Here is a 121,896-nt window from a genome sequence, read left to right on the forward strand (position 1 = left end):
GGCTTTGATAAAGTATGAAATGCCCAGTGGTCTGCCCAATGGATACAGCGTGTTCCAGATGGCCTTGGAAGGAATTCCTCATTACAGAAATATGGGTCACCTCAGGCATCAACGAGTCAACGGTTGCTGGCTTTGCCATTCATTCTTTGAGCTTAGGAAGGTTGTTTTTCTATTCAGCTTCCTTGCCTGCAAAAGGAAGAAAATTATACAAAACAATCTCAAAGGTTAATGTAAGTCTTTAAAGCTGAAAATGTTGTAAGCCTTCTGAAAGACAAGGAACCCCAAAGTGTAAATAGATCACATAACAATAGTGGTTTGAGCTGGTCTGGAGTTAATGTACCATTTAGTGCCTCAGAGGGGCACTTTTATAGTACATTTATTCCATGGAGCCTATAAAAACAATAATGAGCATTTTGAGGCATTTGCATAAGTGGTGGTGGTCTGGCTTAGTAACTAAGAGCTTGCACTCAGGAATAAAACTTTTTGGACCCAATCCTGCCTTCATCACTCATCAGCTCTGTAGCCTTGGACAAATGGCCCCTCTTAGAGCTTCTTTTTCTTCATTTATAAGATAGGGTCATGCCACATGACTCGCTGCATTGCTGTGAGAATCACATACCTGACAGGGTGAATAGTAAAGGGTAGTTGGTAGGTTATATTAAATGATACTCAATCTTTATAGCAATCCTGGAGAAGCATTATTTGGCATCCCTATTTTATCAAAAAGAAACATGTCCATAGAAGCTGAAGTGTTTGCCTGAAGTCACTCGGCAAGGAGTTTCTCCTTCCGAAGCTCATAACACAACACAGGTGTCTCTCCCATGGTCTCCTCCCAAATCAATGGGCTCAGACAAAGTCGCAGTGCGGGTTTCAGGCATAATGACTACTACAACTATAAGCCTAGCCTTGGGCGTTAGTATATAAGTCTGTTATAAGCTGAGAAGGTGATCCAATCCCCCCAAAACGGTATGCAATTTCAAGGCTTCCCTTAGATTCCTCTAGATAATAAATACTACAGAAATGTATAATGTAGGGGGAGCCTGAAAACAAAGACATCCCTGGGGAACACAGCAGTTGGAGTGATTTCCTCTGGCCTACACTCTTGTAAAGGTCCAATCTCCTGAGCAGGGACTCAGGCAACCTGAAGGAGAAAGACAAAAATAGTTCACACCAGGTGGTACTAAAAACAGACCCAAGGCTCACAGCTAGCTAGCTAGATAGCTAATAGGTAAATGATAGATAGATAGATAGATAGATAGATAGATAGACAGACAGACAGACAACAGATAGATAAATAGATACGATAGATAGGTAGATAGGTAGGTAGGTAGATAGATAGCTATGATAGATATAGATAATAGATAAATGATAGATGATAGGTATAGATAGATAACAAATCAATTATAGATAGATAGATATAGATAGATAACAGATAAATTATAGACAGACAGATGACAGATAGATGAGAGATAGATAGATATGATAGGTAGATAGGTAGGTAGATACATAGATATAGATAGATAATAGATACGATAGATGATATAGATAGATAACAGATAAATTATAGATAGATATAAATGATAGATGATATAGATAGATAGATAGATAGATAGATAGATAGATAGATAGATATAGATGATAGGTGGATGGATGGATGGATAGATAGATATAGAGATGATACATGAATAGATGACAGATAAAGATAGATATGACAGGTAGATGGATAGATGGATGCATGCATGGATGGATAGATGACAGATAAAGATATAGATGACAGATATGACAGATGATAGATGGACGGATAGATAGGTAGAGATAAATCTATCTATAGGTAGACAGACAGACAGACATATTTGGCCCTTAGGCCCCACCTTCCTGGCATATATTAGGACTTCTTTTCTCTTCCAGGCTGTCTTTCCTGTTCATCATCAATCTGTTTTCCGTGGGACTTGCCCCCAGCCCCATACCTGCCTCGACGGCCCTGCTGAATAGGACACAAGCATTGTCAGAAGTCTGGAGTGACCTGGATGCCATAAGCAGCTTTGACATCACAGTCCTTAGCGTTCTGCATTCGTTAGACCTGCACCCACTGAATTCCTGGCCCAGGAAGCAGAACAGAGAACTGACTTCTACGCCGCTAGGTTGCTAACCCTGTGGAGAGTCCTGAGTTGAACACAGGAGCAGTCTTAACTGAATAAAATGGCACCGACATTTCTTTCTATTTTTCTCCTGAGCAAATACAACTATGCCGAAATTATATTGCCCCCGGCCCTTGCTCCCGGGTGTCGGATGGAACAGGCACTGGCTAACATTTACAAACTGTTTGCCCTGTGCCGGGCACCATGCAGTCGCTGGAATCTGCCCTGGTGCTCGGGTCTTAAGGCTTCAAGCATCTGTCCTTGCCCTGCACAGACTGGCTCTTGATGGAACCTTACACTTGGGCGGGTGTTCAGAGAGCATCCCGCCTTGTTCTATAGAAAAGAAACCAAGGCCCTGGGAGGGGATGGAAATCAAGGGTCCTGGCTGTATCCACTTTGCTCTACCCTCCCCCCCCCTTGCCTTTTTATAACATCAAGGACTGTGCCCACCTGTCTTTTGGATCATGAGAGTCTGTTGGGAGGCACACTGGCACTCGAGAGGGATCGGTAAGCGGGAAGCTGTCTCTGTCAGATACAGCTAAAAATAGGAGCCGGCCCGAGAGCAGCCTCAGCTAGTGAGTGTGCACTGAGACCAGGTGCTCCTCACCGAGTTCACCTGATACCCACCAGTGCTACTGGAAGGACAGCCACCCCGGCCACCTCAGGGGCAGAGGTGGGCTCAGCAAACAGCTGTATACACTAAGGGCAACCCAGCTGCTTCTGAAGCTGGGGCGAGCAGATTCTATTTCTGCAGCCATCTGACCACGTGGGGCCACAGGGGGTCATCAGAAGGAACAGGAAGGCTCTTCTCTTGGCCCTCCCCTAGTGGTTCCCTGTGGGGCCTGAAATCTTCCCATGATGTAGGAATTCAGCAGTCCTAAGGAGAGTTGGAAATTCTCTCGTTCACCTCCCTCGATATACAGATGAGAAAAATAAAGCACGGAGACATTAAGCAACTCTGCCAAGGGCAAACAGCCTAGTCCAGAACTTCCCAGAGCAGGATCCCTGAAATAAGAGTCTCGTAGATGTTCCTTGAAGAGAAATTGTCTTAAAGGTTCTGAGATCAGGTAGTTGGGAAAGGCCGCATTCTCTATTCTTTGTCTCGAACACTCATTCTCTATCTAACAAATATTTACTCAGTCTCAAAACGAGGACCATGTTTGAGGAATCTGGTCTAACCTGGCAGAGCTGGAACCAGCCTACGGGCGTGCAGACTTCAGGACCACAAAGCACACAGCTACCCCAGGCCAAGGACTATTTCTCGATTTAACCATTCATGAGGCTTTGCTAAAATGGCAATGCTCCGGAGAGAGAGAGAGACATAACTTACTGGCGTCCCTGATAACTTTTAATGCACTTTGTTTGTCCGAGGCTTTTCCAAGTGAGAGCACTTGCAATCATATGGCCAAACAACAAAGCCTGAGCCAGAGGCTGCTGCCTTGAGAAAGTGCATCCACATGCGGCGGCTAGAAATTAAACGCGTAAACCTGGACACGCTAGCTCCCCTGAAAGGAAGAGTCAGAAAGAAGGAGAGAGGCAGAAAAATCAGTCCACAAGCTTTGGCAAACCAGTCAGCCATCATCTCTCCCCAAAAGGAAATGGATGGGGGCACCTGGGTGGCTCAGTCAGTTAAGCAGCCAACTTGGATTTCAGCTCAGGTCATGATCTCATGGTTCATGAGTTCGAGCCCTGCTTTGGGCTCTGTGCTGACCCTGTGGAGCCTGCTTGGGATTCTCTGTCTCCCTCTCTCTCTGCCCCTCCCCCACTCATGCCCTCTCTCTCCCTCTCTCTCTCTCTAAAAATAAATGAAGGGAGGGAGGGGCGGGTGGGTGATGGGTATTGAGGAGGGCACCTTTTGGGATGAGCACTGGGTGTTGTATGGAAACCAATTTGTCAATAAACTTCATATAAAAAAAAAAATAAAAATAAAAATAAAAATAAAAATAAATGAATACGCTTAAAAAAAAAAAAAAAGCAAACCCAGTCCACTGGGAAGGAATGTGGCATTCCTACCACAACCCCTCCAAACCAGACCCTCAACTTGTCTTGGCCCCCAGGGGAAGCCATCGCCCCAGAAATTAATTCTTCCCCATATATAGCCTTGACAGGCGAAATTCCTCTCCCAGGCAATCATGTAAGGTCTAGCAAGGAACTTTTTTTTTTTTTTTAATTATAAGGAAAGGGTGGCTCCCCCATCAATAAAATCCTGCTTCAATTAGTTCAACCATCCTTTGGGTCATTATTTTAAGTGTTTGAAATTTCTACTTAAATAAGGTCACTTTCAATTTGGTAAACACTCCTAAGTCATCATCTTAATTCACGGCCAGTCACCCTAGGAATGCTGAGTAAGTAAACATAATCAAGCATTAGCTAACCAGCCACAAATCCACTTGAGTTTATTAATTTCTCTCTTGGCAGAGAAACACGAAAAGGGACCAAACCATCAGAGACATTCACGCATCATTCATTCAATAAATATTTATTACACACCAGGTGCCAGGCACTATGCTAAGCTAAATATAAGTGGCATTATTTTATGAATATTCACAGCTAGGTTACCTATGAAATCCTATTTTCCCCCAAAACATAAATTTTCATTCCTGAGGTGCTTTTTCTTCATTTCTGCCCAATATGCCTTCCTCCGTGGAGTAGATGATGCGTCCTAACTCTTCAGCTTCCAGATTCTGTATCCCTCCTTCTAAAAGACCCTCTTTCCCATCATCCCTCAAATAGTTAATGACTATAAACTCTCACGAGAAACTCTAGAGAGGCACTCGCTACTTTAAAAGTCCCAGGAGAACAGTAAGGGTAAGAAATAGTTCATATCCTCGCACTCAGATATTTTCTCATGCATTTGAGTTTTGTGTTAAGGGGAGTAGCTTCTACTTGCTCTAAAGGTTTTTGAAAATACTAGCGCACATATATTCCAAATGCAGAAAGGGTTGTACGCGCACTAGGAATGCAATCTTAAGAGCACCACCTCATCAGAGGAATTCCCTTCCCTCATTCGAAGGAGGCTCCCCTTTCCTCTCCCACCAAGAACTGGCGCCTGTCCGAATCCGTTCCCCAAGGAAAAGACCCACTCTGAGAACTGACCTTAAACAAGTCACTTTGTTCCTCAGTATAGAAGGGAGCTGGGCTGAACACCGCCAAGGTCCCTCTTAGGTTGGATCCCTAACCTAATCCTCTACTACACCTCCCTGGGAACTGGTACACACACACACACACACACACACACACACACACACACACCCCGTGAACCGGCCCCCCACCCCCATGCTGCAGGGCCCTGATTCCCCCGGGGAAAGCCAGCTTACCGAGACACACACAACACCCCCACAACACCCAGAAGGAGAGGCAGGACTCTCCCTCCCTCAGCCAGGCAGTCTCCTGAGGCTGCTGACATCACAAAGGTGTCAACTGGCAACCTCATTGTCATGTGGCTCTCCCCTGGCTCCCCTTCACTTGCAAACGCAGGGAAAGGGTGAGACCTTTCAAAGCCGCCAAGCGGGCAAGCTTCCAGCAGCAGCCTGGGAGTGAGCAAGCGGCAGAGCCACCCAGCCGGGCGGCGGGGCATTGGGCCTCGCGTTTCAACTTCTGTTCTGTTCTCCTGTAATGGAAAATTGCTTTGCACAAAGCTAGAGTGTTACAGTTCTTTCCAGCGCCCCTCCCCCCCACCACCCCGCCCCTCGGCAGCCTTCTGATCAGAGGGACAGCGCCCGCAGGAAGGTGGAAGGAGGGTAGTTGCGGTTTCTTACTATGTCCCTTGCTTCAGGCCCTGGGCCCGGGTGGTTACTCTTTTCCTTTGGAATGGGACTGGTATCGGGGTCAAAGTGTCCAAATAACTGTCAGTGTCAAGCCCAAGAAGTGATCTGCACAGGGATCCGGTTAACCGAATACCCCCCAGACATACCCCTGAACACCCGGAGGCTGTACCTGAATGATAACGGCATCACTTTTTTGCCAGCGATGACTCTGGGACTCCTCAGTGACCTTGTTTACTTGGACTGTCGGAATAACCTGATTCGCGAGGTGATGGATTATACCTTCATCGGGGTCTTCAAACTCATCTACCTTGATCTCAGCTCCAACAACCTAACCTTGATCTCCCCATACAGTTTCTCCGTGCTCAGCAACCTGGTGCAGCTGAACATTTCCAACAACCCTCACCTGTTATCTCTCAACAAGTACACCTTTGCCAACACCAGCTCTCTGAGGTACCTGGACCTCAGAAATACCGGCTTGCAGACCTTGGACCATGCTGCCTTCCATAGCCTCATAACACTACAGACCCTGTATCTGAGCGGAAACCCATGGAGGTGCAACTGTTCTTTCCTGGACTTCACCATCTACTTAATAGTGTCCCATCTGAACCATCCAGGTGAGGGTTTGATTGGGTGTGGGGACGCGGATGTGACGGAGTAGGAGGAATTAGTTACAGAAAAGGTAGTCAAAAGATGGTCAGGATGGGAGAAAAAGTCTGGGTTAATCTGATTGAAAACATTCTTATGGCTCTGCAAGATCCATCCTGGTGTTGACTGGAGAGGCAGTAGGGTCAGTAGAAAAAGTTCTGGAGTAGGAATCCAAAGAGCTGAGTTCTGGTCCCAAGCTGAGCACTTACTAGTTGGCTGCCCTTGGGAAAGCCAATTCCTCTGAGCCTCAGTTTCCTGATCCATCAAGTGGGGACAATAATATTTCCAAACAGAGCTGTCATGTCAACCTAAGATGGTGTGTGTGGAAATGACTGACTTCTGTAACTGCACAGTAGCAAAGTAATACAGGGACACTTTATTCCATTGGTGGACTATTTTAATCTGTTTGATTCAGTGACTGAATTTTTCCAGGATCCGAAAGTAAATTCAGACATGCATAGGCAGTAGAAAATCCAACAGTATAATGTACGGAAGAGAAAGTTCAATAGAGAGAGGAGGAGGGGCACAGGAGCTCCCCAGACAATGAGAGAGGGAGTAGAGAGAAGGGAGAGGAGAAGGCATTTGATGGTTCGTCTTCAAGATGCTAACCCAATAAGGAAGGAGAGAATGGCATGAATCCATGAAGAATGGGTCACCAGTACCCACTGTGTCCAGCAGGGAGATTCCAACCTCCCAGGCAGACTCTCAAGTCTTACCTGGTAGATTTCCAATCCAGATGCTGCCACTCTCTCCACTGTCCCCACCCCTCTGCCATGGTCCCTGGGGCCCTCCAGTGTCTCACCCCCTCTTCTGTTCAGTAACTTTATTGCCCAGTCCTCATCCTCCAATTATCCCACTCCACCAATACTACCTTCACTCAGGAAGTCAAAACTTCAGTTGAATGTGAGATAATTCCTCACAGAAAGCCAGGAGCCACTGATGTAATCTGGCAAGATTGGACTTTGGATTCAAACCCTATCAAAACCATGTCGTTTCTCCCTTCTCTGAGTGTTTGTTCTTGAAAATATTTCCATGCACCTGCACCTGCTGAAGCTTCCACCATGAAGTCTTGCCCAGGTGGCAATATCCCAGAAAGATCCCTAGCCAAAATGACAGGTTTCAAGGGGATCTGGGGGAGAGGGAGCTGAGTGGTGGCAGCACTCCTGGCCTCCCTTCCAGTGGGAGGGTCTTAACGTGTCTTCCGGGCAATGCCTGGACTCTGGCGAGGCAAGCAAGCCTCCTGGAATGCAAAATTGAGGGAGGCACTAAGAGTGGGTGGCTCCTCACATTTTGTGCCCTAGACACCTGGCCCTGCTGACAGGCACTTCCATCTGAGTTAGAATAAATCGAAAGGAAAGAATTTCATCAGACCATCCCCTTAAGACCACCAATCATAAAAGAATAGAGGAGCAGTTATCTTGGGTGGGTTGCCTGATCTCTCCAAGAGAATGTCTTCTACTTTTCTCAATGACTGGTGCTGTGGTGCTTTCTAGAAAGCTCCCTGAAAGAGGGTCGTGATTGGTCATTCTCGCGCATTAAATGTGGCTTTTAAATGGGATTCTCCTGTCAGTGTTCACGTAACCAGCCTGTGAAGAAGCTTCATCTTCTCTTGCCCCCTCCCCATCACACATATATATTTTCCTTGAGCAGAGCCCACCACATAGCCAGGAGAACCTCCTACCCTAGTGGAAAAGGGAGATGTTGCTGACCTCGAATCTCCCTTCATCAAAACTCTGCTTATAGAGTTATCTCATCGGAATTTTCAGGCTGACTACCTTGGACTCCTTGACTCACGTCATTCTGAGATTGAATAGGATTGTAGACTGGATCTGTTTCACTGCCTGTTCTCAAAAACATCAGAAGTGGGTATCTATCCTGTCAAACTCAAAAACTCTTTACGAACAACAGTCTGTCTTTTGTGAGCCCCGCCCCCCCAAGACACTCCCCCCAACAACTACTAATCTGCTCATCTCCCTCTGCTGTTTGGTGGCCTAGAGGAGCCCACCCAGGCCACTTCATGCAGAACTGTGGTCTCGTTGCCCTGGCTAACAATTATTATCTCTTAAAAACACTAATGAGCCCAAGGCCAGACAGAGAACAATTTATCTTTGTAGAGAGATTTGCAGCTGTTAGAGCTTTTCACACATGCTTCTTTACTTTGAGTGTCAAACCAACCCTTAAATTTTGTGCCCTAGGCCTATGGAAGAGGCTAGGATTGGTAATTTTTTTTAAAAAACTTTTTTAATGTTTATTTATTTTTGACAGAGACAGAGACAGAATGTGAGTGGGTTGGGGCAGAGAGAGAGGGAGGAACCTCCGAGATGTCAGCACAGAGCCTGACACGGGGCTCGAACTCACAAGCTGTGAGATCACGACCTGAGCCTAAGTCAGCCACTCAACCTACTGAGCCACCCAGGCGCCCCTAGGATTGGTAATTTTAACCCTATCATATGGATAAGAAAATAGACTGGCCCAAAATCACACAGCTACTAAATGGCCCCCCAAAAATGATTTGAACCTCCTGAGTCAGGTCTTTTTTCATGAAACTACTATCTCTTAAATCCCCATATTACATAACTATGATCCATATGTTATATGCATCTGGCCACAGCATCTAAATTACAGCTTTATTTCCGATATGACCACACATGAATTCATCCAAGATCATTTCCACTGGATAGTGAGTTCTAGCCATGGTAAACTCATCATATGCCTGTGTTCTTGTAAACCCAAGTTCACCACAACCTACCCAAACTCCCAAAGAAGGAGCCTAACCTTGCTTACCTTTGCATCTCAGTCTGGTTCTCCCTTCCCACACATACACGTACATACACCCCGTGACAAACACATAAACCCATGTGCAAACACACACACGTATACCCACATACATACAAGCACAAAGATGTGCCCACACACACATACCATACATGCAAACATAAATATACACCTACTCACTTACACAATCACCCACATATTACATATATACAACACACATACATATACTGATGTGCAGATACACAGCCACACTTGAGAAGGCACCCACATACACATGAAACCGAGCACACACACACGGTAGAATTCAGAAGATGCTTCTCTTGCCCTTTAGCCAGACCTCGACATAATGGAAGATAACTTATTTCAAGTGACTCTCGTACGATTCATGTCTCAAGTGGAAATATCTTCACTATTGACAAATACTCGTGGCGAATGCTCAAGCTTCCTATTATACCACATTTGCTATCAACAGGTGACCTTGGGCATGTTCTACAATGGAGTGTAATCATCTCTCCCCATGTACCCACACTGCAGGATATAAGAAGATTCTCTATGAAGTGAGCTGAGTAACTTGGTTATTTGTAGAAAAGAATCCAAACTAAAGATGGGTTTCATTTTAGACCCAGGAAGAAACTGAACATTAGTATTGGGCGATTTTACCTATGGTACAGAATTAAGGTCAGCATGACAGAAGAATGACAAAATGTAGAACCCTTGAAAAGCAAGAAGTGAAGAAAGGAACTTCCATGCTACCACCACTCAGTCATCCATTCATCCATTTAAATATTTATTGAGTCCTACTAGGTGCCATAAAGTGTTCATGGAGGGAACACCCAAGAAGCCTGGAGCTGTGTGTGTAGACTCGTGTGACTGTGGTCATCTGCACCATATATGTCCCATGGTCCAGTCAGGTGCAGCAGAACTAACCCCACTGTCCAGACAGGGCAGGACAAAAGAGACTACCATGTGCCTACTGGGCAGAGCAGGCACTTGGGAAAGCCTCAGTTGCAGATGGGGAAGGCCAGACACCATGCAGGCAGGGGAGCTCCTGTTAAAAACAGACATGGATTATAATTCTAGCCTTGCCACTTGCTATTTATAGGATATCAGAGAAGTTACTTAACCTCTCTGAACTTCAACTTCATCTTTCAGACAGGTATAAGAATAGAACCAACCTATGTGGGCTGTGGAGATGAGAACACTTACAAACTGCCATTAGCATTAAGTCTTGCACACAAAAAACATTCAATAAGTGAATGGTTGGCAGGCGTGGGAAAGGTATAGGATACTTAAGAGAGTACAGACATCAGTTAGGTGACCCCAGGATAAGCAGTGGACTTCAGGAAGGCTCAGCACACATGGAACAAGAGGACAGTGTCCAGGAGACAGGACTATAGGGATGCATGTGGGGATATAGATAGGATGTGGGGAGGTGGACAGCAGGTCCCAGGACTCTAATCCCTTGGAAAATGGGATAGCAGGGATCTTAGGGGGAGCTAGGTATTAGACGAGTTATGAACACAGGAGTTCAGACCCCGGGGAACAAAACCAGAAGCCCAAATCAAGGCTTGTTCTCAGCCTGGACCATAAGACTCAGCGCTGGGCCAGTAGTAGCCAAGTGGTTCTTTCTGAGACACCTGAGTCTGGAACTGAACTTCTATCTAAGACAAGCCCCACTTCCAGAAACAGGAGTGGACATGCAGAGATCTTTCAAGAGCTGAGGGCAAGGAGGTCCAACTGTGGGGTAGACATGGCCTTGAAAGCAAGAAGTCACCCACATGGTATGATTTTGTTATCGGAAGAGGACTAAGTGATACCTTGGCTCCTATCCAGTGCCTACCATTGAGTTAAAATTAACCATTAGAGATTTACCCTTTTAGATCCCCAAAAGTATCCCAATCTTGAAGAGGACCCTGCAAAAATATATGAACTTTAGGGCTGAATAATACTGGTGTCCCCAAGCCTTTATCAGCCCTTAGAAGCAGAAGTGAATTCTTGAGAAATACAATTAGCCAAGATTAGTTCTGCAGCAGTGGGGAACCATGAAGGAAGCCAAGGTCCAGCAAAGAAATGAGGAGATCTTAAAACAAAAAATATGAAGGCAGTAATATGTCCTTCCCCTATGGCCCATCTTAGCTAAACCCACCCCCACAAAGGAGCTGTAGAGAAGGTTAAATGTTTCATTCACCTATTTCATCATCAATCAAAAGTTTCCCATATTGGCAAGAGGTTCTATTCTATTATCAAAAGGTCTTCATCAAAAGAAGCCCTCTAATGATATACTCACCAGATGTACTAAAGACTATTAAGTCCTCAAAGAGTTCACATACTCACTTCACAAACATGAAAGTCACAGCAGAAATGGAGGTGGGTTGTAATGTGCTGGTTTCCAGGATGCTCTGATCAATGCAGAGGTAAACAGATCCACAGATTCCATTTTCTTTTTGGCCCAGGTCAGTAGAGAGGAGGACTAATTCCTGGCTGGAACTGTAATTTTCCAGTCATTAATACCATTTGAAGGTGAGACTGACAATTGAGCTCTTCCCAGGATAGAGCTGCCTACTAGGACAGGGTCGAATGCCTCTGAAGATGCTCTCAAAAACTCATGCAGTTCTAAGCTCCCGGACATAAGGAACCTGACCTCCATCCCCTCTTCTCCCAAAGCTTGGTCCGGCACTGTCCAATAAAAGTCCCTGCAGCAGTAGAAATGGTCATATCTGTGTTGTCCAATACAGTAGCCACTAGCCACATGTGGCTATTGAGTTCTTGAGATTAGGCTATTGCAATGGAGGAACTGAATTTTTAATTTTACGTCATTTTACATCTTGTAAGTAGCCACATGAATGGCCGTTGGCCACCATATTGGTCAGAGCAGACTTTTAATAAAAGATGCCAAACCTGGAACTTTAGAATCTAGCTTCCTCACAGGTAAGTGACTGTACAGCCAAGCCTGGCATGGAGATCTCCTGACAACCAGATTCAGTGTTTTCCCCCATGCCATGATACCTCCTTACTCTGAGACACATCACAGTCCACTCCACTCTGAAACATTCGCTGTATGTTCAGTATATGTCCAACATTGTATTGTAATGACGGCTTTCATCACAGAGAATGACACCATAATTCCTGTCTGTAATAAGACAATCTTGGGATATAAGAGAGAGAAGATGCAATTGAAAGCCAGAAAGTCCTGACCTGGTCCCTGTGATGCCACTGTGTGATTTGGGGCAAGTCACTTTCCCTCTGAGACTCACTTGTCTTTGAAATAAAAAGAGAGTAGGATTAGATACTCTCTAAAGCCCCTTCGAATGGGTAGTCGATGGAGCTAAATAGAAAGATAAGGTGCACTTGAATGCAGGAAAGCGGTGATGAGCAGACAGGGTGCCAGATGGGCAATGTGATGGATCAGTGCTGAGGTGGAGCCATTCCTGGAGATGTAGGCTACAGTCACGTAATTAGGACGTGCACGTAGGTAGTAAGCAGGCAGCCTTGAACTCCTGCGCTGTCCCACCTCCTGTCTTAAGCACCGTCTACTTGACTAAAACAATGCCTTGCCCTCGACTGTCCTCCCAGGCTTGGCCTGCTCAACCAGTGGTTCTCAAACTCCAGTGAACATAAGAACCTCAGGCCCCACATACAGAGATTCTAGTTTTGCACAGTACAAATCCTTAGGCCATATTTTGAGAAACCCTATGACAATGGCTTGTGTTCTAGGTCTACAGCGGTTACCCCCACTGGTGAATAAATTGATTTGCACTGAGATGTTAATGGCTAATAATGTTTTGACATGTTCCCCTCAAGGGGCATTTGCAGTGTGACAGAAAACAACCAGAAACAGTGAGAATTCAGAAAGCAACAGACTACCAGGGGTAGAAGTGGGAGTAGTTTGGGGACAGAGTGTCCCTCTGTGTCAGCTCTTAAGTTGTAGTCCTTAAGCAGTCCTGGGTGACCCGGTGGTGGGGCCTACAAATCAAAGAGGAATCTGGGCAAGAGTGCTGTAGAGGAAGGGGGACCAAGCCACTCAGAGACATCTGCAGGGAACAGATGGGCTGGGTCATGTGCTATTTCAAGTCCACATCATCTCGAGGGCGTTTTGAGCAGAGAACATCTTAGTTTCATTCCAAGGCTACTTCATCTTGTATTCAAGGCTGCTGTAATAGGATAATGGCCCCATTTCAAGCCACCAAGTACAAAGTCATCTACAGCTGTGCCAAGACTTAGATTTCCAGAATGAATTCAGGTCCTCATACTCTTCCACCATTAATGCTAACCCATCTCCTCCATCAGAGAAATTGCTGCAAAGACCAGACGCCCAAAAAGCTGGGCAGCAGACATTTCCAAGGCCATCAACTTCTCCTCCAGCCCGTCTCTCCTCCCTTCTCACCCTGCTGAGAGCCAGAGGTGCAGCCTCATGAGGGCAATGAGGGGGCTGGGAGGGGGGCATCTGGGTCAGTGATCCCTAAACCGCCCAAAAAGGCCAAGAAGAGATGGGGTGGCAAGCACGTGTGGTCTAGGAAGGAGGCTGAATGATTCTCACACACTCTTGAATTCGGCTCACTCGAGACCCCTGAAAGGAGATGACCCAAAGTCCCTTCATGCTCAGCAATGCCAGACCTCTGGTCACCCAACACCAGCCAGGCCTCTGGAAGGCAGTAGTGCAAGGCTAGCCAAAGCAGCCAACCTCAGTTTCCTTATCTCTAGAAGAGAAGAGCTCTCCAGCCTGGAGGTAATCTGCAGAATGTGGATGTGGCTAGAAAGAGAAACAGGGATCCAGTCATGAAGGGCCTTTAAAGGAATTTCCAGGGAACAGGCAGTGCATCCTGAGAAGCCCTAGGAGGCAGGCGAGCCTGGGTGCAGGGCTAGGAGGCTCCTGTAGGCACCCAGGTAAGAGGAAGGTGGTCTATGGCAGCAATGGGGATGAAGAAGTCTAAATAGGTCAGAAGGAACCATTTAGAAGATAGAAGCAATAGGACACAGCACTGAACTTGACCCTCCCAAAGTTCCTTGTACGCCCTTCATGACTTCTGGCACAGTTCTACGTAATTAATAGATTTGTATATTTAACATGTGTCTTCTCTGGCAGTAAGGTCTATGAGAGCAAGGAACATGTCTGAATCTTCAGAAACTAGCTCAAGGCCTGACACAGAGAAGGGCTCAATAAATATTCATTGAGAAAAATCAATGAATAAGCGAGATGTGGAAAATAACAGACAAGAATTGGCTCAGCCCGCTTTGGGGGCTTCCCTGAGACGGACACTCTTAGAGGAGGGGCAGTGAGGAGCCTAGGGCAGAACCATATCCCACCGTGAGCATGTTGAGTGGGAGGGCCCCTGTCAACCAGTAGGTCTTTGGATGTTCTGACCTGAAATCCAGAATAGAGAATAGAGCATATATTTGAGAATCATCAGCTCCCTGGTGACCAATGAAACTAAATGAAGGATGAGATGAGCCAGCAAAAAAGTAAGGGGTAATAGAGCAAGGACAGAAACTTTGGGGAATCCCAACAGAGAGAAGGGTGAAGAAGAGGCACCCATGAAGTACCCCGGGTGGGAGAAGCCAGGGAAGAGAAAGGAAATCAGAGAAGAGTATACTCATGGACGCCAAGAGAAGAGTTTCAGAGAGTGGAAGCAGGTCAAGTAAGGGTTGAGAAAGGTCCGTCAGATTTAGCTACCAAGAGGTCCTTGACGTCTTGGACCTTCCAGTGGCATCATGGGTGTGGACACCAGAGCACAGTGGGATACGAATGAACAGCAAGGAAGAAAAAGGGTGCAGAAAAAAGGTAAGCTTGGGGCGCCTGGCTGGCTCAGCTGGCGGAGCATGCAACTCTTAATCTCGGGGTCACATGTTCAAGTCCCACGTTGGGCGTAGAGCTTTCTTGAACAAAAAAAATTGTAAACCCTTCTAGGAAGCTTGGCTATGGACTAAGGGAGACAGACGGCCAAGAATGACGTAAAGGGGGTATTTCTTTCGTAGGAGCAAAGAGGTCCATGCATGTGTTTTATCTGCTGAGGAGTCAATGCAGGGCAAAGACATGGGAGGGGGGAATAAGCAATGGGGCAAAGCCCCAAGGAGGCAGGAGTGGACAGACTCCAGAGCCAAATGGAGGGTAAGCCTTGAACAGGGAAACTCCCCTCCCCTGGGACCGCAGAGAAGGAAGCGAGGGTAAGCACACATGGGTAAGTGTCAGGATGTGCGGCAAATGGAATCGAGGGGCCCACCCAAGTGTCCCTACTTTTCTTTCAGTGAAATAGAAGACAAAGGACAACTCCGTATCTAGAAAAGTGCACAGGTTCCCGTGATGTGTTCTGTGGTGCTTCTGTACCATCAACCCAATTAGGTGATCCCAAAATGGCCCTTTGTTCTTGAGATGATCATGCTCCCGTTGAACAAGCAAAACCAAGGTGGGCTCTGGATTCAAACGACCTGGTTTTTAATCCTGCCTCTGGCACTTAGTGGCTGAGCCACAGTCTCCAGGAGAAGCAGGCTCCTCATCTGAAAACTGGAGATCAATTAGTTCCTAGTTCTGGGGTTATTGTGCTAATTCAATGAAATCACCCACGGGAAGATTTTAGAAGTGCACACAGTAAGTGCTCAACTAACGTTAGCTATTGTCGTTGCTGTTACAATCCCTGGTGGCGACTGCGAATACCACAGGGGACATGGAGAGGGGGGAAAGCAGTGTGGGTTTACTGAGACAGGTAAGTACTGCTGTGACTTGGCACTCTTCCTGCTGGGGTGCACTGTCCACGGGGAGTCCCACTCAGGGGGGGCCCCAGGGCTTTTGGGGTGGAGGAGGGTGTTTTAAAGCTTTCAAAATGGCAGCATTATGTGAAAAAAGAGAGAAAGAAACCTAATGTTTAGCCTATATACAGGGATTTTCTCTTTTATCAGAACAGTGGTAGATTTGGCCTTCCCCTCAACCCAAATAAAGGAATAGCTAATGCATCCGATTAAAATATAGTTCAGACAAGAATTAAAATCATGTTAACAGAGTCTTGCAATTTTCAATATTTTCTTCCAACAGCTACGATGCTTGGCCAGAGCGTGTGGCTGAGGTGAGGTGCAGGCCTTGTTGACTCTATTTGACATTCACACAGGGGTAAGGAGCCCAGCCTGGCACCTGAGTGCACTCATTCCACTATTAGTTTCTGGGCACCTATTAGGTGCCAGGTCCTGGGCCAGGCACTGGGCACACAGCTCTGAACAGAAACAGACACACTCGCGTGAAGTTTCCACTCTATCAGGAGGGGAGTAAATAAGCAAATAAATATATGACCTAATGCCAAGTGATGGTAAGTGCTACAGAAGCAAATGCAGGGAGGGAAGGGAGAAAGCGTGCCTGGGATTGGGGACAAGGCAGATACTTTACACTGGGTGGTTACTAACGAGGTGACATTTGAGCCGAGAATTGAAGGAAGTAAGGGGACAAGCTGTGGACATATGACGTGGTGGAGGGGGGCTTTGTAGACAGAGGGCAGAGAGCAAATGCAAAGGCCTTGGGGTGGAATGAGCTCAATGTATTAGAAGGCGAGTATGGTAGAGGCAGGTGGAGGAAGGAGACAGAAAAATAGAGGCCAGACCACGTAGGACCACTAGGCCAATGACAGGCTTCTGATTTTGTTCTAAGTGTGACAGGATATCAGGGGCGCCTGGGTGGTTCAGTCGGTTGAGCGTCTGACTTCGGCTCAGGTCATGATCTCACAGCTCGTGAGTTCGAGCCCCGCGTCAGGCCCACAGCCTGCTTCAGATTCTGTGCCTCCCTCTCTCTCTGCCCCAACCCACTCGCATTCTGTCTCTGTCTCTCTCAAAAATAAATAAACATAAAAAAAAATTAAGTGTGACAGGATATCACGAAAGGGTTTCGAACACTAACAGGAATGGCTCGTGGTTTGAGATGTGGCTCGTGATGCGAGGGAGGAAGCAAGGAGGGGTCCCAAGTTTCTGCCTGGGCGACTGGTGATCAGTGATGCCCTTCTGCTACTGAACTTTTCTAAATTGCCTCTCTCCATCGGGATAGCCGTCTGCTACCTGGATTTTTCTGGGCAGATGGGTAGTTATTAAGCAGGCCCAGCTCTAGAGCAAACTAAGAAGAAACTAGAATTTGCCTTTAGCCTCCAAGAACCAACTGTTACCATCCCCCAGCCCAGCCATGCAGCTGGCTCTCCTCTCCCATCAAAACCTTACTCAGAAAGGTGGCCGGTTTCTCCCAGCGTAGGGCATTAAGTCGTTACCTTCTTTTTCAGAAGACGATACCCTTCAAGCCTTATTCTGTCGGCAGAATGGAAGGTTATATCTCCTGCTGACAGAATCCCATGTACTCACAAGTACATAAGATGGTATTTTGAGGCAACGGGGTCTTTCTACCCCTAAAACATGTCCATATACAACCCCTTATGCAAAAGACTAGTCCTGTAGCCTAGAGCACCTCTAAAGCACAGGAATTATCCAGTTGAACTTGCTGGACTTGAAGGTCTTTTCTGTAATGTTCCAAGAGTCTATGATTCACTTTTAACCTTTACCAAAGTATGGACTCTTTATCCAAGGGGGGAAAAATGTATCAGATAAGAACTGTAGTGCCCAAGCCCAAATCCTCCAAATCTTTAAGGTTTCACAATGCCAGGGATGGTTTAGACCAGGAGTCAGCACTGCTTTCTATAAACAGCCAGAGAGGAAATGTTTTAGGCTCTGTGGACCTCTGCTGCAACTACTCGATTTTGCCATCTGTTACCTGAAAGCAGTCACAGAAAATACGTAAATGAGTGGGCATGGCTGTGTTCCGATAAAAATGTACTTAAAAACTAGGCAGCAGGTTGAATTTGGCCCACGGGTTGGAGTTGGCCGAGCCCGGGCTAGAGAAGACGGCTAGGTGATGAGAAAAAAAGAGCTCTAGGGAGCAAAGGTGAAGCCAATGCCCAAAGGACTGAGAAGGGGGCCTGGCTGGCTGGCTGGCTGGCTCTGGTGTTGTTGGGCTGCTAGATGGTCCAATCTAGGCTCCCCTCTAGGGAGTCATTTCCTTTCAAATTCCAGTAAGGAACTGGTCCTAAAGAGTGAGGCCAAAGACAGGAGCGATTAAGGACTGTTGTGTGAGATCAGACCAAGAGCCCACCATTCTCTCCTGTACGCATCCAACAGACATTTATTGAGCAGGTACCAGGGACCCAAAGGTGAACAAAGAGGGACTCTGCCCTCAGTTCTCTAACGCTAAGGAGGGAGTAGTGAGAAGCACCTTTTGATGGCATGCCCACGACACCTGCACCCTCACTTGTCTCCATCTGCACTTGCCCTCACTTCCTTCTATGCAGTCACTGAGGACAGAAGAGTGTCACTTCCGAGTTCAAGGCTTACCCCTCCATTTGGTCCCCGAGACCACCTGTTCCTGACTCCCCCGGGACTTCACGCCCCATGGCTCACTGAATCCTCCCCAAATTCTCGCAAGGGAAGCAGGGATTTGTATTCGTCTAGTGTCGAGTAATCCAAGGTGGCAAGGATTAGCTGACCCACGTATAGTGTTCTTTCTCGCCAGGCTCCCTTTCCTCTGGCTGAGCATTATGTCAATGACCCTGGCCCCGAGGGGTATTAATAACAAATAGCATTTTGTTCATTCAACAATCCTGCTTTGAGCTCTAGCGTGGGTTAATCACGGTTCTAGGTGTTGAGGGAACAACAGTGAACCACACAGACAAAACTCCCATGTCTTCATGGAGTTCATAATCTGGCGGGTGGAGGCAGACGAAGGAGTAGGAGGTAAATCCACTTCCTTGACAAATGCATAATTAGCTGAAGAAAAAAGTAAGGCCAACTATACATCTAGCGATGATCGGGCAAGCTAGGGCCTAATAAGGAGAAATGGGGGAAGCAGGTCTTTTCTCGGGGTTCAAGGTGGAAGTCTTACGACCAAAATGCTAAAGCTGTTAGAAACTGGTGCTGCACCCTGGGGGTGATAGCAAACACAGTTTAGCGGAGGAGGGAGTCTCCAAATTCCATCCTTCATCGTACGTTGCCACCGCGTGGAGGCTCCACTCAGCCCAGATGGTTCCCGAACACGCACACCAGCACGGGTCGGGGGTGGGGGCGGGGGGCGCTCCGAGCCTGCACTTGGCTCCTCTGGAGACTCAGGCCTGGGGACCTGCAGCAGCACTGTGGTCAGAACTGTGGTCCCTGCAGGCCAAGAAAGGAACAGTTTGCCTTACAACCACTGGGTTCAAACCAGTTTTCTGAGACAGAGGCTTCCTGGGCTCCTGCGCCAACAGGTGTGGTTCTGAGCCACAGAAGCTCTTGCTCCTCCAGACACGTGATTCTGGCAGACGGGTTTCTGGCTGTGAGTAACACGCTATGTGTGGCAATAAACAAGGGGGGAGTTTACGTTTCCTTAGGAACTATTTGCAGGAAGGGTTTAAACATCAATGACGCCTGTAATCGTACCTGGGTGCTCTAACTGGAACAAATGCCCTGCGCCCATGGAGTGGGGCTGACAGAAGGATGATGTGGGGTCTAGTAACCTGTTTCCAATATGAATGAAGGCCCCAGAATTGTGCAGTGCACAGCATATACAACAGTACTTGGTAGCTCTTTGTCAGAGGAAAGGAAATCAAGAAAGCCAGAGAGCGAATAATTGACAAACAATTTATTCATTCTGTAGCATGGGAATGATTAAAACTACCTGGTGGAGTGGTCAGAGTAGAATTTAACTTTGAAAAGCACATTCTATGGTGCCCAGCATATATCAGGCACTCCAAGATCAGTAGATGGGCCTATAATCTCTAATGTCATTAGGCCAGAATAGAAAAACAATGTATGACTATCAAGCTAGCAAAAAGGCACAAAGTAATAAAATAAAAAGCAACAAGGTAGAGAGAAAGAGATAAAGTATGTGGGACAAATTGAAAACATATCAGTCCAACATTAAATGTTAACGGAATAATTACAATACAAAGTTTGCTAGATTGGATAGAAAACAAAACTCAGTTATATGCTGCTTACAAAAATGTATCTTAAACGTAGGAATGTAGATAAAAGTAAATGGATGGAAAAAGATAAACAACGCAAACACTAACCAAAAGAAATCCAATAGAGCCAACTAATGTCAAAGACAGTAGACTTTAAGGCAAGAAGCGCTGCTAGAAATAAGAAGAGATAATGTTCAGTGAGGCAAGAAAGAGGTAACAGAAGTTTCTACACATCTAATAACATATCTTCAATACACGTAAAGCAAATCATGACAGAACGATATGAAGAAGTAGGTAAATACCCAGCCAAAACCGATGACTTTAACATCCTTCTTGCGGTAACCAATAGACAATTAATAAACTCATAGTAACCAAGAGACAATCGTTTTTATTGATAAAAAGCCAGTAAAGATATAAATGACAAGCCAATACAGATACAGAAGACCTGTACAAAATCACATCCTAGTTGGTATTCACAGAACGACGTACTCAGCAAAGACAGAATACACATCTTTTGGGGGGCACGTGCAAAATTTACTAAAATTGGCTTTATCGAGCAAATTCTCAATAAATTTCAAAGGACTGAAATCCCACAGAATTCTCTGCCCACAGAATTCAAGTAGGATTCAACAATGAAAATACAAACTAGAAAATCCCCCCAAAATAAGTGTTTCTTTCAACAAATGATAATGTCTTCTTAACAAGAACAAGAATGAGAAGATATGGATTATGCCTTCAAGAGTTTTGTCTGCCTGGTGGGGGAGAAAAGATACACTCCTCCTCTGGCAAGTACCCCACCACCACCCCCTGGCCAGAGGCAATGCGATAGGCACAGTGAGAATGCTATGGATGGTTCAGGAAGGGGGACAATCACATGTAGTCTGAGCTATGAGGACGAGGGGGCTGTGGGAGCACCCTGAGAGCAGATGCATTCACAACAGACTTTGAAGGATAGGAAGGACTTGATCATGCAAAAATTGCAGGAGGAGGCATTTGATACAGAAAGAGTGGTGGAACAAAGCTCACTACAACAGGGGTAAGATGTAATCAAGGAATTAATAGTTTAATTTGACTGGAGCAAAGGGAGGGGCACTGGAGTGCTAAAGGAGGGCGAGGTAGAAGGGGGCAGTTGCTGAGGGCTCTGAACGCCAGGCCAGGTGGTGTGGATGTTATTCCCAGGCCCACGGGGGAGTTAGAGGAGGGTTCGAGCCAGTGTGCCATGACAGAGCTGTGCTTGAGGAAGGGAAGTCTGGCAGGTGTGTGTGACACGGTCCAGAGCTGGGAAATGGGGAAAATGGGGGAAAGTGGATTTAGGGGGACCTGCTGGGAGGTAGGAAGGCTCCCACCTTGGCAGTGACTGGGGAGCGGGGAGGGGGAGAGAATACAGCAGCAGAAAAACCCAGACCTCCCTCCCCGCAGAGCCACCCACATCCCGCACTTAAGAGCAACCTAACAAAGCCTTAAAATCACTGCTAATTGCCCCTTTCAAGGTAACGCTCCAAAATGGGGAAACGGTGTTTCGTGTTTAGTCTCCTCTCTGCCATCCAAGCCCCAATTTGAAAGCTGAATCTTCTTAAAATAGAATGAGATAACCCCCCCTCCCCAGACACACCCGGACCCACAGAATCTCACATTTTCCTTCCTCCAATACATCTTTCTCTGTATAGTCCCATGTCGGGTCTCTGGCAGTTTGGAGAGATGCCCCAAGCCCTCTCTTGATAGAATTCCCGAAGCCTGGCCAGAAGCCCCCAGCTGCCCACCGCCCCCACTCTGGGGCCTCCTGGGCAAATCGCTAAGCCAGGCTGACTAGAGAGAGGCCTCCAGGCATGACTGTGGTCCTGCCCCTTGACAGCAGTTGTCATGGATCCCAGGGCCCCAGCGCATTTTCCTCTCCTGAGAGCTCTCCCCCGGGCAGGGCAGGGTCGCCCAAAGGGCCTCTTCCTTTCCTTCCCTCCGTAATCTTTGCACATAGCGGAGGTGACAGCCTATGGCTTCCCTTCCTGTGTCTACAGGTTCCACCAAGAGCCAGTCCTCGACCACATCACAGCTTTCAGGCCATCTTCCCGAAAGTAACAACCCTCACTGCAGGCGTACTGGGGCAGAAGCAAGGCGCAGGGGATGGGTGTTCAGCGGACACCCAGGGGATGGGTGTTCGGCGGACTTTGAGGGCTCCCAGCCTGGTCAGCTCTTCCCGGCCACCCAGGCCCAACAGCCTCCTTGCCACTTGGCTCACTTCTGTAATCCCTTTCTCTAATTCCTCTGCTGCTATAGCTCCAGTCCAAACCCAATTTCCCTAACTTCCTTGGTCACCCAAGGATCAGAATGCCTTCACCCATCCGGGAGCTTCTGCCCTAAAGTTTAGGAGAAGCATCTCTCCACACGAGCAGGCTTGTGTCTCCCACGTCTACAAATGAGCTTAGAGAGCTCGGTCTGTGTTTTCTGTGTCTTGTCTCCTGCCTGGATCCTTCAGGTTATCTAGAAACGTCTCTGAGTCTCGGTTTCCTTATGTGCGAAACAAGAATGATAGCACTGTGTGCATCAAAGCTGCTGTAAGAATTAAACAAGACCTTTGTATACCACTTAGCATGTAGTCTGAGCTTGGCACATAGTAGCTGCTATTATAATTGGGGGCATGATTATCTCAAGCCCTGGTCTCACCCTGCGTTGGAGGGCATTTATGTGATGCCTGCTGGATATAGTCCCCTGGCACGCACACACACACACACACACACACACACCCCTCTGCCTCAGCACGGAGGAGCATGTAGAGCTGGGAAAATGCAGGGCTGAGGGCAGAGCTCTGAGTTTTCTGTGCAACTACTGAGCACCAGGCCTGCCTTCCCGCCTGTGGCAATGAAATCCTCTCGACTACCCTGAGAGCAGGTAGCATTCATGGCCCGGCCCGTGTAAGGTGAGGAAATGGGACTCAGACAGGGAAATGGACATCCTGCCGAAGTTCACAAACTTAGTAAGTGACAGTCTGGGTCTGAACCTGGTCTGGTCTGTCTGGATCCAGGGCCCAGTTTGCTTTCTGTCATATACTCAAGTCCACGACGCTTGACACGGGGAGGGGCTCAGAGAAGTAGCCAGGCAGCTGAGTCGGCTGCTAAAAAGGACCGAAGACTCATGTGGATCACGTGATGAGCCAGTGATGTCGACCTCACCATGGAGAAGCAGAGCCGCTCCTCCCCCTGGCTATCCTCTCCCCTGAGCTCCCCGCACCCCGACGTCTTGCGCAGAGGACACACGGGAGGCATTTCTGGGGAATCTTGTCCCTCCGGAGAGTTGAGCCGGGTGTGATGCCTCAGTGGTCCCTGGCAGGACTCGGTCAGGCCCGGGGAAAAGGGACAAGGTGGCTGGAAAGGTGGGAGGCGGGAGGGAGGTGACGGATGTCGGTGGGGGGTCAACACTCCAGGGGGATCTTTCAGCCCCTGTTGTGGTTTCTCGTCCCTTGAGCATCCGGAAGGAGCCAAGCGCATTCCCAGGAGGCCACTGAACACAGCGGAGCCGGAAGCGGGGGGTGGGGACAAGAAGCAGGGCTGGTGCGGTACTTGTCAAACCTTGCTGTGCCCACATACCACCTGGGGGTCTCGTTCACACCCGCATCCTGCCTCGGGAGGTTTGTTGTGGTGCCTGAGGTCCTGCGTTTCTAACGAGGTCCAGCCCGTGCTGCTGGCCCGCAGACCACGCTTTGAGCAGCCCGGGTCCTCGAGGCCTCTCCGGGTCCCCTTTGGACTTAGGACCCTGGAGGTTCTGCGGTTTCAGCTCTGTGCCTGCTGTGTTTTTCCTCGTAGATGATCAAAATGCCACGTGCACGGAGCCCACGGAGCTGGCGGGGTGGCCCATCACGCAGGTGGGGAACCCGCTCCGCTACATGTGCATCACGCACCTGGACCGCCAGGACTACCTCTTCCTGCTGCTCATCGGCTTCTGCATCTTCTCGGCGGGCACGGTGGCCGCCTGGCTCACAGGCATGTGTGCTGTGCTCTACCAGAACGCCCGGCGCAAGTCGAGCGAAGACGAGACCGAGGACGAACACGGCCAGCGGGGGCACGTCAGCGGGCGGATCTTCAGAAGCAGGGTCGACTCGGCCCAGGACGGGCTCCCTCAGCTGATTTAGCGGCCCGAGACGGCTCTCGGACGTGCCTTTCCCAAGGCTCCCTGCCTTCTCTCCGCCCTCCCCTCCCACTCCCTCACAGCTGTCTGAGACACTGACGCCTATTAGTAAAGCAAATAAAATGTTTGGTGGCCATTTCACAAGTTGGTCCCTTCCTGCTCCACCAGCCCAAAGGCACCTCTGTGAGCTCCGCAGGATGGCATAGAACAAGGCTGCTGCACCCTCTTCAATGCAGAGGAAGCCTGCCCCGGATGCAGGCCGACTCATTTAATGAGCAACTACTATGCCTTGGCTGGCGGGAGGGATATGAGAAACACAAGACTGAAGACCAGTCCCCAAAGAGCAAACAGTTTGGGGCAAGTCAAGACTAATATGAATGAAATGGAGAAAAACGCAAGACCCAGTGATCAGAGCTGACATCAGTGAAACACGCCCACGGGCCAACTTCACACCCCGTCTCAAGACCGTCACCACCATCCCATGGTACGGATACTAGTTGACAGTGAAAAGTTGAGGCCTAGAAAGGTTAAACAAGGGACTGAGGTCACCCAACAGGTCAGTAGCGCAGCCCCCAAAGTCCATGTTCTTTCCTTTCCATGAGGTTGCCTCCCCAAGAAATGTTTGGCAATGCAGCCAAGGACTCACCACGTAAGCCTTGTATGAGACAAAGGAGTGAAACCCAGAGGCGACCACCACTTACCGAGCCCTTCCCCAGCACCCAGCCTCACCCCCAGCATTGTATGCATTTTCTCTCCAGGTCAGCCCTCATAACCGCAGGTCAGGTGGTCGCTGTTACCCTCGTTTTCCTGAAGCTTGGAGAGGCTAAGGAACCAGCTCAGGATCAAACTGTTGACGAGAAGCCAAAGGAATTCTGATTCCCAGGCCGCTTGACCCCGAAGCCTGTGCCCTGCGTACTATGAGCTCCCGTCTTTCATGAAGCGCTAAACAGAGGAGCCAAGTGTATACAAGTACGATCCGCCTCTCAGGACTGGCCGGAGGAAGGGAAAGGGAGCAGCTGACAGGCGTGGCTGAACCCCAAGACCCATTCAAGACTCTGATCAAAGGCCCTACCCATGAAGCCAGCTGTCCCTAAACTCCCAACCAGATCTTCCTTACCTCTGCACTTCCTCTGTGAATCCCACATGATTTTCCCCAGATTTGTCCAGTGTAATGGTTAAGAGTAGGAGCTCCTGAATCGGGGGCTAGGTTCCTGTCCCCCGATTCTGCCCTTACCCCCTGCTTGTAATGAGCTTTAGGACCGAGACCTCCTGGTATTCTCTGTTGACACAGTGTGTAGGGAGGTGCCTTACACAAAAGGAGGGGTTCCATAAGAGTTCATTATCACATCCTATTGAAATCACAACCCACTGATCATTCCTACTCTGTTATGCAGATTGTGAGAGGTGACCATGGGCAAACTATTTCACTTCTCTCTGCCTCAGTTTCTTCATCTGTAAATGGCCATCATTACAGTGCCCACATCATAAAGGGATATTATAAGAATAATGTGAATATATAAATAATAATGCAACATCCTGGGAGAATTTGAGGCTTATAGAAAAGTTACATACAGAGAAGGACAGATTCCATATGTTTTCACTCCTAGGTGTATCCTGAGAAACTTAACAGAAGACCATGGGTGAAGGGAAGAAAAAAAAAATGGTTAGAGAGGGAGGGAGCCAAAACATAAGAGACTCCTAAAAACTGAGAACAAACTGAGGGTTTATGGGGGGTGGGAGGGAGGGGAAAGTGGGTGATGGGCATTAAGGAGGGCACCTGTTGGGATGAGCACTGGGGATTGTATGGAAACCAATTTGACAATAAATTTCATAATAAAAAATAAATAAATATAAAAATAAATAAATAAATAAATAAATAAATAAATAAATAAATAAATAAAAATAAAAACTATTAAAGGATTAAAAAAAAAAAAGAAAAGTTACAAAGGTAGAACACAGTTTCCACATACCCCCTCACCGGGTTTCCCCTAAAGTTATTCCCCATAAAGTTACCCCCACGACCGTGGTTTATCTATCAAAATAAGAAATCCCAAAGCTGGAATTTAACTTCAGACTTCATTCGGATGCCCCTGGCTGTTCCCGTGTTTCTGTTCCAGGGTCTAATCCCACATTTGTACTTGGGACATTCTTCACAAAATATCTAACATGTATGGGGCAAGGGTTCTTCTAAGTGCTTCTATATACCGGCTCATTTCGTTGTGACACTAACCCTATCGCAATGACTCTGTGAGATGGTTACTATTATTATCCCCCTTAGATAATGACATTGGGGCTTCAGAGGTTAAGTAACTTGCTCAACATTACACAGCTAGAAAGACCGAAATGAGACCAGCTGTGTCTGACTGCAAACTCTTTCTCCCAATGAGCAACAAGTACCGTCTCTCAGGATTTTTTTTTTTTAATGTTTATCTATTTTTGAGAGAGAGAGACAGAGCGCAAGCAGGGGAGGTGCAGAGAGAGGGAGACACAGAACCCAAAGCAGGCTCCAGGCTCTGAGCTGTCAGCACAGAGCCCAAAGCGGGGCTCAAACTCACAAACCATGAGACGATGACCTGAGCCGAAGTCGGACGCTCAGCCGACTGAGCCACCCAGGCGCCCCAGGAATATAAATTACCAAGAAGATCTTGGCAAAAGAAATCTGAATTGCAGTTTTTCACGATAACCTCTAAGATCCCCTGGGTCTTCCCACAACAAAATGGACTGAGCACCTACCCTGACCGGCCCTAAGAAACCACAAAGAACAGGCAGGGTTAAGACACTCAGGGAGCGTCCAGTCTGGATTGGCAGGGACACAAGTAATCAGGCCACCTCAGGACGGAGTGGAAAGGGAAGGGTGGACGGGGGATGCTAAGGGACACAGAGGAAGGGCACCTCACCCAGCGGGTGGTGCAGAATCCTGTAAGGTCCCTGTAAGAGGAGACGCACGAGCCGAGGCTCGAAGGCTGGTTGGGATTGGCCAGGCCACGCGGCGAAGAGGGGGTGAGTAACGAGAAGACATTCTTAGCGACAAGAACTGCACATGTGAAGCCTGGAAGCAGGAGAGAGCCTGGCCTGTCAAAGCTGGAAAACAGAGCCCACGGCAAGGAGAAGAGAAATAATATCGGGGAGAAGCAAGGCCAGGCCCCAGAGGGCCTTCTTCATTCCTGGTGTCGCTCCAGGTTACGACAGGCTATACCGCAGCCACACACAACCCCAAAGCTCCGTGGGCTTCAGTGTAACCAAGACTTATTTCTCACTCGTGTAAAGTCCAATGGGAGGAGGGAAGCCCCCCCACCAACTCTGTAACTACAGCTTCTGGAACATGGGCCTGGGAGGCCCCTTGCAGAAGAGAGAAGAGGCATCCTAAGCGTGTTGCTCTTAACTCCCTGGGCCTGGAAAGGACACGTTGCTTCCCCTCACATTTCACGCGACCCCCACCTTCACGGCGAGCAAAGGTGGTCTGTGTGCCAGCAAGACGCGATGCCACGGGAAACAAAGTACTGTGTCCACCCCACCACGATAAGGAATTCGAAACTTCTCCCGTGCGCTCAAAGTTTTAAGCACGAGAATCGCATGGTCCAGTTGGCATTTTGGGGAAGCTCGCTCTGGCTGTAAGGTCAAGAAGACAGAAGAGGGAGGGATGACAGGAAGCAAGGGGACTAGGACAACTGCCGTATCCTGAGCAAGCCGGGAGGGTGACAGAGCAGGGACTGTGGCAATACACACAGAACTGGATGGGTTTAAGAGCTTTGTCAGAGGTAGAGTTGACAGAATTCCAGGAGTGGGAGGTGGCGGAAAAATGGGTAGAGGATTAAGAGAAAAGGGAGTTAAGGAGGGGCCCAAATTTCTGACCTGGACAGCTGGTGGCCGTGGCCGGAAGAGTCCCGGGCACTGAGGCAGGGAGAACGAGTCTGTAAAAACGGGCAAAGATAGAACCTGGGGGGTGGGGAGGGGCACGTGTGGAGCCACAGGGGCAGGATGGGAGGGTGAAGCCTGATTCTCGGCAAAGGGAAGTCAGGCAAAGTGCCTAAAACTGAAAAAATCAAATACAGGATCAATATAACCATATTCTTTGGTGATATCAAAAACACAAATGAAAAAAATCAGCCAAAAGCGTTTCATGCGTCTGCCTCTAGCGAGTAAAAAAAAAACAACACAAGGAAATGATGGAAGACTGCCACTTTCCATAACAAATTTTGTAGAACTACAACTCTTTAAATAAACTATGTACATATATATTTGATTACAAAAAATGAGTGTTTCTTTAAAAAAAAGACAAGACTGGGGCGCCTGGGTGGCTTAGTTGGTTGAGCATCCAACTTCGGCTCAGGTCATGATCTCACGGTCTGTGGGTTTGAGCCCCACGTCCGGCTCTGTGCTAACAGCTCAGAGCCTGGAGCCTGCTTCAGATTCTGTGTCTCCTCTCTCTCTCTGCCCCTCCCCCACTCATTCTCTCCCTCTCTCTCTCTCTCCCTCCCTCCCTCTCTCTCTCTCTCTCTCAAAAATAAACATTAAAAATTAAAAAAAAAAAAAAGACTGGCTGCTGCAGGGTGTTGCTACCTTCAAGAGGTGTCCTTCACCACTTTGCACAAAGGGGTGTCCACCAGGATTTCAAAATTTTTAAAAAAATTTTTAACATTTATTTATTTTTGAGAGACAGAAGAGACAGAGCACAAACGGGGGAGGCGCAGAAAGAGAGAGGGAGACAGAAGCCAAAGCAGGCTCCAGGCTCTGAGCTGTCAGCACAGAGCCCAACGAACCATGAGATCATGACCTGAGCCGAAGTCAGACACTTAATCGACTGAGCCACCCAGGTGCCCCTGTCCACCAGGATTTCAAAGGGCAACATGCTGGGGAGGGGGCTCTTCCTACTTCCTGCCATATGTCATCATTCATACTGTGACCCTGAACTTGATTCTCAGAAAAATCAGAGAGGGCTTTCTAAGGAAGACCATGTTTGACCCGGCTCCTGAGAAGTCACAGAATTTCCAAAAGGAAGGAGCACTTCAGGTGGGTGTTAAAGGTGAAAGCCTGGCAGACAGAGAGAGAGATGTTCTGGAATGACAGTAGCTCTGTTTGGCGGCCCAGAAGGCAGATGCAGTGCTCTGGGATGGGGACAGAACAATTAGGTGGCTAATGGCACTGTTTGGGGCAGGGTACTCACAAAATGAGGTCCGTGGGCCACCTGCATCAGGGTCCTAAATATCACTCAGTGCTTCCATCTTCAGGAGGGGGAATCTGCATTATAGTATGTTTTCTGGGTGAATCCTGCACACCACTAAAATTTGAGAAACACTGGTCGAGCGGGAGGAGATAACATCTTGAAATAAAATAGTAACAGTTTGAATGGAAAGGAGGAAACAGTCATCAGACCGAGGGCCTCTCGGATCCAGGACTGGCCTCTGCCAGCAGTCAGGGCACATGGCCCCACTGCCTAAAGAAGTGTCCATGATAGGGAGCCAGCAACACCCCACACTTCCTGCCCACCACCTCCCCCCATCGCTGCCTCGTAAAAGGACCTCCACTCCATACGATACGGCGTGAAAAGTACTGACCTCCAGTCTCAGCTTTTCCACTATGTGTGTGTTTTAACAAGTCATTTCATTGCTTGGGTCTCAGTTTCCTCAACCGTAAAATGGGGTGGTTAGACTAGATTACCTCCAAGGCCACCTCAAATCTAACCTCCTGAAAACAACAATGGATGATATTCAGAATCTAAGAGAACTCCTGAAAAAAAAAACAAAAAACAAAAAATAAGAACCCCAATAGAAAAATTGGCCAAGAATATGAACAGGCAACTTATAAAAGAAGAAACTCAAAAAACTAACAAGCATATAAAGAGGTGTTCACGCTCGTTAATAATCAGAAAAATGCAAATTAGAACAATGGACTTCATACTTATTAGATTGGCAAAAAATGGAAAGCTGGATCACGTCTCGTTTGGCAGGGATGTGGGGCTACGGGGACCCTGGTGCGCCGCTGAAGGAGCACAGTCGGGTAGAGACAGCCTGGAGAGCAATCTGGAACTACTTAAGCCAAATTAAGCATATGCCTCCCTGTGACCTAGCAAGTCTGCCCAGGCCCCTGTGTGTCGCCCACAGAAACGATCACACAGGCCTGTGATGGAACCCACATGAGGACATCAAGTGCAGGAGGCTGGATGAGTGAGCAGGTAAAATTTATAGAGTGCTACAGAATGGCACAAGCAACGGACTAGCTGTCCGTTTGGCAACACAGCTGGATCTTGAAAACAATGCTGAGTGGAAAAATAAGGGGGGGGACCCTAACAATACTCTATAACCCTGAGAGCACACAAGTCCTTACAATGTCCCACAAGGCCCTACATGATCTTCCTCCCCCTCCCCCCACACTCCCTCTACCTCCCTGACAGCACCCCTGTCCCCAGTGCTCACTCTGGCCCAGCCTCACCAGCCACCCTGCTGTAGTCAACACATGCAGGGTGGTGATGCTGCTACAGGACCTTTGCACTGGCTACTCCCTCCATCTAGAATCATAAGCATTCAAAATCCTCTACGCGCATGCGCACTCACACACGCGCGCACACACACACACACACACACACACACCCCCTTGGTCCCCCTTACTCAGCTCTACTTCTACCTCAGACAACAATCAAATGTAATAAGTGAAAGGTAGTAAGTACCATCTCCCCACTCCCACCTTTTACTATGCGAGTGAGAATTTTTGCCTGTTTTGTTCACTGATGTCCCCCAAGGCCTAGAACAGAGCCTACCATAAAAGAGGCACTTAATACATTTTGTTGACTAATTGAATGATTACAACACCATACCACTCACACACACGTCAAATGCAATTTTAAACACATTCATTGGGGCCCCTGGGTGGCTCAGTCGGTTAAGCATCCAATTCTTGATTTTGGCTCACGTCGTGATCTCACGGGGCATTACTTGAGCCCCGCATCCCTGCTTGAGATTTTCTCTCTCTCCCTCTCTCTCTCTCTGCCTCTCCCCAACTTGCACTCTCTCTCAGAATAAATAACATTTAAAAACAAAATAGATAAATACATTCAATGAATATCATTCAATGAATGGTGAGAATGAGGGTTAAAGGATATTAAATTTATTTTTTTTAATGTTTGTTTTTGAGAGAGAGAGAGAGCATGAGCAGGGGAGGGGCAGAGAGAGAGAGGGAGACACAGAATCTGAAGCAGGTTCCAGGCTCCGAGCTGTTAGCACAGAACCCGACACGGGGCTCAAACTCACAAACTATGAGATCGTGACCTGAACCCAAATTGGACACTTAACCGACTGAGCCACCCAGGCGCCCCAAGGATATTAAATTTAAAAAGGGAAGGGCTTAGCATGGAAAGACGATGAGAAGGTGCCATTTAGTGAGGAGTATGGGTAATTTAGGCTTGTGTAATTGAGATTAACACAGGGAGGTGACATCACTGTCCACTCACCCTCCCCTCTGCCCATCAGCACATCTGTTGAGAGTTCCCCTTCCTGCCAGATCTTTGCCTGAAAAAACCAAGCCCTGGCTGTAGGGAAGGGCCCTCTGTTCCATCTACACAGCTGCCGTCTCTGAGATTTCAAGGTCACAACAGAGCTGAGGATACCTCGTGGGCAACAGTGCACACAACCCCACCCCCACCCCCGGCTCCTCAGTTTCCCCAAACAAAAGCTCCGCCCGAGGAGGAGGGGACTGGGCTCCACCCAGAATGGTACCTCAGACTGTAGAGCGAGTTCCAACTCACAAAGCCTTTCTGCAGCCTTGAAAGATCTTACTGTCCCATTGTATGAATACGAAAACTAAGGTTTAAAAAGGTTAGCAGTCATCCTATGTCACCTTGTTAGTGCCCGGCAGGACCGACATGTGCAGCGACCAGTTCTTCTTGACTCCGTGTTTTGTGTTTTCACTACCAATATCATCTGCCGCTCGGTGCAAAGAAGACGGCCCTGTTAGGGAAATCGACAAAATTAATTCTTCCAGATTTGATTTTGCATGATTCTGCCATCAGCTCTTTCCTGTTGCTAACCGCTCTTTGTCTCTAGGATTCAAATTCAAAACCTGTGGATTTGATACAGGCAGTGTGAAAGCTAATGTTAGAAAATAAGGCCAAACAGATCATCTATTACTATTAAGAATAAAGGATTTAAAAGGATTATCTGCTCTTTGCAAGCCGCCAGACGGGTGGAGACAGCACACTGGCAATCCACTCCGGCAATAAGTTCTGATATTGCTGGGGGGGGGGGGGGGGATTGAGGGAGGACCCAGTGGGAATCTGGGGTGATCTGAAGGCAGTGCTGGGTGATTGACAAGGATCAGATTAGGAAAGGGTGCAGCTAACTGGTTTCTTAAGCAGACCAATTATTTAGGCCAAGAGATTAATACTTAAGAACAATACAGTCTGGGGGCACCTGCATGGCTCAGTCGGTTGAGGCCTGACTTCAGCTCAGGTCTTGATCTCATGGTTCTTGGGTTTGAGCCCTGCGTCAGTCTCTGTACTGACAGCTCAGAACCTAGAACCTACTTTGGATTCTTTGTCTCCCTCTCTCTCTGCCCCTCCCCCCTTCATCCTCACTAACGCGTGCTCTGTCTCTCTCAAAAATAAATGAACATTAAAAACATTTTGGGGGGGGGCACCTGGGTGGCTCAGTCGGTTAAGCATCTGACTCCAGCTCAGGTCATGATCTCGCGGTCTGTGAGTTCGAGCCCCGAGTCGGGCTCTGTGCTGACAGTTCAGAGCCTGGAACCCACTTCAAATTCTGTGTCTCCCTGTTTCTCTGCCCCTCCCCCACTCATGCTCTGTCTCTCTCTCTCTCTCTCTCTCTCTCTCTCTCTCTCTGTCAAAAATAAATAAACATTAAAAAATTTTTTTAGTTAAAAAAAAACACAGTCTGGGGGCATCTGGGTGGTTCAGTTGGTTGAGCGTCCAACTTCAGCTCAGGTCATGATCTCATGGCTCATGAGTTCGAGCCCCAAATCAGGGCTCACTGCTACCAACGCAAAGCCTGCTTTGGATCCTGTGTCCCTCTCTCTCTCTCTGCCCCTTCTCCTGCTCACGTGCTTTCTCTCTCAAAAATAAATAAAACTTTTTTTTTAAAAAAAGAACAATACAGTCTGGTGTATGACTTGGGGTCTACTTGGATGCCCACTCACTGAAGTGACCATAGGCGCATTCCCAGTCAGCAAGGTGGATAAGAACAGGCCTGATCCTTTGATCTGGTCTCCCTCAGAAGCAGATCATGGCTTATAGTTCTTCACCTCACTGAACTTGGCCCATACACGTGGGTACACTTGGTGGGAGCTCTATAAACCTCTCACTGAAGGCCATGTGATTACGGCTTTACACTGAAGCCCTGAAACCTTGCAAGTCTCCTACTAGGAAGCCTCTTTGGGATTACCAGTTGTCAGTGAAAATCCGTTTAGGCTGATCTCGTCTCAAGCCCTCATCCCCACCCAACAAACAACACATAAAAAGAAATCAGCGTTAAGGATCACTGTTATCGAGGCATTGAGATATTTCCTCATGAGCTTCGTGGACCTTGAACACATTGTAATCTCTGTCACTCTCATTTTCCCTCAAGTTAAAATGGGGATTAAACTCGTGTGTGGTCCTAAAATTTAGAGATTATTTCTATGAGGAGCTAATACAACCCCTGGCACAAAATAAGCCTTTGAAAAATGGTACCTTCAGGGAAAGATAAGCCATCTTAGCCACCACCCCTCCCCTCCACCTTCATCCCAACCCCCCCATCCCCCCCACCCCACCCCTTATGGAAACCTTCCCTTTCAGATGGTACTCAGACAATCTAATGTTACCTGACACCTACCAGCTGCATGACCTTAAACAAGTCATTTGCTCTCTCCAGGCTTCAGTTTTGTCATTAATAAAAATAAAGGCCATGGACCAGAGGTATCCCTGCCACCTCCCAATTTTGATGTTTGTGATTATGAGTTTTAGTACAAAAGAGCTCCACGAGCAGCGAATTTTGATTTCTCTAAACCTTACAGATGGCTTGTGCATAGTTTTATTTAAGCTCAAAAGAGAAACAAACAAACAAAACAGTGTCTGGAGAATGAGACAGAACTCGGCCCTCAGACCTTGAAACCCAGGCAGAGATTCACGTAAGCAAACAAGAACACAAGATGCATTCAATTCACATAAACTGTGGTCATAGAAAACAAACCTCTCAGCCTGGAGATGGTAGGGAGTGCTTCAGCAAGGAAGAGACTTCTGAGCTGGGATTTCAAGGATGGAGGTCAGCGTAAAAACATTTCAAACAGAGGGAAGCATGTGCAAAGTCCCCAAGAGAGGCGAGGGCGTGACACATGGAAGGATTCAAAAGGGGAGAACACCATAGCTACAGTATAGACAAGAGTGCCGCAAAACAAAGTGCGAGAGACAGAAGAAAAGCCAGATCATGCAGGACCTTGAGGGCTATGGAAAGACAGGAAGTCACTGAAGGGCTGTAAGCCAAAGGCAGATATGACCAAGTGTGAATCTTTGAATTTTTTTAAATGTTTATTTATTTCTGAGACAGAGAGAGACAAAGCATGAGCAGGGGAGGGGCAGGGAGAGAGGGAGACACAGACTCCGAATCGGGCTCCAGGCTCCAGGCTCCTAGCCGTCAGCACGGATCCCGACGGGGGGCTCGAACCCACGAACTGCGAGATCATGAGCTGAGCCGAAGTCCGGCGCTTAATTGACTGAGCCACCCAGGCACCCCAAATGTAAATCCTTTAAAAAATGACTCTGGCTATGGCTGTCGTGAAGAAATCAAATTAGAAGCAGAAAGCAAGGATACAGGGAGACAACTGGGGGATACTGCAAGAGTCCGGATGAAGGAGGATCGTGGTTTCCTGGTGGCAGTGGGGATGGAGAGAAGTAGATGACCAGAGAGGCCCTTAGGAGGTAAAGACAGGGAATTGGCAAAGGACTGGATAAGACAGCGAGGGAGAGGGAGGTAGCAAGGATGAATTGCAGGGCTCGATGTCCACAACTGGCTGGACAGTCCGGTCCTAGAAGGGACGCTTAGAGTCACCGGAGCTGGGTTTTATTACCTTGAGATTCATACGGCAGCACAGGAGAGACGCCAGGCTGGCGATATGAGTGGACAGTTCCGCGGCATCTCAGTTGCAAATGTTGACACAGGATGCCTCGGTGAGCAGTCTGCTGAAGCCAGAGTTCCGTATGAGATTACCTGGAGAAAAGAGTGTCCAGGGAGAAGAGAGGCGGAAGCAAGCCCACGTTTAGATGAGTAAAAAGGGATGAACGGCAAGTGACTGAGAAGAATGAGAAGGAGGAAGAAAAACACAAAAGTCTTTTCTCAGACTCTGACAAATTGTTTTTCGTTGGCTCTGCTTTCACAAAGAAAACCTGAAAAAGCAAGCAAACAAACCGCCACAGCCAAAGGGAAAGATTAAAAATAAAGAAGCCCGGCTATTCCATGCATATAATGATTATTCCTCAGATTACCAAGAATTACCCCAAGAATTGCCAAAATTCTCACTTCTTAAGGAAGATTGTTTATTTATTTAGAAAGCCCATGCCATGCTTCCCTTTAGGCAGATTATACTTACCCATCAATTGACTTTGGCCTTGGCCGTATGACAATGGATGTAGGCAGATGTGATACACACGATGTCCAAGCAGAAACTTTAAATATGCTTTACAGATTGGCTCCGGCTCTCTGGAGTTTCTGTCCTTCACCATGAGAACAGCATGTTTCTTCAACTGGGATCCTGAGGTGAGAGGACACAAAGAGCAGAACATAACCCAGGGAAGCCCAGGAAAGGCAGCATTAATTCAGCCCTCAGATAACATGAGCCAGAAATTAAGTGTACGTGATTTTCAGCCACTGAGCTTTGGGAGCTATTTGTTACTGCAGCAAAAGAAGACTAATGCACTTGTCCACAGTGAGATTTCTTTACAATTAAATCTAATCATGTGTAACTCCAGTAGAAAGAGCAAAAGGACTCTCTTTGTCTAGAACATATTACATATCTGCCACTAATAAGCAAAGTACAGACTTTGTCTCATTGTAATCATCATGGCAATTATTTGCACCATGTTACATGAACAAACTGAGGCTCAGATCATTTAAGCCCATTTCCCACGATCGCAAAACTAGCGCATGGTGGAAATGGAACAAAAATTCGTCTGATTCCAAAAGCCTGTGCACTCTCCATGTTGCCATATTAAAGGATTTGCTAGAAAGCAGACCCAGATCTCCTGTGTGGGAAGCGAGAAAAAAGTGGGTGACCCATCCGGGTAGACTCAGGCCTACTCGCATCTGTGGGTACGTATGCTGCTGTTGAGCAAGCCCAGAGGAGCCAGCTAGAGGACATCTGTAACCCTGAATCTGAAATCTCACATTGCCACAAACTCCACCTTCCTCTCACCAGTGCTACCACCGCCGAGAAAATGGAAGCTATAAGGTGCAACTCGGAGCTCAAGTCAGATCACAATAAGCGTTGGGAAAAAAGGTTGCCTTTCATCTCGATCTATATAGCCACGTAACCCAAGTGACTTTTTTTAAAAGCTCACTATGATCTGGGGCGTCTGGGTGGCTCAGTCGGTTAAGCATCCAACTCTCGGTTTCAGTTCGGGTCAGGATCTCACGGTTTCATGGGTTCGAACCCCATGTTGGGCTCTGCACTGACAGTGTGGGGCCTGCTTGGCATTCTCTCTCTCTCTCTCTCTCTCTCTCTCTCTCTCTCTCTCTCTCTCAATCTCTCTCTCTCCACACCTTCCCCACTGGTGCTGCCTCTATCTCTCTCAAAATAAATAAGCTTTTAAAAAATATAAATAAAAGCTCACTATGATCAACCCTTACGAATTCAGCTTGGTTTTCCCACCTAATCCTTGGTGATGGAAATCACATCTGCCTTCCTGAATCTTGAGACAAAACTAAACCTTTAACATGTGAAGAACGAAAGATAAGCAAGATACATTAACCACTTATCAGTGTTGATTTATCCTTTGAGGAGTTTTGTGCTGTGCCTGAGATTTAACGTTGCCTTGTAGATTCCCTGATGGGAGCTGGTGGTGATAGCGAGGGTGGTGATGTGCCCTGGAAAGGCAGAAGCACTGAGGTTACACAAGGCTGGGTTTAAATCCTGCACTGCCTCTTACTAGCTCTGTGACCTTGGAAACTTGACTTTACCTCTCCGAACATCAGTTTCCATTTTGCAAAATGTGGGTGAAAATAGCTAATTCACTGAGTTGTCTGGCGATCAAGTGAGATGGTATGTTCACTTCGCTGCGGATCACTGGCCTCTGCCTCGAGCTGCAAAGAGACTCAGTGGCCAAGATGAGGTCTCTCAGAGCATCTTCTTCTGTTAGTTCTTCATGTCCCCTTTAATGGCCGTATCAGCCTCATCATAGGACAGACAACATTTTTCCAAGCTCCTTCCCCACATTACCTCTAACCTTACAACCTTGAAGCAGAACAAACTACATTACGCTCATTTTAGGGATCAGCAAACTGAGAGGTGAAATGGCTTGCCCCAGATTAGAGCCGGTCCTCCCGTCGCCCAAGCTGGTGCCTTTTCCACTCTCCACCCCACCTCCCGCTCCTGGCTGCTAAGCTGTGACCCCCTCCATTGTTTTCAATGAGATCTCTGAAGGGAAGAAAAAGAAATTTCCTATCAGGACCCCTCCAAAAATATTGATTGAAGTCTTGTTCACCAAAAACTACAAATTATTGTTGAGAGAAATTAAAGATCTAAATAAATGGAGATCTGTATTCATGGATCAGACAGCTCAATATCACTGAGGTAGAGATTGATCAGTAAATTCAGCAATCCAAAAAAAAAAAAAAAAAATCCCAGCAGGCTTTTTGCGGACAATGACAAGCTGGTCCTAATATTTGCAGAGAAATGCCAAGAACCTAGAGCACCCAAAACACAATTTGGAACACAGTCGGAGGACTTATACTTCCTAATTGCAGAACTTATCATAAAGCTACAGTAATCAAGACTGTGTGGTACTGACCATAAAGAGAAACATGTAAATCAATGCAATAAAACTGAGAGTCCAGAAATAATCCCTTACATTTTCAGCCAATTGATTTTCAACACACGCACCAAGGCAACTCAAAGGAGAAAAGATCATCTTTTTGAAATAGGGTACTGGAACATGTGGATATCCACCTGCAAAAAAAAAAAAAAAAAAAAAAAAAAATTATATCCCTACTCACACCATACTTAGAAATTAACTCAAAATTAATCAAAGCCTCATGTAAAAGCTAAAACTATAAAAGATTAAGAAGAAAATCTAAAATATCCTAAAATCTAGGGAAAAATCTGTATGACCTTGAATAGGCAAAGATTTCTTAGATAAGACAACAAAAGCACGATTCAAAAAAGAAAAAAAAAAAATGATTCAGTGGACTTAAACCCACATTACACCTCCTGGAATGAAAAAGACAGGTAATAACAAAGGTTAGTGAGGATGGAGAGAAACTGGAACCTTCATGAATTTCTGATGGAATTGCAAAATTTGCAGTTTCTCAAAAAGCTTAACATAAATTTACCATGCAAGCCAGGAAGTTCACTCCAAGAGCAATGGGAACATACATCCATACAACAGCTTGAACTTGAGTGCTCACAGCAGCATTGTTTATAAAAGTCCCAAAGTGGAAACAATCCAAACCTCAGTCAACTGAGTATGGATAAATAAAATGTAGCATATCCATACAATGTAACACTATTTAGCAATAAAAAGGAACAAAATACCAGGGTGCCTGGGTGGTTCCCACCTTGAGTGTCCAACTCTTGATTTCTGCCCAGGTCATTATTCATGGGCTCTGGCTCCACGCGGAGTGTGGAGCCTGCTTAAGATTCTCTCCCTCTGCCCCTCTCCCCTACTCGCATTCTCTCTCCCTCTAAAATAAACGTTTTTAATGTTTATTTATTTTTGAGAGAGAGAGCAGGAGCAGGAGAGGGGCAGAGAGAGAGAGGGAGACACATAATCCGAAGTGGGTTCCAGGCTCTGAGCCGTCAGCACAGAGTCTGACGCGGGGCTCGAACCCATGAACCGTGAGATCATGACCTGAGCCGAAGTCGGACACAACCGACTGAGCCACCCAGGCGCCCCTATTTAAAAAAATAAAATTTCTTTAAAAAAGGAAAAAAATACTGACACAGGCCACAACTTGGATGAACCTCGGAATTGCTATGCTAAAGTAAAAAAAAGCCAGACACAAAAGACTACGTATCGTATGACTCCATTCACGTGAAATGTCCAGAAAAGGCAAAACTACAGAGGTAGAATGCAACTTTGCGGTTGCCTGGATGTGAACTGGGCACAGGAACTGACTGCAAACAGGCACCAAGGATCTTTCTGGGGTGATGGAAATATTCTAAAACTGGATTGTGGGAATGGCTGCACAGCCCTGTGAATTTACTAAAACTCACTGAACTGTGGATTTAAAACAGATATAGTTCATGGTAAGTAAATTATACTTCAAAACCTCTAGTTTTTAAGAGGTCTTAATCAATTCCTGTGCAAAATATCTCACACAAGGTGAAGGAGGAATCCCGGATGGGTCTGCTCCACGGCTTCCCCCGCGTTCTGTTCTCGGCCAAGGACAGCTGAGCCCCTCTCTCCACACTAAGAGCTATTTCCTGCAGCAGCTGTGTTCAACTCCTGCACCTTAGTGACTCTGAGCAGCCCCGACTCAGGCCTCCGCGGCAAAGCTCACCTTGCGGAAATACTGTAAGAGCTATAAATACTTTAGGTCCTACGGGAGCCCTGTCACTTGTCTGCCACGGCACCAGTGACCTAGGGCAAGGAAAATTCTATTCCTAGGCACACTGAGTGTCCGTGAGCAGCCTGGTTGCAAGGCATTCTCAGATAATAAACGCTCTTTTGCGGCATGGTTTGGACCCTTAAGACATCCAGGCTCTCTTAAAAGCTAATTCCTGGGGCGCCTGGGTGGCGCAGTCGGTTAAGCGTCCGACTTCAGCCAGGTCACGATCTCGCGGTCCGTGAGTTCGAGCCCCGCGTCAGGCTCTGGGCTGATGGCTCAGAGCCTGGAGCCTGTTTCCGATTCTGTGTCTCCCTCTCTCTCTGCCCCTCCCCCGTTCATGCTCTGTCTCTCTCTGTCCCAAAAATAAATAAACGTTGAAAAAAAAAATTAAAAAAAAAAAAAAAAAAAAAAAAGCTAATTCCTGCAAGCTAATTGTAGCCAATATCCCTGAAAACCAGGATGAAGGCATGTAACTAAAACCGAAGCCCGTTCACCAGGCGGAGGGGCTGGAGAACCTGGTTTTAGAGCAATTCCACCATTCTTAACCTGGACAGCATCATAAAGCCACCTGGTAAGCTTTTTTTTTTTTTTTTTAAAGTTTATTTATTTTTGAGAGAGAGATCGAGCAAGCAAGGGAGGGGCAGAGAGAGGGAGACAGAGAATCCCAGGCAGGCTCCACACTGTCAGGTGCAGAGCCCGGCACAGAGCTTGAACTCACCAACCATGAGATCATGACCTGAGCCAAAATCAAGAGTTGGATGCTCAACCGACTGAGCCACCCAGGCGCCCCTGCTGGTAAGCTTTTTAAAAATACTATATACCTGGGCACCTCTGCCATCTCGCTCCTGCCCCGCCCCTGTTCTCCCCCTCCCCCACCCCCCCCTCACCCCCCCAGATTCTGGATCTGACTGGCCCAGAATGTGGCCGGGGCATCAGTATTTTTTTTTTAAGCTCTGCAGTGATTCTCCGGTGCATCCAGGGCTCAGAGTTACCAACTTCAGAAGGAAATGGTGTCAAAACAAGGTCTTCCTTCCATCCATAACACTCGAGCCTTAAAATACTTCTCCCTGATGCCCGGGTGGCTCGGTCAGCTGAGCGTGTCCGACTTCGGCTCAGGTCATGTCTCACAGCTCATGAGTTCCAGCCCCGAGTCGGGCTCTGTGCTGACAGCTCGGAGCCTGGAGCCTGCTTCCGATTCTGTGTCTCCCTCTCTCTCTGCCCCTCCCCCTCTCATGCTCTGTCTCAGAAATAAATAAACATTAAAAAAAATTTTTTTAAACACTTCTCCCCGAACCAGGGCCTTCTCCTTATCTAGTAAGAGCAGCAGCACAAAGCCAGCCGACATGGGACCCCCCACGTGGCATCCCCCAGCAAATGGGATGCTGTCATTTGCAGTGTAGATGCTGCAGTGTATATGAGTTTATCCCAAATGGGTTCGTGTTAAGGGAATTGACCCATACATCCTTAAACATAACACCTGAAAGAAGAGGTAATGTAATTACGTAACCAGAAGTGGAGAGGCTAAAAGAAAAATGCAGTCTTTATTAGCCACATTTAAGAACTTCTCAAGACCAAGAATAAAACCAATTAGGACCCAGTGCAATAGGAACACAGTATTAAATATTAAAGGCAATCAAACATTAATCTTAGACCTGAGTGATCATGAGAATGTAGGACAGCGCTGTCTGCGGACCTGAGTGGACAAAAAAGCTTTGCGGATGAGGCACAGCTCTTGCTGGGCTTTGCAAGACTGACAGAATTTCAACTGAGGACATAAAAGGACAATAAAAAATTATCACCAATAACAATAATTGCAATAGTGCTTACCCTAAAGCAGGCACTCCCAAGCATCATTTGGTTCTGAACCTCACAACCACCTTATTTTACAGATGAGGATATGGGGGCTTGAAGGAGTTTTAAAACATGCCCACACTCCCAGTCCACAAGCAAACCTGGACCCCATGTAACCTGACTTCAGAATCTGGGCACCCAGGCCACAGCAGAGAAACAGACAGGAATCTATCACTTGTGTGATACCGCGCAAGGAATCCACTATGCCAGGAATGCCGGGCCTTTGTCACCAGGGCGCAGAGGAGAAAACTGCCCAAATGGGACAAGGTCAGACCATCCACGTGGCTCTGACATGCCATGGCCCAGAAAGAGGGGGTACCCCAGATATTAAGCCAGCTGCAAACGGGATTTCCCGTTTCAGAAATGCAACACAAGACAGGCATCCGAAGAAGCGAGTATGAGGAGGGAAGCACAGGTCTGGAGACTTCCAGGGGGTAGGGTTTGGCCGGGGGCTGTGGGAAATAGCGAGGGCTGGACCAGCAAGGAATCGCTGCTAAGCATCAGTCTGTGTCCTTCCCATCAGGAACCCTCCAGAATTGTGTGAGGAGCAGGCAAGACAGAGACCGTGAGAGGTAAGTACACAGGCAGTTCACAGAGACGACATGAAAAACTGCTGAGCGTGCCTTCCTTGGCTTAACCACGTGTTTCAAAATGCCTCGTTGTAAAGTGACCAACTGTGTCACCGGGTGCCCAGTGTATGTTTTCATCCCTGGGAGCACACCCAGGTGAGTGTCTGCAAAAGGCATACGGACGTGGGATCTCTGCCTGCAAGGAACAGATGATCTTGCTGGAAAGAGAGGGAATAGTACTTATGAGTGATCTCCTTGCGTCATTGGAACCCAATTAAGAGAAGCCTCAGAAGAAAGGGGAAACAAGGAAGGAAGCAAGCAAGGAAAAGAGGGAGGAGCGGGGGAGAAGGAAGGAAAGGCAGAATGAAAGAGAGGAAGGAAGGGAAGGAGAGAAGGGAGAGAGAGAAGGAGGGAGAGGGAGAGAAAGGAAGAAGAGAGGGAGAGAGATACCCACGTTCACAGAAGACATTCATTCAGGGGGACGGCCATCAAAGCGTGAATCACATACCATCTGCATCAGAATCACCCGAGACGCTTCGCAACAGGACAGACTCTCTGAAGTGGGACTTCAGAACTGAAGCCATCAGAGGAATTCCCCGGAAGGAATCTGGGGCACTCTGAAGTCCGAAAACTACTAGTGTGAGCATTGCCTGTGGTCAGTCCACGCGCTCAGCGCCTGGACCTGCCCCTTCGTCTCCAGCTACAGACCATACACACAATCTCATGTTCAGGTTGGTGGGCCCGAAGCTGCGCGAAATCTTATGCCATCAGATAAAGATGAGATGACACTCCTAGTAAAGTACGGTTCTCGGAGCGAGGCAGACTCCAATTCAAATCCCACTCCCACTTCTTCGCAGCCACAAGACTTTAGCCAAATTACTTAAACCCACGAAGCGTCAGGCGACTCATCTTAAAACCCTCAAGAGACTGTTGACAGTGATCATCGGGCAGGACCCACTGCTGCCTCGCAGCTCACTGCCTTTCGTTGGCTGACTTTGAAGACCGGACTTCTTAGAAGTATTCTTTGAGTGCTAACCCTAGTTAGACATCAAAACTGCAATGCCCTAGGGGCGCCTGGGTGGCGCAGTCGGTTAAGCGTCCGACTTCAGCCAGGTCACGATCTCGCGGTCCGTGAGTTCGAGCCCCGTGTCAGGCTCTGGGCTGATGGCTCGGAGCCTGGAGCCTGTTTCCGATTCTGTGTCTCCCTCTCTCTCTGTCCCTCCCCCGTTCATGCTCTGTCTCTCTCTGTCCCAAAAAAAAATAAATAAAAAAAAAACGTTAAAAAAAAAAAAATTAAGAAAAAAAAAAACTGCAATGCCCTTAAGCATTTCATCTGTTTGACCTTACTCATTCCTTAGAACATTCTCCTGACATCATGGCCTCCAAGCTATCCCACATGCATTTCTATCAGAAGCATACACACACACACACACACACGCGCGCGCGCACACGCACGCGCACCTGTATACCCTCTTTATTCTTGTATGCCCATATACATCCTTCAACATCTCATTCAAACATCACCTCTACTTTAAAAACTTCCCAGACCCCAGACCCTTGCCCCACTTCAACCATACCCACCGCCTGTGACTGCTCACAGAAACTGAATGAGCTCCACAGGTCTGATCTCACCACATTCTGATGACTGATCTTCTGCTGTCTCTTCCCACTGGACAATGGTTTCCCCAAGGGCTAATACTTACTGATCTCTGTAACCCCAGCACTGAATATCATGCCTAGAATGCAGAAGCATTCCATAATTTGTTAATATATTCCATATGTAAAATGTGAAATTACGAAACTGATTTCTTACAGTGTTACAACTTTCTCCTCATACCATTGTTTTCAAAAGCCAGTGTCAGGGGTGCTTGGGTGGTTCCCCTGGTTGAGCGTCCAACTTCAGCTCAGGTCATGATCTCACGGTTCGTGAGTTTGAGGCCCACGTCGGGCTCACTGCTGTCAATGCAGAGCCTGCTTCAGACCCCCTGTCCCCCTCTCTCTCTGCCCCTCTCCTGCCCATGCTCTCTCTCTCAAAAATAAATCAAAACACTTTTTTAAAAAGCCAGTTTAAGTCAGAGAAAAAAAAAATAATCACTCTGGTTTAGTTTATTGGGGTTTTGAACAATCTGAATCAGAGCCACTCAGCTTGATCCCCCCACCTTATTCATTAGATTTGGCTCTGAATTACAGAATCCGCTCTGATAAAAGGAAGATTTTCCACCATCAAACGTGTTAACAAGACAGTCTCTGATTCTGAAGGCAATTCAAGTCAATGCAACAAATACTGATCAAGTATAAAGCACTAAGATAGACTCTAATTTGTAATTCTACAAAAAGAATACCTCCCGGGGTGCCTGGGCGGCTGAGTCAGTTAGGCATCGTGAGTTCAAGCCCTGCATCAGGCTCAGTGCTAACAGCTCAGAGCCTGGAGCCTGCTTCCTATTCTGTGTCTCCCTCTCTCTGTGCCCCTCCCCTGCTTATTAAAAAAAAAAGAGAGAGAGAGAGAGAGAGAGAATACTCTGGGGTGCCTGGGTGGCTCAGTTGGTTAAGTGTCTGACCTCAGCTCAGGTCATAATCTCGCGGTGCATGGGTTCAAGCCCCACGTCGGGCTCTGTGCAGACAGCTCAGAGCCTGGAGCCTGCTTCAGATTCTGTGTCTCCCTCTCTCTGCCCCTTCCCTACCTCACACTCTGTCTCTCTGTCTCTCTGTCTCTCTCTCTGTCTCTCTCTCTCTGTCTCTCTCTCTCTCAAAACTAAATATTAAAAAAATAAAAAAAAAATAAAAGCATACTTCTAAAGTCATAGCATTCCAGACAGAACTTCCCAAGGTGCTGACCTCCTGGTTGACTGACAGGCTCTTCCCCAGACCATCTGTGGGTGTCTGCCTTGCTGTGCAAACCCAAATTGCCCCCATTATGAATCGCTGTCCATGACGTTTTCTTCCCATTTCCTACGACTGAGCTCACCTTTTCGATTCAAACCATCAATGGTCACATTTCAAAAGTCTACTTAAATAACAGCTACCATTTCTTGAGTGGATCTATGTGCCAGGCACCCTAGTAGAGGTTTTACGTACACACAATCACTTTAAATCCCAGCAACACTATGACACAGGTACTAAAAGCATCCTCATTTCACACACGGAACGTAGTAAGTGGTGGAGCTAGACGTGACTTCAGAACCCACGCTCTCAGCCACAGAGGTACACATCTGCCCAAGCTCGTTAAATATTCGCACACTACCCTGCAGATGAGGTATTATTCTGCCTTCCAGATGAGGAAACCAAGGCTCCGGCACATGAATTCCAAATTACTTAAGCCGCTCCAGTGACTCGCACGTCTTCAGCTCTGTGCTGGCTGCTGTGTTGCCAACACAGAAAAAAACGCAGCCCACCAGGAGGAGGGCAGGGCTCAGAGGTGCCTGGAGACGGGCCCCTGACATACCATCAAGCCTTGCCAGTGTATCCATTGTCCTCAGTCACAGGACATTAAACTGCAAGTTTTACTTTAGCTAGTTCGACTTCTCTTTTTAACTGCTGCTTGCAATTCAAACAGTCCTCTCTCTTGCAAAAATGAACAGCACAGGTGAGACCATAAGGCAATGTGGTTGACTTTTTAAAAACTCCCGTACTGGGGCGCCTGGGTGGCTTACTCGGTTGAGCGTCTTGACTCTTGATTTCAGCTCAGGTCATGATCCCAGGGTTGTGTGATCGAGCCCCGTGTCGGGCTGTGTGCTGACAGCATGGAGCCTTGCTTGAGATTCTCTCTCTCCCTCTATTTGCCCCTCCCCCGATCCTGTCTCCCTCTCTCTCAAAAGTAAACAAATAAACTTAAAAAAATAAGGTAAAAAATAAAAACTCACGTACCGGAGTTTATTTAGCCAAATGAAAACAATTCCTTTTGAAAGAGTCATTTTAGGGGAAAGGAAGTTGCCACTAAATACGCAACCGAAGGGCAGAAGGTTTACGTCCTTACCAGTTACAAATATTTGTAATTACAGTATTAATCAAGCACTGAGCAGTATCTTGGAATAAGCAATGTACATCATTGGCAAGCACACTTGCCTCATGCCGCAGAAAGAAGTCACTCAAGGGACAGGAAAGAAAAGTATTTGCTCCCATGGGGCGCCTGGGTGGCTCAATCGGTTAAGCGTCTGACTTCGGCCCAGGTCATGATCTCACCGTTCGTGAGTTCGAGCCCCGCGTCGGGCTCAGTGCTGGCAGCTCAGAGCCTGGAGCGTGCTTTGGATTCTGGGTCTGTCTCTCTCTGCCCCTCCCTCACTCATGTACTGTCTCCTTCTCCATCAAAAATAAACATTTAAAAAGAGAAAAAAGTATTTGCTCCCACTCGCACTCAAACTACAGGGTGTTGCTCTCTCAGTCAGCACGTGGATGCCCCATTCTGGACATTAGTGAGTAATCGATGTCCTGTCCGTGAACCAACAGCCTTGAAACCAGCAGATAAAATACCAATTCTCAGCAAAATTAGACCCGAAGTGCCCAGACAAGTCATATGCCAGAGTCTACCTTTGGCCTCAGATTTTCCTATTCCCAACCCTGACTGGGCTGAGACGCACTATATCCTCTCCTGGGACAAGGTCAGCAGTTCAGCTAAGGCAGCACTTTTCCAGCACATTTCCATCCCTGGCTCCCGACCCATGGCCGGCACTGCCGCCCAGGCTATTACACCAGTGGAATTGAGTCATAAGACCATGCTTACTCACCACGAGCGATGAAATGGGGGGAAACTGCAAAAAAATAATTCTCCCTTTAGAGCTTTGCTACTTCTCTTCCTGTGAATAAAATGATATTTGTGATCATTATGTAATCAGGGAAGGATCATATTAACACCAAGAAGAATTTCCTGGGTTTAAGAAGAAAATAAGGACTTCCGAAGTAAAGACCCTCAGAATTCAACTCTGAGGTTCTTTGCCTCGAGCCTGTCTGTGACCTCCGCCAACGGAGCTGAGGAAGTGAGCGGGATGCTTTCCCTGGCCCATTTCTCTACAAGTTCTGGTTGCTGCTGTTGAGCTGGGACTAAGCACACTGTTGGCCCCTTTTCCCCTGCACAGGAGAGAGTGAAAACCCGGACTCACGTCTTGGGCTTTTAGCTCTTATAACACCCATAAAGCTGTGGAGAGATGTTGAATCCAAAGAATGAACAAACCAGCCTTCAAAGAAATCTTAAAAGCAATCAAAATCTTAGCTGGAATTTTCTTTAAAGGACACCCAGTGAGCATTCCATTCATAATAATAATAATAACAATAATAATAATAATAATAATAATAAAACTTCTCAGGACTGTCTTTCCCTATCTGTTTCCTACTCTCTCTCTCAGCACAGACGTGCCATCCCACACTCCCCCTCTGCCCAAACACGCTCTCTCAGACCTCGGCTGGCATTTGCTGTCATCCCCCTTCTGGCTTTGCTTTCTGGAATGCTCTTCTTTCCCTCCAGGACTGCTGTGCCCTTGCCAGGGGGCCCATCCCTCAGCCCCACTGCCTCCTTAAGATGTGATCCCACACATCGTGAGCAAAAGCAGCCACACATCCAAGAAGCCTACTTCCTCTTGCAAGGCAGGGGGAAAAGGAAAGCTTCTGAATGTGAACACGTTGTAGGTTTTTTTCGTCTTTATCTCACTTGCCCACCAAAATATAGACTTAAATGTATGGAAGGTGGAGGACACCGAAGTCAGATGACCTGGATTGTCTTAGTCACTGCGTGTGAGACCTTGGGGCAACGAACCTAAACTTTCTGGCCTCAGTCTATAAAATAAAGTAATAAAGTAAAGTAATAAAGTATTTTATGTATAAAATAAAGTAACAGTGGGGCGCCTGACTGGCTCAGTTAGTTAAGCATCCAACTCTTGATTTTGGCCCAGGTCATGATCCCGGGGTTTTGAGATCGAATCCCATGCTGTTCAGGGCAGAGCCTGCTTGGGATTCTCTCTCTCTCTCTCTCTCCCTCTCTCTCTCTCTCTCTGCCCCTGCCCCACTCCCAGTCGCACTCTCTCACACGTGTTCTCTCTCACCCTCTCAGAATAAATAAATGAACACTAAAAATATATATATATGGTGGAGCACCTGGGCAGCTCAGTTGGTTGAGTGCCTGACTCTTGATTTCAGCTCAGGTCATGATCCCAGGGTCATGGGATCAAGTCCTGCATCAGGACCTGTGCTGACAGAGTGGAGCCTGCTTGAGATCCTCTCTCTCTCTCTCTCTCTCTCTCTCTCTCCCTCTGCCCCTCTCTCCCACCCATGTGCTCTCGCTCTCTCTCTCTTTCTCTCCAGAAGAAAATAAATAAAAATAAAATAAAATAAGAAAATGAATTTTAAGAAACTTGGGAAGGGGCACCTGGGTGGCTCAGTCGGTTAAGCATCCAACTTCAGTTCAGATCATCATCTCATGGTTTGTGGGTTTAGGCCCCACACTGGGCTCTGTGCTGACAGCTCGGAGCCTGAAGCCTGTTTTGGATTCTGTGTCTCCCTCTCTCTCTCTCTCCCCATCCCCTGCTTGTACTCTCTCTCTCTCAAAAATAAATAAACATTAAAAAATTTAAAAAATTTTTTGAATAACAATAATGTTTTCATCACAAGGACATGATAATGATGATAAAGTGAGAAAATATGCTTTGTCATAAATAACAAGAAAACTCTGAAGTACATACTCCTCAAACTCATGAACCCTGAGATCATGACCCAAGCCTAAGTCTGATGTTTAACCGACTGAGCCACCCAGGTGCCTCTGCTGGCTTCAATATTTTGCACTGCTTTGGATATTATATATGGATCATTCTCAATCATTATAGAAGGTTTAAGAAGATACTTAGAGATATAAAATGGCCTGTTTTCCAGATTGTCCACTTTTCTGAAATAGACTTTTTTTGGTTATTTGCTTTTTTTAACTGAAGTTGAGTTGACCTACAATGTTATGTTAGTGTCAGGTGTACAATATAGTGATTTGACAATTCTGTACACTACTCCGTGCTCACCACAATAAATGTAGTCACCATCTGCCAAGTTTGTCACTCTTCACAATCTTGGCTAGGATATTAAAGATTAGCTACCTTCGCCTGTGTCGTGAGTCACCTGATTCTACCAACCTGTTTGGGTGAATTCCATAAAGCAGAAGCCAAAATCTTTAGACCACCAATTCTAAATCTAAATTCCTAATTCTCAGACTCACACGTCACATAAAATTTCCAAACTATAGCTTATCCATAGCACAAAAGGTATTTCTGATCTGATCCCCTTTTAAAAAGAGACTCCTATTCATTTTGAATTCTAGAAATCAAGATTCTCCTGCCCTCAAGTTTCTAATGAATAGCAGGCAAAGGCATCAGACACAGATTATAACAGGGCTAAGTTAGAAGGGACAAAAGCGTGGAACCCAGGACCAAAGGAACAAAGAATTAAGGAAAAGTCACTAGAGTGCTTACACAAAAATACCAAATCTATTCCTTCTAAAATAGAGGAAAAAGATTATGAGCCTCTGTGGATCCAATGCCTTCTGGTGAAAAAGATTCTAAAGTGATCCCTTCAGGTTCTATGTGGAAAGGTGCCAGTGTGGATAAGTCAGAGCTTGGGTGAAAGGGGACCCAAAGAAAGGGAGGATGCAACCACAAAGTGATATGCAAGCTAATGGAGGGTGTAGCACATAGGACCTTCTTTATTTTTGAGCTTCACATTTGGTGTATAGGTACCTATGGACCAGGTCAAAGAAGAACCAGGCTGCTCCTGGTCTAGAGCTCCTACTCCAGAAAGGCAGCTGGTGGTGGGTATCTTTTCCCACCCCCAACCCCTGGATTGGAGGAGCCCTGCCTTTTAATGGAGATGTAGCGTTCACCTTGATTCACAACTGCCTATTGGCTAGCTCATCACTGGACTGAGGGAAGAAAATGTATAAGTAAGATGAGGAGAGGCAGCTGGGAAGAGATTTTTAATAAGACTATTACTGAATTGCTCTCTGCCAGATTCCATGCCCAGCAGATAATCAGCAACAAATTTAATTTCCCTGGGTCTTCTATAATGAAGATATGCTATCTTCTGTAGGACATTCGAGTTTAAATAGGTGGATTATCTGAAGCCCTCCCAAATTCTGGATAACCCCAGGATCTCCTTACGTGAGAGTTTTCCCTTAGATTATCCACACCATCATCAACAGTAGCTAAAAAGGATATAAGAAAACCTGGATTCCATTCCCAAAGAGGCATTTAACTCTGCTCAAGCTGGTAAGAAACTAAGAGCTCCAACTGATCATGTGCTCAAATTATAAGACTTAAACTTGACAACGAAACCCAAATAAACATAACACCATAAGACATTTTCCATTGATCCCTCCTTTGAGTTCCCTGCATTTTGCTTAACATGATGCTCACCATGTGTGGCTAAGAAAAGACAATACCCTCAAAGGCAGAGAAAGCTCAAGAGACCTGTCCATGGGATAATAGGCTCAGCTGTGGAAACTCCACACTCCAGATTGAATTTCACAAGCAGGACAGGCAGGCACCACCAAACTGGGTCCAGCGTCATGGCTATGGCTTCTGCTTCTCTAATCCGGTTTCGTCTATGAGTCAAGGGAAAACCTGGAAATGTTATACTAAGCATGAAGGCGTTTCCAAGAGACCCAGGACGCCATCCCCAAAGAAGTACCTTTTCCTTTTCCTTTATCTACCCACCTTCAAAGAGCAATCACATAATGGGGCCCCTGAGTGGCTTAGTCGGTTAAGCATCTGACTCTTGGTTTCAGCTCAGGTCATCATCCCACGGCTCATGAGATCAAGCCCCAAGTTGGGCTCTGTGCTGACAGCACAGAGCCTGCTTAGGATTCTCTCCCTCTCTGCCCCTCTCCAACTTGCACTCTTGCTCTCTCTCTCTCTCTCTCACACACACACAAAAAATAAATAAACAAGCTTTGAAAAAAGGTGATCACATTAAATGACTCAAGAATAACCTAATAGGATGCTGAGATGCTCCAGACAAAAGTCCAGTAGATTTTTCCCCAATAGGAAAATTTAGTTCTTTAGAGCATACCTCAAGAATCATAAATATTTAATATATGATTAATAATTAAGCCTTCTATTGTAGACATTGACATTAAAAAATAAAATATACAGAGATTGCACAAATCTTGACAGTAATGTCAGTTATCCATCCATCCATTCAATAAATATTCAACCAAACATCTTTTTATAAAACACCCATGTGACAAGCAAAATGAGGAATAGAAAAATAGGTAAGAAATAGACTTTGCCTTCAAAAACTAAGTCAAGACACATACACAAAAACAAAAATAAAATCAAAACCAAAAAAATAAAGAAAAGAAAAATATAATAGAAAGTAGAAAAAAAAAAACAACACAGAAAGTTATGGTAAAGTGCCATACTCATCTGAGCTCAGAGAAACCTGAAATCGTTCCTGGTGGAAGGGGTCAAGAAAAGCTTCACAGAGAAAAGAGTATTTCAGATGATCTTTGAAGGATGGGTAAGATTTCAACCTGAAAGATGAAAGAAAAGTGCATCCAGCTGGAAAGATTGGCCTAACCAATGGATCTGAGGAGGCCAACACAGAAAACAAGACATTTTTCAGTCTGGCTGGAAAATAGGTTGCGAGGCATATAAAGCAGAGGGGGGAAAGTAGGAAAGTAAGCTATAACTATTTCACAGATGGCCTTCAATAAGAATTTGGAATTTGTATTGTAAATAATGAAAAGCCACTGAAGGTTCTCAGCTCAGGAGTGGCGCGGTGAGACTTCAGAACATAGATTAGAGGAAAATGCAACCAGAGGCAAACAGACAAGTCAGGATAGAAATATGACGGTGTAGATTAAAAAAAAAAAAAAAAAGATCCGGGGTGTCAGAAAGGGTGTGAAGAGGAAGAGTTAGACAAGAGAAAGGTTGAGTCAGGGTCAACGGGATTTGCCATCGGTGGTCATGTGGGACCAGAACATCAAAGACCATCCTGACGTATGCATTCTGGATGTCTGAGAAGATAGTCATATTATCAACAGCAACACAACTTAGGGGGTGACAAAGCCTGTGGAGCCCCTAAATGTTTATGTTTGGCCATCAGATGGCATTGTGGAGCTGGTGCCAGGAAGACACTCAGGGGAAAATACAAAGGTCTCATTCAGGTGGCTCAGTCGGTTGAGCATCCAACTTTGGCTCAGGTCATGATCTCATGGTTCATGGGTTTGAGCCCCATGTCGGGCTCTGTGCTGACAGCTCAGAGCCTGGAGCCTACTTCCGATTGTCTCCCTCTCTCTCTGCCCCTCTCCTGCTCGCTCTCTCTCTCTCTCTCTCAAAAATAAACATTAAAAAAGCAACGGTTTCATTCAGTCCGGTTACTTCACCCCCCTGTGATATTTGCCACCATGGACCCCTCTCCCCTTGAAATTCTCCTCTTGGCTTTCTGGACGATATGCTTTCCTTGTTTTCCTCCTCCCTCCAGGCAACTCCAGTCTGGGCTCTGTGAGCTCGTCTGCTGCTATCTGTCCCACGAGCATCTTCCACAGAGCTCCCGCCTTAGTCCTTCTCTCATGTTCCATCCTGTCCCTGAAAGGCCTGTGTGCTGTTGTCTAACTTCACCTCTGTGCAGGCGGCTGCTGTAGAAGGCCGTGGTGGGGCGTTCAGGCTCTGAAATCAGAATGGGCTCAAATCCCAGCTCCACCCCCTGCTGGGCAAGCCAATGTGGGACAAGTCACTGTATCTTGATCTTCCTCACGTGCCAAATGTGTTTATAGGGTTGTTAAAAGGATTTAAGGTGAGAGTTTGTACAGAATCTGGCACATCCTAAGTCTTCAGTAAATGGTAATTATTATTAACCAAAATGTGTAACTGGAAATCTAATCTCTCTCCTGATGGGCGGGTCCATACAGTCAGGCGTCCCTGGGCCAGATCCCCCGAAGTCAAAGCGACTACACCATTTTCTCACCTCCCACAACCCTTTGTTACAAACATTCATCCAGTCGTCCGAATCCATAGCCTAATGGGACTCAACCCATATCGCTCCCACCTACCTCCCCCCCAACATCCGTTTCTCATCAAATCCTATAAAATTCCAAAGGATTCAACATGGCATAAAACGCCCATTGTTATCTCACCTCCACTTCCCCGTCCAAGCTCATCTCCCACCCCTCCCTCTCCTGCCCCATATATTTACACATTCTGCCCCCGCTTCATACAAAGGTGCTTACCATTCCTTGCAAACATCAAGTAATCTAAGTGTCTTTACACGTTTCTTTCCTCTGCCTGAAATGTCCTTCTTCCCGACTCCCACACCCAATCTATTTGCCTTTAAAGACTTGGTTTGTGGGGGCACCTGGGTGGCGCAGTCGGTTAAGCGTCCGACTTCAGCCAGGTCACGATCTCGCGGTCCGTGAGTTCAAGCCCCGCGTCAGGCTCTGGGCTGATGGCTCAGAGCCTGGAGCCTGTTTCTGATTCTGTGTCTCCCTCTCTCTCTGCCCCTCCCCCGTTCATGCTCTGTCTCTCTCTGTCCCAAAAATAAATAAACGTTGAAAAAAAAATTTTTAAAAAATAAAATAAAAAATAAAAAAAATAAAAAAAAAAAAGACTTGGTTTGTGGCATCTCCCTATAAAGCCTTTCCTGGCCACCAGTGGGCGGTTCAATGTCTTTCTCTCTGCTTCTGTAACAAAGTGTGTGCCCCTATTGTGGTACTCACCACACTGGGATTTTGACTTGCTTGTCTCTCTTCTCCAGGAAACTGTAAGGAGCTTACAGGCAAAAAACCGTCTTATTCAGTGCTTAACTCCCCTCTCCCTGATCAGCACGCAGAAGGTCCTTAAATGATTTCATATATTAGTGAATAACTGAATAATCCGACAAAACAAGATAATCCTAGATGCTTCATGCTCCCCCCCTCTTTTGTCAGCAGGGTTAATCATGAAATGCATGTAGCTTGACTTCAATTCAGAAGTTTTTTCTGGTTTAGTCCATGCCTCTATAACAACCAATAGTTTTCTATCCTATTACCCAACACACGTATCTTTTAAAGCTAATGGTTGGATTTTATTTTCTTCTTCGTGATTTTCCGCATTTCCCAAATGTTGTTCTCTTGATCCATACCAAATCAGTCACCTGACAAAAATCAGGAAATGTAAAGGAAAGTCTGAAAGAAGTCTAAGTCTGCAAGTACGATCAGACTCCCTTTAATTCAAATAGTCGAGTAACGAGGAGCCTAAAGATTAGTATTCAGAAAGCCAAACCGGCACTGTAGTGGGTGTTGGGGGGGAGGGGCGTGTATGGCAAATTTCAGGTGACGAGATACTAAAAGAAAAAAATAAAAAGCAGAATATTTTTAAAGCACATCCTCCTAATTCAAAGATGATCCCCTAATAAGGGGATGAAAGTGATAAAGTCACTTCCCAGTGCTCACAGTGAACCTACAGGACCAGCATTGGATGCCCATCAGCCTCCCAGACTCCTGCCCTGGACCCACCCCGACAGACACGTTGACTCTGGACCTGAGCAGTCTCCCCCAGTGTCTGAATGAACAGCAGCTCTGTGTCCTGGCCTTCCGCTCACATTCTGGAAGCTGCCATTGTACTCCAGAGTCCTAGACTTTTTGATGAAAAGCTCCCTCTCTTCCAGGTTGAGGGAATGAACCGCAGATAATTGGCAAAGCACAAAAAAAAGGAAAACTAACCCTGAAGACCCAGCAGCTCAGAGATCAGTGGCTTAGACAATGCTACCACCCATTGGCCAAAAACAGAAGTACTGCTGCTCTTTGCGGGGAGTCTGGAGTGACTTAATGGAACATTTCACGTGGATTTGGAACGGACAGTAGCCGAATTGTTGTTGCCATCATTACCGGTGCCTCAGCAGTAAGTTTCTGATATTTATACCATAATCACAACAGCAGCAGGCCTATGAGTCAGCGCTGCATCAGAAATTGAGGTTCTGGGAACGCGGAGCAGGAAATCCGTTCAGACTTTAAAAGAAGGAGCGAAGGGAGATGAGCAAAGTGCCCTAATGGGAAAATAGACGGAGTCAGAGGCAGACAACACCCGGAGACTTCCACATACTGCACACTGACCGCACGAAGTACAGTCCTATAAGGAATCTAATTTAATCCCCACTAAAATTCTGCAAGACTAGCGCTTTTGTGCCCATTATTAAAGTGGGTAAGGGTCAAAGAAGCTACAGACGTGCATAAGCTCACAGCTCAGGCACAGCAGGGCTGGTCTGAACTCCATTCTACCTGTTCTGTTCCCAAAGCCCATTCGGATTCCATCAGACCACAACCACCTACTCTCACTTCTCAACTTGTTTAGGGCAGACACTGAGTCTACAAGATTGTTTTCTTCTTGTAATCACAATCTCCTGCTGGGGTGTTAAAGAGTCAATGTTTTCGGTTTAAAGGTCAGATGTTGAACAGAGGAATGCACACTCTTGGAAATCTGGTGCCAAGGAATCTCTGTATCCAGAGGAACTCTTTTTTTTTTTTTTTTCCCTCTCTCTCTTTCCTGCCCATTTCTCTCTCCCCTATAAAATCCTCCGCCTAACTACAGATACAATCTCAGTTTAAAGCTGCACTGTCCAGTCCAACAGCCACTAGCTACATGCGGTGACTGAGCATTTGAAATGTGGCCGGTCCAAATTAATATGTACTCTACATGGACAAATATATACTGGATTTCTAAGATTTCATACAAAAATAAAAATACAAAATATCTCGTTAATGATTTTTATAGTGATTACATGGTAACATGATATTTTTAATATAGTAAGTTAAATAGTTATCACTAAAATTAATTTCACCTGTTTCTCTTTACTTTTCAATGGGACTACTAGAAAATGTTAAACCACAGATGCAGAAAGCCCTCCATTTCTACTGGCTAGCACTCATTTAAAGACACGCAGGGGCACCTGGGTGGCTCAGCTGCTTGGGTGTCTGACTTCGGCTCAGGTCATGATCTCACGGTCTGTGAGTTCGAGCCCCACGTCGGGCTCTATGCTGACCGCTCAGAGCCTGGAGCCTGCTTCGGATTCTGTGTCCCCCTCTCTCTCTGCCCCTCCCCTGCTCATGCTCTGTCTCTCTTTGTCTCAAAAATAAATAAAAACATTAAAAAAAATTAAAGACACGCAAACATGCTTTTGTAAATAAAGACATTTCATACCTTAATTAGTACAAGATAAGAGCATGAAACCAAAATCTATTTCTTCCTCAGCTGATAGAAAACTACCACCTGATGTTCAATTAAGACAGCTATAATTATTAACCAGGAGTTTCACGTTGTGAAGAAACTAATGAAGCCAGATTTGCTCTGATTGTGTGTCTTACGGGTGACTGACTTGTTCACTAATTATCCCAAAGTTTTTATCCTGCAAACTGCATTAATAATAGTGTAATTTATATTCTAGGAGCATGTGCCCAATAGGGCTCAACAAAGAACTTCACATCTTATGTCAAGGAAAGTAGGGCTGTTACCAGTGTTCCTAAAGCTGTGGAATCGTCTCATCCCTGTTGAGCTCAACACCTTCAAAGTAGAGGGAAATCTCATCGTGAGCAAGACCAGTCATACCTTAAGAGGAAAGCAATTCAGCTTCCACGGTTCCCTCCAGGTTAACTGACTAAGGATTCTTGGCAGCTTTTCCTTATCTCATCAAAAAAAAGCAACAACAACAACAACAACAACAACAAAAACCCTGGAGGGATGCCTGGGTGGTTCAGTCGATTAAGCATCTGACTTCGGTTTGGGCCATTCATGGGTTCAAGCCCTGCATGGGGCTCTGTGCTGATGGCTCAGAGCCTGGAGCCTGTTTCAGATTCTGTCTCTGCCCCTCTGCTACTCGCACTCTGTCTCTCTCTGTCTCTCAAAAATAAATAAATAAATGTTAAAATTAAAAAAAAAAAAAACCTGGAGAAAAATGGCCTTAGAGAAATCGACAAGCCAATGAACTCCTAAAAACAAGATATATTCAAAGTTCCAACCAAAGATTTATAGGACAGGTCTAGTCAATGGCTCTCCAGGATGACAAACTACTGGTGCAAACCACTAGGAGTTCCCTCCTGTGCAGGGCCCTCAGAACAATGGTGACTTGGGGGGCACCGAGGTGGCTCAGTCGGTTAAATGACTGACTTCGGCTCAGGTCACGATCTTGCAGTTTGCGGGTTTGAGCCCCACATCAAGGCTCTGCACTGACAACATGGAGCCTGCTTGGAATTCTCTCTCCCTCTCTCTCTCTCTCAAGATAAATAAATAAACATAAAAAAAAAAAATAGTGACCTGGGACTAGAACATCAGCAAGGGTGAGGGCCAACAAGAATGCCCCCTGCCTGCCCAACAATTTTGAAGAGCCTCCTCTTGCCTTGGACCAGGCTCTGTGTCCATCGTGATGCTGAGTTTCTAGACAGGGGGAGGCTGGGCTAATTGATTTCTCAAGTTCACCTTCAAAACCAGACTCTGATCCTCTGGTCTCCACAGAAAGGAACACACCCACCAAGTTAAATTGAAGTAAAAAGAAATACCCTTGGCCTGAGGTCTCCTAGGAGTCCATTTGAACAGTGCACAAAGCAAACTCAACAGAGATCTTCTGCCAGCTCTTCTCAATTTTCTCTGCTATGTGTGATATTTTCCATGGATCAGACCAGAGATGTTGGTTGTAAATGATAGTCAGATGTTTAAACAATTTTGTTGCTGAAACATGATAATTTCCAGAAGCCCCCTTTCTATACATGGTATCTCTGGATGAGACCCACCACAAAGAAAACGAGTTGTACAAGAAGAACGGCAGAAGATCTGGAAATTAACCAGGAAACTGGACCACAGCATGCCTCAAACAAAACAAAAAATCATTAATAGGAAACAGGCCAGTTTTTAAGGGTCATGGAAAGAATACACACTGGGTTCTCGGCAACTGGCTATGTTTCAAAGTCAGTAACCTCCAACTTGTCAGGGAGGATTGTGGTTAATGCTGCGAAAGACATGTGCTGAAAGGTTTCTAGTTGCCCCTAAATTCCTGAATTTCTAGTCAGGATATCATACCACACATGTGCAAAACAGAAAAGTCTGGTAAATTTTAAATGGTTCCTGCTGTAAGTAAACTCAATATATAAAATTTTAACTTATAAAATCAATACATTAGGAGGTAATCATCCATATCAAAAAAGAATTAACTTCAACCTCTTTTTAAGTAAATTTTTTCCTATTCAGATATTAGGTTGAATCACACAAAATTGCCAGTTTTTGACTATTTTGACCAAATAAAACCAAAATCCTGGCAATCCCGCGTGGTTCAATCTATACATTTCATTACTAGAAAAATTTTAAGGGAGAACTAGGAATCCCTACAATTTCAAAATAGAGATTTTTAAATCACTTCCCAAATAACAATTCAGTCAACAGGAAAACATTTTGTCCAACGATTTCAATTTTGATCTGCATAATTTTTCAGTAACATACCTATACCCTGTTTTAATCTGAGTATTACAGGATGTAGTCAGTGATCACCAAGAATCTGGGGAATAAATTTGGCAATGCCTAAAATCATAGTAATAAACTCCACATTTATATATTTCCACATTTCAAAGTAGCTTTAATTGAAATCAGTCATTAAGCTACATCCCTAAATCTTTTGTGAAACTGAAACAAAGATGGAAGAAGGGGGGGGGGGAGGAAAGATGGACTAATTTTGATTATCAGAAATTTACACATCCAAATGAGGCTTGCGTTCCAAGGCGTCCCCATGGAACACTATGTATCTCTTCCCAGGTGGCACTATCATATTGCTCGGAATGTTTCCGGAATTACTCTCGGAACTGCCTTCAAATCTGCATAAGAAAACCAGTATATTACTCAACAGTCCTATTTCTCCTTTTCCTTCTTGCTGTCAAATTCCAAACTGGGGTCGACCACTATTAACCTTATTTCACAAACGTGGATCCAATTGGTTTTGGGTTATTTGCTAAATAATACATCACCTGTCCAAACCCGTAGAACGTACAACACCAAGAGTGAGCCCTAATGTAAATGATGGACTTTGGATGATGATGATGTTCAATACAGGCTTATCAACCATGACAAACGTACCCCCTGGCGAAGAATGTTGCAAACGGCGGAGGCTGTGCACGTGTGAAGGCAGTGGGTATATGGGAAATCTCCACACCTCAACTGCGCCGTGAACCTAAAGGTGCTCTAAAAATGACAAAATCTTAATTTTAAAAAAATGGCATAGGAATAAAATTAAAAACCGCTCTTAGGAATGGGACATTTGTGTACACTGAGGATACCCATGTGCCCACATTCCCTGGTTGTCCCCTTATCCCTCTTCTCCACCATCAGTACCCTCCACCCTCCGAGGAGAAAAAACAGGTGTGTTGTCTTTAAACCAAGGCGATTAGGAATGAGCCGCTGGGGAATGTCCCTAGGGTGGCCGGCCCCAGTCCCACCTAGTGACTTTGGTGTCTTCCTTCACTTTCTGCCTCTACTGACGCATGGGCACACCACTGAGCAGCGTGATGGATTCGTGAGGGAGCCTCTCCACGTGAGAATAACTGCCAACGTTTTCAGAGTTTACTTGAACAATTACAATGACCCATAAGCGAAAAATATTTCTTACGTCCAAGTCAAAGCAAGTGGATGTTCTCTTTGGGGATAAAGGCTAACAGGTAGAGCTCCTCTCGCGGACAGAGAGAGGCGAAGGAGGCCATCCCATCCCCGCATGCGAAGGGCGTGAGGGACCTGGGGTCTAGGGGACCCTGGCAGGCCCGGCCCGGGGCTCTGAGGCGCGAGGCTTAGCGTTCTCGCCCGCCGCCAGGAACCCTCCAGCGCGCTCACCCGCGCGGCGGCCGCGACCCTTTTATAGACGCGCGGGGAAGCTGTCCAATGAGCTCAGCCCTCTCTGGGGCGCCCTCCGTATTCCACCAATCAGGCGCTGCTACGCAAGCCCGAAGCTGATTGGTCAGATTCCAGGGGGCGGGGTTGGGGAAACACCGGGGCGGGCCCCAGGTGGGAGCGCTCTCGCGGCGCCTAGAGGAGGGAGACTGGTGGTGAATGCGCGCTGTTCCAGTTAGCGTAGGGGCCCTCAATCAGGAGGTCCTGTGCGGCGACGAGAGCGGTTTCAGGGGAACCCGAGGAAGAGAGAGCCCCCTGGCGGGGTGCTGGGATGTGGGAAGGGCCCGCGGGCCCCACTCCTGGCTGAGATGGCCTACACCAAGTCTCCGGCTTGCTCCCTGAGGCAGGGAAACGGAACAACCCAATAGTTAATTCTGATAATAATAACAATCGTCCCTGGGAGGGGACAGTTGCAGCAGGTCTTATGAAAGTCTGTGATTGTGTGGGCTCGGAGAAGTTTTCCGAGTTGAAGAAGGAAATGCTTGTTTGTTTGTCTGTTTGTTTGTTTTTCAAAGGAGGAAAATACTGTCAGCAAAACAGTGAAGGCAGTCAGCTGATTGATGTTCTGCAGGCCATTGAGACCTCCTAAAAGGAACGAGGGCTTCAGGAAGAAAGGTTGGACAAAGATAACGGGGGATAACAAAGTGGAAAGAAGAGGGAGTATTTGAAAACTCTAGAAGAAGAAAGGGAACAGGTGAGTCAGAAAAAAAAAAAAAAAAAAAAACAGAAGAAAATGAAAAGTCTCTAAGCCTCTGCTCGGTGGGTACCTCACCGTGTTTTCTGGCCCGTCCTCAGGATACCTGAAAAAAGAAAAAAGAAAAAAAAAAAAGCTGCTTACTTATGGAGAGAGCTGAGGCTGATCTAAGTTAGTGCTGCCCCCTAAAAATCCAGGAGGTGTGTTTGTCAGGCTCGGGGTTGAGTCAGGAGGACCCAAGCATGCCTGGGTGACCCGGCAAGAATTCTCATCCATCAACATTCAGAGTGTGTACCGTACTGTCCTCAAGAAGCTTCAGAACAATCTCAGAACACGGTCAATCCTTTATTAGATTCACTTGAGTTTCTTCCATCAAAGGCACCTGCCAAGTGGCACTGTGCTTCTAAGCCCTGCAGACCTTGTCCTTCTTCTGAAAGCATCCTGTTCTGGGAGGAATAACAATGGTGGGGTTTTTTTTAAAGCTCCGCATGTGTGACATTTTTGTACTTTGCAAAGTACACTCACCCACTCCCTTCTCTTCTGACACTGTGTCTCCCCAGATGTCCCGTTCCTGCGGAGGCTTTGTGTCTGTTCCCCCAAAGTCGCATCCCCTGGCTCACATCCTTATATTGTTTTTACTGCTTCTCCAAGCTTGTTTCTGATTTCCACAGAGGCTGCTGTAATTCTGAGCTTGCTATACCTAAAATTACTTTTCCAGGAACATTATTAGTGAAAGGAAAGATCCCTCTTTTCCATTATGGAGATACACCAGTGCTACTTACCTTTTCGTCCTCTCTTATGAAACCAGCTTTGCTATAATTAACTTTCACTTCCTTGAGCAGCTCTGCCCAGTCACTTCTTCATTTGTTCCTCAGGAATTTCTTGCTTCATTTCTGAATTTCAAGAGGCTGGGACCTGTCTTCATTAGGAGTCTAGCATCTCGTTCTTTACAGAGCTCTCAAGTTGGATATCAGAGCGCAGAGTGCTAGAAACAGCAGGCTGGCTCTCTTTAATTTTCTAACAACTAACGTGACAGCTGTCTAGCTTCTAGTGTTTCCTGACTCTTCCTTTCCCCTCTTCGTGCAGCTGACGCACCTTACTGATGTCATTCTGTTAGTATTTAGATGAATTATGCTGCAGGTTTTCAAGCCAGTTGAGGATATAAAGAAGACCGTTAATGTCTAGACCTCAGGTCTATTGGCCTTAGATCCTAGTATCATTTCCCCACATGGACAGGTTGGTGGCGCTGTTCTTTGATTTCACCTCGTATCCATGTAAATGGCTCTCTGCCTGCTAAGCCTTCGGGAGGAAAGAATCGAATAGGAATTACCTTCCCCAACTCCAGCTCTTCCGTCCTTTTTTTAAATGTCCAATATTCTGGACTCCCCCACACACACACACACTTATTCCTGAATCAGTATATTCTGAGTATTTGGAAGTGAAAGCCTTCCCTTAAAAGCACCTGGTCAGGAGACACAGCTGCGTAGGACAGACTACTCTAGAAACAATAGGGTACCCAGAGGAAGCCCCCGAAGTTCACAGGCAGGTCTGTACCCCATGTCCTAAGCCGAGTGCAGGTTTGAGGGAGACTGTGCACGCAAGGGGTCATGAGCACAGGTCCCACCTGTGGCACCTGCTGTCTGGGAGACTCTAAGGGAGTTACTCAGCCTCCACCTCTTTGTCTGTAAAAGGGGCAGAATGGAACCAACTTCATAGGGTTGCTGTGAAACTTAAATAGGTCAGTCGTATAAAGTGCTTAAAACAGGACCTGGAATTGGAAGTGCTCCATACGTATTAAGTGTCGTTATCATAAAGCCACGATCCCACACCCACAACGGTGTGCCGCCCCCCGTGAGCGTCTCTGACAGAATCGTTCTCCGGGTTCGGACAGTGAGGCGTGGGACTTCTCACACGTCTTCTTTTTGTCGACGCCAAATGAACAAACCTTTTAGAATCTCTGAAAGTAAGAAAGAGGGTTTTATTTCAGCCCAAGTTAGGACCGCTGCCCGGAAAACACATTCTTCACAAGAAGGAAAGTGCTCTGGAGCATCAAGAGTTTTGAGGAGGTTCGGGGCGCCTGGGTGGCGCAGTCGGTTAAGCGTCCGACTTCAGCCAGGTCACGATCTCGCGGTCCCCGGGAGTTCGAGCCCCGCGTCGGGCTCTGGGCTGATGGCTCAGAGCCTGGAGCCTGCTTCCGATTCTGTGTCTCCCTCTCTCTCTGCCCCTCCCCCGTTCATGCTCTGTCTCTCTCTGTCCCAAAAATAAATAAACGTTGAAAAAAAAATTAAAAAAAAAATGAGCGGACATTTAAAATCCGGGGCGCCTGGGTGGCGCAGTCGGTTGAGCGTCCGACTTCAGCCAGGTCACGATCTCGCGGTCCGTGAGTTCGAGCCCCGCGTCGGGCTCTGGGCTGATGGCTCGGAGCCTGGAGCCTGTTTCCGATTCTGTGTCTCCCTCTCTCTCTGCCCCTCCCCCATTCATGCTGTGTCTCTCTCTGTCCCCAAAATAAATAAAAAAACATTAAAAAAAAAAAAAGAGTTTTGAGGAGGTTATAGCCTTTTCACATCTTGGAGAAGCTCAAAAGACTAGAGATTAGCATCTAGGCAGGAGTCATGGGTTTTATCATCAAGGAAAGCAGGGAGCGGGAGCCGTGATCGCTACTTCAAGGACAAGATGGTTTTCCTCTGGGCTACTTTTCACAAAGCAGATGTACAATGCATGCGTGGTGGGGCCGGAAATCAGGCTTTGGGTTTGAACGAAGTTTACATACAGTCGTGTTGACTTAGAAAGACATCTAAAACGGCTTCCCTTGTATAGATCAGGCCTCTAAAGAGGTTTTTTTTTTTTTTCTCTCACTACTTTCTTGCCATAGGAGGTACTTGGTGTCCAGAAAGCTTTTGCTTAAACTGTAGGGAAAGCATCGGAATCCGTTTTCCTTTCTACTACAGTACAAGGGTGCATATGAATCGTCACCACTGATGCTGGAAATTCCCCCACACAAGTTCCTCTGTGACCTAGCCGCAGCAGCAGCAAAGACATGCACGCGTCCCCCATTTGCTCCCCCGTAGCTGTCGGTGTTCCACGACCAGATGCTCCAGTGCAGCCAAGGGCGCGGTGGGCGCAAAAACTCAGTGCCCTGAGAGCCACCACTGAAATTAACTGTTGCTTGTAGGCACCAGTCAAGTGACTTTCTAAGGGGCGGGGTAACATGAACTACCAAGCGAATGAGGTGGAGCGTTTGACGGGAAGTGACACAGTGGCCACACGGTGGCGCAGGATGATGAGCGACTGACTCCGTTCTGCACGAGGGCCCATCATTGATGCCCTTGAAAGCTCTCTTTGCAAACACTCATGTCTTCTTCCGCATTCCACAATCTGCGGCCTTTTCCCCGCAGTCCCTCTTTCCTTTCTTAACGTCCCAGTTCCCATGGTTACGATGGTGGATTCCTTTTCTCCGGGTTGACCCTGATTGCCGGCCTGTCCTCGGCAACCCCCTGCTTCTGGAAAGCGGTTCCTCCAGTGAAATCTGCAAGACCAGTGGAAGCTGAGCAAGGCAGGGGGCAGCCCGCCCCCCTCCTCCCCCTCCCCCCTCATTTCACCCATCAGGTTAGGGTCTGGGAGTGCCGCTTAAAGCTGCTGGCATGCTTTATGTCACCTTCACAAATTTCCTGAGTGGCGTCACCCTGAGTTTTTCATATGATATGATCTTTTACAGAGGACAGAGATGTGGGCATTGAAATTGGGAGAGAACCACCAAACCACCAGGGGCCTTCTCTGCAAAGCCCTGGGTACTGTCCCACTCTGGAAGGAGGCAACCCTACATGGCACCCTGAACTCTGCCTTGATTGTCCCCACATCTGGGTGGATGAGGAGCCCCCCGGGGGCTCAGACATCTCGAATGGAGAGTTATCTTCTTCCCCGACTTCCTCAAAATGAAGCCTGTTGTAGAAAGTCCCCGCTGGCTCCAGGAACACGTCAGCCACCACACCTTTGTCGTCTACCCTCTTCAAAACTCAGTTTGCGTCAGGGCTTATCCCAAACGTAGATTCATTTAGAAAATACAGCTCACTGATGTGTAACTAAAAATACATAAATACGCCCCCAAAGCAAAATCTAAACAGATGTCCCACTTTGTCCCCCTTCAGATAAAAAGTGACCCATCTCTTTCAAAGAGGGGGGAGAAGCTGGGCTAAGTAAGAATAAAACATTGGGAAGTGGGGAGAGGAAGGGCGTGTTTTGTTTTCTCCTTGAGAGACAGGAGCAAACCCTAGGAGTGGAATGCAGCCGCCTCCAAGGCCCTGGGGGAGTGTCCCTGAGACCCTGCACGATGCTCCCAGCCACTCCCCAGAAGACAGAACAGTGAGCCTGTGCCCTCTACACCATCTGAGAACCCCCTCTCTCCAGGCAGGTGCTGCTTGCATGCACACCCACCCCCGAGGAAAGGGGCAAGGAGCCCCCTCTGTGCAGAGATTCGGGGACTGAATAGGAGCTCAGACGTGGAAACAGGACAGGAAAAGAGATTTTCTTCAAGGAAACCAGACAAGCAGAGACACGGAAATATGAAAGCAGATTTTACGTCCAGAGAAATAAATACGCTAAATTGATTTCATCGTAACCTCGTGTTATTCCTGTGATGGAATGTGACCCTGGAATGAGAGAATAGAAGTCAAAAGTGCTTTGTGCAGATCAAGCGGCAGAGACGCAGCGAACCTCAATCCCACTCGGGTATCAGGGCTCAGCGAGATACCGTGTCTGTGGTTGTTCAGCAGACACCGAGAGCCTTGGTCAAATATTTGGCGGTAACTGTAATAAAATGTCTCCTGGCTCAGGGGCCCTCACCTATATAATATAAAGTTTCCATAGAGTAGAATTGGGAAGAAGTTTTGTCTCATTTCCTGTGTCACCCAATTCCAGGCCAACCATCTCCATTCCTTCATGGGCTGTCCCAGCCTTGCCACCGGCCACTTTCTATGGTTCCAAACCATTTCCCTGAATCCCAGGACACGGCCAACATACTGGCCTCAGGGAGGCAGGAATGTCTCTTTCTATTGTGTCAGTAGCATGAATAAAGACCCCTCCCTTAATCCCATACAGCATCTTTGAGACCAGGCTGAAATATTTGATAGAACTTTACTGACAGCGAGACTGTTGTGTATGAAGCATATGAAAGATAAATGAGGGATTACGTCACATGATCCTATTATCCCCCACCCCCACCCCCATTCTTGAGAACCGAGGTTCTTGGTCACAAAGAAAGGTGACACAAATATAAAAGACAAAGTTAAAACGCTGTGATGCTGAGTTTGAAATAGAGAAGTATCAGGGCACCTGAGTGGCTCAGTCGGTTAAGCTTCTGACTCTGGATTTCAGCTCAGGTCATGATCTCGCAGTTCGGTTTGTAAGTTCGAGCCCTGCGTCGGGCTCTGCGGTGATTAGTGCAGAGCCTGCTTGGGATTCTGTCTCTCCCTCTCTCTCTGCCTCTGCCCTGCTGGTGCGCTCTCTCTGTCTCAAAATAAATAAACCTTAAAAAAAAGAAATAGAGAAGTGTCAGTATTAACTTGTGAGCTATTTTATCTAAAATATTCCCTTGCTCTGTCCACTGAAAAGTCCACAATAAAAATGGTCAACTCAGTATTAGTGAACATTCCTAGTGCCAATATTGTGGTCCTGAAATATATTTACCACTAAAACAAACAAAAAAAAAAACATGGCTTCTGGAAAAAATGGCTGATTCCAGGTCTGAGGCAGGAAAGATAAAGATGAGTCTGGAACACCTCATAGAAAATGAGGAAGTTACAGGGTGCCTGGGGGGCTCAGTCGGTTGGGTGTCCAACTTCGGCTCTAGCCACCATCCCTCGGTTCCTGAGTTCAGGCCCCGCATCAGGCTCTGTGCTGATGGCTCAGAGCCTTGAGCCTGCTTTGGATTCTGGGTCTCTTTCTTTCTCTCTCTCAAAAATAAACATTTAAAAAGTTTAAAAAAGAAAAAAGAAAATGAGGAAGTTATAGGGGCACCTGGGTGGCTCAGTCTGTTGAGCATCCCACTTCCGCTCAGGTCAAAATGTCATGTTCATGGGTTTGAGCCCCGCATCAGGCTCTGTGCTGACAGCTCAGAACCTGGAGCCTGCTTCGGATTTTGTGTCTCCCTCTCTCTCTGCCCCTCCCCTGCTCGCGCTCTCTCTGTCTCTCCAAAAAATAAAAAACTTTTAAAAAGTTAAAAAAAGAAGAAAAGAAGGAAGCTATGAATGCCCATTAGAGTGGTATAAACAGGATTCAGGAGCCACTCATTGGTAAAGAAGGAATAATTGGTGCATCAAGAAAAAAATAATTGCAATCAACTGAAATGCATCAAATATGTTTAGATCCATGGGTTTAAATTACTTTTTAAAAAAACCCTATGTGATGGGGCGCCTGGGTGGCTCCATAGGTTAAGCATCTGACTCTTGATTTCAGCTCAGGTCATGATCTCACGGTTTGTGAGATCGAGCCCTGTGCCCGGCTCTGCGGTGACAGCACAGAGCCTGTTCAGGATTCTCTCTCTCTCCTCTCTCTCTACCCCTCCTCTGCTCACTCTCTCTCTCAAAATAAATGGATAAACTTTAAAAATAAATAAATAAAAATTCCCTTATTTGATCATCTTTGATGGATGATAAGGGAGCAACATATTATTGAGAAATGGTTAATAAAGGGAAAGAAACAGATGTTTGTTCTGCCTTTCCTGTGTGAACTGAATTATTAGGTAACCAAATAGTAGAAGGAAGTTCTTTTAATAGATGTATTTGTACTAATAAGTGAAGAAGTGATTAGATTAGAATAACCTTTTGTGACTCCTGACGTACACTGAGCATCGGTGGTAGTTAACCTCACACACACACACACACACACACACACACACCCCTACACACGTACACATGCACAGACCTACACATGTACACCCGTGCACACACATGCACGCACTTCACACATGCACACAAACAGTAAACATTTTATGTGCTGACTGATGGAAGAACAGTATAGCATCTACAAAGTGCTCTAACCAAAAAGATAATAATAATAAAACCTGAACCCGATCAAAACTCTGAATCTAACTACCAATTTACAGGAAAGACAGATGACAAGAGAGCATGCTAAAGTGTACCATGGGATGGAAGGAGCAAAATCTAGACTATAAGAATCTCTATCAGTCAAGCAATCCAATTTATTCAATAAATAAAATGCAAGGTGGGAGAAAAAGGTGGGGGAAAAGTTATAGATTAAAAGAGATTTAAAAGACATCATTTTTTTAAACTGAAACAACTAAACTCTGGTGTTCAGGGATGCACACATGGGTCATAAAACTTTTTCTAAAAAAGCAAAGTTGTAGTATCCATAAAACTCAGGATGAAACAAATTTTTATAAAGCACTGGAAGAGTCTGCATTTTTTGTAATATTTCTAAGACTGAGTCCCTTTATTTATTTTTTATTAAAAAAATTTTTTTAATGTTTATTTATTTTGGAGAGAGAGAGAGCGTGAGAAGAGGAGGGGCAGAGAGAGAGCGTGAGAAGAGGAGGGGCAGAGAGAGAGGGAGACACAGAATCCGAAGCAGGCTCCAGGCTCCAAGCTGTCAGCACAGAGCCTGACACGGGACTCGAACCCACAAACCATGAGATCATGACCTGAGCCAAAGTCAGATGCTCAACCTACTGAGCCACCCAGGTGCCCTAAGACTGAGTCCCTTGAATGCAAACAAACAAACAAACAAAATGGAAGAGATCTTGACAAGATCAAATTTAAATATTAGGGACATGACTTAGTGATGTGTTTTTCAAACTTTTATTGACAGTGACCTAACAGAAAATATATCTCTTATATCACGAATCAGTATACATGTACCTGTCCCAGCTCAGGATTTTCCAAACTTTTCGGAATGGACCATGAAGTCAGTTTAGGGGGCTGTGACCAGCTTTTAAAAATATCAAACAGGAGGGGCACCTGGGTGGCTCAGTTACTTGAGCATCTGACTCTTGATTTTGACTCAGTCATGATCCCAAGGTCATGGGATCGAGCTCTGTGTCAGTATCATGCTGAATGTAGAGCCTGCTTAAGATTCTCTCTCTCTACCTGCCCCTCTCTCCCACTCATGCTCTCTCTCTTTCTAAAATAAAAAAAGTAAAAAATAAATAAATAAATAAATAAATAAATAAATAAATAAATCAAATAGGAAAGAATAGAACAGAAAATTTAGTCCATCCGACATAATTAAATGAAGTATGATTTTATGAAAATTTATTTCATGTCTATCTGTGTATGAACATGTATATTGAGTTGCAATGTAAAATCTATTTCTTCTCATGAGAAAGTGGTCCAAAAAGATTGGATGTATAACCCCAGCTGTTTTCACAGATTGGGTTTCATTAGTCTCGATCAAGTATGCGATTGCTACGTTGAGATCAGCAGATACCCGAGCCCCGATGGCCTTCAGAGCGGTGTGGACCTGCCATGCTGCAGACCACATGTCTTGGGAAACAGCCAATCAGACCCTTCCCATCCTGTCTACATTGGTGTGGAAAATTTAGTATGACACCAACTTTAGGACTCGTCGCTGGGTGAGAAGAGCTTCCGGTTTTAAAGGCCAATCCCAGGGACTTGCCACATCTATGTGAAAACAGCACAAGTTTCTGCAATCTGGTTTGGTTTTCACCCCAGGACGTGCATGTGCCTGCAGGTACTGGTCTCCCTGATAATCTTGCAACGTGTCCAGACCCTGAATCAATTCACTCAGCTCCTCCTTTATGCAACCCTGCCTCCCCTTTTGAGGTCCCCTACCTGGCACTTTCAAAGGGGTTTTTGGTAATTTGTGGCTGTATTTTTAAGTAAATTTGCACTTATGGGTAAGCAATAGAAGCTTCCAGTTCAAAACCTTCACAGGTAGAAAGCCTCTCCTTGCACCCCTGCCTTCCAGCCACCAGGTCCTCCGGGAGGCAATAGATGTCACTAGTCTTTTCACCGCGCACCAACCACTCCCACATCTTGATGCTGGCCCAGAAAAGAGGTTCCTGAAAACTGGTTTTGCAACCCGTGGGCTTTCAACACCTGAGGGATGAGAAAGTGGGGAGAGAGAGCTGGCAGGGTGCCTTGAGTCCCATGCCTACACTCTCAAGGCATCGTTCCAGAACATTTACTACCTGTGTTGTCATTACCTATTTATGAGTCTCTCTTCCCTCCTGAACGGTAAGTCTCTCGGGGGACCGCATGGGCTCCCCTTGGCCCCGTGACAGCATCACCTTCTTCTGATCCGTCCATATCTCTGGGAGTGGCTCACCATGGCCTTCAGAGCCCGCATGCTGGCCCCTAGAAAGGAGGTGTGCCCTGGGCGCTCCCCTTGAAAACCCTGCCTGGTGCCCCTCCTACTTCTAACTTAGGACCCCGCACCACTAAGCTGCAGCTTAGTATAATCGGTCAATAATCCGCCCATCAGTCTGTTTTCTCACAGCGATCCACCTCCCTCCCTCTCACAGGTGTTCCCACAAGACTGATGGATGGTCCAGTGTCACCAGGGTCACCTGGGGTGCTGCTCCAGCAGCTCACACCTCACACACCTGGGCATGATGCTAAGTGAGCAGAGCAGACACCTCCTGGGATGAGATCACTTCCCAGGCTGTGGGCACTGGAAGGGTCTAGGCATGTTCAAAATGGATCTTATTAAGGCCAACCACAGAGCCTTGGGGACAAAGGTTAGGAGAATATCTCTGGCCCAGAGCCTGAGTAAGTGGCTGCTGTGAAAAGAGGGTCCCTGATGAAGTAAGCAATGAGGGAGAGAGAGAAGTCGGAGCAGGTCAGGCCCCAGCGCCGTGGAGCACTCAGCAGGGTAGGGGAGAGGCACCGAGGACTTGCAGATGGACCATGGCTGAACTTCCACGAATGTCCTAGGACCATCAAGGCTAAGCCCTGGGAAAGAATGTCATGGAAAGCCGGGATTCCGAAGAGGGGCATGTAACAAAGGGCACAAGGCATCCCAGCAAAGAGGGTTGGAGCACACAGCACACAGGCTTCTTCATGGAAGAAGGAGGAAGGTTATTTAACTGTACAGTGTGGGGAGGGCCTGGGTTCAGGGTGATGAAGGTCAACTGTCATACCATACAGTCAAGAAGCAATGTCCAGGGGCGCCTGGGTGGCTCAGTCGGTTAAGCATCTGACTCTTGATTTCAGCTCAGGTCATGACCTCACGGTTTGTGAGATCGAGCCCCCACACTGGCCTCAGCACTGAGCGTGGAGCCTGCTTAAGATTCTCTCGGGGCACCTGGGTGGCTCAGTCAGTTAAACCTTCAGCTCTTGATTTCAGCTCAGGTCATGGTCTCATGGTTCATGGGATAGAGCCCGCATTGGGGTTCCACTAGTGCATAGTCTGCTTGGGATTCTCTCTCTCCCTCTCTCTCTCCCTCTCCCCTGCTCACACTCTCTGTCTCTAAATAAATAAATAAACAAATATTGGAAGAAAAAAAAAGATTCTCTTCCTTGCCCTCTGCCCCTTTTGCTCTCTTAAAAAATATAAAAAATAATAATAATTAAAATTGATGTATCAAGGAGCAGCACACATATAATACACAGAGGTAAGGAGGCAACCATGAGAAAAATCAAATATAAAAAGAGTCCAAGAGTGGCTGCTCCAAGACAGGCCAGAAGGATCAGGTGGCCCCGGGACTGTGGCTTGCCTGTACTACCTCATTTATTTAACAACTGTGCCTGAACTACGGTCGTGAACATTTTACAAATAAGAGAAGGATGGCTGCCGTGCCTGTGAGAGAGCTAACCATCCAAAATAGTAAAATTAAAGCATATTGGGTTATTTAAAGGCCTTGTTCTTTCCAGAAAACAGAGCCACTTCTCCAAGGTGGAAGGCAGCCAGATTCACGACATCAGTTCCCATTTCTGTGAAGCAGGTCACTGCTCACCTCCTTCCCGCAGCCACGGGAAACCAGATGCCTGCAGCTTGGTTGCACTGTTAACCACTTAAATTAAGAATAATTAATCAGCGAGTCACTAGGTGCACGACTTCTTTCAAATGAAATCAGACTTTGCCCCAAGATACTGGGCCGATTATGTATTATTTGCCTAACGTGCAGTTTTATGTGTGCACAGAGCATTCCTTCCCAATCAAGAATCTACAAGAACATTACACCTTTGTACGCCTGGCACCTACAACCCACTACCCTTTGCCAGTGGCCACACATTCACCTTCCTTCCACACAGCCCTGCTCGGATGCACTCCACTGCCTGTATGCTTTGTGCCTGAGTTTAGCTTTGACTCTTTGGTTGAGGAAAAAGGATGCTTCTGCTTAGTAAAACCCAGGCAGTGAGCAAAATGTAAAACTGTTTTAATGCTGGGGGGAAAAAAAACAGACATCCGTGAAACAAAATAGAGAATCCAAAAATAGACCCAAATACATATGGCATTTTAGTTTCTGGTAAAGGTGACATTTTAAACAAGGAGGGGGAAAAACACGGATCCGCTGACAAATTGTTAGCAAGGAAAAGCTGGATTCCTGCCGCATCCTTCCCTTTCTGGCGCCTCAAAGATTTAAATCCAAATTATCAAAGATGTAGCATGTGTCAAGGAGCTGAACATAAAATAAACCACAAAACTTCAAAAAGAAAGCACGAGTGCACGTTCGGAAAGGTCTTCCTAAGAAGGATATAAAAACAGAGAGGCCATAAGGTAAACAATTGGTTAAATTTAAATACACAATGTTTTTTATGGACTAAAAGCAGCCCGAACAAAGTCCAAAGACCAGTGTTAAACGAGAAAAGGCAGCTACAACAATATCTGGCAGCAAAGGGCTTATGTCCTCAACTGATACAAAGTATGTATGAGCTGGTAAGACAAAAATGACAAAACAGTATGAAAATGGGCAAAAGATAAGAACCGGCAGTTTTTAAAGAAAAGGAGTTTCAGCCATGAAATCCAAATGAATAGATATTAAAACTTACTAATAACTAGACAGGTGCAAATCAACACAAAACGAAAGAGCTGTAAAATTGGCAGACACTTAATATTTAAGGACAGCCAATGTTGTTGAAGATGTGGGGGAACTAGGCTCTCGTGTCCTATTGTGGGAACATAAAGTGAGGGATATAAACATGGGGAGGAATATTTGACCATAGCTATCAATATTTACAGCACCTTGACTTAGCATTTCCACCAAGAAAGAGATATACTCTAGGCATATTTACAAAAGCTTGCCAGGAGAGTCTACGAGGCTGGGTTCCTTATACTGTTTGTAATAGCAAAAAAAAAAAAAAAAAAAAGGAGAAGGAGAGGAAGAGCAGGAGGAGGAGGAGGAAGAGGAGGAGGAGGAGGAGAAGAAGAAAAGAAAATTTTTAAAGGGGAGAAAAGGAGAGAGAGAGACTAGACTGTCCATCAGCAAGAAACTTGTAAGAATAATTAAATGTCTGACGATGCCAAATGTCGGCAAGGTTGTTGAGCAAATGCGAAGTGTCCTCTTCTTGGGGGTGTGGGGAGAATGGGTGCTAATGTTTAGAAACAGTCTGGTACTACCTAGTGAAGTTGATGCACCCCTGACCCAGAAATTCAAGTCCTAGAGATATATCTTTAAAAATTGCTACACATGAGCATCAAAATACTTCAATAAACATGTTCATAAAAGCATTTTCCACAATAGGCCCAAAAGCGGAAACAATCCAAATGTCCACCATCATTAGAATTGGTTTTTTTTTAAGTGGGATTAAGTTACACAATGGAATTCTACTATAGAATAATGAAAATGAATACATTCAGCTACCTGCCACAACATGCGTCAATCTCATAAATATAACATTGAGCAAAAGAAGCAAGAAACAACAAAACTCATGAAGTACGGTTCCATCCAACTAAAGCTCATAAACAGAAAAGTAAACCACCTTCTATGGAAATGCATCCGTAACGGTAAATTTTTTTTTAAATGCAAGAAAATTATTATCACAATAATCAAGATAGAGTGACTTCTACTAGGTAAGGATAAGGCTGTAATTGAGTAGAAGTCTACTGGGGGCGTTTGGGTGGTAGCAATGTTCTATTTTTTGACCTGAGCAGGATCTAAGTCGTGTGTGTGTGTGTACACCATATAGCACAATAAAATAAGGATAAAAGAAATTCTAAGTGTATTATTGGAACATCCTTATGATGAATACAATGGCATCATCAAAGAAGAGACGAAGATAGCTCTTGAAGTGCTCGCGCAGAAGATCTCTAAGATGCACTAAGTGAAAGAAGCAAGGCGCCAAAGCATGCATGGCAGAAAGAAAGTCCTGTAAATAAAACTGAAAGAATGGCACAGAGATAAGCAACAGATAACGGATATGCACATACATATATATATATATATATATATACACACACACACGTTTATGTATAAATAAACAGGTATGATATAGTGATATCATATATCACTATATATATCATATATCACTATCATATATCATATATAGTGATACAAAAATAGATAACAGATTGATAAATATATAGATAACTGGTTGATTCATAAAAGCACTGATATATGATAGACGCATAAATAGAAAGATAGATAGATACTTTGATACCCAGATACCTATATGGATACCTAGGGAGATAAATGCATAGAGAAAGACCCATGCATAGATAGATGATAGATAGACAGAAAGACGAGTACATCGATACAAGGATAACATAGAATGATAAAAACATAAAACATACAAAGGTAATAAATAACAGATATATTAACTCATAGATACGTAGATGCAGTGATAGATAAGTGGATAGACCCACAGATAACAGTTAGGATTCGTGTGTGCAGGTTTTGTTTGTTGGGACTGGGGAGGGAATTAGAAGACAATTAACAGGGGTCGCCATCATACAACATTGCAATATACATCCATAAAATATGACATTACTTGGGAGTATATGCCATTTTGATAAGTTGTTTAATATATCATTTAAAAATATATTTTCTTCTATATTCATAGGATAAAAAAGATGGCAATAGTGTACCACAAATGTTAAAATAATAATGCCTGCTAACAGAATTGGGGACAATCTTACTCCATTGTGCCCCTCGTTTAGGTTTCCCAAAACAGCAACAATATTTTTTATTTTAAAATATGCCTGTATCGAATTAAAATATAAACAAAACAGACATACTTGACTTAAAAAAAAAAATAAAAGGACACAGGTGGTCATTACTCCCTTTTTCATTCACAACTTTTCACTTGGGTCTTTAAACAGGGAGGGGTGACTACAGCTAGGGTCCTAACTAGCTTTTTATCTGAAAAGCTGCGTGAAGTGGGCAGCCTGGTCTTTCTATTCCCCTGCATGACTGTCTTTTACTCCAGGGCCAGGGAATTTGACAGCAGAGAACAAGTCAGAGAGGGGGCAGGCCCAGAGCCTGTCTTTGGGCAGGGCTGAGACTCCACTCACTCACAGATCAGAAGCCAAATCAAATAGCTCAGCAAACCACAACAGCATTGCTCAAATATTCATTCATTCACTTACTAGCTAAATATCTATTGGACACCTACCAAACGCTGAGATGGCCCTAGACCCTGGGAACATACAGATCAAGTGTCTTCCTGTTGGGCTATTACATCATAATGGAGAAGAGACACAGTAAGTGGATACGTTATCATAAAAGGTTAGGGATTAAGAATTAAGCAAACACAGGAGACATTAACCAGAGATTTGCCTGTTTCAGGTAGACTGTTCAAGAAAGGCCTCTCTGAGATGGGGACTTGTGCACAGAGACTCAAAGAGAGGAAACAATGATGCAAAAATGGGGGGGGGGATGCTAGGTGGTAAGGAAAGCAAGCCTAAAGGCCCTGCGGTCAGAGCAGGCCCAGTGCGTTTGAGGAAAGGCCTGAAGTCCACCATGGCTCAAAATAATAAGAGAAAATGAAATTAGGGAGGTCAGAGGCGCCAAATCAAATAGGGTCTTTCTTGTGAGCTCTGCATTTTATTTTCTGTGTGCCATCACAGTGACAGCCAAACTTTTACGTGACGCTTGCTGGGCTTTCCAGGGGGTTGAGCCAAATGCGTTCTCTCCTGAAGCACTTTGGGAGGGGTTTCAAAGACAACCACACACCACATCTCCCCTCTCCCCATCCCAACTGGATGGATCTCCCCCGTGGCTCCCTTGGCACAGGTTAGTACTGATGACGGCTTCCTCCCTCCATAGCCCCGGCTGAGCTCACTCTTCCCTCCACGTAGCAGTCCTGCTCTGCCATCACAGTCCTTATCTCGTTCCACAAGAAGCCCTGACGCTCCCTCTTATCAAACGTGCCGGGAGCACAGGCTGCCCTCTCCACTCAGCAGCCTCACTTCACCTCTGCACCAGAAACACAGCAAGGCAGCCTCAGCGCCCCCGCATGTGGGCCAAACAGTGGTTCCCTGTGTTCACCAACTGCAAGAGACATCTCCCCACTCCTCAAGTGGTCCCAAAGCAGCCCCTCTCCTTGGGCCAGTGTTCCTCAACCTCGACACCAGTGACATTTGAGGCTGTGTACTTGCAGACATGGCCATCGCCCCCTGTGTGTGGAAGCCACTCCCCTCCATTGAAGAACCACCTTCAGGGAAAAGCGTGCTTCCCTGTGGGAATAGGCATGACTCACCTCGGACTCAAAGTCCAAGGCAAAAGCTCTTAATCAATCTTGACTCCACCTTGACCTTTCCAGATTCTCTTACAGCCTAAACGGTGAAGGTTCCAAGTTTGCAAAACCAGTTTTCAGGACTCTTTTCCAAGGACTGCAAAGGCCCCCTGCCATCTTGCTGAGAAACAAGGAGTATTTAAAACCAGGGTCTTGGAGCCTCAATCAAAATGGAGACAGACAGAAATGGCCCCGTTCTCATACGCTGTTCTCGAACCATTTCATGAAAAATGAAGGCAGCATACCTACACATCACACTAACATTTATTAGTACAGTGTCTGTATAGAATATCTCTGGGAGGATTCACAGGGGGCTTGAAAGATAATTGGTTTTTTCCAAGGAAGGGATCGGACAAGGTGACTGGACAAACAAGGACAGAAGGCTTTTCACTTTCATAACTTGTGAATTCCAAACCATAATATTATCAATAACACTACTTTTCAAAGGGAAAAAGAGAGAAGGATTCAAAACAATGGCAACTTTAGAACCTTAAAAGGAGAGGCAGAAGTGCTTAGGACAAAGCTTGTGTGGAGAGCCTGAATTCTAGAAGGCAAGATGGCCCAGCTGTTCTGTGGTCCCAGCATGTCCTGGGGTAAAAAAAAAGGAAGTAAATGGAAGCGACTTGTGTTATTTTTATACAAATATTGCAAGTCCACAGAATTTTCCCTCTAAAGGACGGATTTCAAAGCTTGGCTTTTTCTACCAGAGGACTGCAAAATCAATGTATTCATTCATTCATTCTTTTTTTTTTTTCTCAATTTACTTATTTTGAGAGGGAGAGTACGTGAGTGGGGGGAGGGGCAGAGAGAGAGGGAGAATCCCACGCAGGGTCTGCAATGTGAGCCCAGACCCTGATGCAGGGCTCAATCTCACAATCTGTTGAGATCATGACCTGAGCTGAAATCAAGAGTCAGAGGCTTAACTGACTGAGTCACCCAGGCGCCCCCATTCTTTCTTTCTTTCAGGCGCTGTTCTAGGTGCAGGGGAAACAGCTTTGACCAAGACAAAACCCCGGGTCTCATCTATTCTAATCCAGGGAGAGGTCAGAAAAAATGCAAAAGAAGTGAGTAAACTATAGTGTGTTAGAGGGTAAGAAACACCCAAGAGGAAGAGGACATCATGGAGGGTATATAAGGAGTTTTAGGTGCAGAGGTAGGTACTAAGGTTTTAAACAGGGTGATCAGGGCGAGAGGCTTCAATAAGAAGATGAGTTTTGGGAGCATCTGGATGGCTCAGTCGGTCAAGCATCTGACTCTTGACTTCAACTCAGGTCATGATTTCACGGTGCATGGGATCAAACCCCACATCGGGCTTTGCGCTGACAGCGTGGAGCCTGCTTAGGATTCTCTCTCTCCCTCTCTCTCTGCCCCTCCCCTGCTCGGGCTTGCTCTCTCTCAAAATAAATAAATAAACATTAAAAAAAAATAGCTTAAAAAAAAAGATGATGATGATGATGATGATGGTTTTTGAACAAAGTCCTGAAGCTGTTGAAGGAGGGAAACTTCCAGACTCTGCCCAGAAGGGCCCTGTGCCTGGGCTTGGGCTCTGCTGTCACAGTCGTGAAAATCTTAATGAAGTTTGAATAAGAAGCCCCACGTTTGCATTTTGTACTGGGCACTGCAGTGTATGTAGCTAGGCCTGCTTCCAGATAATCTGGGGAGTACCTGTCCATGCAAAGAGAATGGCAAACACCATACCTGGAGTTTCAAGGAGTAAGGAGGCCAGGTGACTGGAGATGGGAGTCAGGACAGTGACAGGCTGATGCACCACATAACACGAGACCATCCTGAGTGCTGGGCTCGCCCTCTGGGTGAGACAGAGAGCAATCTGTGGGCTTTGGGCAGGGGGTGACACAACACGTGTTTTAAAAGGATTACTCTGGGGGTGCCCGGCTGGAGCCTGGTTGGAGCATGCGACTCTTGATCTCAGGGTTGTGAGTTCGAGCCCCAAGTGGGGTATAGAGATGACTTAAATAAATAAAACCTTTGGGGGCAGCTGGGTGGTTCAGTTGGTTAAGCATCCAACTTCAGCTCAGGTCATGATCTCACAGTTCAGGAGTTCAAGCCCTGCGCTGGGCTCTGTGCTGACAGCACAGAGCCTGGAGCCTGCTTCAGATTGTGTCTCCCTCTCTCTCTCTGCCCCTCCCCTGCTCATGCTCTGTCTCTGTCTCTCTCGCTCTCAAAAGTAAACATTAAAAAAATAATTAATAAATAAATAAAACTTTAGAAAATAAAACAATATAAAAAATAAAAATAAGAAAATGATTACTCTGGACTTTTACTGAGATTAGGTAAGACAGATGGGCAGGAGTGGGATTAAGGTGACCAGTTCAGAGGCTATTATTGCCCTAAATGACATTGGACATGGCTTGGACCAGAGTGCTCTTAGTGCAAAGGTAGTGAGAAGCAGTCAGATTCTGGGTGCATTTTGGAGCATTTGCTAGATTTTATACAGTGTGAGAGTTGAAAAGAAGAGTCAATGATGCTCTAAAGTTGGCCTGAACAACTGGAAGGATTTGGGAATGCGCAAGACCGTGAGAGAAGCAAATTTTCCAGGGAATGTGAGGAATCCACTTAGAGATTTTTTTTTTAAGTTTATTTATTTTTTGAGAGAGAGAGAGAGAGAGAGCGCGCGAGCATGAGGAGGGGAGGGGCAGGAAAAGAGGAAAAGAGAAGATCCCAAGCAGGCTCCCCACTGCCAGTGCAGAGCCCAATGCAGGACTCGAACTCACAGACCGTGAGATCATGACCCGAAATCAAGAGTCAGACACTTGATTCTGACTGAGCCACCCAGGCGCCCGTCACTTAGAGATGTTTTAACTTTAAGGTGACTATTCCATCTTTAAGAAGAGACGTCCAGTAGGTCATCTGTGTCAGGAGTTCAGGGGAGAACCCAACCGACGATGTATATTTAGGATTCATAGGCTCAAATGGACAAGATTTAAAGTCATGGGGGTAGATGAGACACCATACAAGCGTGCCGACAGAAAAGCAGTTCGAGGGGTGAATTCTGAGGTGCTCCTGTAGTGGAGGTATGAACGTGAGGGGGAACCAGCAAAGGGAGCCCCTAAAGCATGCTCCATACAGAAAAATTACCATCCTAATAGAGCCTGACAGAGAAGAATATCTTTCAATATGTTGAAAAATAAGTGGCATGCGGCCTTGCAGATGCTTCCGGTCTTGACATCAATCCAGGCTTCGGTAACAACTCCCAGTTCAGACAAGCCATTAGCAGAAGAGCCGTGAACCCCAGGCCATGGAAATGACTGATTACTAACATTGTTGTGGTGGTGGTGGTGGTTAATAATTTCAAAAGAAGAATGAGAAAGAGTGTCTGGACTTGTAGGATGTCCAATGATCCCAGGTGCCCTGAGCCCGAGGCGATCCCCAGGGCACAGGATTTTGAATGCTAACACTGGGAAGTCCCAGGCAAACAGGGATGAGTTGGTCAACCCAACCTGGTATCAGTCTGTCATTCAAATTCAGTCCTCCCAGCTACTTACCTCGTGTTTTCTCATCTGTAAAAATAGGAGTGATACAGGATTGTTATTAAGATAAAACAAGAATATTGCACATCAGAATGCCTGATAGTAGGTACTCAATAAATATTAGTTATTATTTATAGTGGAAGAAAGACATCACTAGATTATGGCAAGCAAAGTATTTGGGGTTCACAATTATTTTTTAATTTTTTTAATGTGTGTTCATTTTTGAGACAGAGATAGGGTGTGAGCAGGGGAGGGGCAGAGAGAGAGGGAGACACGGAATCCAAAGCAGGCTCCAAGCTCTGAGCTGTCAGCATAGAGCCCGACATGGGGTTCGAACTCGCAAACCGTGAGATCATGACCTGAGCCGAAGTCGGACACTCAGCCGACTGAGCCACCCAGGCACCCCTGGGTTCACAATTATGATGCTGACTTACGAAGGAACGCTAACACACGTTCATTATATTCCAGTTTAACACCATTATCGTTAAGAGGTAGAGAGGTCATGACGTGAAATAAAGAGAGGAAGCCCAACACAGTATTTGCTTCTGTCATAAACAGAATTTACACCATCATAATATAGACACCAGTTATTGACTTTCGACTTGTAGAACTGAAGAAAAGATAAATTATGGGAGGGGCGCCTGGGTGGCTCAGTCGGCTGAGCGTCCAACTTTGGCTCAGCTCATGATCTCGCGGTTTGTGAGTTCGAGCCCCGCATCAGGCTCTGTGCTGACAGCTCGGAGCCTGGAGCCTGTCTCAGATTCTGTGTCTCCCTCTCTCTGCCCCTTCCCTGTTCACGCTCTCTCAAAAATGAATAAACGTTAATAAAAATCTTTTAAGTTGTAAAAAAAAATTATGGGAAAACCAGAGTTTCAAAACAAATTATAAAGAAGCCCAACACAATATTTGCTTTTGTCATAAACAGGATTTACACCATCATAATTTTAACACCAGTTATTGACTTTCGACTTGTAGAACTGAACTATAGATAAATTATGGGAAAACCGTAGTTTCAAAACAAAGTAAAAATGTTATTAATCTGGATTTTGTCAAAGAAATCTATAGCTGTCAAAAGCGGGGGGATGAAAATGGGGTAAAGAGGGGCAGAAGGCATCAAGGTTCACAATGGGAAATTAAACACTGTCTCTTGTTTGTGCACCAAGAGGTTGAGATTTCAATGTTTCGCCTAAAGACGCCCGATTACAGTGGAGGAAATGAGATGGGAGTTCGAGCCATTTTGGAAGGTGGGTAAGTGGTGAACACATTTTAAAGGTGATGGAGGTGAACTAACTCCTCTCCTACTAGGATGGCAAGACGTAAAGTGGATACAGTTAAAAAATGGTGTAAGGTTCTTGTTGGGAAATATGGAGATACCACCACAGGGGAAAAAAATAGAAAGGTTTAAAGTTGTATCTGGGGACCAGACGAGTTGAGGCAGGAGACAACCTCATAGGTGAATCAGCACTTTCATGATAATCCTTTCTCCATCCCTCTCTCCCCCCCCCCATTTGACTTTAATAATGTGCATTGACTCTGTTTACGAAAGCTTAAAAGTAAAAAGAAAACAAAGACTGTAAAAATAACTGCCCATTCAAAATAATTTTTTTAAAGGATATTAAGTGCTTTTATGCATTCAGCTTTTCAGAAAACTGAGCTGTTTGGAGTGACTCATTCTTTGGATGTGTTAAAATTTTTTTTTTTCCCCTACTCCACCCAGTCCCTCCTTCCTTCTGAAGCCAGGCCGCTGTCTATACAGTCACTGAAAACTAGATTCTCACACTTTGATCGCACTTGAACTATTTAGAGAAGACTGACCAGTCAACCCGTCACTGGGTACACCACTGTATTAATCTCTCGAGCTGCCATAACAGAACATCACAGCCCGGTGGCTTAAACAACGGAAATTTCTTTTCCCATGAGGCTAAAGCAAGGTGTTGACCAGGATGCAGACCCATCTGGAGCTTGGGGTCCTCTTCCAAGTTCATCCAGGTTGGGGCAGAATTCAGCTCCTTTCCATTGCAGGACCAAGGTCCCTGTTTTCTTGCTGGCTGCCAGCTGGGCATCACTCGGGGCTCCTGCAGCCCACCCTCAGGGGTCAGCCAGGTGGGCCCTCCATAAGCCATCTACCACAGGCTCGGCTGGTGGCTTTGGTCCAGGCTAACAGGAAAGTGCCTCTAGAAAGAGAACTCGCCTGATTTGATCTAATCCACAGACCCCACTCAAATTTTGTCAATCATCCTAATAGTATCTACTATAGGTCTAGGATCTCATTCAAGATCACACCTAACACTTAGTTGTCATGTGTCTTTAGCCTCTAGTTCCTCAGTGTTTCCTTATCTTTTGTGGCCTTGACCATTTTTTTTTTTAATTTTTTTTCAACGTTTATTTATTTTTGGGACAGAGAGAGACAAAGCATGAACGGGCAAGGGGCAGAGAGAGAGGGAGACACAGAATCGGAAACAGGCTCCAGGCTCTGAGCCATCAGCCCAGAGCCTGCCGCAGGGCTCGAACTCCCGGACCGCGAGATCGTGACCTGGCTGAAGTCGGACGCTTAACCGACTGCGCCACCCAGGCGCCCCGGCCTTGACCATTTTTAATGAGAACAGGCCAGTTACTTTGTAGAAAATCCCTGTTAACAGATCGGATGTTTGTGTCCTCCCTAAATACGTATGTCGAAACCCTAACCCACATTGTGATGGTATTGGGAGATGGGGCTTTGGGGAGGTAATTAGGTTTAGATGAGGTCATGGGGGGGACCTCATTATGGGATTAGTACCTTTATAAGAAGAGGGGGAAATCCCTCTCTCCTCCTGCCTGTCTCTGTCTCGATCTCTTTCTCTCTGTCTCTATCTCTGTCTCTCTGTCACGTGAGGACAAAGTGACAAGATGGCCGTCTGCGAGTCAGGAAGTCTTCACTGTGATCTCGGCCTCCAGAACCGTGAAATAAGTGTCTGTTGCTTCAGCCACTCAGTCTCTGGTATTTTTTTATGGCAGCCTAGCTGAGTAAGATAGTCCCACAGTTTGGATTTATCTGATATTGCCTTCTAATTACATGCAAACTATATATTCTTGGTAGAAATACCCCAAAAGTGATGCTATGTTCTTCTACCGGCAGCCTATCAGCAAGTCCACACTGTCTATTTATCCCAATACTGGTGGTATTTTAACATTTATAAGATAGTGTCTGTCAGAATTCTCTATGGTAAAATTAACTGGGAAGTATTTGCCATTAATTAATAAACATTTAACGCGTCGTCTGTGTGGAGACAACTTTGAAATTAGGCAAATATTCGGTCCCTCGTCAAACATTCACCCACTGGATTTAGCATCCATTAATGAATCTGACCTGAATCAATTATTACTATAACGATTGCAAAATGCTTCTAGTTCTATCATTCCCTCAGCACTTATTAATTAGTATCATACTGTGCAGTTTTCCCTTCTTATTGATTGACTGATTCAGTATGGACTCATGGGTTTCTACTTTATTGAGCGGATTATATTTGTTACTATTACTATTTGTTTGTTGCTCGAATTTTCCCAGACTTAGCCAGTGGAAGCTCCCTTAAGCTGATTCTTACGTCCTTATGACATACCCCATATTACTCTTTGAACAATTTTTACTTTCTGGCACAAATATATCTTTGAGGCTCAAACTTTACTTGTTTTTTCCATATCTGGAATCAGCCATTTACCCAAAGATCCCTGGTTCCTTTTAGTGGAAAATGGTATTTAGAAACCAAGATCTGGGGGGCACCTGGGTGGCTCAGTCAGTTAAGTATCCCACTTTTGATTTCAGCTCAGGTCATGATCTCAAGGTTTGTGAGTTTGAGCCCCACCTTCAGTTCTGCACTGACAGTGTGGAGCCTGCTTGGGATTCTCTCTCTATCTGCCACTCCCCCACCCATAACCCCTCTCTCAAAATAAATAAATAAACATTAAAGAAAGTAGAAACCAAGATCTGGGCACTGGTTATGCTCATTGCTACTGGGATATTATTGCTTCTATACCCTCACAGGAGACAGAACTAAAAATACGTGAACGCACGTACACATTGCCTATAAATGTGTGTTTATGTCAGTCTATGTACACATACTGACAACCATGGGTTCACAAACATTTCCAACTCCAAACCATCACCACAGGGGTTTCTCCAGCCTCTGCTTTTCCATGTTTTGTAATTTCCTTCTCAGATCGTGAGAAACTGGATTCCACTGTTCTCAATCTTTACTTTTTTGGCCAATTCCCCAGTGGTAACCAATCTCTTGACCACTCGCACAGTCTCCTTTGGCCGTGGCCCTGGCAGCCCCAGCCACGTTGGCTGAGCCATTGGCCCTGGTCTCACCAAACACACCAACCACAAAGGTCAAATCCTCAACCCTAGCTGTCCTGACTGGCTAATTCTTTGGCATGGGCACCACCAGTCTTGCCAGCCGATTCCCCATCCCCAATTCTACAGACCTTGTTGAGGGCGCCAGAGATGACTTTTTTAAAAACCCAGAGAGTGCTGCCGTGATTAAAATTGTTTATTGCTGGTGGGGCACCTGGATGGCTCAGTCAGTTAAGCGTCCAACTCTTTTTTTTTTTTTTTTTTTTAAATTTTTTTTTTCAACGTTTATTTATTTTTGGGACAGAGAGAGACAGAGCATGAACGGGGGAGGGGCAGAGAGAGAGGGAGACACAGCATCGGAAACAGGCTCCAGGCTCTGAGCCATCAGCCCAGAGCCCGACGCGGGGCTCGAACTCACAGACCGCAAGATCGTGACCTGGCTGAAGTCGGACGCTTAACCGACTGCGCCACCCAGGCGCCCCAAGCGTCCAACTCTTGATTTCAGCTCAGGTCATGATCTCATGCTTTGTGGGTTCAAGCCCAGCAGAGGACTCTCTGCTCTCAGCCCAGAGGTCACTTCGGATCCTCTGTCTCCCTCTCTCTCTGTCCCTCCCCCTCCTCTCTCTCAAAAATAAACGTTTAAAAAATTGATTATTACTAGAGAAGGAAAAGACCTCGGTGGAACAGAATAAAGAATCCAGAAACAGACCTAAATATGCATGCATTTTAGTTCATACTAAAGGTGTCATTTCTGATTAGTGGATTTACAGGTAATCTAGTCAGTGGCATAAATAAAATAGTGTTGGGGAAATTGAAGAACTGTTAGAAAAAATACGAGGCTGGGCTTATAATTTATTGTTTATACCAACATTAATTACAGATGGATCAAAGATTTTGAATAAAATATATCCACATAATTTGTGAATAAAGCGTGAATAATTTATATATTCGATCTTGGAGTGGAAAAGGCTTTTCCCAGAAGGAAAGCAAAGCCAAGGGGCTGTAAGGCAGAAGTCTGATAAATGTAACCACACAAAATTATACATTTATGAAATTTCTCTTCAATCAATCAATACGGCCTAAAATTCACTGGGGCTGACAAAATAACAAGTGCAAAATAGAAGAATAAGCAAAAGATATGCCGGCAGCTTAAAGAAAATAAAAAGATGGGTAATCCTTCCCAGGCTTGCACCAAAGTAAGAAAAATGAGAACCAAGACAAAGCGATGCAGTGCTTCTCCCATGAGAACGGAAGGCAGGGCTGCTGATCGGAGCCACAGAGGCTGGGACACTCTCCACACCACTGCCCCACACCTCACCTGTCTGGTTGAGCATGCGCATTCTTGCCTGCCGTCGTGGACTCAAAGTGCAAATTCATGAATTCTTTCTGCAAGAAAATTTGGCAATTGATTTCGATATTTAAAATGTACCGACCTGGGGCGCCCGGGTGGCTCAGTCTGTTAAGTGTCTGACTCTGGATTTCAGCTCAGGTCCTGATCTCTCGGTTCGTGGGTTCGAGCCCCACATCACTCTGTGCTGTCAGCACAGAGCCTGCTTGGGATTCTCTCTCTCTCTCTCTCTCTCTCTCTCTGTCACTCTCTCTCTCTCTCTCTGCCCCTCCCCTGCTCACACTCTCTCTCTCACAAAATAAATATTTTAATTTTTTTAAAATAAATAAAATGTACAGACCTATTAACCCAACCATCCCAACACTAAGAATTTACCCTAAGAATATACTGGCAAAAGTCGCCAGGTGTCTCTTCAACTCTTCTAGGATGTTGACTGCAGCCTTTTTCATAATAATGAGAGAGAAAGAAAATGGAACCAACTACACGAGGAGCTGGCTAAACAAAGTATAGGTACATCCATCCTCTGAAGTAAAATGCCACCTTTAAAGAGAATGAGCTAGTGCTCTAAGTGCTGATATGAAAAGGTTTATGAAGACTTTATATTGTTTTTTTTAAAAGCTAACTACTGTGAGTATAGGAGAAACCCCTTTGTATTAACAAAATTTTATATAAAGAGATCAACACAGGGGCACCTGGGAGGCTCAGTCAGTTAAGTGTCTGACTTCGGCTCAGGTCATGATCTCACAGTTTGTGGGTTTGAGCCCCACGTCAGGCTCTGCACTGACAGTATGGAGCCTGCTTGGGATTCTCGCTCTCCCTTTCTCTCTGACTCTCCCTCCCTCCCTCCACTTCTCTCTCAAAATAAATTAATAAACTTAAAAAAGAGAGAGGGAAATACAGATTTGCAGCTACTCATAGACTTTTTTTTTTTTTTTCTAATTTATGGAGGCTACTTCAAGACCATCTGAAACAAACATAGGAGGAAGGCGATACCCGTATTCTGATCTTTCCCTCAGAGCTGGGTTCCTTCGGACTGAAAAGCTTTAATGTGGTGGCCTTTGAGGAAGGACAGTTTTGTCTCTTGCAGTTTGAGGTATAATCCAGAGATGCCTCCAATTCTGGACTTTTCCTACCCCATCTGGTCCTTTTCTGCTTGAAAATGAGTCAGCTCCTGCCTGGACACATCTCATAATTCAGGTCCACAGGGGAGCCTGGGTGGCTCAGTCGGTTAAGTATCTGACTTCGGCTCAGGCAATGATCTCACAGCTCGTGAGTTCAAGCCCCACATGGGGCTCTGTGCTGACAGCTCGGAGCCTGGAGCCTGCTTCAGGATCTGCCTCCGTCTTTCTCTGCTCCTCCCCTGCTCACACTCTGCCTCTCTCTCCCTCTCAAAAATAAACATTTAAAAAAAGAATTCAGATCTACAACCCCTTATCCACAAATGTGAAACCCAAAAAGCTCTGAAAAATAAGTTTTACTGTAGCTCATTCCTGTAACTCCACGGCGGTGAAACTCGACCTAAATTGGTGTGGGTTATTTTTAATCTCTATTTATCCTTGCTCGTGTGAATAATCATGCATCTCACTGCAGAAATAAGAATATGCTTGATCATGGGGTGCTATCCCAGACTCTGCTGGGGAGTTTTGTGCTACACTCTATAGTATCTGCCCTCTTAACTTCCTAAATTTAGAAAAATTTTGAATTCTCAACAGCATCTGGCTCCAAAGGGTTTGGACCTGTACCTTGCTAAAAGCAGCAATGCGCTGCTAACTCACCCTAAAATTCTGGTTCTTTCCAACTTCCATTCCCATTATTATAGGCTCAAGAGGAATCTGTATCTGCCTTCCTGGCTCTCTCGGGCAGTGTTTTACCAACTCTATTTCCCCAGCAAGACAAGGATCTGCCTCACTGGCTGGTGCCCAGATACCAAGTTGATGATACATTATTTTGGACCTTTATTATGGCAGCCCTCCACTCCTGGTTCTAATTTCTATGTATTTAGAATAGTCTAAACTGCTATCATCAATACGACACCAAATGAAACGGCTCAAGCAAAGTAAACCTTTACGTTCACGTGACGTTTGGGGGAAGCGATTCCCCGTCGGTGAGCTCTCTTCTGCGTGGTCATCCAGGGACCCAGGCGGACAGCTCTGGCCCCCCGAGGTTACTCTGGCCTCCACCTGCTCACCACCAGCTTGAGAGAACTCACCTGAAACATTCCTCGAGGGAGAACTGTCACCTAGAGATAGCCACACCTGACTACAAGAGAATTTAAGGAATGTAGGGTAGCCCGAGAATCCTTACCAGCTACCATTAATGAAGAGCCAAACATTCCTGAGCACGCTCATTCTAGCCACGAACAAGTCTGGCTAGACTGTTCTTTGGGAACAAGTCTGGCTAGATTGTTCTTTGGGATTTTTAGGGATATAAAATATGGCAGAAATGGAAGAGGGGGGACCAGTGATCATCTGTTAAGGGCAGGGCACGATTTTTGGGTAAATCTGGAGGACGGTGAAATGAGAGCCAGTGTGGTGCGTGAGGAATATGAACAGAAGAGGAAGCCATTAGATATATTACTTGTTGTTCCTCCTTTACCAACCTCTAAATGTTGAAAAACCCAATAGTAGGGACCTCTGATCTGTCCTGAACTTCATTCTATTCTCTCTACATGAGACTATAAAACCCATGCATAGATCTTTGATTTCCAAAAAATCAGACCTGACAGCTAAACTCTTCTAGCAACTCTTTATCTTCTGAATAAATATCTAATAAATAAATATCTGAATAAATATCTAAGAGGCATCTCAGGATAAAGTGCAGTTAGAGAGACTGGCTAATTGTTCCTAAATCCTCATCTTATGCACCCAACTAAGCATTTCCTGGCTTCCCATGATGCTAGATGAAGGCATAGAGCCTAGCAGATCACAAGATAGAAAGGGCTTAGATTCATGAATAAATGCATAAAACATTACTCTCTGAATACCCGCATTGAACTGCTTTGTGAACGAGAAAAGAAAAATCTATTGTGTTCAGCCATTCCTATTTTAAAGCTATTTGTCCAGCAGCCGTTAGCCTACCCAGGCTACAGACGTCCAAAACTGAACCTGACTCTCCTACCCAAATTCCTGCCCCCACCCATCTCCTCTACCTACTGTGGTAATTCCTTGGTAAGTGATGCCTTTCTCCATTCTATTGCTCAGAACAGAAGCCTTGACTTCTCTCCTTTCCTTACCCACACATTGAGTCCACAAGCAAGGGCTCTTGGTTCTCTCTGTATTATTTCAGTTGGACTACAATAGCAAACCCAAGCTCGCAGTGATTCACAATAAATATTTATGGCTCACACGCGTCTGTGACTGAGCTGGGCTTCGCTAACTTTGGTTGAGTTCAGCCCAGTTTGGCTCCAGACTGCAACGCAGGTTTGGGTCTGCAAGCCATGCTTCTCATTCTGAGACTCAGAGGGAAGAAACAAGGGATTCCTGGAACACGCTCTGTTTTCGTGGTGGGAGGGGCAGCAGCACAAAAGAGAGCAATTTCCCATGCCTCATTGAAATTGCAGTCACCATCTGTAATTATACTGGTTTTATTGAGTTTCCCCTATTAGGATGTAAGTTCTGTTAGTGCCTGGCCTCTACTAGGCACTTATAGGTTTGTTAAATTCATGTTAAATGAGAGCATTCTGGGAAAGTAGTTTGCGTCTAGGCTGTTAAGGATCTTGAAATGCCCTGTTTGAGAGTCTGCACTTTCATTCTACAGGCACTGGTCAGTCATCAAAGGTTACTGTAATTGTCCAGATCAGAGGATACTTAAGGCCCAAATTGAGGCAGAGGGACTAGTAAGAAGACGGTTTGGGGTGCCTGCATCAAGAATCAGTAGTAGTAACAACATTTATTAAGCACCTACAGTACTCCCAGACTCTGTGCTATCTTCCTACCAAGCCAAGCAAAATAGGTGTTACTATACCAGTTTTGTATCTATCTACAAGGGCAAAACGAATTTCGGAGAACTTGTATAATTTCCCCCAGAAACACAAAGCCATTAAATAAATGGCTATTCTGGGATTCTAGCCAATCCCCAAGTGCAAGAAATGAAGTCACGTTTCTAGTTAAGGTCATTATTTAGATGATGTCCTTTGCTGAAATGCATAAAGGTTTGACCGCAGCTTTGGAGACCCTGTGAGAAGCCCGTAGAGCAGTTAAGTGGTTCTTCATGAAAACAGAAACGGCCGATGGCTAACTTGCCGAATAGGATAGTTCTTAGAAGGCTGTGGGGGCTCACAGAGTCAGTGACGGCCTGCAGATACAGGCTTCATAAAAAGGTCAGGAACCCAGGGGACTTCCAGAGAGCTGGGCCACAGGAATGAGTCATTCATGCATTCTTCTGACACTCCTCTCCCCTCCCTTTTTGTTCTGTTTTGCTACAGTCCCCACTCCTGTTTGTAATCTTTGGTTCCACTGGTTTTCTGGTTTCGACAAAGTCTGGTTAAGCCAGCTCTACCTCCTCCCCCTACCAAAGCCTCACCTGTCATGAGATTTTTTTTTTAATATTTTAAAATGCTTATTTATTTTTTGAGAGAGAGAACAAGAGGAAGGGGGGAGAGGGAGGGAGGGAGAGAGAGAGAGATAGAGAGAGAGAGGGAGGGAGAGGGAGAGGGAGAGGGAGCGCAGAGGATCCAAAGCGGTCTCTGCACTGACAGCAGAAAGCCTGATGTGGGGCTTGAACCCATGAACCCTGAGATCAGGACCTGAGTTGGATGCTTAACCCACTGAGCCACCCAGGCACCCCTAGAATGAGATTTTTTAAAACAAGGTCCTCAGCAGTGAAGTACTTGTCTGTGGTCAGAGATAAGTGAGAAAGGAAGAGGCCAGAATGAATGCTTCTGGTTCTTCACTCCTTTTACCACCTCAGGCTGCCTCTGCTTATAGAACAATCAACAGTAACTTACTGAGTTTCAGCTGCTGTAACAAAAATACCATAGGCTGGATGGCTTACATAGAAAACTTATTTTTCTAAGTTCTCCAGGCGGAGAAGGTCAAGATTAAGGTGCCAACAGATTGAGTGTCTGATGAAAGCCTGCTTCCTGGTTCACAGACTTCACTCTCTCGTATGTGAGGACTGCTCTGTCCTCACATACGGCAGAAGGGCCAAGGGAGCTCTCTAGGGTCTTCTATGCAGGCACTAATCCCATTCACCAGGACCCCACCCTCATGGCCTAATCACCTCCCAAAGGTTCTATTTCCAAACACTCACTCTAGGGACTAGGTTTCAATACAGAAATTGGGAAAAACACAGTCTATACCAGCAAGGGGGTAAATTTTCTCTTACTAACCCACCACTGCTTTCCGACTTTCTTCTTTTCAAAGTTCAACCAAAACAAGCCCTTTACACCCAACATACCAGAAACTTTTAAAACATAAGGCTTTCTTGTACCTAAGACGTTGAAAGCATGAGAATGGAAATCGGTGAAACACCAATGAAGATTTTAGGAGCCCTCAGAAGACTTCGAGCTCTAAGGACATGACAACACAATAAAAAGGAAAAACAAAGAAAAAAAAAAAAAAAAAACCTAGATTCCAGCCTTTCCATACCTTGGCTTGGAATCCTTCGGCTCCCAAGCACACTCTCCTAAAGGGGAGACGCAGAGGTGGTGGCCATTGGTGATATGTGGGGCATCTGGAGGAAAGGAGAGAGGGACGCACTTAAAACACGCGAGAACTGGAGACCCTGGTGCCTCGTGGGGTTGGCTCTTCCGGCTGAGTTCACAGCACTCAGAAGCAAGTTCTACCCCCTAGGGCCGACCTCGCCTGCAGGCCTGTCGGGGTCTCACCGCCTCGAGCCCGCTCCAGGGCTGCGCACGAGAGCGTAACAGGGGCTCGTGCACACTCCCGAAGGGCTGTGGGTCCCCGAGGCGGTGCAATGTCGCTCCCAGAGGCGGACCTACGAGGCGGGCCCAGGCGAGCCGGCTGGCGGGAGCCGCGGGCGAGGGCGGATGCGGCCGCCACGCGGGCTGGGCTCCGTTCCGCCCTCCGCAAAGTTGACTACAGCAATACTTATTAGCGAAGGAAACGTACAGGCCCCGACATCCCTAAATCCTCTCACTCGGGGAGTGTAGCAACTGAGCGCCTGCCGCGTCCCAGAACTGAGGCCGGACACCGCCAACCCACCTCGGGACCCCGGCGCGGGGGCGCTACCACTTGCCGCGTACTCGCCGCACAGGCCGCGCACGCGCCTAGAAGCAAGCTACGGTGGCTCTGCTGGGGACAAATTATTCACGTGCTACTGTTCTGCAACCCCAATCTGAAGAGTGTACACTGGCTGGGACAGTTTGGGAACGCGGCCACGGAGCCATTTGCGGAAGGGGACTAATAAACGGATTGGGGAGTAGGTGGGGTAAATGCGTGGACAGGCATGAGGAGACAGAAAATTCAGTCTCCGCGGCCTAAGCACTGAACTGGGGCTGGGAGCCCACACTCAGAAGGTGCGCCGGATGCCCCGCCCTGGGGGCGTGGTTTCGCGGGGGCTCTGGCGGGGGCGGGGCCTGGTCCCGGCCACGCCCCTCCTTGCCAGTGGCCAAGGGCGCGGCACTTTCACTTCGCTGCAAAGCTGCGGTCTGCACCAGGTCTGCACCAGCCGAGCGAAGGTGATCCAGGTGAGTGCCGACACCAACGGACAGCGAGGAGCGCCGGCCCCCTCTGCCATCCCGAGCTGACTAGGGACGTCCTCCTTTTCCCCCTTCTGGTCTGTACACCTCTGTCTACCTTTCCATTCCCCTTGCCTTCCACCATCCCTTCATCCTCCCCCCTGATGGAATAGGTTTGGAGCGTCGAAATGGGGCCCACCTCGCTGTCTGTCAGGCAGGGAGATTCTCAAGGTCAGCCCTTCAGTTCCTTCCTTTCCTCTCCTCTCCCGGGGCTGTGCAGACCCGGCGCTCCTTGTTTCTGCCTCCCAGAGCCCACCTGACCTTGCCAAGTGCCCCTCTGGTGCAGAGGTTGGGCGGACAGGACACTGCAGGGGCGGTGGGCGGTGCAGGCCCGATCAGTAACAAGTGCCCCGGGAGCCCTGCGCCTGCTGCGGATGCGTTGCTAGGAACCCTCGGGGAGAGCCTCCCAGGGAATTGAGTTTGTTTTCGCTCTGCCTCATCGAAACGTTTGTCCATTAGTACTGGAACCCTTAAGTGGGTCATTTCCTACCGCTGCCTGAGAGCAGGAGACTCCGCAGGGGAAGAGGACTCTTTATGGACGGTTCTGCACTGGATTTCAGAGCATTTTCCTCCTTATCTGTGTCACTGCAGGGAGCCCCAGAGCCACTGCGGTGGGGCAGCTACAGGGCGGAGAAAAGGGGGCTGGAGAACTCACTAGTGAGTCATTCCCCGAAGTTGTGTCTTGTGCTATCCCTCTTTTTGGGCCACGAGTTTACAAGCTGCTTTGTAGCTTAGGAGACAAGTGGGTGTGGGGACAGGAGGTAAAGGAAAAGCTGAGACAAGAGGGTATGTAGGAAAGGAGTTGGGGCTTTAATCCCTCGACTGGAGAAAAGGAGTCCTAGAGGGAAGGACACAACTGCTGTGCAGACGTATGGCTCTTTGCGGGTGCTGTGGTCCTAGGCGTGGTCGTGTGGGAATGCTGCAGGTTTGAGATTTCCTCTGTGCCTGGGAGCTGCAGCGAGGGCTTCTCTTGGGAAATCTGTAGATCACCGGGAGCCTGCAGTTTCACCCAAGGTTACTGGTCAGAGTTCCAAGTCTGTTTTAGTTTAATGAATTCAGTAATTAAGAGCACAGTATCCTAGTCAGGGATTCAAGAATGTTTATTCTCACCGCAGTTAAATGTAACTAAATTAACTAAAACTAACACCTGAAATCCAAAGAAGTACTTTTACCCCTGGGAAGACGTTCTGTTAAGCTTCCAAAATGACACAGTGTTACAGAAATAGAACATTGTCAGCAATTTTTTTTTCCCCCTGAACCGATGTTACTATATATAAAACAGATCTGCTAGAAGGATACTGTGGCCAGCTATAGAAAGTGCACGCCAGGGGCTGCTTTAGATGAGGGAACAAAATTGGAGAATGGCAGTCTTCCCCCTAATTTAGATTTCCTCCTGCTAGCCTAGAGTCCTGAAGAGACACAGTCATGAAAGGGAATTTCCTAACCTGGAGGACAGCAAAGGGACTGAACATCCATGAAAGAAAGGGCTTTACCCCATTATCCAGAGACATGCTGAAAAGCCCCTGGAACAATCTGGAATGAAGTGGATGACCAAGCTGTCAAAATGCAGTTAGCGCCTACTGCATGCGCAGGTAGCTGTATTTAAACATATTGTTCCCTATATTTATACTTAAATATTCTGAACCTGTATACAGAATATCGCTGTGAACCACAATCGACCATGAACCATTTTTAAGCAATGTTTAAAAGAATCTCCATATTGCTACAGTTACACAGCTGAATTCATTAATACTACTTATGAGTATACCATCCTCCTGAAAGAGAAGAGTTCAGCAGTAAGGCTAGGATACTACTGTGGAAGGAGAATTCCTTCCCTCACTGTCTCTTGCAGCGTCTACCTACCTATCCGTCTTGGTGAGGAGAAAAACAGCAACGAGGAGACGGGAAAATTACATGACCTTCCAAATAACATTTGCAAATACCTTTAAGGGATTTCTGCATTTGAGATTTTAAGTTCCCGTTTACCCTCTGAGCTCTTTCCAGAGTTGAGCTGTTCATTAACTGGAACTCGGGTTCTAATACATCGGTGCCTTAGCTCACTCTTTTTTTGATAAGTGGTATTTTACTTCTCCAGCCGGAGCAACGTGGATGGTTTGGGCACAAGCTTCATTCTAAGTACTGTCAGGTACAAAGAGTTAGACTCCCGTTTGAGGCAGGAGCCAGCAGCCCAGGTGGGTTCCTTCATCCGGAATGTCTGGTACCCTAGCAAGGGCCCAGCAGCTGCTAGGAATTAACTACAGTCTGCCCAGTTTTTTTGTGATGGAAAATCCAACTAGTGTCACAGTGACTCATTCGAGATTTTTGTTTTCCTCTTGTGGAAGTCAGGGCTTAGTTTCCCCATGACCTCCATTCAGTTCCTATCTAATGCCAGTTAAGGCACAGGTTATGTAGAAATCATGATATGAAAAGTGCCAATCGCTGTTGATTTGCTCCTTTGCAAACCTGTGCACCTGAAAGCGGAGGAAGTTTTCCCTTCCTGTAATCTCTCCTCTTGTCATCCGGCAATGCCTGCATTCATTAAAAGAAATTTAAAAACAAGTAACTTTTTGGATCTTTTCCAAGTTTTTTTTTTTTCCTTCCAATTAGAAAGTTCTGAGGCTTTAATCAGTCAAAGACTTGGAGTTAATTATTAGCTCTCTATTCCTATGAATATATTTTATGCTCCGGAGACAGTTTGGGGGAGATAGAAAAATTGCAAAAGAGATCAGGTGTGGTCAAACTTGCTCTCCATTCTCATTAAGAGGCAGTATAGGCAAGGGTTGAGAGCACAGACTCAGGAGCCAGGCTGTCTGGCTGTGTATGAGTCCAGGCTTCCTCTGTGATGGCTGTGTGACCTTGGACAAGATTACTTAACCTCTCTGATGCTCAGCTTCCCCTTCCTGTCTGTTGTGTACTTGCTGTTTTCCTTCCCTGTGTTCTCTCTCGTACATCACAGTTTATGTCCTCAGAGCCTTGCTCTCAATCTGTTACCCTCCTGCTTCATGGTCCTTTCTATGTGGTCTCCATCCATTCACTGTGTCTTCTAGAAGGTCAAGACTTTCTCTCTGAGTCTCGATCGCCCTCGTAGCCCTGCGCACCTCACGCATTGTCAGTATGTAGTGGGGGATAATTCAGGGAAGGAATCATTCCAAAGCAATACTGAATAAGGTGGTAGGTGTGGGCTTAAGGCAAGCATTCCATTTAGGTGAGATGGTTTGTCCTACATTGACTTTAATCAAATCAGCTCCACAATGAGTTGCTACGAGATTTTTATTTTCTTGCGCGTCCCATGGCTTCTCCTCATTCTTTCCCTTGTCCTCTGAAGTCGGTGCCTTCAGACCATGGGAAATGTCCCGCAGCCTGTCGCTGGGATGACGTCTCCCAGGGGGCTCTGCTCCAGATGGGCCAGCATGACCCAGGGCTTATGGGTGAGGTGCCGTCACATCAAGGAACTCTCGCCCCATAGAGCCTTTTGTGTCAAGAATCTGAGAAGGTTTGGGGCGCCTGGGTGGCGCAGTCGGTTAAGCGTCCGACTTCAGCCAGGTCACGATCTCGCGGTCAGTGAGCTCGAGCCCCGCGTCGGGCTCTGGGCTGATGGCTCAGAGCCTGGAGCCTGTTTCCGATTCTGTGTCTCCCTCTCTCTCTGCCCCTCCCCCGTTCATGCTCTGTCTCTCTCTGTCCCAAAAATAAATAAACGTTGGAAAAAAAAAAAAAAAAGAATCTGAGAAGGTTTGCCATCACACCAGCAGGCTTACCTAGAATTTGTCCTGTGTTGTTACAGTCTACTCTTCTTAGATTCCTGAGGAGCTGAATTAACAGTTTTTTCTTCCAGGGGAGATTCAGTTCCATTCAGGCATGTGTCTTTAGTGTCTTTTCGTACAGAAGTCAGACTCCAAAGAAGACAGCGGATAATTAGCCCACTTGGCCTTACTGGGGTTTATTTGTGTCCGTGCAGACTCGCCCCACACAGAACTCTTCCCAGGAACTCGGCCATCACGCTGATCCCGCCCTCCCCCACTCCCGGTCGGCGCAGTTAGGTATTAATTATTTTCAGCACCGACAGTGGCCGTTTAACTATAAAGCTGAATACATTTGGATTGTAACACATTTATCTCTTAAAGGGCACAGATCTTCCACCCTGCTCACTGATAGCTAGCTTCCACTTTCCAAATGTTCACCCAGGAACATTGACGAGGAATCGAAGAACATGAGATGCTGGGGAAGTACCACTCCGACCTGCCTCTGCTGTTCCCCTCACTGAGTTAATGACCGAGTGCTGGATACGTAATGGTATGCCCGTTCAGCTAACTTCACGTTTAGCCCTCGGAGACCTATCTACCAAATGTGCAATGCAGCCATGGGCAGTATTTTTCGTCACCTGGGTTATTATTCCTTCTCTTAAACGTCCATGCACTTTAAAAATCTAGCCGTCTTGTGAAACTTAGACACTCACACAGACCTTATCATCTGTTTAACGTAGAAGCGTCCAGAACTGGCACTTTGAAAGTGTAGGATGGACGAAAAGAAATCCTGTGACTCCTTTCTCTCCCATCATGGAAACAGGAGATGCCTTTTTGTGTTGTTTCCCTCCAGGTTCTTGAGCTTTATATGGGTTCAGGAGGGGTCAGCTGCCCTGCCTGAGATGATTTGGAGAACCGTTCATTTGTAGAAACACCTAGAGGCAGAGGGGAGGCTGGGCAGCTACCCGGGGGAGCTTGAAGCAGGCTAACCAGACACCCAGCGTGGCCTCAGAGGTTTCTGAACCACCTTCCGACATCGGGGACTTACGGAAGTCCATTTGGAACGATCAGACCAGCCCTTAAAGTCACCGTCTTTGGGGTTAGTGTTGTGAAAATGGTGGTCTTTGCCACATAAGATAAGGGGCCATATGTAAGGAAGATTGGATTAATAGCACAGGGAGCCAAATGAGAATTTTAAGGAAAGGCTGGGGAACAGCTCCAAGTCAGTCTGGGAGTGCTTTATCTTCGTCCCATTCGTGCGTGTAGAAAAAAGGACACCACTGAGAAATTACAGTACAATTTGAGGAGAAGGGTCTTGCGAATGGAAGTAGGGGTTACCATGGTCCAGGCTGGCTTTTATCTGCTTGTTTGAGGGCAAAGAGAAAGCTGAAAGGTGAAATCCTTTCTCCCTTAAAAAAGACAGTTAGGGGCACCTGGGTGGCCCAGTTGGTTAAGTGTCCGGCTCTTGATTTCGGCTCAGGTCATGATCTCATGGTTCGGGAGATCGAGCTCCGCATCGGGCTCTGGGCTGACAGCGTGGAGCCTGCTTGGGATTCTCACTCCACGCTGCTCTCTCTCTTTCTCTCTCAGTCTCTCTCTCTCTCATAAATAAATAAACATTAAAAAAACTTTTTAGTCTAATTAATTTCATTTAGCTAAAGATCATGTGGCTCGGTTGACTGTCCGACTCTTGATTTCAGCTCAGGTCATGATCCCAGGGTTGTGGGATGGAGCCCCATGTCGGGTTCCACGTCCAGATTCTCTCTCTCTCTCTTCCCCCCCCCATCCTCCTCCCCCTCTCCCTCCCTCCCTCTGCCCCTCTCCCTTCTTACACTCACTCTCTCTCTCTCTCTCTAAAATAAAAAAAAAAAAATTAAGAGCCGCAATTAAGGGTGGTTCAATTAGTTAAGCCTCCGACTTTGGCACAGGTCACGATCTCATGGTTTGTGAGTTCGAGCTCCAAGTCGGGCTCTGTGCTGACAGCTCGGAGCCTAGAGCCTACTTCAGATTCTGTGTTTTCCTCCTCCCCCGCTCAAGCTCTATCTCTCCCTCTCTAAAAAATAAATAAACATTAAAAAACATTTTTTTTTAAATTTAAGCAAAGATAAGTTAATGTAACTTCATGGCTCAGAAGCAATAATTTGAGGCAGGTTCCCAAATCTGTAAAGCCTGCCTTTTGCCCCGTTTGTACCGTGTTGATTGCGCCCTGGGGGATTTTCGCTGGCCGCCCAGAGGGACTTGAGTAAGTAGTGAAAGAGAGCTCTACCCCAGGAGCCTTCTGATGAATGTGGTTCAGGACGTGTTCTGGGTAATCCTTGTAACTGGAGGAACCCCTGCCCCAGTGAGATAAGGCAGGAAGGGTGGCGGCAGCAGGCACTGGAAGGAAGGTTGAACCGCGTGTATGCGCTGGGGTGGTGAGGTTTCCAGCGCGCCTGTTGGGAAATTCCTCGAGGGACCACCTCGGGCAGATGTCCTAATGAAAATCCGTGTTGCTTAACTCAGGCACTAGCGTGGAGCGCGTCTTCTCCTCCAAACCCAAGCTTGATCCCCTTCCCAGGGGAGCCTTTGCAGGGGTGCCCTGTGGCTTTCTTAAAGTCGCCTGGGTGCCCGCTCACTGGCTGCACTGAACATTGCTGCCCCAGTGCTGCCCCTGCTCCTGCCCCCCACTGTCCCGTGGCCCCACCGGTTACCAGGGCGCTGGGCACCCTTGTTCTCTAATCTCCCCCTGGGCTTTTCTGCTGCCTCATGGCCCATACCCCACCTGCTTAAAATACTGTTCCCAGTTTTCTTTCCTCTCCTTGATATGTCCTCAAAAAAACCATGTTCACCTATTAAATACTCTGATAGATTAAAAAAGCTACAACTACAAGTGTTGCCATTTTAAAAATATATATATTCTAGGGATGCCTGGGTGGCTCAGTCGGTTGAGCGTCCGACTTCGGCTCAGGTCGTGATCTCACGGTTCGTGGGTTCGAGCCCCACGTTCGGGCTCTGCGCTGACAGCTCAGAGCCTGGAGCCTGCTTTGGATTCCGTGTCTCCCGTCTCCCTGTGCTCCTCCCCTGCTCTCACACACACTCTCTCTCTCTCTCAAAAATAAATAAACATTAAAATTTTTTTTAATATATTCTAGAAATAATTAGGTTTCTGCAGTTTTCTCAAAAAGGGCATCTATGGAAAACTCACAGCTAACATATTTAATGATGAAGGGCTGGAATGCTTCCCCCTCTAAGACAGGGATCAAGATAAAGATGTCACTTGTGTTCAACACTGTCCTGGTTCCGGGGCGTCTGGGTGGCTCAGTCGGTTGTGTCTGACTCAGGATTTGGGCTCAGGTCATGATCGCACGGTTCATGGGTTCGAGCCCCATGCTGGCAGTGTGGGGTCTGCCTGGGATTCTCTCTCTCTCCCCTCTCTCCACCCCTCTCAGTTTGCTTTCTCTCTCTTAAAGTAAATAAATAAACTTTAAAAAAAAAAAAGCCACTGTTTTAGTTCTAATTAGAGCAAGCAAGCAAAAGAAAGAAAAAGGCTTCCATAATGGAAAGGGAAGAAGTAAAACTGTCTTCGCAGCTAACACCATCCTGTATGTTAAGTATGACAAAGATCGTGGATCTACCTCTCCCTTCTCCTGGGCTCTCGTGCCCTGGCTCTGTTCCCCAGCTCTGCTCCTGCAGTGCAGCTCCAGTCCTGCCCCTGAGCAGGAGTTCTGCAGAAGTGACTCTCCTCATTGCTCCCTGGCTGGGGGAGAAAGCAATCGGACTCCTTGGTAAGGAGCAAACCCAGCAGAGGGATGTAGTAGCAAAGAGCTAGACCTCGCTGTCCGTCTGCTTATGTTCAGACCTCAGCTCCGTACTCACTGGCTATGGGACCTTGCACAAGTTGCTGAACTCTTCTTTGCCTCAGTCTCCCCATCTGTAAAACGGGGATGATAACAGTAACGACCACGTAGGATCATTATGGACATTGTTAATTTATGTTAACTCTATTATGGGCCTGACAGAGGAGAAGCAGTAGGTCTTAAAGTAGATGTTCAGGATGTAGTGATAATATTATTCCCCATTTTGCTATTTCGGCCATATGGGATGAAGAATTCCATGGGGAGTTAGAGGGAGGTCCCACTGAATCCTTAAATAGGCCTTTCATCTGAAGTCATGTTGCCGATTGTTTAGAATTTGCGGGACACTTGGCCCGTGACATTGGAAGCGGTCATCTGAAGAGCTCATCCTGGACCATAATGACCACCACTCTCGAAAGATGAAGAGTGTTCAACTCTGACTCGTTTGACTGGTGGGAAAATCTGGTCTGGCAAGTGATCATGACCATGAAAGAGAGATCTGGGAATCTACGAGCTGTCCCAGGTTAGGCTCACAAGAGAAGTCTCAGAAGAGGCTGAGCTGTCTTCCCTACCTGTGTTGGTTTGGTCTGAGCCCTCTGTTCAAGCTGAAAGAAGAAAGCAGTCTCCTGACAGGCACATCCTCCGTGTGTGATTGTGAACATCCTCTGGTCTCATCAGCCCGTCGGGTTCTTAAGGATGCTGTAGAGAAGGGGGCCCCTCACGAGCCTCCAAGGATGTTGGTAGAATGTGGACCGCCAAGATAGGATCGCCAAGACAGAACTTTACCAGTGGTTTTAGGATTGGATAAAATCAACACCTCCCGAAAACTGTATCTTTGCCTAGAACAGTGGTTCATAAAATGTGGTCCCTGACCAGCATGATCGTCTAGGAACTTGTTGGAAATGTAGATCCCCAGGCCCCATTAAGCCCCGCGGGATCTGAGACCCCACCTGCGGGTGGGGCGTGTTTTAACAAACGCTTCAGGTGACGTTGATGCTGCTAAAGTTTGAGAACCACTGACCTAGAACAGAAGACAGCACTGTATCGAGTTTCCGTCTTCATGGAAGTAACTATAGAAAACGTCAGCAGGAGACAGATTCTGTGCCCTCAAGGAGCATATTTGGAAATGTGTACTATTTTCATTGATCAGTATGCAAGGTACATGTTATAATAGCTCACTGCTGAGCGCGCAACAAATGTGCAAACATTCAAAGGCAAGCCTGCAGCCCATGCAGGTCGGTCAGGAGTGCAGGTGTCATGGAGGGAGGGGGAGTACTTAACACTGGACCAGGATCGGGCAGCGGGAACAAATTTAGGAGCAGGGCTGCCAGAGATGTATTGCCTCACAGACTGCTTCTTAACCCTCGACACATGGGCACCCACTTTCTACCATTGCCCTGAAACCTGGCTGTCGGGGCACCTGAGGGGCTCAGCTGGGTGTCTGACTGGACCTCGGCTCAGGTCGTGATGTCACGATTCGTGAGATCGAGCCCCATGTCGGGCTCTGCGCTGACAGCACGGGAATTCTGCGCTGGAATTCTCTCTCCCTCTCTGTCTGCCCCTTGCCCACTCACACTCTCTTTCATTCTCAAAATAAATAAGTAAACTTAAAAAACAAAAACAAAAACCTGGCTGTCAAGGGGTCCCACTCACCAAAGCCAAGAGCATTTGGGAGGTGACACTTCCTCTGTTAACACATAACAGTCTCCCTCACACCTTTCCTCCTCTCTGCCTCTCAGCTTAGTCCCTGGAGGGAGAACCAGCAGGTGATGGCTGTTAACTCTGCTCGTAGAGTCCATCTCATAATCCAGACGTGTCTGTCCTCTCTAACCCCATCTCCTACCACTCCCGTCAGCTCCTGGGGCCCGGCCACACGGGCTGCCTTCCTGGCCCACCAGTGTGCCGGGCTTTCCCTCATCTAGGGCCTTTGCACTTGCCGCTTTTTCTTTTTGTTAATAAATTTATTTATTTTTTTAATATTTATTTTTGAGAGAGAGTGCGCAAGTAGGGAGGAGCGGTGGGGGGGGGCGGGGTGGGGACAGAGGATCCGAAGCGGGCTCTGTGCTGACTGCAGAGAGCCTGTTGCGGGGCTCCAACTCACGAACCTTGAGATCGTGACCTGAGCCAAAGTCGGACACTTAACGGACTGAGCCATCCAGGCACCCACTGGCTGCTTTCTCTGATTTGAATATTCTCCCTGCCCCCCACCCCCGAAATGTCCTGTTGGTGTTTCTTCCTCATTCCCGTGTCACTGCAAATGTTGCCCTAGCAAGGAGGTCTTCCTGGTCTTAACTGAGATATAATTGACATATGAGATTGTGTAAGTTTAAATGTCTCAAATATTTATTGATCCCTTGGCATGTTTCCGGTCAGTCTTCTGTCCTCCTTAGAATGTCGGTTCCTTAAAGGACAGGGGGACCCCATCTTGTCCACTGCTGTGTCCCCCACACTTCTGCAGTGCTGGCATATAGTGAGTGCTTTCCATGTTGTGACTGAGTAAGTGAATTAAGTGTTCTTAGACACATTATGCTGTCCACACTGGGAATCTACAGAGAACAGCCTTTTGCCAAATTCGAATCTATTTCAAATGGTCTCAGAACTAATTTCTTTTTATTTTTATTTTTTTTAAGGTTTGTTTTTATTTTTGAGAGAGAGAGAGAGAGAGGCAGAGCGTGAGTGGGGGGCAGCAGAGAGAGAGGGAGACACAGAATCCAAAGCAAGCTCGAGGCTCTGAGCTGTCAGCACAGAGCCCGACGCGGGGCTCAAACTCACACACCGTGAGATCATGACCTGAGCCGAAGTCGGACGCTTAACCGACTGAGCCCCCCAGGCGCCCCAGCACTAGTTTCTAAGTCGGAGTACCTGAACTGATTTGTAGAAAAATCAGTATCTCCTTATTTAGGAAGTGTTACTTATGTGGGCAGACATGCACAGTTAGCAGTGTTTACAAGATGCCTCCGTATTTGGACCCACGTTTATTAAATGCTCATACCAGATGCTTACCTAGTTCATTTCAGTTAATTCCTCAAACCATCCTGTGAAGTACGTAGTTAGTATTCCGTTTTGTAGAGAAATTAGAGAACATTCCCAAGCTCGCAGAGCCAGTGTCTGAACACACATCCATCTGACTCCAGAATTCCTGCTGTCTCTGCGCCTGTGGATTTTCCCATAGGAACAGACAAATCAGAAAACAGTCTGTTAGGAGTAAAGTTCCGAAAGGATCTCTGCTTTTACATGAGTGATAAGTAATTCCATTAAAAATAAAATCTGGCTTCTTTTAAGCCTTCAAGTTAATATTCTTTCAAAAACTCTTTTGACTCATCTCCAGAACTCTCCGGAAACAGTTAACTGAAAGCTTACACCTCTGAAACACTCATAAGGGAGGGAAGAACAGAAACGCTTCTGTCCTATTTCTGCCTTTCTCCAAGACGTTCACTTTCATTTTGAAGGGTATTTTTGTACCCAGTTTCTTTTTTAATTTTTTTTAATGTTTATTTTTCAGAGAGAGAGACAGAGCGCAAGTGGGGGAGGGGCAGAGAGAGAGGGAGACACAGAATCGGAAGCAGGCTCCAGGCTCCGAGCTGTCAGCACAGAGCCCGACAAGGGGCTCGGATTCACGAGCGGTGTTGATCATGACCTGAGCCGAAGTCAGCCGCTCAACTGACTGAGCCACCCAGGAGCCCCTTTGTCCCCAGTTTCCGATCACTGCTAGGAACGGGGGAATCTGGAATTGGGTACGTGTTATATTTGCCTTTTCCCCCAGTAGAACAGGAGCCTCATGAGGGCAGGGACCAAAGTCTGGTGTGTTCATCTCTTCATCGCCAGCACTGGACCTGTGAGTGGTAAACTTGAATAAGTAAGTGAGTGCCCGCTCACACCCACACAGGGATGAGCCTCTCCCGCTGCTGCGATGAGGGTTTCCATGACTACGGTTTGCTGATTTCCATGGTCAGCGCTGCAAACCTGCTTCCTCCTGAATACCTCCTGCTTTTCCGAGATTTTAACACAGCTGTCTAAGAGCTCAGAACAAGAAGTGAACGTATATCGTTTTAAGTGTAGTTTGCTGTTTTAAAATAGCAGTCCTAAATTATAAACTCTTTTTTTTTTATTTTTTTTTTCAACGTTTATTTATTTTTGGGACAGAGAGAGACAGAGCATGAACGGGGGAGGGGCAGAGAGAGAGGGAGACACAGAACCGGAAACAGGCTCCAGGCTCTGAGCCATCAGCCCAGAGCCCGACGCGGGGCTTGAACTCACGGACCGCGAGATCGTGACCTGGCTGAAGTCGGACGCTTAACCGACTGCGCCACCCAGGCGCCCCCTAAATTATAAACTCTTAAATGTATATTGCCACTTAGTTAAGCATCCCCTTTCATAACTGAATCAGGGCAAAATTAACATAAACATATGTGATATAACCCGATGCGGAACATTTGTTGAGAGTTTACCACGTGTCAGGCATCCTGCTGAGCATTAATGGCTTCCCCATTTCCTCCTGGAGACACCCACAGGGGTGGGTGGGCACCACCCTTGTCTCCCTCTGAGGAAGAAGGAAGCCCAGGTTGCTGAAATGCAGGGAGGAATGTTCCCAAGGACACAACAGCTAGGAAGGTGAGAACCAGGTTGAGTTCAGTGTCCCTCCACAACTGCAGCCCTGTCCCGTGCACTGCACAGAGCAGGTAAGTGACAAGGGTCAGCCTAGAAGTCACATAGGACGGTATGATGGGATTCGTAACATATTGCCTATTCCTTTGCTTTCTCAATTCCTAATTGTCAGGCCACTTTCTGTAGAATTTTTTTGGTACGTGTCTGCTCATTTTGGAAATGATAGAAAAGTACAAAGGAGGGGCGCCTGGGTGGCGCAGTCGGTTAAGCGTCCGACTTCAGCCAGGTCACGATCTCGCGGTCCGTGAGTTCGAGCCCCGCGTCGGGCTCTGGGCTGATGGCTCGGAGCCTGGAGCCTGCTTCCGATTCTGTGTCTCCCTCTCTCTCTGCCCCTCCCCCGTTCATGCTCTGCCTCTCTCTGTCCCAAAAATAAATAAACGTTGAAAAAAAAAATTTTTTTTAAAAAGAAAAGTACAAAGGAAAATCTGTAATTTACGCATCTAGAAATAATTATGCTTATGATTTTGATATTTTCTCTTCTGTTATTGAGAAAACTAAGATTATATACTACATACACTTCTTTTTAAGTTTTTTGTTTTTTTTTTTTAAGTTTACCCCTTTATTTTGAGACAGAGAGAGAGAGAATCCCAGGGGGGGCTCTGTACTGCCAGCGCAGAGCCCAATGCGGGGCTCAAACTCACAAACCCTGAGATTATGACCTGAGCCAAAATCAGACACATAACCAACTGAGCCACCCAGGCGCTCCTGTATACACTTTCTGAGGTTTTTTGTTTTTTTTTTTAATGTAACATTCTGTATGTTAAGCCTGTTTCAACATCTTTACTTGTGTGTGCACCATTTTTAATGGTTCTACAATATTCTATATTATGGGTGCATTAATTAGTCCTCTCTGCTTGGTCATTGTGCCATTTCTGTCGCTGCTGTTATAAATACTGTTCAGGTGAATGCCTTTGAACCAAATCTGTCTGAGTTTCTGATTGTCACCTCCAGCTACGTTCCCAGTGGAGTTCATGAATCAAAAGGCACAAACGATGTCAAGAACATGCCCGTTGTTAGGCTGCTCTCCAGATGGTTCTATTTTACACTTCCCCCTCTGTGTAATAGTGCAAACTAGGTACCTTTAAATACGTACCTAAGTAAATTTCTATTTATACAAATCATAACTTCTAATGTATTCAGCTGGAGGGTGACAATTAACAAATGCCATTACACAGCTAAGTGGGTTGCAAAGGAACCCATACCTGCGTTGGTGGTTGGGCACCACGTGCCATGTATCTGGTGCCACAAAGACGCAAGTCTAGGGCAGAGCTCCCACCCCCAAGACAACCTCATCTTCTTGCCTCAATAGAAGGGTTGCTGGTGACACAGAGCAGGTATGTAATCAACAAAATGTTGCGTGTTCGCTGAAGCCACTGCCCTGGGGCTATCTGCTGGCTCCAGGCTGGGACAGCCTCGGGCGTGGCTGCCGCTGCCTGGGGTGTGGCCACTGTGAACTGAGCTGCCTCCACTTCACCAGTGCGCACACCTGCACCTGAGCCCACAGAGGCCAGTCTTTAAGGGGTGGGAACGTCCGTCTCTGCCCTCGAGTCCTCCGAATAGAACGATTCAGCAAAAGATCGGGGTTGGTTTTTTTTTTTGAACCCTAAGTGAATTAAGCTGATTCTCTCCTTAAAGGACAAGCCTTACCCATTTTCCAGTCCCAACTGGATTTCTGTTTTCAAACCGCAGTGGGGACAGAGCCTTTTTCTGTGTTCTGACCTCCTCTTTCTCTGCTTCAGAGGTTTCAGTAGATACTTGTGAGGGGAACAAAAGGAAACTTGAATTGCTTAAGCGCCTACTTGATGCCTGGCTCTGTGCTAGGCGACGAGCATTATGTGAGTTGGAGGCATGATTCCCGAAAGCCACCTGGAGTTGCGGCTTGCTTTGTTTATTCTGCAGGTGTCAATAGTCACAGGCTGTGCCCGGCGTGGAGAGGCCAGGCAAACACAGTCGCCCCGCGTGGGAGCTTGTAACTGGCCGCTGTCTGGTCTAGCCCCGATCACACCAGGCAGTGCTGACTGCCAGGCTGTATGAAGCAGGGGTCCTCACTCGGTGGGAGCGTGAGGGGGTGTCAGGAGGGCCCCTCCCACAGGCGGCTTCCTGGACTTTGCTCTTGCACCTTTGCAGGTGTGTCCAGGGCTCCTGCAGGGAGAGGCTCAGGGAGCGGAGGCACTTTCCTCCCGTCTGACACACTCACTGTCCCACAGCTGATCATGTGGTCTTTTGCGAGCCACCCACTCTAGCATTGGACTCTGGGTCTCCCTTCCTGTACGTTCTCTGCCCTTCAGAGGTACTTGGTGTTCCCGGCTCTGCCTGCCCCCTTTTCCCTAATACCACAGTCAGCGTAGCAAGGTGGGGGGAAGGTAACTTTCACTAGAGTGTGAAAGCCTACTAGGTTTAAACTCCCAGATTGCATGTATCCTTTGCAAGAGGAGCTCAGTAGTAAATATTAATTCCTAATTGTGAATTTTTGAGCAGTCGCCTGAGTGTTCATTGCTTTGCCACAGAAACATTCAGCCAAGAGGTGCTTATCTGTCCTGCCACTCAGCCGCTTGTATCCCAAGCCCTTGCAAACCAGAAACTCCAAGGTCAGTGACTAAGCCATGAAATTCTACTGTTTTGCCTGTGCCTGAGCATTCAGGGAAGAATTCCAAAACCTGCTCTGGTCTTCGTTCTCTTCTCATCCACCTGAACCTCGATTTCCTTTTCTGCCAAGTGAAAAGGCAAGGCTCTGGAGATGGGGTTCTCAGTCCAGGCCTCTCAACTTGCAAACTGTGACCTAAGCCAAGTGTGCTTCCTTCATTGTCCTTAAACAGGTGGCTTCTGACAGAGCGAGTGACAGCTTCATTTTCAGTGACCTGTTTGGCCCCAGTGTGTTGAACTCAACGGACATCAGATAGATTGGAAGGCTCGGTCATTTTTATCTTCAAAGAGGCGTTCGGAATTCGCCCTGTGTTTTTATTTTAATAACTAGTACAGAAGCTTCCTCCGCAAGCTGACTCTCTGAATTTCGGAAGCAACTAATTCTACAAGAGAATGAGAGCAGGGAAGTTTGGAGGGCAGCCTGACTGCTTGCTGCTGCCATACCTGATGGTGGGGACATGGTGGCCAGGAGGCCCTTCCTATGCTGAGTCATGCAGACGGCTTTTGGGGGTGTGTCCCCCACCCAGGTGAGGTGGGGTGGGCGCCCCTCCGGAGCAGCTCCGTGAAGAATGTAGGAGGGGGACACTGGTAAGAACTGTGGATCGTGGCAGGTGGGGGACAGACTTTTGGGGACTTCAGCCCCAAATGTCATTTTTCAGACCTAAGCAAAACATATTTTTTTTTTAATGTTTGTTTATTTTTGTAAGCAGGGGAGGGGCAGAGAGAGAGCCACACACACACAGAATCCCAAGCAGGCTCCAGGCTCTGAGCTGTCAGCACCGAGCCCCACGTGGGGCTCGAACCCACGAACTGCGAGATCGTGACCTGAGCTAAAGCTGGACTCTTAACCGACGGAGCCACTGAGGCGCCCCCAAATCCCACACTGAGGAAAGTGCTGGGACACTTCTCAGTTTGCAAATGGGCTTAAAAGGGGACATTGGAACCAAATTGGAATCTAAATTTGAAACCCAGCTCTGATGCTTTCCATTTCAGACCTTGGGCACATGATTTCACCTCTGGGTACTCTCTGGACACGGGGGTAACTCACCGTATGGTCAGGGTGACTGGAAACACCTTGGGGCTCGGTAGCCCCTCCCGGGCTTACAGGCGAGATTGCAGTGAGCCTGTCATCGAGATGGACGTTGTAAACTGAGTGCAGAACACACAGGAGCTGCTTGCCTGGGACAGCCTCGTGCACGGTGGGTGGGCAGTAAGGGTCCCAGGAAGCACTGCCTCTTCCCTGTGTCCTGCCTGTCCTCGCCCGTCTCCATCCCGTGACCAAAGCTCAGAGAGGTTGGGGGGCAGCACGAGTTTACCTTGACATGATGAGGGTTTCCTCCCAGCTGCCAAGTTTTCTTCTCCTTGACGGCCAGTCTGTTTCTTCTCTCTTCTTCTGGGGCAAAACAGTGGCTAACACAGCTAAGACTGCAGAACACTGAAAATGCTGAGATTAGCTTCTTCTCCAAGCATTCTATGGGGAGATTTTCCAAATACACAGAAACGTTGGAAGAATTATACACTGAACATCCTTATAGCCACCACCTGGGTTCCATAGTTAACACTGGGCTCTGTTGGTTTACATTGTCATTTCTTGATGCATTTCAAGAGGAGTTGCAGGCAGCAGAACATGTCACGGGCTCGTTTTGGGGTGAGGATTCGATGAACAGCCTGGGCTCCCCTGAGCCTCCCGGCGCTGGGTCTCTTCGCAGCGTGACAGGCTCCAAAGCCATGCTCTGCTTTCAAAGCACTAGATCTGGGTCTCCTACCTGTGATGCCTCCGCTGCTGAACCAGAGTGTGCCCCAGGATCAAGGGGAGTCCCGACCCCCTGCCCTCACAGTGTCCCCCATGCCAACAGACATACAAACAAAGAACTTGGAATCGTGGTATACTTCCTGTTTCATATCCTGCTTCCGTCTCCCTCCTTCCCCCTCTCTCCCCCTCTGCTCCTCCCTCCCTCCATACCCCCTCTCTGCTGTTGAATATATCCTTTAGGATTTTGCCATGTTAAGCTTTTTTTTCAAAAACATAATTTGTAGCAGCTATATCTTTCTATAGCAATGACTACTGCAGAGGTATAGCTACATCTCGTAAATGTAACGTTCATCAGAAGAGAACATGTTATGATCGTATACTTTTTAAGTCTGTTTATTTATCTTGGGGTGGAGGGGGAGAGAGAGAGAGAGAGAGAGAGAGAATCCCAAGAAGGCTCCCAGCTATCAGCACGGAGCCCCGTGGCAGAGGGGGGTGGCCGGACTTTCAGGAATCGTGAGATCGTGGCCTGAGCTGAAATCAAGAGCCGGACGCTTAATTGACTGGGCCACCCAGACACCCCAGACCTGAATAACTTGTAAATTCTGTTGTGTGATACACAGGAACGTCTCCATCTACCTCTTAGAAACATCTTGTTTACTCATACCTTGGTGGTCTAGGTATACCTTTGCAGGTAATGACGCGCACGGCTCCAGGCCTCCCTCTGTGGGTATCTCCCGTGCCGGCTGGTATCCTAATGTCTTCTTCCTTCCACAGAGCCAACATGGCCGTCCTCTCTAAGGAGTATGGTTTTGTGGTTCTAACCGGTGCCGCCAGCTTTATCATGGTAGCTCATCTAGCCATCAACGTTTCCAAGGCCCGAAAGAAGTACAAAGTGGAGGTGAGTGGGAACATAGACTTGTCTGGGGCTAGAGCTTGTTTTCAGTTGTGGAGGGAGAGGGGAGACGCCAGCGGTCAGCAGTGGCAGTTGGACTACACCTGTTGGAAACGCTGCCCCTTTCCGGCAGGAGGAAGGCGGGGAACTGAGGGGCCCTGCTGGGGAGCAATTTCCATCTTGTTTGTGCTTTGTCTTTCCTGTGGGAAGACCAGGTGTGCTGGGACAAGAACAGGATGCTTTTGGCTGGAGCTAGGTGCCGGGAAGACTTATTTCCTAAAGAGGGTTCAACAAGGGGGACTTCATCAAAACAAAAAGCTTCGGTGCAGGAAAGGAAACTGCCAACAAACTGAAAAGGCGACCTACTAAATGAGAGGAACTATTTGCAAATCATACATCCCATAAGGGGTTAATTTCCAAGGTACATAATTCACACAAGTCAATAGCAAAAAAACCAAGCAACACAATTTAAAATCGGGCAGAGGACCTGAACAAACGTTTGTCTAAAGAAAATACACCAGTGGCCAATAGGTACATCAAAGGGTGCCCGACATCATCATTAATCATCAGGGAGATGCAAATCAAAACCACAAGGAGCTGTCACCTCACACCTGTTGGAATGGCTGTGTTCAAAAAGACAACAAAGGACCAAAGCTGGTGAAGATGGGGAGAAAAGGGAACGCACCGTTGGTGAGAACGTAAATTGGCTCAGCCACTATGGAAAACAGTATGGGGGGTCCACAAAAAACTTAAAAATAGAACTGCCATATGATCCAGCTATTCCATTCTGGGGATTTATCCAGAGAAAGTGAAAACATGAACTCGAAAAGATAATGTGCACCCCCATGCTCATTGCAGCACTGTCTCTAACAGCCAAGATACAGAAGTAACCCAAGTGTCCATCAGTGGATGTGTGGGTAAAGACGATGTGGTATATATACACAGTGGACCACTCAGGCGTAAAAAAGAATGAGATCTTGCCATTTGCGACATGCATGGACGTTGAGAGCATTATGCTAAGTGAAATAAATGAAAGATAAACACTGTATGATCTCACTTACATGTGGAACCTAAAAAAAGCTAAAATGTACAGCATGGTGGCTATAATTAATTTTTCTACACTGCATGTTTGAAAGTTGCTAAGAAAGCGACTCTTAAGTGTTCTCATCAAAAGAAAAACAAATCTGCAACTCTGTGGGGTGACAGATATTAACTAGACTTACTATGGTGATCGTTTCACAATACATACATACATCATACACCTGAAACTAATATAAGGTATGTCCATTATACCTGGGTTTTTTTTTTTACATAAATAATCAAATAAGCTAGAGAGGGCTGAATGGCAACAGTATTTCCTGGTGTGCCACTTTAAAAGTGATGTCTTGGGGCGCCTGGGTGGCTCAGTTGGTTAAGCGTCTGACTTCAGCTCAGGTCATGATCTCGCGGTTTGTAGGTTTGAGCCCCGCGTCAGGCTCTGTGCTGACAGCTCAGAGCCTGGAGCCTGCTTCGGATTCTGTGTCTCCCCTTCTCTCTCCCCCTCCCATGGCTCATGCTCTGTCTCTGTTTCTCAATAATAAATACACATTAAAAAAAAATTTTTTTTAAATAAAATAAATAAAAGTGATGTCTTAAGGTGATTTTGTTTCCCAAATAGTGAAGAAGCATGTGTTGCGGAGGTTAGCCTGAGCTCAGACACTGGACATAAAAAGGAGCTCTATTAAATGCTCCCTTTATGTAGTTCCAGATGATCTAAAAGGGATAATTACCGAGGTTGTCCCTGGTGAGCACATTTAAACGTCTATTTCTGTTTAGCAACTTATAATTAGACTCTCTGACTAGAGCTTCTTTTAAAGTTTTCATATATTGATTTTCGTTTTTTTTTTTTAATGGACATGTCCATGAAAATTCTCACACACTTACTGTTCCCCCATTAAGGAAACTCTTAAAAGCTTGTGGCATTGGATCACTCTGGGGAAGGAGCTATTTCCCTGTGGTGTCTGTGAGGTACTGGAAACTCACCCGTGATGGCACCATGTCAAGAGCACGGAGTTTGCAACACGCGCTGCCTCCGTCCCTTGTGCAACTACGGCACAGACCTACATTCCTCGCACCGGGTATTAACAGAAATACATCGGATCTGCTTCTGGGAGTTGAGACCCTTCTCCCTGCAGATATTTAAGCAGAAAGCGATCAGCTGTCAAGGGCATAATAGAAGCTGCTTGAGGATAGGATATCTTTTAGGGTTGACTGTAACTCAACACCGAGTGCTACTCTTGACCATTTGATCCACACGGACTTTGTCTTCACAGTATCCGATCATGTACAGCACGGACCCTGAAAACGGGCACCTTTTCAACTGCATTCAGCGCGCCCACCAGAACACGTGAGTGTTGGCCCTGCCGGGTGCTGGGGGGGTGTCTGTAGAGTACGTGCTTTCTGCCCAGCACCTCGGCCTTTACCACTGTGTGCTGAGTAGCAGCTGTGAGAACGATCACAGTAAGGCACCTCGCTGAAAGTGTTGTAAAAAGGGGCGCCTGGGTGGTTTAGTTAAGCATCCGACTCTCGATCTCAGCTCAGGTCATGATCTCACAGTTTGTGAGTTTGAGCCCTCGCATCGGGCTCCAGGCTGACAGCGTGGAGAATCCCTGCTTGGGATTCTCTCTCTCTGCCCCCGCCCCCCAAAATAACTAAATTAAAAAAATAAAAACTATTAAAGTGTCGTAAAAAATACGTATGTGAGATTAAATATTGTGAGTTGTTAGCATAGCGAGGTTCCGGATGATCTTTTCAAAAATGTCTTTTGCATCGCATCGTCCATCTAGAGCATTTGGAAGCTGTCCTCTCTGAGATGAGCGTGAATCTCCCAGCCCTGGGGAGGGGGCAGCTGTGGGCTTGGGACGGAAATCTACTGAAATTCTCCAAGACCTTCCTCGTGGGCGTGTTAGAGCCAGGGCTTTTGCCCAGTGTGTTCTGAGTTACCCTTACTCCCACGCAGAGAAGAGAGGGTAGATCCTGGTGGTGGGGCTGCTCTCTCTCCTCCATGTTCAGTTTTACTCTCAGGTTTCTAACTTGGCAAGTTAGTAAGGGGCTCTTCGTTTTACAGGACGTAAGTCGGTGGGGCCCTTTCTAAAAAAGTTCTCTGTCTATTCCAGGTTGGAAGTGTATCCTCCTTTCTTATTTTTCCTAGCTGTTGGAGGTGTTTACCACCCGGTAAGTTTTTCCGGGGGGGGGGGGGGTTTCATCTGTTTGGATTTAGTTCGCTGCGCTATTTAAGGAAGAGACAGCAGGAAAGGAACGCATACTGAACATCACCGACGTCTATTTAAAAGAATTGCATTCAGCTGCTTCTTACAAAGCTAATCTTTAAAGTAGGGCGAATTTTCCCCACTTTTGACAGGTGAGGAGAAACCTCTTGGGGACTGTGTAACTGTCACGGGGCAAAGAGCTACCTGCAGAATAGAAGAATCAGAATTTGAACCCAGGTCTGTCTGAGTCTGGAGGGTTCGTGTCCGTAGTTGTTATTGGCCACAAGCATTTACTGGTCCCCTGGGGTTACAACAGTGAACAAAACAGGCAAAGGTCCCTGGTTTACTGTTAGTTGGGGTCACAGACAGAAATCAAATGGGTACAGCATGTGATTAGGCTAGAAGGTGATGCTGACGGGAGACACCTGTCAGCGGGGTGGTCACGTGAGGATCGTGCTGCTTGCAGAGGTGACATTTAAGCAAAGGAAGTGAGAGTCAAGCAAAACGTTAAGAAGGTGAGGGAGTAGGTGCTGCAGGTGTTTAGACACCTTCCAGACAAAGAGCGAGGGTGAGGCCCTGAGGCAGGAGCCCACCGGGTCTGTCTGGTGAACAGGGAGAAGGGCAGGTGGCGTCAGGGGCGAGCGGAGCCTTGTCGGCCAGAGAAACGCTCCGCACTTCACCTTAACCTAAATAAAGCAGGTGTGTCTATGCCCGATTAGGTGCCAGTGGGTCTTGCCCTGGACAGAACGAGGTTCCCTTTCAGGGACCAATTTCCGCTGAATTCTTTTTTTTTTTTTTTTAATGTTTATTTTTGAGAGAGAGAGAGAGCGTGCAAGTGAGCAGGGGAGGGGCAGAGAGAGAGGGAGACCCAGAATCCGAAGCAGCTCCAGGCTCCGAGCTATCAGCACAGAGCCCAAGGCGGGGCTCGAACCCACGAGCCGTGAGATCGTGACCTGAGCTGAAGTCGGACCCTCAACAGACTGAGCCACCCAGGCACCCCTAGTTTCCCCTTAATTCTGACCAGAGTGCTGACACTTTGCGTTTCTGGTCCTCAGCCTTCCGTGGGCCTCTGGTCGGTACCTGAAGGGCCTTGTGCTTTTGTTAGAAGCTCCCAGAATGGCACACCTGTAGTCCATGGCCTTGAAGTTCATATTGTTTTCAGAGACACGTCTGCTGTCTTAGAGAAGACACTTCTTCCTGTGCCTCTAAGGGGCCCCAATCCTTGCACGTGACTGGACGAGCCCGTCTAAATAGAGTAGTTGGTCTCTCCAGCTAGGCGTCACCCGCTGTCGCCCGCATCCCCTTTCCCGTCCCTCTTCCCTAGACACCATTCCCGGTGCTTCGGTCTTTAAAATACTCTGAGAACTGCTAGGACGACGAGTACGTGGGTCCGAGGTTGATGGTAACTCTGCAGCCTTAGTCTGGCACGGCCTGGCAGAGACCAGCTTGCACGTGGTGACTTACGGGCCTGGGGTTTGTGTTTTTAGTGGTTTCATGCACCTGATCGTGAACTTTACCCCAAATAAACTAAACAAACAAAGTCCTAAGCTACTAACCTTGCCCCCAGTGGTGCACTTGGAGACCGTGACGAGCGATGTTGCATGTTCCCGCACAGCCTCCCTTTTTCTCCAGACTCCTTCTGACCTAATGGTCACCCCAGGATGGTGCCCAGTAGGACTGTTCATCTTGCAGGAGCTTTACTCTCTCAGGCGTAATGGGAAGGGGAAGACCTCCCCCTCCCAACACCTCCTGTGCTGGGGTGACAGCACCACACGTCACGTCCACCTTTTCTAGCGGAGCCCCTCGCCCCTGTGCGGCCGCAGCACAGCCCCCTTCCAACCCCCCCGACCCTGGCGGGGAGCCTCATGGAGCGATGCAGGGGCAGGGGTCCCAGGCTGCCTCCTGTTAACAGCCCCATGGGAGACGACCGGGCTTGGGGTTCACCCTTCGAGCCCCAGGCCTGCCTCTCCCTCTCTTGTGCTCCAGCACGTGTGTGCCCCAGGGCAAGCCAGGGCTGGGGTGGGGGGGGCTCCTTCCATCGAGGCCGGCACTCCTCTCCCGTCTGTGCAGGGTTCGTAGAGGGATCACAAATCTCTGATGTTCCCGAAACAAATAACATCCCTCTCACGCGAAGTTTGGTATCTTCCCATAACCGGGAAAGTACTATTTTCTTAACACACTGTGCCATCAAAACCCTAGATGTTAAAGAACATGTGGCTGTTTCTTGAATGCCGATCCTAACACAGCCCTTCTATTTTAGCGTGTAGCTTCCGGCTTGGGCTTGGCCTGGATCGTGGGACGAGTTCTCTACGCATATGGTTATTACACAGGAGGTAAGTGCGCACGGACGTCTGCCAGGGAAACAAATTTCAAATCTTATGCGACTCTAGTTTTCTTCTTAGCAGGGCTTTAAGAAAAGGGGAAATAACTTGATATTTAGGTGAAAGGTCTGGTATCTTCTTTCTGCTAAGTTTTCAAGACTAGCAAAACTTGTTTTTACTGAGCGTTTTCTGTGTCACTTGCTGCTCTAAGACCTTTGAGTATGGTGTCGAACCTTATGGCAATTCTAGGATATAGACGATATTATCCTGTTGTATAGATGGGGAAACTGAGGCTCAGCGCTTACCAGTGTCCACTAGTTAGCCAGATTCACACCCAGGCAGCCTGACTCCAGAGCCCCCGCTCTAATTCCCTACTGTCAGTAGTGTGCCCGAGAGAGAAGGGGGAGGAAGATTCCTTTGGCTGTGCTTTCGAAAGAGGGGGAACACTCCCAAAGGTCCTGGAGCAACGTTGCTCTGATTATTATCCCATCGTTTTTTTAAGGTCCAAACAATACTATTGCGACATTTTTTAAATGTTTCTATTTATTTTTGAGAGAGTGCGCAAGTGGGGGGGCGGGGGAGGGGCAGAGAGAGAGGGAGACACGGAATCTGAAGCAGCTCCAGGCTCCGAGCCGTCAGCACACAGCCTGACACGGGGCTCGAACCCACGAACCGTGAGATCATGACCTGAGCCGAAGTCGGAGGCTTCACCGACCGAGCCACCCAGGGGCCCCAGTCGTGGCATGTTTCTTTGCGTGTAGTATCTGACATCCTGACAGCTTTCGGCCAGAGGTTGGTTGACCTCGTGAGACCAGACAGTTGAGGTACAACCCGAGAGGCCTCAGGTAGGGTGGCGTGTGGATATTGGAAGCACTGTCCTTTCGGGGACACCCCCAGTCACTTCCCTTTCTTCTGTTACAGAACCCAGCAAGCGGAGTCGGGGCGCCATCGGCTCCATAGCCCTCCTTGGCCTGCTGGGCACAACCGTGTGTTCTGCCTTCCAGCATCTTGGTTGGGTTAAAACCGGCTTGGGCGGGGGGTCCAAATGCTGCCATTGAAGAATCATAGGCTGTTTAAAAACTCTCGTTCATTTTGAGTGACTTTTATTTTCAGTTACTTTTTTTTTTTCTAAATATAATAAAAACCTACCTGGCATTAGCCTCATACCTAAACCTGACTCCATCGCTTCCTTTTGAGTCTTTACCTAAAAGAAGTAGCCCGTTCCTACTAGACGAGAGAGGTGATGGATAGTAAGCGCCCCTCCTCACGCCCCCAGAGGGGGTTTGTTTATGGGAAGTTGGGAAAACGTCTGCTTGTGGTAATACGTTCATAATCCTGCCACAGCCGTGAAAAGCTGGGGCTCAAGGAAGGGAAGTCTTCTAGCCTAAGGATGTAAGATTATCTTATCACTTGCTAATACGTACGGGAACAAGGATTTTTTTTTTTTTTAATTTTTTTTTTTTTACGTTTATTTATTTTTGAGACAGAGAGAGACAGAGCATGAGCGGGGGAGGGGCAGAGAGAGAGGGAGACACAGAATCGGAAGCAGGCTCCAGGCTCTGAGCCATCGGCCCAGAGCCTGACGCGGGGCTCGAACTCACAGACTGCGAGATCGTGACCTGGCTGAAGTCGGACGCTTAACCGACTGCGCCACCCAGGCGCCCCGGGAACAAGGATTTTTTAAAATTTCTATTAAATATTGCTTCTATTGCTGAGAAGCTATTTACGACTAAGAGTATGAAACTTAATATAAGATCTGATTGCATAGGTCCAAAGGCAGAAAGACACCTTACAACAAAATGGGGAAAATTCGAAGGTTTAGTTGACTTGGAGAGGGATGCCGGTTGGTAGAATGAGAGGGCTTCCCCTGAGCGAACATGGCCGTGAACGCCACTAACAGGACAGTGTCTCCACCTGTGCTGTTCAGTAGAGTAGCTGTGAGCGACATGGCTACTTACATTCAAATTAATACTTTTTTTAAAAACGTTTATTTGAGAGAGAGCGGGAGCGAGGGGCAGAGAGAGAGAATCCCAAGCAGGCTCCGTACGGTCTGTGCAGAGCCCGATGTGGGGCTCGAACCCACGAACCGTGAGCTATCGCCTGAGCCAAGATCAAGAGTTGGATGCCCAGCTGAGCCACCCAGGCGCCCCTCAAATTAATAAACTTTAAATAAAACAAAACTCAGTTCTGTAGTTGCTCTCGCCACATTTCAAGCGCTCCATAGCCCACGAGGATCAGAGATGGGATCTGAACCCAGGCCCGGCTCTAAGATCCATGCTTCTTCCATTGCACTCCTGCGTCCCTTCAGGCTGGAATGCTCTGGTCAGCCATGGCCACATGCCCCCCCGGGGCCATCCGGCCATCTGGTGAGGAGACTGGGCCGTCACGGCATATAGCCCACCATAGTTCATGAGACGATTGCCCCAGCATGGAGCGAAATAAGGAAAATGGGGGCTGTTTTCATAAAGCTGAAACTTGTGTTTTTACATTAAAACGTCATTTAGAAAATGATGACGATGATGAGTGGCAGAGTTTCTTTTTCGGTCCTGACTTGGAAAAAAATAACGCATTAAGAATTTAGAATAGGCTGCTCTGGTTTTTTGGTTTTGTTTTCTGGTTTTTAAATAAGATGCACCGCAGCTTGGAGAACTCGTGGTGGTTTCCTTTCTCGTCACCGAGTCCAGGTGCCAGGGAAGCAGCGCAGGGGAGACCTGGGGGCGACGTGGCATTTTCACCTTTGTTTGAAGTCTGCACAGGGGAGGCTTTTCAAATCATGTGGTCCATCTCAGTCATTTTGCTGCCTTTGAATGGGCTCAATGAAGTTTTAGAAGGAACCCACCACGTAAAATGGTGCTGTGATTGAGTAGGGGGCCCACAGCTCTGCCTTTCCCTTTCCCCAGGCCCCCCACCAACAGCACCTAGGGCTTGGCAGAATCCAGCCTATAGATCACTGCCCTGGAGAATGACCATGTCTTATCAGATAAAGGGTTAGTATCCAAAATCTATAAAGAACTTACCAAACTCAACACCCGAAAAACAAATACTCAGGTGAAGAAATGGGCAGAAGACGTGAATAGGCACTTTTCCAAAGAAGACATCCAAATGGCTACCAGACACATGGAAAGATGCTCAACATCACTCATCAGGGAAATACAAACCAAAACCACACTCAGATACCACTTCACACCAGTCAGAGTGGCTAAAGTGAACAAATCAGGAGACCATAGATGCTGGAGAGGATGTGGAGAAATGGGAACCTTCTTGCCCTGTTGGTGGGAATGCAAACTGGTTGAGCCACTCTGGAAAACAGTGTGGAGTTTCCCCAAAAAATTAAAGATAGAACTATCCTATGACCCGTTAATAGCACTACTAGGAATTTATCCAAAGGATACAGGAGTGCGGATTCATAGGGGCACATGTACCCCAACGTTTATAGCAGCACTTTCAACAATAGCCAAAGTATGGAAAGAGCCTAAATGTCCATCAACCGATGAATGGATAAAGAAGATGTGGTTTATATATACAATGGAATACTACTTGGCAATGAGAATGAAATCATGCCATTTGCAGCAATGTGGATGGAACTGGAAGGCATTATGCTGAGTGAAATAAGTCAGAGAAAGACAGATATCATGTTTTCACTCATATGTGGATCTTGAGAAACTTAGCAGGCGGCCACGGGGGAGGGGAAGGGGAAAAAATAGTTACAGAGAGGGAGGAAGGCAAACCATTGTTCTCTCAAATACAGAGAACAATCTGAGGATTGATGGGGGGAGGGGAGGGGAAAATGGGTGACGGGCATTGAGAAGGGCACTTGTTGGGATGAGCACTGGGTGCTGTAAGTGATGAACCACAGGAATCTACCTCAAAAACCAAGAGCACACTTTACACACTGTAGTTAGCCAGACAATAAATTATATTTTAAAAGAGAGCGAGTGAATGACCATGTCTGGCAAGCTACTTTCTGTAAAATTCCTTTGTCTTGTGGAGAAAAGAAAATCTGGTCTGAGTACTGCCACTCACTGCTGCAAAGTCTGTTTTTGTTTTTTGTTTTTTGAAGTAGCCTCTACTCCTACTCTACAGAGCCCAACGTGGGGCTTGAACTCACAACCCTCGGATCAAGACCTGAGCTGCCATCAAGAGTCCAACACTCAACCGACTGAGCCCCCCAGGGGCCCCAAGAGTTGGTGTATTTCTGCAGACAACACATTCTGGGCTCCGTGGTAGATGGAAACTAGACAGCCACACCTGATTCTCCACGCCACACCTCAGTGTCCCCGCCGCGGGTGGCCGTGTGCCCTTGGGCAGGTTTACTGGCCTCCCTGAGCCTCAGCTCTCCCAGCTCTAAGTTGGGGATAAGAACACTTAACCGCATAAAGTCCTTGAGGGTCTAACGACAGTTACGAAGCCGGTGCCCCGCATGCTGCAGCACAAGGTGTGGGAAGCGAGGGAGCCACCTGCTGGTGAAGCTTCATTCATCAGGGCAGCAACCAGGTTACCTGCCAAGTTCTAGGGAGTGGGTCTGAGGAGTCCCCGCTCTGGTGTTGGCCTTGTTTCTCTCTTCATCCCTCACGGCACCTGCCCCCACAGGTGGTCTCCTAACTCACTCGAACACTGAACGGTGTCTCGGTTCTTTCCCTCGTAAGCAGCGCCGTCCGACAGAACTTTCTGACACCAAGGAGAGACCCCACACCTGCATCGCGTCGGGTACGGCATCCATTACCGTGCGTGGCATTAAGTCCTTGCGATGTGGCTAAGGCAGCTAACAAACTGAATTTTTATTTAATGAAACTTAAGTAGGGGCACTGGGTGGCTCAGTCGGTTAAGCGTCTCTGACTCTTGGTTCAAGCTCAGATCATGGTCTCGCGGTGAGTTCAAGCCCCACGTCGGGCTCTGTGCTGACAGTTTGGAGCCTGCTCGGGATTCTCTCTCTCACTCTCTCTCTCTGCCCCTCCTCTGCTCACTCTCGCTCTCAAAATAAATAAACTTAAAAAATTTTTTTAATTAAAAAAAAATGTTAAGTCACCACACGTGGCCAGGGGCTACTGTACTCACACCGCACAACAGCAAAGCAGTGGTTCTCAAGCCGTCTGCTGAATTCACCTTGGCAGGGACCTCGGAGAATCTAGATGGCCAGGCCACACCCCAGACGGATTCAAGCTTTCTCGGGGCGATTCTAACGTGCAGAAGTGGAGAACCACTGCTCTCAGAGCAGCAGCTGGCCAGCTACTGTGCGTAAGGATCCCCTGGGGGCCTCGTTCAAATGCAGATTCTGATGCTTAGGTCTGAGAGGGGGACAGAGATTCTCGGGTCTAAGGAGCAGAGCCTGCTGGTCCCTGGGCCGCACTAAGCAGCAAAGGTGAACCCGGCCCTGCTGATCCGGTCACTTACACAAACAGTCCCTCCCAAGAGCTCGGTGGTGTGACAGTTCGGGCTCTGAGAGTTCGCGTCTATGGAATTGTAGACAACTTCTGGACAGGAGAGGTCGCGTTTTGGGAAAAGCTCCACTCTCCATTGTAAAACTCGTGGCTGACGAGCTCCTGGACTGGGCAGGACCCCTGCACTGGGCGAGAAGCTGCAGCTGTGTCGCAAGCAGCAGACAGCTCAGAGGGTCGTGCGGACACAGGATTAGTCTGCTGTTACCCCTTTAAGAAAATCCTAGGAGAGGGGCGCCTGGGTGGCTCAGTCAGTTAAGCGTCCGACTTCAGCTCAGGTCATGATCTCACGGTTTGTGGGTTCGAGCCCTACATAGAGCTCTGTGCTGATAGCTCAGAGCCTAGAGCCTGTTTTGGATTCTGTGTCTCCCTCTCTCTCTGCCCCTCCCCTGTTCACGCTGTCTCAAGAATAAATAAACATAAAAAAAAAAAAAGAAAATCGTAGGATACACACACCCAGATGTTAACAGTAGTCCCCCCCCCCACCCCCCGGGAGAGAAGAGCAGATGGGGAAGGAGAAAGAAGGGTGCTTCCTGCAGAACTTTCAAAAGTGAATCAAAATAATAGAGAAAACAGACGCGTCCAGGGGACTTTAACTAGAGGAAGGGACTTCTTCCAAATCAGAGGAAGGCCTGGCCTCCTGGTTTCGTGTTGCCTGAAGTGTGTTCTGTACATATTGTTACTGTCCTGGCAACTGTGGCAACTACCGTAGCTGGGGAACATCCTGGAACACGCCTGGGACGGTGCAGGGTGT

General features: G+C 46.8%; 2 protein-coding genes and 1 long non-coding RNA gene across 7 annotated transcripts; 2 read left to right on the plus strand and 1 right to left on the minus strand.

The window, feature by feature from the left end:
- The first annotated feature begins 5,897 nt into the window (after positions 1–5,897).
- On the plus strand, positions 5,898–24,391 carry LRRC52 (leucine rich repeat containing 52). The gene is made up of 2 exons (XM_047077203.1): positions 5,898–6,519; positions 24,066–24,391. Exons 1-2 carry the CDS (start codon positions 5,898–5,900, stop codon positions 24,389–24,391), a joined length of 948 nt encoding a protein of 315 aa, XP_046933159.1.
- Positions 24,392–66,579: 42,188 nt separating this feature from the next.
- On the minus strand, positions 66,580–91,698 carry LOC124509922 (uncharacterized). Of its 2 annotated transcripts, XR_006961541.1 has the most exons (5): positions 91,501–91,698; positions 85,883–85,950; positions 80,250–80,264; positions 78,445–78,553; positions 76,988–77,334 (listed from the first exon to the last, which is right to left on the minus strand). It is a non-coding gene; the product is annotated as an uncharacterized LOC124509922 (long non-coding RNA). The 2 variants fall into 2 exon arrangements; XR_006961542.1 differs by lacking the exons at positions 76,988–77,334; positions 78,445–78,553; positions 80,250–80,264 and adding an exon at positions 66,580–66,618.
- A 790-nt stretch (positions 91,699–92,488) lies between these two features.
- On the plus strand, positions 92,489–116,879 carry MGST3 (microsomal glutathione S-transferase 3). 4 transcript variants are annotated; one of them, XM_047076523.1, is made up of 7 exons: positions 108,311–108,692; positions 109,867–109,937; positions 110,021–110,144; positions 112,451–112,524; positions 113,294–113,351; positions 115,647–115,719; positions 116,629–116,879. In XM_047076523.1, exons 3-7 carry the CDS (start codon positions 110,028–110,030, stop codon positions 116,763–116,765), a joined length of 459 nt encoding a protein of 152 aa, XP_046932479.1. In that variant the 5' UTR covers positions 108,311–108,692; positions 109,867–109,937; positions 110,021–110,027; the 3' UTR covers positions 116,766–116,879. The 4 variants fall into 4 exon arrangements, with proteins under 4 accessions (XP_046932480.1, XP_046932482.1, XP_046932479.1 ...); XM_047076524.1 differs by lacking the exons at positions 108,311–108,692; positions 109,867–109,937 and adding an exon at positions 92,489–92,561; XM_047076526.1 differs by lacking the exons at positions 108,311–108,692; positions 109,867–109,937 and adding an exon at positions 96,328–96,902.
- Positions 116,880–121,896: the final 5,017 nt, after the last annotated feature.

This window comes from Lynx rufus, unplaced genomic scaffold (assembly GCF_022079265.1).
Source record: "Lynx rufus isolate CCGP_SWC_20201006 ecotype Redwood Valley unplaced genomic scaffold, mLynRuf1.p SCAF_15, whole genome shotgun sequence".
Classification (NCBI taxonomy): Eukaryota; Metazoa; Chordata; class Mammalia; order Carnivora; family Felidae; genus Lynx; species Lynx rufus.

Excerpts from the sequence above, each read along its gene's own strand:
- MGST3 (XM_047076524.1), top strand. The coding sequence starts at position 110,028 with ATGGCCGTCCTCTCTAAGGAGTATGGTTTTGTGGTTCTAACCGGTGCC. Across the intron at positions 110,145-112,450 it reads GAAAGAAGTACAAAGTGGAG|TATCCGATCATGTACAGCAC; the intron begins GTGAGTGGGAAC and ends TTGTCTTCACAG. Across the intron at positions 115,720-116,628 it reads ATATGGTTATTACACAGGAG|AACCCAGCAAGCGGAGTCGG; the intron begins GTAAGTGCGCAC and ends CTTCTGTTACAG.
- LRRC52 (XM_047077203.1), top strand. The coding sequence starts at position 5,898 with ATGTCCCTTGCTTCAGGCCCTGGGCCCGGGTGGTTACTCTTTTCCTTT. Across the intron at positions 6,520-24,065 it reads GTCCCATCTGAACCATCCAG|ATGATCAAAATGCCACGTGC; the intron begins GTGAGGGTTTGA and ends TTTTCCTCGTAG.